The sequence below is a fragment of the Acanthochromis polyacanthus genome, chromosome 4 (genome assembly GCF_021347895.1).
Source record: "Acanthochromis polyacanthus isolate Apoly-LR-REF ecotype Palm Island chromosome 4, KAUST_Apoly_ChrSc, whole genome shotgun sequence".
NCBI lineage: Eukaryota > Metazoa > Chordata > Actinopteri > Pomacentridae > Acanthochromis > Acanthochromis polyacanthus.
In genome coordinates this window covers 32576682-32719784 of record NC_067116.1, presented here as the reverse complement: position 1 = coordinate 32719784, position 143103 = coordinate 32576682, and the positions used below count along the sequence as shown (strand labels likewise).

Here is a 143103-nt window from a genome sequence, read left to right as displayed (position 1 = left end):
TAATAATCTATTAAAACCAAAGGATAAATGTTTTAAAATATTTTCTCTTCACCAAACCTTTGTTAAACATAGATAAAACAAAGCATTTCAACAAGTTTTGTGTTGGCATTTGTGTTCTTTTAAATTTTGACACCAAAGTTTGCATTTTTACTACAAATTCATGCATACATATTGATGCCAAATATCGCTCTCTTGATCACTAATCTCTTTTTTTTGCTGTCAGTCAATTTTCATTCAGACTCTTTGACTTTTTGCACAGTTATCTGTGTTGTAGGTTTGTTAAATGGCTACGTTTGGCATTTTCCCATCAAATGTGACTCGGTGATCCATAATGACAACACATTTTAGAAGTCTCTGCAGATTTTTCAGACATCAAATACTAAAATATTTCTAAGTTTTCAGTCCCGCAAATTCGTATTTTGCCATCAGTTATGGCTCTTCTTTAAATTCTTGGCCATCATTTGTCGTTTATTCTGCTTTCTGTGTAGGTGCTTGACCATAAAGGCCTGAATAAAGTGTTTCTGCTGTTCGACAGATCATTGGGTTCTTGGTTACCTTCTAGACCACGAACCTTCTTGCTTTTTACTCTATTTGGAGAGGCAGTCAGCTCTGGAAAGTTTCCCCAAAGTTCCACTGTGCTCTGGAACACCCACACCTTTATAGATGTTTTATACGCATTGCCCCCATCGCTACCTCAGCACAGTTTTACTGCAGAGGTCTGCAGAGTCTCTTGTTTTTATGATTTGGGTTTTTGTCCTGACTTGCAGTGTGACTTGTGAGATCTTATATCTGCAGGCGTGAGTCCAGTTCAGCTTAGATTAGATGAACTCCAATTAATTCATAGTCACATTTTAAGGATAATTAAAGCAAACAGGATGACCATGAGTACAGTTTAGGCTGAGTCCACAAGAACACTGGGATTTTTAAAACAGATTTTCCTTCACTTGTAAATACAAAAACACTGAAGCAATGTAAAGAGTCATAACAACAAGCAACAATATAACTCTAAAGCCATGTTGGCCAATCAGAAGTCTGAAAAACACTAACACCTCTATTGCTCAGTATTGTGGTAGAATAACTACATTTATATGTGAACATGTAAAAGGTCACATCTGCCATTCCACACAATCACCTCATATAAACAGAGGCAGCACACACTGATATCACAAGCCAAAAATGTGCTGTTTACATGTCAGCACTGCAAATAGTTTCTGAATATTTTCAATGTGGAAGAATGTTTCCATAAACTCTGTTTTCAGGCGCCTAAAACTGTGGACGAAAGACCGGAATGCACAGAAAATTAGAAGTCTTCATTGACAGAGCCACGGAGGATTTCAGCAAAGAATCTGAATACTTTTGTCGAGAAGAACTTTTGATTTGAAAATACATTTTCATATTGTCCTTATGGATTTTCATTGTGAATCAATTAAGAAAAATAAATATACAACACAACAAAATGTGCAAAAAATGAAGAGATCTGTACTGTTATACATTTCTGATAAAAGCATCCATTGATCAAGACCTAGAGTTGGTTTGTTAATATTAATATTTCTACCTACTTCCTTAAAAGAACACCTGCTGGATGAACCATTAGAGTCATGTATCTTTATATTGTAATACAGAGGTTAATGTTCATAAAGGAATTTTATTAATTTGAGAGCTAAAGCACTGAAATGTTTCTGTAACTTCTTTTAGAATACAAAACTTCAGAAAGTGTCATTATACACCGTCAGTCAAAAGTTTAGACACACCTTCTCATTCAATGTTTGTCTTTATTATCAGTAAAACTTCTAATATTCTCTGAAGAACATTCACATAAAAATCAACCAATTGCGAACGTTCTTAAGAAACATTTTTACCATTTCTTTTTCTCCACCAAAAAATGCTCAAAGAGTTCCCAAAATGTTGGAAAAGTAAGCATCATAAGTTTCACTGTGAAAACATATTTTACTGTTGTAGTTTCAAACTGTAAATCAGGTCAATTTTGACACTCAAGATAACATGAAGGTAAGTAAATGATCTCAATAAGCCACTTTGGGTATAGAAATAATATGAAAATGTAAAAATAGGGTATCCGATGCTGAAATAATAAAATCTGAAAACTTAAATGGGTGTGAAGCAGTTGAGCACGTGTGTGTTTCTGTGGAGGAGGAGGGGGAATGAGGTTTGACAGCCGCGGTGCATGCCGGGATACATGGCGCTCTTGTTTACAAGATGACAGAGGAGGAAATTTCTCTCTGACTTAGCCAACAAAACGTGTCTCTGCATCCCTCTGTGGTCGCTCTCCGGCCTGGTTTAGTTGTGTTTAAATAAATTTGAAGTGTTTGTTTTCGGGCGGAGCGACGTAAAGCGGCGCAGGTCGGAGTGCCTACAGAGATTTTTTGCAGTGTCACTGACGGACAGAAAGACAGGACGATCCTTCAGCTCACAGGTCAGTAGAAGAAACTGACCCACAACACACAGACACACTGACCAACACTGCTGCACTAACTCTGTCCGCATGTTTAGTGGGTTTAAATGAAGCTAGCTTAGGCTGGCTAATTAAAAGTGTCTCTGTTTCTGCAGGATCATGTTGATGTTGTCATGTATTTATAATTAAAGCCGGTTGAATGCAGTGGTGCATGAAAAAATCCGAACGTTTCTTATCATAGTCTGCTTGTTTAATGTGTGTGAGAAGTTTTCCTGTATCATAATGATTGAAATCAAGTCAACTTTATTCATACAGCTTATTCAAAACAACAGCTATTGAGTCAAAGTACAGAAAAAAGACCACAAAGTCAAATTATTAACGATTAAGACCCTACAAAATGATATAAAAAAATTTACCCGATTAAATTGGATAAGATGGTAGTATAAACCTACATTGTTAGTCTCAACAATATTAATAACTATGCAAACATAGTTGAGTAATTCAAATCTTTCAGTTAAAATGCGAGAAAATCATACAGAGTGCCTATTAAAAGTTTGAACATCCCTTCCTTTGAATCAAGAAAATGATAGTGCTTTTGGAAAATATTCACACTCCTTAGAACATTTATTGCTTTTCAACCTTGGTTCATGGTCTTATTAGTTTGGCTTTTGTTTTTACAAGAATAAAAAAAAGGAAATACATTTTGTGAAATTAAAAACATCTGCAAAATCAGCCGATCTAATTGGAGCAAAGAAGTGTCTTCCAGTTGATTCTACAATTTTAAAACTTGTAATAATTTAAATATTAAAATTAAGACATAAGAAAGTAATATACAGTGCCTATGAAAAGTATTGGAACTTGGAATGTTTATTGATTTTTAACATTGAATCATTGTCAGTTTAATTTGGCTTAACAAAAGTTTACAACAAAAAGACTCTTTCATGTCAAACTGATATTGAATACAGATTTCTAGAGTCAAAAATCTCACATTTGGTCTCATCAGAACAAAGAATCTTGTTCCAGTTGACTCTACAATATTAATAAATAAGTGAATTTACCCCCCAAAAATGTAGATGTTAAAGATTAAAAAAACACGCAACACTAAATAAAATATTTACCCCCTTGGAACTTTAATTCCTCTTCAACACTGAGACATAGTGAGTTAAGTTTGTCTTTTTTGACTACAACTTACAAAACAAAATTCTTTCATGTCAAAGTGAAAACAGATTAATGCAAAGTCTGACAGCCAGAAAGATTTGGTCTTATTAGATCAAGGAAGTGTCTTCAACAGTATTAATACTTGTGCAGATTTGCCAGAGTAATTTAAATATTCAGGTTAATAACATGGAATTTGTGTGCATTGCCTATGAAAAGTACTCATTCACCTTGGAGCTTGTACAACTTTTCAATTTTGAATTGTGTTTAATTTAAACACAAGTATTATTATACAGGAATATCATGTACACTTCATATAAAAAGTACTCAACCTCTTTGGAACTTGTATTTTTCAGCATTCAATCAAGGTCAATTTAACTGAGCTTGAATTGAGTCTGTCATTACAAAATTGAAGGAATATGGTACAGAAATCTTTAACAAAATCCAGACTATAAGCCGCTTCACTGCCAAAATCTGCTGAGGTGGTCCTTGTGTCATTTTTGACCTTCCCTGAAAATTTCACCCAAATCCGTTATTCTGTTTTTGAGTAATGTTGCACACTGAAAGACAAACAGACGGGCAAACGTACGGCTATCGTCACATAACTCCGCCACATTCCTTGACAGAGTAAAAAAAAGCTTGTATTAAATCTTGACTAGAGTTCACCAGAAGTCACCTGGAAACCTCTAAAGGCAACTGGAAGAAGATCTTTTGGTCTGATGAGACCAAAATTGAGCTTTCGCGATGTCAGAGTTTGTGGACATCCGTTTTCACTTAAACATGAAATTTTTCTGTGGGGGTAAATTTCTGCACAAAAGCCAAATCAAAGTGACCAATGTTGAAACACAATAAAAGGGGAACATTTCCAAGCAAGTCCTTTTTTAGGTCCTGAATAATACAAGCTAACCCGACTGATTTAAACGTTAAGCTTAAGAGCCTCAATATTATATATCCTAACAAGTTTACTTGGCAAATTAAAAAATTAAGGTTAAGATCCTAAAGAATTACATGTGCATGGAAAACCAAACATATCCAATAACTTCCTTTGAGCAAACATATTGGTGACAGTTGAGAGACAAACCTCCAGTCCACCCAAAAATCATGATAGCCTGAGCTGTACACTTACAGCAAATAAGATGTCAAACTACTGTCCTTTCAGAGGACTGTCCACCGGCCTGCAGAACGGCATCTGAATCCAGCCGAATGTAAGTCACTTTATTTGCCCGTTTAGTAGCAAAACTAATACAGACGCAATTAGTTCAACTAATATTTTTATTCAGAGTTGCACCTCTTCATTTTTCATTCATTTCTTCTATGGTCCATGTCTCAGCCTTTTAGAACATTTGTAATAATTCTTGTTAAATATCCTGTTCTGTTCATTGTATATATCTTATTTGCCTTGCAAGTATGTGTCTATGCTTGTTTTCTAACTATGGACGATGTGAATCCATCAATCTGACTTCCTGTTTAAATGTCTTGCACAGGAACAGAGCGACCGCAAAGCATCTAATTGAGCGCTACTTTCGGCAGTTAACTGAAGGCTGTGGAAATGGCAACTGCACGAATGAGTTTTGCGCATCATGTCGCGATTTTCAACCTTTGGATAGCAATTCAGCAGCTGCCAAAGCGCTTGAGCTGTTTAAGATTAATGCCAAACTCTGTGATTATTACCCCTCCTTCAAGTCCAGCGCAGACGGAAGTTCTCTGCTGGATAGTACGATGAGCGATAAAGACACCAAGGACGACTTCTCAGGTGCAGTAACGATGACTCTTGACTCTTTTGGACGATGAGCCAGTTCTTATTCCAGTTTTTTTGTTTCATTGCAGACGTCCATTACCTCACTGAGAACAACATCTGTATGATCCTGAATTTCTGTGAGGAGGAAGGGGATTATTCTGCTCTCGTCCGTGTCATCGGCAGGGTTTTCTCCAACGCTGAAGCCCTGATGAAGAGTTTCAAGAAGGATGAACCAAACGCCACTGAAAACTCTTGCAAACCAAAAGATGGGGAGAAACAGAATGATCAAACCTTGGAGAAGACGGGCGCCGCCTCTGCAGCGACTTTGCCAGATGATGCGTTGAATGACGCGTTGAGCGCCTGTGAAGTTGCGGTGGACATCCCGGCTGTGAGGAGAGTCTACGACAGACTCCTGTCCATCGACCAGGTGGAGGCATCCCTCGTAAATGCGCTCATTTATCTCACTCCAAATGTGGAACTTGACCTGGAATATCTTGACGTGTATGAAGGAAACCCAGATTACCTGAATATCTTCATCATTGTCATGGAGAACAGTAACCTGCACAGCCCTGAGTACCTCGAAGTGGCGTTACCGCAGTTCTGCAAGGCAATGAGCAAACTGCCGGTAACTGCGCTCGCCAGGCTGTCGAAGCTCTGGTCAATGTACGGCCTCCCGCACATCCGCCGTATGATGGAAACCTTCCAGCAGCTCATCACATTCACAGTTGTTAGCAATGAATACGATGCTGAAAACCTGGTAAATGATGACGAGACGGTGGTGGCTGCAACCCAGTGTTTGAAGATCATCTTCTATGCAAGTATCCTGGCAGGTGATGTGGATGTAGAGCACAACGAGGAGGACGAGGAAGACTCGGATTCTGATGAGCTAACGCTGCATGAGTTGCTGGGTGAAGAGCGGCTCTATAAGAAGGGCCCTCGGGTCGACCCTCTAGAGAAGGAACTGGGCATCCGAACTGTAGATAGTATACGCCCCATCATCCCCTTTGAGGACTTTGTCAATGAGTCACTGAACGATGTAGTCGAGATGGACAAAGATTTCACCTTCTTCAAGGTCAACGCCGAAACTAAATTTTCTTTCCAGAGCTGCCCCTTCATCCTCAGTGTCATCACCAAGAACCAAGGGCTTTACTACGACAACAGGATCAGGATGTACAGCGAGCGGCGCCTCACAGCCCTTTACAGCATGGTGCAGGGGCAACAGCCAAACCCATATCTGAAGCTCAAAGTTCGCAGAGACCACATCATTGACGATGCCCTCGTCAGAGTGAGTCCTGTGTAGCTGTTTCATGTGTTGGGGATATCACATCAAGGCACCAATCCCAGGGTGTTTGTGAAATAATTGAGGTCCCATCTTGTGTTGCAGCTGGAGATGATTTCCATGGAGAACCCGTCAGACCTGAAGAAGCAGCTGTTTGTTGAGTTTGAAGGGGAGCAAGGTGTTGACGAAGGAGGAGTTTCAAAGGAGTTCTTTCAGTTGGTTTTGGAGGAAATTTTCAACCCTGACATAGGTTAGACACTTCCTCTTTACTTTCAGTGCTTACTACAGCGGTACTCTCATGGAGTATGCATACAATTGGCACATACCACTTTGTCACAATAATGCACCTTAAACTTTGAATGCCAGAGTCTGTGATGAAAATGCACAGAGGATTGTGGGTCAGAATGGACAGAAAAGAATGCTGGCCTGTGTACTATGAAATCCAGCTGCATGTAGTAGGACATCCTGCTTTTTAATACTATAGGAACACACAAAATCTTTTTCTCTTGTGTAATATGGTGTAGTAGTTTGCATACTGGATTGTGCTAAATGCATCAACATGTGGTTCCTGTGTAACCCTGAATATTCCAATATTTTGAAAATGGTGTTCAATTGCTTTCTTGAGTCTTAGATGAGAAGCCTGATACCACTTTTATGTCTGCTAGAACATGGTTAGCTTAGCTTAGCAAACAGTCATCATATCTTTAGTGAAAACTGAACTGTACAAACATCAAGCTGTGGTTTTCTGGGAGGTTTAGTGCTGAACTTGTTCCTGCTGGTCAAATGCAGAGACTTGCTGATTTCAGCTTGTTTTCTGACAACCTCCTCCAACCTAGAAGTGTTCATACTACTGGATTCCTTGTGGAAGCTAAACAAATAAGTCTTTAGTGAGTTTTAATGGGTCAGATTTTTTTTTTACTTTTCAACTGAGGCAAACTAGGTGTTTTCTCAGTATTCTAAGCTTTGTGTTGAGCTAAGCTAATGGCTGTAACTTCATTTACTGTACAGAGAATGGTATCCCCATTTATTTTGGCCACAATCCCCATTGCTGTAGTCTTCTTGTCCAGTGAACAACTCTCCCAGTGCTTCTGTTAGACACTGCCTAGAAGTCCCTTTATGTGAGCAAGTTAAGCAGATGTGCAGTGAGCGTGGAATCTCCAAAACTGTGTCCCAACAGAGATGCATCAGCTTGAATTTCACAATTTGAAGTCATATAGATGTAAATTTGGTGATTAGGGCAAGAGGAGAGCGATGGTTGTGTAGTTTTGGCTAAAAACTGTGTACAATCACTGTACTGTTACTGGTGCGCTGTTGTTTGCACGGTGTCACATGGTTCTTAACTCTGTTGCGCTCTGTACGTATGCAGCACAACTAGACCCAGAACTTTTCAATCACAACAGAAGTCATGTAAGTAATTCCTTTTCCTTATGTGTTCTCTCTCTATTTCTGACTTTCGAAACAGGAATGTTCACCTATGATGATGAAACCAAGCTTTTCTGGTTCAATTCGTCCTCGCTGGAAAATGAAGCACAGTACACTCTCATTGGAATTGTCCTGGGACTCGCTATTTACAACAACTGCATCCTTGACGTCCATTTCCCGATGGTTGTCTACAGGAAACTCATGGGAAAGAAAGGGACCTACTTGGACCTGTCAGACTCACATCCAGTATAGTAACTTTCTCCAAAGTTAATACACTGTGCAACACTATAGATCTGTTTTATTTCCAAAAATAACTTATGCAATTATGCAGCCTTTTTTAGTTAAATTTAAATTTCTTTAACTGTAGATTCACTGTAGATTTGACAGCAAATGTTTTACCTTTTGCAGTTTCTCTACCAAAGTCTGAAGGGACTGCTTGAATATACCGGCAATGTGAAGGAAGACATGATGCTTACCTTCCAGATATCACACACAGACCTTTTTGGAAACCCTGTATTGTATGACTTGAAGGATCAGGGAGACCAGATCCCTGTTACTATTGAGAACAGGCAGGTGAGTCTGGATAACCAGCTGACTGTGATTAATGTTGTGGAAAATGATGATGCTAAAAAAGTTGCACATAGCAGTAGAAGTTAGAAAAGCAGTAAGGGATTCAAAGTGGCTCAGTCATGTTAATTATAGGGCGAAGTCTTCATGAAGTGTTTCCCGCAAGTTTCTTGTCATAAAAACCATATAAGGCAGAAAAAATCCTTCCTATGAGGAAGTCCCATTGTCTTGCTTTATAAACTCCTGTAGCGTTTAAGTATGGCCACTTAAACAGGTCAGAAGCTACAGAAACTCTCAGTAAAAGAGGCCCTGAGGTTGGAAAATGCTGCACATGACCTAATATGTATATTTAATATATTATAGATTTTGTTCTTAACTCAATTTTAATCGAATGTGTAGTCACTGTGTTATGGCTTTGTCGTGCAGAAAATCAGTGCAGCATAGTCTGTAGAAGCTACGAACTTTGTCCTTGTTCCTCTTTTGACTGAAATGTACATTTCACAAGAACAACATCCGGAACGTGATCTATATAAAAATTATGCAACACAACTGCCATTTCCTCAACACTGCATTCTGTAGGTCTGCTTATCTAAAAACACAAATACACACTGTGAATATCAATAAAAAGTTAATGAGAAAATGCTTTCTGGCGCATTTAAAAGATCTTTTTGTTGCTTTTTACGTCTATAATTCACAGGAGTTTGTGGATCTGTATGTTGACTACATCCTGAACACCAGCGTGGAGAGACAATTCAGAGCCTTCAAAAAAGGTTTCCTAATGGTCACAAATGAGTCCCCGCTGAAATATTTATTCAGACCAGAGGAAGTAGAGCTGCTTATCTGTGGAAGCAGGGTGAGAAAACACATCGTAATTCAGATTTTTATTACTTAATTGTGACCAGAGTTTTATTAATGGCAGTACAATCTGTTGTCGTTCCACAGAAACTTGACTTTGAAGCACTTGAAAAGACAACAGAATACGATGGTGGTTATAGCAAAGACAGTCAAATTATCAAGTAAGTGATGATGTCTATAAATGTTTCAGGCTGGAGGAGGTTCAAACAGATTTTATGAGGGAGTTTCTTTTTTTTCTGCACACAGAGACTTCTGGGAAACTATTCACTCATTTGGAGAGGAGCAGAAGAGGTTTTTTCTTCAGTTTACCACCGGCACGGACAGAGCGCCGGTTGGAGGGCTTGGAAAATTAAAGATGATCATCGCCAAGAACGGCTCTGACACAGACAGGTATGGAGAAGTCATTTGACCCATTTGAATTTCACCACCCAGCATGCCTGAAGAAACAATTTCCTGCAATCTGGTAAATTTTATGTACCAACCTGTGCTTTTTCTGTATCTGTTTATGGTGGAAACTTCTTTATTTACAAAAGGGAAACACGGGGAAACACAAATGAAAATATAATTAAACATATATGGATTTAATTACATCGCCCACAATAGATTCAGTGGTTGTATAAGTTCATAATCTGTATTTGAGAGTAAAGAAAGACGCAGAGTGAAAAAGAAGGCACTTCCATGTCTGAGGTATTCTCAGCACATCTTCAGAATCTGTGCTTCTGTGAAAATATACCCACAACTGACGGTTTTGTGCTTTGTTCAGATCAGATCTAGACTCAGACTTCTCTGTTGATGCTCAAAAACACTGGTCTCACCTCCAGTTTGTCCACTTGTCTTACTTTTCCTGCAGACTACCAACCTCTCACACCTGCTTTAACGCACTGCTGCTCCCTGAATACTCCACCAAGGAGAAACTGAAGGAGAGACTCCTCAAGGCCATCACTTACGCCAAAGGCTTTGGGATGCTGTGACAGATCCAAAGGAAAATTTTTGGACTGCGTTTGAACAAAAAAAAAAAGGGAGTATCACAAAAACACATAGGGAAACGCCATGAACAAAGAAAATGCTGCAATAACTTTGTGCCTAACCAAACTCCTGCAGCCACCATTCATTGGCCTTTCACGCTGAGGCCTCACTTCCATTTAGAGCCACTTTCATTTACATTAGATTCTCCAAAGAATTTAAAACTTCACTTAAATTGTTGTTTTTTTCACATGTGTTTTGTTTTCTGAGCAGACATAAGTAATGTTTGGTTTGTGAAACTGTGAAAGTGCACTTATACACAGCACATACAGTATATTTATTTAGTTTTCTCATGTGTTTGCAGTCTTGAAAATGTAGCAGTATTCAGTCCTCAGGCTCTTTTCCCACTAGAGTGCTCTGCTCATAATGGTGCTCTTTGGCTACGGTTGTCATTGTAGTATGTTAAGGTGAAGCCTTTTATATTACTGCTAATACAAATACCCTAAAGCTTATATTTAAAGTATTTCGAGTGAGTGTGACAACAAACTGTCCGCTGACACTGAGTTGATTTTATGGTTGTATTCTAACAGTTTTAATTTTGTCGTGCCTCTTGTATTGCATATGAAATTAATAGTGTTTGTCGTGTGATTGCTGACAGGGTTTCAGAATGTAGTCACTGGCTGCTCGGTTCAGACTTTCACATCCTGAAAAAAGTATTTCTCTTCTCTTGGCTTATTTGCTAAGAGTTTTTGATCGCACACTTATAAGTGCAGTCGCCAAATGTGCAATGCCTATATGAAGAAAAAAGTCACATGAAATGTTTTATTTGGCCAAATATCTCAGGTACATAAAGAATGTGCAGATAATGTGAAACTCTTCTGTAAATCTACTATTATGCAAAATAAAAGAACAGTAATCTACAAACTTTGTCCTAAATGCTCATTAGAGGACTTGTGAAATATAGAAAACTTAAAGCTGCTACAATCAAATTTTTTTAGGATATTGATCAATCACATGGACAAACTCACAGATTTATCACATGATGACAGTTCCTCCTGTCAGCTTTGAATTGATTTTCAATGCATTGTTTTGATTTTGGGACTACAACTTCACCCTTTTTGACAATTTTACTGCTGCAATGGGCAACTTTTTTTCTGCAAAGCGTCCTGAAAACACACTGCATTGCTCAACAACAAAAAGTTTTCAGATCTTTTATGTAAGTGAAAGTGCCAATGCAGCAATGTAAAAGTACTCCATTATAAGTAAAAGCCTTGTGTCAAAAAAAAATCTCATTTAAGTAATAAAATTCAGAGCAAAATGTGAAGTATAAAAGCAAAGTCCTGGTTTGGTTCCTCTGATGGATATATTTTTATATACGACATCATTAGGTTATTAATAGTGAAACATCAGTGTGTCACATGCATATTATTGTTGTAGATATTGCAGGTGGAGTTATTTTTAACTACTTTATATGGAGTTTTATATACAGAGGCAGCAGATGAAGCAGATGATTAATGTGGGAGGAAAGAAAAAAACTAAGATTTGATCCAAAAATCTTTTTCCAGTTTTCCTGCTTTATTTCTAGTCTGTTTTTTCCTACAATGTAAGATCACTTGAAGTCACAACATCTGAAATGTGAGTCTGACAAGCACTTCATGATTTGGGGAAAATATCTAATGACAATTTTTCTGACACATATAGTGATGCAGTTTTCTAAAGTCATCAGCGTCAGCATCAGGTGTTCTCTGTGTAATGAAAGACTACCAGGTAAGGTACCATTAAGCGTGGAATAGTAGGCAGTTTTGTAGATAAATGTAAATCTGCAGCTGTTTACAAGAACATAATATGTCAAAATTGTGTTAAAAGTTTGTTTCTGCTGCCCTCAAGTGGCCAAAAAAATAGGTTACATCAGGTATAATAACCTGAAATTACTGCAATTCTCAGCTTATCTCAACGAACAGGATTCTTTGCATTCATCCACAGCATGACGGTTTAGACAACATTTTAATCTTTATTTTACATAGAAGATGTACAACTGATAATGTATGCTGACAGTAACTTAGAAACAGGACTGGCATTTTAGCTTATTATGTACAGTCTTATACGTTATCAGATGGGAAATGCAGTTGTATTTTTGTGTACGAATTGTACTCAGTACTTCACAGATAGTGTTGTATTTCTCTGTGAAAATGTCAATACCATAGACTGTATATATAGTGGACGTAGCATCTGGCTCCAGAATTGAAGCCAACCCGGAAGTGTCAAAAACTTGCAATATCACGCCGTCCGCTTGGGCTGGCTCCAAAAAGCTTTTGCTCCATAGACCCCAATTCATTTTTGGAAAAAATAAAATTTGATAGACTGATGTTCTACAGCTCAGGATTTTTTTCCCGTTAGTTTTCATGGTCAAAATGAGAGATCAGGTGGCCGATCTTAAAATAAATCAATACTGAATTTTAAATAAATCGTTAAAGTTGGCGGAGCCAGGGGGCGTGGCTATACTTGATAGACAGCAACAGAAGCCTCTGCGGTAAAATGTGGGCGGGATAAGAGAGTCCTCAGCCAATCCTGCCCCTAGTTGCTCTCCGGTCCAGTCTGTTTGATGACGCTTTTTACGTCACTGGCTCCAAAAAATCCAAAATGGCGACCAGGAAGTAGCAAAATACGGGCTTCATTTTCTCGTCGTTGAAACCAATGGGTGACGTCACGGTTAGTTTACGCTTGGTCAATACTGATCAGGAAAATAAACATTATTCTAAGGCTAGAAAAAGCCATTTTTTTTGCATACATACATAAGTAGTTTTATGACATGAAATTAGCTGTCAGTCAGAGCATACACACAAATAAACAAATTATTCATATACTGTACACAATTTGACACATTATGATGATAATAAACATGATGTATAAATAGATATAAACATGGGCCTTTAAAAAGTTTAATTCTTTTTTTTTTTTCCTGTAAAGTTCTCGGGTGTCCGTCGTATTACTGAACTTTTTTGTCCTTGTCGGCCATCACCTCAGTGAGGTCCTCTGGCTTAAGGGATTTCACTTTGGCCTCCATGCTGGTCACTCTCTGCTTCATCCTCGTCTGGTTGGAGGTGAACTCCACCATCAGCTGGGCAAATTTAACTTGCATGTTGTCCAGGTTGCTCTGCAGTTTGACAATCTTCTCCTCCATGTCTTTGGGGTCGGCGCCGGCATTTGCAATGGCCTCGTCGATAAGGTTGTCTTTCATCAGGATGGCTTTGCCCTTCTCCTCCAGCGCCTTCTTTGCCTCAGGATATTCAGTAAGAGCTTCCATCAAGTCGTCTTTGGACAGAGCAAAGAGATCGGAGTAACCAACGCTTCTGATGTTGGCCGTTCTTCTGTTACCTGCTTTACTGCCCTTGATACCTAAGATACTGATTTCCCCAAAGTATGCACCATCACTGAGCACCACAAATTGAGTGACACCATCATCGGCCACCACCGCTAACTTCCCCTCCTTGATGATGTACATCTCTCTGCCGATGTCCCCCTTCTTGCAGATGTAATCTCCAGGGCTGAACACTTGTGGCTGCAGCTTGAGCACCAATTCAATCAACAGACCGGCTTCACAATCCTGGAAAATTCGCACTTTCTTCAGCGTATCCAAGTGGACGTTGATGGCAATCTCTGCCTTGAGCTTGTCTGGGAGGTTTTTCAAAACTTCCTTCTCGTCGCAGGTCTTCTTCTCTGTCCACAGGTAATCAAACCACTTGATGACCCTGGCCTCAAGGTCTTTGGTGACCTTTCGGAACTGCATGTACTGCTTTATGGAATCAATCTTTGCCTGGAACTCAGCACGGGAGGCATTCATGTTGGAGATCATGGCACCAACGTTACCGACGATACTAGCAAAAATCAACACACCAGTAAGGAAGTCGGCAATGACAAAGAGGAATTCAATATCTCTGACTGGTGGAGGGGTCTCTCCGATGGTGGTGAGGGTCAGCGTAGACCAGTATAGGGAGTAGATGTACTTTCTCGACAAGCGTCCGTGCTCTGGATGGCTGATATTGGGGTATACCCAAGTGTCCGACCCAAAACCAATGGTTTTTGAAATGGCAAAGAACAGACAAGCATTCCAGTGGATAATGATAAGGATATAAAGTACGAGATTACTGATACGAAACATGTTTGGGAAGCTGGTTCTGGTTTCAGTCCGCTCAAAGAACTCAAAAAGCCTCGAAATCTTGCACAAACGGTTGAATCTGAACTCTGGGTTGTTGTATCCGTATTTCAGGAACAAAAGATCAGTGGGTATCATTGAAATCATATCATACTTGAACTGAGATGTTGTTTTGTATTTATCTCTCAGTTTTTTGGCTTCTTTTACCAGCAGACCTTGTTCCAGGTAACCTGAAGGACAAACATAAAATCAGCCAAATCTCAAAACTAAAATGGACACAAAATGATGTACAGACAAATTCTTTCACAAAACATTTTAAAGAATCCAACCTGTTCTTGACCTGACGAATGTGTCAGCATAGTAGATGACGTCTGAGGTGTAGTCCAGGACTAACCAGAGTTTTGTATACGAGTCCTGTAGTTCATTAAAGCAGGCCCTAGAAGATAGGAAGAAAAAATCTGTCAGCACCTTACTGAGTGATTATTAAAACGTAAGTTTGCCTCCATCTCTGAGCCCAATTTCATCCACCTATGGCAAGCCATTTAAATATTTTGTAGGTGTGCAGAATTCTGTTCAGAATGAACAATACAACATATCAGCAATGTCATTTTGACTAGTCATAAAAAAGCTGTGACTTGTCAGTAGTTCTACTCCAGATAACTATAATTTTATTCTGACTAGCCAAAGCAATAGTTAGAGATTATTTTAGAGATTATTATTTATTTAGTTATGACTCGGCAAAATAATAGTTGGAGATTTGTCGAATAGAATAGAATAGCTTTATTGTCATCACACATGGCATGACGAAAGTATAAATAGCTACCACTGGACGGTGCACGACAACAAGCAGTAAGTAATAAAATATCAGCATTAAATAATAAAACTGAATGTACATATATAACAAAATGTTATCATTATGACTAGTCTGAATTGTTGTTCATGATGTTGCTTATGTGTGGTTTCCCATTGGATATTGGTCCTGCAAAGCATTTGAACAGTGTTAACGGAGGCAATGGCAGCTGCTGTGGTATGGAAATGGAAAGAGATTAATAGCAAGGAATATGTGGAAAACAAGATCTTTGTACATTTAAGAATTGTAGTCCAAATTACCCAGAACTTCAGACTCAGACTGCTCTGACATGGTGGTAAAGCTGCTTGTCATGTGGTTACAGTGTCGTTGTAAACTTGAAAAGCAATCTTCCTCCTACTTGTTGTGGCTCCTGACATGACAACAGATATCTGCAGTGTGATTTTATCAATCGAACTTTAATTCAGGATATCTGTAATTGCATTTTGACTAGTCTGAATTCTAGTGATATCTTTAAGACTCTGACTGGTTCATACTTAATTTAGGATATTGAAAAAGGACAATGTAGATACCTTGAGATGAGGCGAGTTAAAGACTTCTTGGACTAGAATTATGACTAATCAGAGTTAAACTACAGATATATGAAAATGGAATTACAGCTAGTCCTATATCAGGTGCAGATATCTGCAATGTAAATTGCAGATATCTAAAATAAGAAGCCTCACACATGAGTGTGAAACGGATCTGTTCAAGGAAGAATGTCATTAAGGATCTAGTACGGTAAGTATAATCAGTGTAATACCAGCATTTTTGTGTTCATAGTTCAGCCGTATTGTTTAGTTTACGGCACAAAAACCAGTGTGCATTACAGCTTTAATAGGTGATCTGGTCATTACCTTGTTACAATCATCATCAGGTTATAAAACACTGGGCCGGCGATGACAGACAGCCATCTGTAGTACTGGTCTGTGGCTGGATCCATAATCCAGATTTCTTTCCTGGAAACAACTTACAGTTAATATTGCTGCAAGGTTTTTGTTAATTTTACACAAACAGAAAAGAGAGACACCCTTTCTGTAGCTGTAGTACACTTAGTGCACCTAATGGAATACTTACGGGGGTTCCTCTTTCTTTTTATCATCTTTCTTATCATCTTTCTTATCGTCTTTCTTCTCATCTTTCTTCTCATCTTTTTTCTCGTCCTTCTTCTCGTCCTTCTTTTCGTCTTCCTTATTGTCCCCATCCTTCTTCTCTTCCTCATTCTTCTTTTCGTCTTTTTTCTCCTCCTCCTTTTTGTCATCTTTTTTAATCTCCTCCTTTTTACTACGGATCACAAGTTTAGTTGTTTTTTAACATATAGTTGTGGATACAGGCCGGAGGTGGTCTATGAGGGACTGTCTGAGGGCTAACAGACTACCTGAAGGGCTTTGTTGGAAGATCTGGTGCAGGTCATACGCTTGTCCAGCAGATGGCATCATACTACAAGTAAGTTTACCTTTTAAGAATGCCAGTTAGTTAAACACCACAATATGTTTTTACAGTTTCCATCTGAAGATTTATTCAGTACAACCCACATCAGTACTTGCAACAAAAAACCTTCACGAGAAAAAAGGGACAGTTTTTTTCTATTACAGGAGGAAACGAGGATGAGGGAATTGGACAACATGGTTTCAAGGTTGTTTTAGTGCTACTAGCTATGCTATGCACAGCATTAGCTGCAAGAAAAGATGCTAGAATAGTGTCCACAATGATAGAAAACTGCTACTTCTAAAAAAAATGTTTTCTGGAAGATATGCTCACACTTACTCGTCTGTGTTGTTGCAGTTATTCATATTGTAAGTAGCTAGAGGCCACTTACTGGCAAGACTTTGGAAAGAAAAGGGAAACATTTTTTCATCGTGAACCCTCAGGGAATTCTCATCCATCTCTTCTAACATGTTAAATATCCAAAAATAGGTTAGTCCATTTTAAAAATTCAACTTTTTTTCTCTTCCTAAAAAATTATATTTTAGTGACGCATGTGAAACTTGCAGGTTTGCAAAAATTCTTACGACTGCTTTTGATTTGGGGGGGAAGGAAGCCCACATTTGGTTCTTAGTGGCTCAGCAGAGTGCTATTATTTGTTTTCAATATTTGACCTTTTTTTTTTTTTGTACATAATGAGGTATGAAGGCCTTAAATACTTTATAGCCAATAGAGAAAATTAGAAGTTGCAGGCACATAAATTAGGAAACTTTAATAAGAATGATAATGAAGACAAATAATTAGCGCAAATAATTGTAGTTCTGATCTAATTTATCTTTCCCGTGATCTAACAGTGCAGGTGTGTGGGAGCCAACAGGCGATATGTCACACTAGTGAATGTATAGAGGCTAACTTTCATTGTGTTGTGACTTGGATTTCTAGGTCTTTTGAGCCCTGTTTGATGCCTTAAAGATGACAGGATGTGGTTCATATTCTTGTAGTTCATGTTAATTGTCCAGTTTAGTGAGTTTGTTGGAATTTGTTCAAACAGAAGAAGCCACACAGTTGCTGTGACTCCAGAAACCTCAACATTAACACACTGGCAGCTGCTTACTTTCTCTTGCGGAGTGTGTCGTCATGGCCCACAGACTGGGCGTTACTCTCTCGACAGGGCATGTCTTTGAGCTCGGGGCCTCTGAAGCGCTCGAGGAAAGAGTCGTGCCGTTCTTCTTCGGGGTTCATTCTGTGAGACGCCCAGGTTCGCAGCATGAAGAAGAAGTAAGACAGCCTAGAGGGTCAGTGGAGGTAAAAACAGCACAAGTAATACCTGTCTAGGCTAGAAAGGGACTACTAGTCATGTCAACTGCACATATAAATACCAGCAGAGGAGTTCAGACTATACACTTAAGTACGCATAAAGAGGATTATCACCGAAATGTGCTTAAAGCATTAAAAGTGTACATTCTGCAGAAACAGATGTATAATCTTACTTTATTAGATACTGATGCTTCTAGCTAATTAAGAGTTTATCTATCTGTGATTCTCAACCTAGGGTTTGGGTCACCTCAAAGAGTCAAAACATGAACTAGAGGGTCATGGGAGAAGTTTTGTGAGAGGAAATAAACACATTTGTAATTGCATCTTTACAAAGGGGTTACCATAGACTGTATATAAAAGATGGATGTAGCCAAAATGACATCACTCGTTGGTTTGTGAATTGTTTTGATGCTTCAAGTTTGGAAACATGTCATCACCATCTTGGTCTTTTGGAATCAAACATAATGAGCGAGGGGTGGTTCTAACAGAGAATTTAATGCCACACATGCACCATTATGGCATTGATCTGTCATTCACAATGTCGCCCCACCCTAATGAAAACCTCTGTTTATTTTACTCTAAATGGGACCAAAATTTACAAAATGAACATCATGCTGTATTCAAAAAATCTTGAAACTAGCCATCAAGACTATAAGCTAATTCAGAAAATGTTTACTGAGTCAAGAAGTCAAGCGACAAATAGGTTCATTTTCTCTCGGACTTTTGTACAATCTGACTTCTTTTTTGGAACCAGAGGAGTCGCCTCCTGCTGGCTGTTAGAGAGGATGCATGTTTACGGCACTTCGAGGTAATGTCCATCTTTTAGATACAGCGTGTGATTAATGTACAAGCAAACACAGGCACTACTTGGCTTAGACAGTTTAACTATTAGTGGGTGTTGATTTAGGAACCAGACCAGCTCAGAGGGTCACAACATAAGTCTGAGGGCTCATGAGATGATTCGTATAAGAGGAAACGGGAGAAATTAAACCTGTATTTGCATTTCTGAAAAGGAGTAACAATGCAAAAAGGTTGACAACCACTGGTATATTTTTTAATAGTAACTAATGTAACTAGTTAAAGAGGATGCACTCAGAAAATGCATTCAAAGCTGTCCAGTTACTTTCTTACTGGTAAATCAGTGGTGGAGTCAGCCAGTTTCAGCAGGCTTGGCTTTGAAAACATTTTTTTTCCAGTAAGTTGCAAAAAGTGCAAGAGGTGTCCCGCTGATGCTGCCTTCAGAGCAAGCTGCCCTGCTAAACTAAATAGTGATTTTTTTTGGCCACTCTTATTACTTTTAGTTATTCAGAGCTTCTGCAACTAAGAATGCCATGCAGAAGTACATGGGAACTCATATACAGTATAATAAACTTTTTATTTAACCCTCAATTGAATAAAAAAACTGCAACAATTGCTAAAGTTTTTTTTAATTGATGCTTATAGGATGTAGAAGTATTTATGATGCTCCCATGTCTTCAAGAGTCAATAGAAGAGCTTCAATTTGACAGCTAAACCTGAATCAAGCACTCTTTAACTAATAAAAACTTGTGTAGATTATTTGTTTGCCTATAAAAATAGACACATTATAGACTGACTACACTTTCCAATGAATGTTAAATCTTTGGATTGCAACAAGATGAGTGCAAACATTGTCTGGTTGGTCAGGAGTACCTGGTTGCATGTAGAGTCGTAGAGCTGTTAAAATACATCTGTGTGGGAACAACAACTGTACAGATATGATTCTGCAAAAAGTTCTGCCAGAAAATTAGCAGATACTGGATTAACTTCAGTTCTATAAGTCCTTACAGGCTCTCCCTCTAACAAGCCTCACTATTGGTTGTGTGAAGGTTTTGGTCACCTCAGTACACCCTCAGCTCCACTCCTGGGGTAAACACCTACCAAGAACTTACTACTACTAAGAAAGTACAACTACTGAGGTTTACCTGGCCATTGCCCCAGCACCTGTTAATGAATCTCTGTGCGACCCTGAAGACAGAGCTCTCTCAGAGTTGCCTTCACAAATAGAGTGTGATCTGGAAGACAGCAGGTGAGGAATAACGTTATTGACAAGATCAAGCAATGAACTTCCACATGATTCATTTCAGTGTCAGTCGTACACAAAATATCAGCGACAAAAGACCCCCTCTGATGAAAATATTTTCTTTGTTTACCTTGTTAACATGTCCATACAAGGTTTTTCATATGGTAGAAGACATATCATGGGTGAAATAAGCGGTTATACGTAACAAGCCAAAGGAACTGTTTGTCAGCTTGCTGGATGTGGTTTTTCTGTATCATCATTCTTCTTTGGAATCTGTTTCCTTTCCCAACATCTATAGCTGAATCATTCCAATATCATGCCGTTGTGTAGCGTAGTGTAGTTTTAAGTGTTTGAGCAGAGTTGTAAGAGAGCTGGTGTACTTGAGCTGTAGTGAGCGAAGAGAAGTGGGTGTAGAGTTACATCTAAGCCGTTCTAAGACAGCAACAGATTATTTTCATGGAACACACTTCCAAATTCATAAGTTTGATTTACAGAGCTGATTTTTTAGGGGTTTACCCAACAACCAGAGAGGGACTTTGAAGGACGTAGTCAACAATGCAATGATGTGGGAGAAAAATCCCTCGACTAATGATGGAAATATCGAACCTGCTGTCCCCATTTTCAATGACAGCGAGCTCATCGTCTGACGTGTTGGTAGACAGTCGCTGTCTGGCCGAAAAGGACTTTTCACTGCCGACTTTCGCCATCTCGTCGTGTCTGGCTCTGCCGGCCTGCAGCACACAGGAACAAACATTATCGTATCAGCTTGAAATCAATACGACAAGTTGACTCATGAAAGTTGTTGATGTGTTTACTGAACGCCACTCTTCTCTGTCTGAGAGTGGCGCCTAAAAATATATCCTGATTACGTTCTTAAACACTAAACAGGATCAGTGGCCTTTCTCTGTGAAGCATCAGCTGGCTTTTAAAATAACTAAGCTATGGCTTACAGGTGGACTGTGGTTGTACATTCTGTGGTGGATGCAGCAAGTTAAGTCTATTAGGGCACCACTTAAAGAACGAGTACAAAGGTTTGTGGCTGAGAGCAGTGACAGCATGGACAAACAGCCTGGTCTGCTGCAGCAAGAGCATTTTTTAAAAAGTCTATTTTACATTTTGATATAAAGCATATGGAATTTAGGTTTTCAGAACATTTAAATCCAATGAAGATTATTTACTTGTGACATGGAAAGTGAGGTTGAATTAGTTTATTAATCTTCAAATTATATAGTATATAAACATATACATACACATATACATATATATATATATATATATATTGTGTAGTGGTAAATAATGACTCCCTGATCTCTGGGGAACACCGATGGTTGTAGCACGTGCACTCATGTAGATTAGTGCTAATACCAGGGAGTTAAGCAGCTACCCCCACTAAATTAACTCACACTGAGAGAATTGCCAAGAAGCTGAGTGCTCGAAGGATGACGACAGGTAAAGGCAGCAGAGAGTCTGTGCACTAAATGTGCAGTTACATCATCATCCAACAACCACGCAGCACTTTTTCTGATCTGGACAATGCATATTTCTGAGCAAAGGCTATTGACAATTATTATATCGGCCCAAGGTGAAGAACTCAGTTTTAATCTATGTGGTTTTCTTTTAAGCATAACAGTCACAACTGAAATCTTCACACCACACCTGCAGCTGTTCAAAAAAACACTCCTATTACTGCACTGTGTGGTTTAATTAGAGCAAAATGATTTAATAATATATTTAAGACTATGCTCAATTTAGAAAAAACATTTATGGCACATACCTCAATGCTGCTTCACACACACAAGTAACCATTAAAATAGTATAAATACTACATATTAAATAGAAAAACTGGAAATCTCTAAAATTAAGTATTGGTTTGAATTTACAAATGGTGGGCAATGTGGTTGCTTATGTAATGATGATAAAATACACACAAACAATACACGAATTCTCATATTACAAGTCCTAGCACTTGTCATGTAGTTGATATTTGTGTGGTTGTATAAGTAATCATAGATGTTGCTTTTTCATGACACTAAAGATAAATAACAGAACTAAACAGTAGCTAAAAAAAAAGTACAAGATGTATGCACATACTTACATGTGACATTTGAATATGCTGCTCATATTTCCTTAACAAATTACACAATCTCTCTTTAAAGTTTCAGTTTATTCTGTTCTGTTCCTGGATATGATGTGTTCTTCACTTTCAAGGCTGGTTCTCGGACGTGAGATTTGAGGTAAGGTTGTGTTTTCTTTACGATATCTCCAATATACACACACACATAGAAATCCAATGCAAACCTGTAAACTGATGATGATATTGAATGCTAGTTGTACACACAGGCCTCTTTGTTGGATCTTTATCAGACCAGTAATAATCATCCTTTAAGTATAGAAATTACATTGTCATGCATCTACATTATATTGATAAAACAAGGGTTGTTTTTGTGCATTATAGTTGCTGTAACTGTACATTTCTATTAATTTAAGTAGATACGTGAATCGAGGTCATTATAAACTGGATTTATTCTGTTTCTATTTCATCACAAACTGGATGTGAAATGTGTGGATATCTCCGGGCAGATTGTCAGTCTGTAACTCACCTGTTGGAAGCCTCTTCACGCTGAGCAGATCAGAGCAGGACTATTCCTTTGATTCCTTCGGTTTAATCCCATTTTCTGACACAGGAATGCAATGTGTTTTGATAGATTGTTCTTTCCTGTATTCCGGTGAAATATTGCCGGTCGTTTAGTCCCAGAACACAGTCACTAAAAATATCGATGCCGGCTGTCCATGATTGGCAGCAGAGACTCTGCAGCGTGAAGACGGAGAACAGAGGACAGATCAGAGGAGGAGGAGGAGTCCTGACCGCTGACCTGAGAACAGCTCACAGCCACTGATCATTAAAACCTGCTGCAACTTGAGCAGAAGGGTATGTCTGCAACCCGAGCCACACATGACCATACAAAATAACTGGAATGTATTAGTACACTGTAAAAAATGAAAAAAAAAATAGACTGAATTTACATGTTAAATAATGAAAACATGAGAACAGTTTTGCGAGGTTTTTTAAAAAAAAAATACAATTTGATAATATTACAATAAGACCTATAACATTATAGGCAGTTTCATAGTTATAACACATGTAAATATACATTATTTAACAATATATGTAAATTTGAAATTAGGGGAACAAACTGTGCTCTGGTTATGGGAAATTATCTTTTTTTTTTTTTTTTTTACATGAGATGACTAATTTGCATTATTTTACAGTAGTTTTTGGTGCACCAGTTGTTGGGATTATGCTGTTTTTTCTTGTTTTGTTTTGTTTTTTAGACAGTACAGCTACTTCTTCACTATATTTTAGAAGCATTGGTGGACAGAAAATGTTTAGATAAGGAACCTAAAATTAAAACAGTAGGAATTTATCTGCAGATTCCACTGATGACATCAATAGTTAAAGTAATGTCTACATTTTACTGAGGTACCTCCAAAGGGTCACAGGAGAAATCTGTTCTGATCGTCTTCAACTTGAAATTTTTTACTCATTTTTGCTTTTTTTTTTTTAAGGCTCTCTCTGGAAAACTCAAGTTTCTTTTCCATGAGAATAATTCCTTTCCGCCCTGAAATTGTTTAGATGTAGCTGCACACTCTTACTTCATCTAGAATGTGCAGATGAATGTTCTGCCGCTTTTTCTATCTGCCCCTTCCCACTCACTGCAGCTCAAGCACACCAGCTCACCTATGACTCTGCTCAAACACTGTAAGCTGAAAAGTTGCAATATTGGAGTAATTCCTTTGGACACGTATGAGCCAAAAACCAATGCTGAAGAAAAGAAGAATGATAAAGTCCCACTCTGTAAGCTAACAGGATTACTTCCTTAAGTTTGTTATCTATGAGACCAGATAATCAAAGTCGGTGTTTTTTAGTGCCATTATCATCAGTAGTTTCAAGGTGGAAAAGCTCAGCCATGGTGTTGTCTGCTTATGTCTCTTGTGATATGTCCAGTATATAAAAGCATCATATGAATGGGTTGAAAGGACAAAAGAAATGTAATTACACGAAACTGAACGAGCATCATGTTGATATATGAGATCATTTAGACTGCATTGTTATTATAGTTTGACTATATATTTGACTGTCCAGTGCTGGCTCATCACAAAAACAAAGTGTGGATATCTTCGCCTCTCTTTTGCTAATGCTTTCCCTTATCCCTTTTGTCCATCCATTTCAATTCCCACCCGATGTGTGACCCTGATTTCCACTGAGGTTGTTTGCTTCCCAAGTAGCCATACAGGCTTCAGTAGTTTAATTTTTATTCTGTGTTTATGCAGAGTTTGTGTTGAAGTCAGTGTTGTGCTGGAAGCTGTTTAAATGACAGTAGCAGGCTCCATTTCTAAGCTAACAGTAGAGTTTCACACTGCTGGTGCTGAGGATCAAACATCAACATTACATCTTCTGAATTTTCACAATAAACCCACACCAAGTCTTTTCCAAAGAAATCGGTCCACAAGGGAAAGTCCATCAACTAGCCCCATGGATCAAAGGTTATTGGATGGTCTTTGTTAAGAAAAATAGTGTTTAGAAATGTTGAAAACAGGAGACAAAACAGTGGTCCAGTGTTTTGTTGGCCTGTCCATCCACCCCAACCTCTTTCCCATGCAGACTTTGCATTTTGTTTGTCTCTTCGCTGCCTCCTCTGCTCCTGTTGTAATTAACATGAACAGGGACCACAATCTTCAAATGCATGAAAAGCTCCCATCTAGACACAAGTGTTTTTTTTGCATGGGAACAACTGATTTAAAAGCATTTTATTTTCTAAACTTTATGTTGTAAGCTATAAATATCATTTCTTGTATGTTGAACAGACTCCTGTATGTGAGTGGTCATATTTTCTGGACGTCAGTGACTTGATGACCAATACTTTGTGTGATTAGAGACAGAAGCAACATTAGGCTCATCGTCCCGCCTCTGCACGTCGTGTCGCCGCCCCACACATCACCCACAGGCATAAGGTTAAAAAAGAAATCCTTTGGCAATATGCAGAGCTGCACTGCTAATCCCAGCTTAGACTTGAGAACCTATTTCAGCCAGCTAATGCCCCCTCACTTAAAGCAGTAGAACATTTTTCCTTTTATATCAATATTAAACTGAATTTGTGCACCGGACACCTGCTGACTGATATTTTAAATGTGACTGATGTGTCCAGTGTGGACTGTTTTATCACATAATTTCTGACTGCCTGTATTTATAAACATATTTAAATAATTATCAAACTGAAAACTGTCTTCTGTAATTTATATGTGAATACTAGAGGTGAAGAAGCAGTAAGTGTTTGTTTTGTTGTGTGTGTATTGTCATCACAAAGTGAAAGGAATTAACTGTGACTTTAGGATTGTTCTCACTGAGAGGGGCTTTAGGGCAATCCAGATACAGGCAAGGGGCTTATAGTGTAAATAAAGAGCCTTTGGACTCTGAGATTATCACTCTAACACATGATACACGACATATGCAGTGAGTGTTTATTTACAGTTTAATATTACAATAAAATGCTGTTTTTGTGAAAGACTGATCAACAGCTCTCCCCTGCTACAAACCTCATTAGGTTTAGTATCCAGGTGCATAGGGATCTACTGAAAGCGTCTTTACATCTCTGCCAGAAGGCACATGGTAATTACTGCATCCTAAACCCTGCCTTTCCCAGAGTGCTGTCTCCTGCATGTCGGCCTGCCTGTGCATTTCCAAGTCAATCAGACCCCCCATTCATTTATAACCATCAGCCGTGCAACAATGAGCCGAATCCAAACTGATGTGACGAGTCTGTAATCAGGTCTGGTTAGCAGCTGGCAGCATCGTCGCTCTGAGCTGGAAAGAAGTAGAAAAAAAAAGTTAGAAAGATGATCACATGTCCAACATACAGGTATTTGGACAAAGCTCAACAAGTGCTGGAAATTAGACATGGATGAGGTTTGAACAGGGCTGTTAATCTGCAGAAGATGCAGAGCACCATGAGGCAACAAGCCAAAGCCGTCCTCCAGGCGTGAGGCCAAAACGTGGTGTTGATCAGAGCGCAGGTGAACAGAGTGAGTGGACAGCAGCAGAGGGTTTTTTGGATGGGATGAACTACTCAGCAACACTGCACAATTAGCCTAATAATCATGCTGAATTGCCATTTTGTATTCATATCGTTGGCATCAACATTCAGTCATTTGAAAATTGAACTCTGGAGAACGATTCAGAGGTTTAGAGCTGCTGCAGGATAACGAGATTGTGTTAATACAAAGAAACAAGAGTCTGTGCCCACGATAGCAGCAATGTGAGGCTCAACTTAAGCCCAGTGATGCTTACAGTTAAATACTAACATGCTCGCTGTGGCAGTGTTATACATGATGATATGTGGGTTTGTTGTCATGTCAGCGACGTGAAGAACGGTCTGGCCTTGTGAGACTATATTTCTGGTCACCTGGCATTTACAAGTATTTACTGTGCTTTGAGCTCTGCTTTGGTTTAAACATAAATATCTGGCTGTTCAGCTGCTGTGTTTCCCGTTTTCACCAGATGGTTTAAAGCAAAGCTGTCGGCAATTTGGTGCTTTTGGCTTTTAGAACAGCAGTTGGACACAGTGCTGATGAAAGGGAACCAAAACATGAAAGGCTGAACAACAGAAAACGATTAACAATTTATGCTTTCCAGGAAACCAGCCAGCTCGTGTATTATGTAAAAAGTTAAAAGTCACATCATTTAAGAATCATCCACCAGATCTATTCAGAAATATTTCCGGGTTCGGTGCAGTAGGTCTATGCGTATATAATAGTATGAATGGACCTGCATGTGCATCCTCTGTTCAAAGTTCATATTGGTCTTTGCAGTGCAATGGGGAAGTTGAAATAAAAATACGAATTGCAGATGTTTTAATAGATAAAACTGATGTCTGCGGTTGTGGCACTTGGTCCAAGATAAAAAGCATTACTAAAAATAATTTCCTAAAACACCCCGGTACCAAAGTATACAGCAAACTTTACTCAAACAGGAGTGAGTAGTGTATTGATGTCAGCTTGTGCTATGATGTGGCACAGTAGTTTCTGAATAACGTGAAACTCAATGGGGGCGCAGAGTGAGATATAACAGGCTGTGGGTACACATGCAATACTTGTTAGTGAGATAAACTATATAGATATATATAATGGTATCACCTGGTTTGATAGATAAGTCATCTTGTTCTTCTGTAGATGAGTCTGGTTGATGTGTGTAAAATCAAACACATCGCTGCATAATGTCGCTGTGCAGATGGTCACATTCTTTAAATGTCCCGAGAAATCCAGAGTGTTTGGATGTGCTTGTTTGTTAGAGCAGGCCTCTTGTCTTGGTGAAATCGCTGTACTTAAAGTCAGAGCATTAAAAAACAAGGGAAAGTGCCAGAAAAGACTTAGATGTGCAGTAGTGTATAGAAGACTTCATTCATCTTGTTTTTTTGCTGTTTAGCAAAAAAACAAGATGAAATCAGTTCATGGACATGCCGTACATGCCTGTGATGTAAATCAGAGCACAATCTACATAATAAGTGGGCCCTCAGATGTGTCTTGGCAGTTTAAGTGTCTGTGAGTCCTCTTGTGCTGATGAGTTGTTCCCTGCTCATCAGATGCTGCCGAATATTGCTTGAACGTGGTCATTGTTTTATTCCCAAAAGAGGACGTGATTTATCCTCCGCCAAACACTTACACAGGGTTGCTATAACAACCTCAAGGACAAATTTGTGGGCCGTTGCCAGACAAATCAAGAAAAAAAAAATTGTGAGTGTTTGGCTTTCCGTTGATTTGATTTCAGTTTCATAATCCTCTAATAATGCAGTCATTTAATGTGTGCTGTAATCAGCTGTTCTGTTCCCATTTGCAATCAGTCGACAGCACAAGTGCTTGCTTTGGTGCTTTTGTTTACGTACATGAATTACGTGATTTCAGTGGCATGTGACTGGACGCTGAGCTCCTCTGTTACACATCCATTCTTTAAAGTCAGTCAGGTGGATTCAAGGATTCAGAGTGAACAGAGGAGTGAGCCGTAATGTTAAGCCCAAAAAGCCTTGAAATATCAGCATGTTGTGTCACAGAGATAATGACAAAAGCGGTATCATCTAAAACAGTTAATCACCTGTATCAGTCAATCAATAAATCAATCAAACTTTATTCATACAGCTGTTTTTAACAAATCAAATGCAGTTTGATGGGTAGTTAGGAAGATGAAAGACATAGAAAGGCAGAACAATCAATACAAAACAAGGTCATGAAACATGACACAAAATAAATTGATTATTTTTACACGATAAAGTGTTCCTAAAATAAAATAGAATTAAATAACAAAGCTAATTTCCATAATACTGAAATCACACAATTATATAATGGTCTACAAAAGCCATTAGTCTCTGAGCTACTGGAGCAACATTATCGTTGAAGATGCCGGTGAAATGAAAAAATGTTTATCTTTATATTAAAATTGATAAATAGAAGTTGAAATAAAACTAAAGTCTAAGACCATATATTAAATTTATACAGTTGTAGGTATTGGTCTGTACATGTTTAGTACAAGTATAGATGTCAGAGAAGAGTAGAGGTTTCATTTTCACAGCTGAAAATCTACTCATTGTGCACTTTAAAAAGAACATCTATACACTTACTAACAGCCAATCAATCGTGCAGTAGCAGTTTAAAACATATCCCTCATACAGATACACATGAGAAGCTCCACTTAAAGTCCACATTTAACATCAGAAGCAACATTACACACTTTGGGCTCCTTAGTCCCAGTCAGCTCACAGTTTCCCATCTTCTAATGGATACTTTCAGCAGGATAATGCGCCATGTCAAAAGCAAAAACTGTATTCACCTGGTTTTACGAGCCTCACAGGGAGTTTCGTGAACTTAAATGGCCTCTTCTGATTTTTGGTATGTTGTAAAATGAGGGATTAGTAGACTTACAGTGGACAGCCCTGCAGAAATGATGCATTGCAGTCATGTGAATGTGAGCCTTAATAACAAAAAAATATCTCAGGAGTCTTGAGAACTCCTTCATACAAAGAACAAAAGGTGTTTTAGGGGCAAAGGGAGGTTCTACCCAGCATTAGTATGGTGTTCTTAGCTCCTAGAGCGCTTTGCCTTCAAATTCACACCCTTTCTTCTCAGTTGAATTGCTCTCAAAGTATTTATTGCTGTGACTTGGAGCTCAAATCAACCAGATTTTACAACTTAATCTTTTCAGTAATCGTAATTTCTTTTCTGTGTTACAAAGAGTTGACGAGAAGAACAATTTTAAAATTTACATCCAATTTAATCATAGTTGCAACCTGCATATATCACTGCATCCACCTCCAATACTCATTACTCCTGCTTAAGTTACTCATGAACTTGCCATTGAATTATTGAGATCATTTCTAAATATTAACATATCTATGTATGGAGAGACTTGTAATTATGCTTGTTATTGTCTTAATTATGCGATATAAAGCAATCAATTCTGAAGGCAGAGCATCAAGATTAAGTTTTGGACTTTAAACAGGAAAAGCTGGCAAAATTATCTTTACAAAAGGCGAACAGTGACCTTGTCTGCAGCTGAGCACTTTGGTTTTACTTCAGTTTTCCAGCTCTTGTGAAATCTTCATTATTTTCACCCAAAAGTTACAAATGGTGGTGGAATTATGTCTGTGTTGATCGAGCAGCTTACAGAGAAGGCAGCCTATTACATGTCTGCCCTCTGTTGGTGGATAATGAGATTACACTCAGCATCCAGCAGTAGTGTCAGATGGCACATTACACAACAGAAGTGAGTTCACCACTGTTCAATAGCTGTTAAATATGAAATGATTCTAAATTGTAGCACAGTAACTGCAGCACTTCTAAACTGAACATAAGGGTGTTTGTTATTATGTGGCATTAAAAGACATGGCCACATGAGGACGTCAATGCAACAAAAGTCAGTACATATTTCATTAATGGTATTCTATTCTTTTATTTTTTTTGTAAACTTCCAATGTCCATCTTTGTCTTAATGAAAGACTCGATCCTCCTCAGCATGGAGGTTACTAGTGTTGCATCGATCATTGGATAGCTGTTCTGCCCATTTTCCTCAGCTCGGTCCTCCCGATTAGCCACCTCGGGCCTGCTTTATAGCCATAGTTTTCTCTATTTTTCTTCTGTAGAAACTCGTCTGTAAATGTCATCTCCCCAGCAACGTTTGCACATATGCAACCCCATATCATCGTAGTCCCACTTCTGTGCTTCACTGTCAGGATTGTACATTCACTGGCTGTCTCAGTGAGGTTCACACCAAACATGTTGTGCATGTATTATCAACATTTATTGGGCTTTTTTAATGTCTCGTAGCAAAGTTGAATCTAGCAGTTTTGTACCAAACAGCAAGGAAGTACGTTTTTCTTGAAAGTCATCCATAAAGATTGATGCTTGGTGATTTTATGCAATATCTGTCACAGAAAGTCAGATTTCTATTGATAATTTTTGTTCCAAGTCTGAAGCACCACAGATTACTGTGGCTCGTTCTGTAACTCCTGATTACTGCTGCATCTCTGTTTCAGATCATATTTACCATTTCTTCCTCTTTGGGTCTCGGTGTGTTCATTGCTCATAAATAATCCCTGAGCTTCCTCTATTCTCACAGTCAAATTTTCTAGTTCCTCTAGTAAATCTTCCCACATGGAGCCATGAGGCAGACATGCAAATAGACACAACCCATAGGTCAAAAACCGAGAAAGTTCTTGTGTTTACAGGTCTTTTTAGTAGTACTCAACTTTGTTTCAGTGATTACAGTTTCTCTAAGTTTTGTGGTTGTATTTTATTTTGTTCCATTGAGTTTCTACTTTAGGGCCTGCATTTTTAGTTTAGTCTTTCTAAAGGTATTGTTTTTTTTGATAGTTCATAAGAGTAAATACTCTATATGTCAGCTTAGAGATACTGCAGTTATTAACAGGTGATAAAGTTTTAATCACTTGACTTTTAAGTGTTTTTTTCACAGGGGTGTCGTCACCTTTGCTGTGAGCTGTATAATCTTCACTGGAGAGACATTTTGACAGGTCATGGTCCTGTGCCATGTAGGTGTGCCCGTGAGTCACTATGCAAAGTAGCAGCAGCACATATGACATGGTGGAGTGTATGCAATGCTCTGGGTCATGCTGCATAAAACACCTGTGTTTTGTGCAGCATGATGTCAAAATGTCAGCAGCTTTAGAATATTTTATTAGTTTTACTTCAAAATATGTGCCGTCTGTAAGTATTTCAAATCCAGCTGTAATTTCCAGAAAGAATGTACTCACTGTGAATATATTTATTCATCCATTCATTCATCCACTTTCTTTAAACATTTTCTTGTTTATCCTGAGGGATCTTGATGCGTTCCTAGACTAGATGAGATATGTGATCCCGTCAAGGATTTCTGGTTCTACTTCCCTGGGACATGCCGAGAAAACCTCTGGGGAAGGTGCCCTGAAGCATCTTCAACCCTCGTGTTGTTCTGCAGGTCAAAACTGGCCTGTTTTAAAGTTTGAAATGTGGGGAAAAAAATATTTTCACAGTGAAACTTCTGATGTCCACATTTTCAGCATTTTTTGGGAATCTTTCAACATTTTTGGTGGAAAAAAAGAAATGATAAAAATGTTCTTAAAGAAAATATTAAAAGGTTTTTATTCGTTTTTTGAAAATACTTATAAGAATTTTCCTGACAAATTTGGGGATTTTTTAAAAATGAAACTTTTAAAGGAAACTTTAAGGAATTATTGGAATTTTCTTCCTGAATGTTTTGCAAATTTTAAGAAATTTGGAGATTTTTTGCTGAATTTTTGGATTTTTTTCAGACAAGGAAACAATATTTTTTGGTGCCTGTAAATGAGGACAACAGGAGGGTAATCAGATACCTCAAGCCACCTCAAGCAGGCTAATACTGTATTTATCATAATAAAAGTTTCACTTGTGAGGTCAAATAGTAAGCAATACTCTACAATCCCAGCCTCCTATGGACCTCTGCAGAATACAAGCAGGTACATAGCTGATAGACCCTGATTGGCATGGATGGATTACAGGTGTGAAAGTAGCAGTGAGGACACAGGAACAAAGGCTAGTTGATAACTTTGCTAAATTAATGGGCAGGACTGGCTGTGTTATGATTAATGTTTCTTAGACAGCTGGTGTTGTGACAAGTGACTGCTGGGCAGTCAAACATCAGACAGCAGCTCGCAAACAATACTTAGCCCAATGTTTGCTGAATAGCGCAAATGCTAAATACTTTCAAAGGCACTCCAACCGCCCACAAAGCGTTGTTCCTGAAGTGACAGTGATAAAGCAGCTCTGAAATGAGCTCACACTTGGCTGCAAAAAATACCTTCAGAAACATGAAAGTGAGGATTCCTGAAAGCTGTAAAACAATCTGTTCTGCCTCAGAGTTTATGTGAACGACGTCAGTAGAAGACAGCTTTGACCGTGTCTCAGAAGACGTCAGCCTCCGGCAAAAACTCCTGTTCTCCAGCTTTTCATCCATCAGTAAACCTGCCTAAAGCTCTCAGGAAATTTGTTGTTTGCTCTTATTACAATATGGCTCACTTTTATTAGTTCATCAGATGCCCAGAACTTGAACAGTGAGCTGGAGTGACTTGCTGAAAAACTTAAAGAAAATTACTAGCAGCAATTTGTGAGTAAACAAATCCCTCACAGTGCCAGCATCTCGAATGTTAATATTTTCAATGTTCCATTTGAATTTACTATTTTGTGCTTTTCCACTCATCAATCAATTTTCTGTATTAATTTCAGGGATTTATGATTACTAAATATTGAAAATAATATAGACCTTATGAGTTCTTTGTAAATCTGTTTGTTGTTTTACCTTGTTGTTAATCTAACTTTGCATACAACCAGAAAAGTAATGACAGCCAGAACAAAGATGTGACAAGTTAGAACTGTCATTAGTCTGAAACTTAATGAGCCAAGTCTCCTTTTTGCGCCAAACTTTAGCTGTAATAAAACTAAACCTGTCAGGGTTTTCGACAGCTTTTAGTCTCTCTTTAAGTCCTTGAAATGGATTTGAATTTTCATTCACAAAAATAGTGTTTTTACTTATGCGAGTTTCATTCAGTAAAAAAAACAAAACAAAAAAAACAATAATCTAAAACATATTTTTCTGTGTCATTATGGGCTTTTAAGTGTAATGAGTACAACTGTGTGCATGTGTCTGATTGTGATCCGGTGAATCCTGTTGCTTTATTTTATTATTAGAAATGCACACGCTGCATGACAAGGCAAAAACAAAGCTCTAAGTAGAGCTCCATAATAAATAGCTGTGAGTTGAAGATAAGGATAAAACATTTATACAACTAAGACAACTCTGTAGTGGGTTAGGACAAACCTGACTGTCCTTGAGTGACTCACCAAAAGGCCTGACTTAAATCCCATTTAACATGTGGAGAGACCTGAAGGTGGCAGTTCACAGACGCCTCCAATCAAACCTAATGAAGCTTGAGAGGATCTTCCAGGAGCAATGGGATAAACAGGCCGAATCCAGGTGTGACAAGCCTGCAGAGACTTACACAGCTGAGCTTCAACTGCTGCCAAACGAGCTTCTGTAATATGTTTAGTTATGAATTTGAATGAGTAATTTTAGTTTTGATATTGAATTTTCCCCCAAAAAATCTAAAAACACATTTCCACTTTATTATTATGGGTTATTGAGTCTAGACTGATGGAGAAAACACCAGTTGCATGATACAGGGGGAAAACATCCTTTAAAAAAAACTTGCATTTTAAAGTGCAAGTGATACTTTGACCTGCCTTGTCCCTGGAAAACACAGACATGTAAGCACAGCAGGCGATTGCATCATTTTGTTTCCTCAAACACACTTCAGATTGTACTATGCAAACAATTAGAGGTCGGTGACTCATAGTTATCAGCTACTGTGTGTTTCAATGACTAATAGCAACCTGATCTTATTAGGTGATGCACATTTCTTTTAGAGACATTACAGTAACTTGATTGAGACAAAACAAGAATATCCTTTATTTCTATTTGCTGAAACAAATTGTGTTGATAGTTGCATGTGTCTGTCTAATATCACTTAATCCCCTTATGCAGAATAAGCAAACACCATTCAAATCTGGGACCATGTCATGGTGCAGTTACAGCAGAAAGGCTTTCACTTTTGATCATCTGTAAAAATGTATTGACAGTGTTGTACTGATAAGAAAGAGATGTTAGAGCCTGCAGAAAATAGCCAACCTTTGCACCGTTATCAAACAAGCATTTATTAATATTATCTCTTTATGGCTGCTAGCGATATGGTCGTTTTGCCCCCAAAAAGCAGCCAAATGTTGGTTTTGCAGTCCAAAATAGGTCTCTCATTGTGAGTACAGCATCAGAACTGAAACTCACACCTCGCAACAGAGTGCAACTTGTTTTTAGATGCAAGGGCAAGCAGTAGATTTGACAGCCAAACGGTGTAAGGCAACAAGTTTAAGTCGCCTGAAGCAGCAGATCTTATCTTCTGTAGGCTCCTTATCGCTTCTTATCTTAGTTTATCCTCAGTGTTGTCCATTAACATTGTCAGCAATCATCATCTTTATCTCAGTAAACCATTAACCATTACTCTAGTTTTTTTTTTCCAGCAGTACCCACATGCTGGACTCTTTATTGGGTCTCTTTTCTATCTGAATAAATTCCTTGATTCTGTATCTGGGACTACATAATGTGGGTGTTTATTGTTTTTGTGATCGTATCGTATTGTTTGGACCAAATGAAGATTAGTAATGGGAAACCAATGAAATCAACAAGAATGGGAAATAGTAATAGTGGCATATTACCAACCCTGTATCATCAGTTACATAAAGGTTTTGTCTGGAAAGTGGATTTGTGTGGCAAAGTGGTAACTTTCACTATCTTGTGTTACTTCTTACAGGTTATACAAAAGAAGTAAAGGGGTTGTGTTGGTCTACCTCTGTTCTTCACCATCAGGAAAATGCAATCACTGTGGTATATGTGGTCATGTTCTTGATGAACATGCTTGACCTCATCTGAGCTGACAAACTTATCTTGTTTTTATCTGACCAAACAATGTGCTCCCACCCATCTTATCTGAGGGATGAATAAGCACATCCCATTCTGGAAGATTCATACAAATAAAGCCTGAATGAATGATTGATCATCTAACATCTAATATTACACTATATGTCATCTTTCTAGTCAACATGTAAATTAAATATTTTTCTGTGATTTGGTTGTTGTTGTTGTTGTTGTTTTTACACTTTTCAGTTCTTAATATACAGAATGTTTCTGTCAAATAATGACAAACATTACAAAAATAATGAGATTTTATGCTAATTTAGTTTTAGTAATTTTATGGTCAAATGTTGGAAAGAAAGAAAGTAGCATTTGTAAAAATACAGATTTTTGATTTGGACATTATTTACAACTTTTGGCTCCCTTTTTAAAAATACACTACACTAGAAAAGTTAACTTATTTGCTGTGATTTGCTGTTTATTCTCTGTAATTTAACAAAACAAAGTAAATCAGTAAAATACACAGTCAAACATTTTATTTTTTTTTGCACTATAACAAGGGAAAATATATTTATTAATTTATATTTTACTGTTTACTTTATTGCTTTTATGTTACTGCTTCAAGTTTACTGTCCACTGAACCCTTAGAGAACGTCCATGGAACGTTCTGTGAACCGACAACCAAAAAAAGCCCAGTTTCTTTACACTAAATTCTTATAATTATCACGACCTGGATGACTGAGAATCCACGCAGACAAATGGCAGATTGTTTCTTCTTGTCGCCCTACTAAAGTTCCCACAATATTTGAATGATAAGTTAATAATTGTGAGAGATATGGGCAGTGAACACCTGAGAGCGTGTTCAGCCGTTGACGCGTCACGTAGCGTACGAGGAAGAAGAGCAGAAGAAGAAGACGAGCAGCAGAAGAAGAAGAACGTCCTGTTGGGTGGTTAGCCTCCGCTGGTGCTGCTGCTCTCAGTTCAGCTGAGTTTCTCTTCACGGCTATGATTGACAGAGTCAGCAGAGGTTTACACGGACATGTCCGCACACTCGCTTGGTTGTTATCGTAACAGAAAGATCTGCAGCATGGCGAGTCCAGAGAGAGCCCATTCCCGCACCAGAACCAGAACACCGTGTGTCGGATTATTGAGGATGTTATTTATTGCTTTTATCCACGCGGCACGGGCGAATAAACAAGGTTTGTAACTTAGCTCTGCTAAGTTAGCTAGCGCTAACTTCCGTAGACATTTCTGTGAAGTGTGGGTTGAGGTTAGCGTTACCTCTGCGGGCCAACTTTATCACAGCTAGCCCGCTAACGCCAACACCAGCACCTCCACAACACTGCTAAATTATAGCCGGTTCTGTTTGCTGCTAACGAAGTTTCATTGTGGAGTGAGGTGTGTTGACGTTTTGAATGGTGAGCTCAGTTCAGAATGAGACAGCCTCCGTCAGTTAGCTAACTAACGTATATGTGGCCTTACTGTAAACGTTAGCTCCGTTTGTAGCTTGTTGTCATGTTGTCATCCCTTCCATATATGGGTAAGTTAAGCTAACAGTTAACCCAGCAAACATACCAGATAGTACACGGCAGAGACGGACAGAGCGGCTTGTTAGCACCGAGGCTAGTACTCATGTTAGCTCACTGTATGATCTTAAAGCACAGGAATGATGAGATGTCAGATTGACTGTATTAATGGCAGTCAGGCTATCCGACATTACTTCCTCATACCGGGCTCAGTGAAGGAAATCGGACAGATGGGTGATTCTTGCAAACGTGGCTTTGATTTTGACCCTTGGTTGTGTTTAGCCCAGGCCAAATGACAGCCGCTGGATATTTATCCTCAAGTCAGACATGCTGATCATGTCGGGTCACAGTGACAAGTGGACAGCTGTCATCCACTTTCAAGATAACCTATGCCGGCTTTGAAACGTGTCTGTAAATTGTTTACATTGGTTCCAGACACTTGCAAACAAAGCTGCACGACATTGGAATAAAATTGACATTGTCATATGTAGATTTCTGAGGTTTAGATATAAACTGAAATATGAAAAAATATGGTAATTGGTGTCAGAGGACTTGAATAACTCTTTAGTTGGGGTGTTTTTGTACACAAGTGCATCTGCATAGAGACAAAATATTTCTAAAAGCTGATAAAAGCCATTTGGAGCATTTCTCATATGGTATAATTTAATAGTTTTTTGCTTTGGATGGCATTCCGATCAGGATTTGCACTCATGCAGAACTTGTGCAGATTTAAATCAAACAAATTAGTTGTGTTGCTTCCTGTGGTGGCAGCAATTCCAAGACACAGCTGCCGGTGTACCTATTTTTGATCAACATCGTCTTTTCTGCTGTTGAAATATTCCTGTACCACTGACATGTTTGCTTTTGGAGACAAATCTTCCTTTTCAGTGTTTCTCTCCTGTACATGTGCAGCCTGCATGTCAACAAACCCAATGTCTTCTGAGTGAAGTTGACAAAATATGTCCAAGAACCCTTAATTCGGAGTAAATTATGTTCTATCAAACAGACGTTTCTCCTAGTTTAGTCATGGATTAGTCAGTAAAAGCCCTGTGACTTCTCATTTTGTGACAAACCGCAAAAAAAGTTGTAGCGCGATGTGTTTGAGTCAATTTGCCTTACTAGATGTTGCACTTCCTCCAGTGTGACTCTTACACATCCACACATCACAATGGTGTTGCTAAAACAGTATATTATGTAGCCCTACTTGCAACACACTCGAAGCCAGGATCGCGCTAGAACTACATGCTTGTGATAAAGCCGCGTTGCATGGGGTTGTTTGACAAACAGAGTGTAAATTCACTTTGTCATGCCTTCTACAAATGTCAACACTACTGGCTAAGCAAACTGAGTCAGTATTAACTAGAGCGCTGCAGGTATGCTTCAATGTTTAACCTATCTGGACAGATTCACACCGGCCTCTGCCAGGGGAAGTGACATGTGATTTAAAGACGAGAAATGATCAAACTTCCTGCTTTCTTTCAGTTGGGCAATCGCAGAGTAACTCACAGTTGTACTTTGCCAGTCATTGTGACCGAAAGACCGTCTGTTAATGCATGTTTAAAAACTGATTGCAATTGGGAATGTTGAATTTTGTAATGTTTGGTTCACATTTCTTAGTAAATTGTAATATTTTGTTTAGTTTTTCATCCACACAACTGTCCAGATTTTTAAAAATATCTACCAACAGCTGCTAAATCTTGCAAACTAGTCATTTAAAGTGTTGGAAAACATTCAGTTTCATTTTGAATGGATTTGAATCCAGTGCTCAAGTTCACTATTTCTAGCCCTGTTCAGTCTTCACTATTATACAGTAGTAAACCTTACTTCTTCTACTGCTACTAATGATTATTTTCATTGTCGTTATTTTTTTATTAAGATGGTATCCTCCATCATCTTCAGTAGTCCACAGCACAAAGCTAGTTCATTTATTGTCGCAGAGGAGCAAAAAACAAAGTATTCACACTTAAGAAGAAAGAATCAGTGAATGTAGACTTTATTTAACCTTAAAATAATACTGACACCGATTATCAAAATAGTTTGTGATCAATTTAACGGTTGACAACTAATTGATTAATTGTTGCAGCTTAAACTAAGTATTGATGTGAGTTGTGCGTCATTAATGTTAGGAAATGCCAGGAAAATAAAAAATTAGAAATTGAAATACTGCTGCAGCTGCTTAGATCACCTGAAACTGCTGAAGCATTCTAATCTAAAACATGCTTTATCGCTGGCAAGACTTAATTAAATGCTACAGTTTAGTTTATCATAACAATAAACCGGTATCCCAGCTGCAGATGTGCTTTGAGTATGATCGGCAGAAGGTGGATCTTGCAGCACAAGCTGTGGGATTTCTATGGTGTCGAATTCTCAGCACAGTTGAAGCGTCAGAAGCGCAGAGATGAATTTGAGGCTCTCTAAGCTTTCAGGTTCAAACTGTGAGTAAGTCACATAGCAACCGATGCAAAGGACATCCAGCCCTCAAAATCCTGTTGATAATGGTGTCGTTATTTAGGATTTACTACCCTTTTCACACCCTTAAACCTTATGATATCCTGTAGCAGACGTAGTGCTTCATTCACAGTGGCAGATGAATTGGCTCTTCCCAGTACAACCTGGGTGTGACCCCAACTTCTATGTGGAGTAGGGAGTGAACTCAGATCTCGAGACAGACCTTTCTATTGTCTGCATTTCGAGCACAAGAGATTAAAGTTCAAGCGGGGAGTAATCTTTGCTTGTAGTATTACTTTGTGGTTTTGACAGATACGCTGACTGCTGACAGATGACTTTTGCTTTTGGAGACGCGGGTAGAGGAGTTACTCCCAGAAGGTTTTATTTGATTATTTCTGATTTTGCAGGGGTTTGTCTTTTGTTAAATTACAGCACTTCTGCTGCCCAACGTGAATCAAAATGATGAATCATTTTAAATCAGTGTTGGGGTTTCCAAAGGCGCTTTGCCGTGCAAACCAAGTTAAATGTCTCAGTGGCATGTGAAAGTAATTTACTTAGCTATTTTTTTCATTTGTACCATTTCACCTTTAATCAGTCATTTGAAACTGTGCTGAAATGTGCAGCAGATGATTTAAATGATGTTGATAATACTTAAGTTTTCTTGTTGTTTCTTTTACAGCATTCATTCAGTCAGACACAATTCTAGAGGTTCTACATTTTGGTGAGGGAGGCCTTTTACAGGTAAGGGCTTGTGGTTTATTTTTTTTCTTGTGGTTTTACAATGAAAAGTCGGTTTTAACACTCTATAATTGATTGTAACTTTGTATGATATATCTCAGTAGGTGCCTCTTTGAAAACTACAATGTTTTATATCTTTTCTAATGCTTTCTTTTCTTTAATGTTTTGTTTTTGCTCCTTTTTTGTAAAGCACTTTGTAACTCTGGTGTTAAAAGGTGCTATAGAAATAAATTTTCTCATTGTGATGATTAAATTCTAACATTTACTCCGTTACAGAGCAAGAAAAGGATGAAATAAACCCATTTACTATACTTGCAAATTCTCCTGCTGAATGTAATTTTCAAATAATTCATGTTGCAATGAATATTTACTTTATGTTTCTGTTCTCTCTGCAGGCAGAGTCTGACATCGATTTTAGTTTATATCATCAACAAAGGTAAGAACTATCCTCCTTTCTTTGGCAGTAAGAACTTGAATGGACTAGATGTTAATGTATGTAAATGCTACTATGTTAGTGTCAGTGTAGATAGGTGCTGTTGTTGTACATCTACACCATTAAGCACACACGATTTATCTGGATCACATACTATTGTAAACGGTTGCTTTAAGGTCGCCGTAGAAGTGGAAAGTGCAGCCTGAGGAGTTCTTGACACCCAAAACAACAGCAGTCTTATGCAGCACACGTCACAGTTCTCCAGGCTTTAACACGACCAGCATTCCTGAGCAGAGCAGAAAGCAACAAAGATGCTACTGAAACTAGACGGTAACAAACACCAACAAGCAATCAGAAAAAGTTTGTCTTGTCAAGGTTGACCACAGCGGGCAAGAATTTTATTTATCTATCCGGCTATAAAGTATAACCGAACAACCAAGAAGCAAAAAAAAAAGCTTGACGATGTTAATAACAACCTGCTGTAGGCTACAAAGCAAGACAACCACAACTTTAAGTTGCGCTTAGTGACAGGTTTGCTTTATAGCATTCAGGTCACACCCATCTCATCTCCTGGCCGTGTCAAACACATGCTATTAACAACATCAGTTGTCAGGGAAACCTCTCAGTCTGTGTCACCTGTTGTTCGACCGGACCACAGCCCAAACCCTCCATTCCACCACAGCTCTGCAAAAGAGTCGCATCCAGCAGGGCAGACCTTGGAGACGTCTGTCTGACAGCGTGTTCCTATGAGCAGACAGGATTGCTTAAATGCCTTGAGGGTGGACACAAACCTGGCTGACCAGAGAGCTGTTTGGGGAAGTTGTAGTTTGCTTTCTAGTATCAGTCAGAGGCAGACGTCAGAGTCTTGTATCGAAGTGCTGTTGGAGCTACAGGGACAGGGAATGTTTGAACACTGGTAATGCTTTTTGCAGAGTGTGTCTTGACTGAAGGGAGTGGGCTCTGTTACAGAAGTGGTGAAACAAGTAAACAATGTTTCCATGACACGAAGCAAGTAAACATCAGTCAGTCAACTTTTTAGCACCATGTTTCTGTATACACATCACAGCTAACCCTGTCTGTACCTTTTATGTGTGTTTCGTCTGTGTGCAGCATTCAGCCAGACTTTACTATTTGTACAGTATGTTCTAATCCATAAAGAGGTTATCTGTTGTGACATGATTACTCCCTCAACAGAGCTTGGTGACGGGGGCATTTTGGCCTTTGGCTGTGTTGTTTGAGACTTTCTGTAACCCTCTGAACCCCATGCTGTTTCTTGGCATTTGTTTTGCTTTTTTTGATGCAAAATAAAGTCCTGTACCTTTTATGGAAATGGCACAACCACAGCTACAAGCAGAGTCAACTCAAGATGTGTTCTGTGCAGTATGACGTACAAATAGTGCTATAAATCGTTCAAGAAGTCAAATGAAATTTGAAATTCTATGACTATTTATTGTATGAGAATTGAAAAAAAGCATGTACAAAGTTTTTCAAGTGCAAATTAGGGCTGGCCCGAATAGTGGTTTCTGGCCTCCGGATATTCGGGCCCTATTAAATATATCCGAATATCCGAATATTCATTCCGCCCCGTAACGTCCGGAGATGGCTTGTGGATCCGTTCGTCTGGTCTCCCGGGTACCGGATACCAAAATTAATATCCAGATAGTGCTGTAGTGAACAAATATTCGGATATTCGGGATATTCGGGTCCAGCCCTAGTGCAAATACATGTTATCAGTACTGGAAAATGGGGGCAGCGCATGCTATACAGACCTAATTATTTATATTTGTACAGTTTCTGCAAACTAGGTGTTTTCCGCACTACTCTGCACATCAACTTTAGAAAGATGTTTCACCATGCTGAATGCATCTTCCAGCAATTTACGGACAACTTGTTACTCTGTCGACTGTTTCTGACCCATGCTGTGTTTATTTCATAGATGAAGTGCGTTTCATTTTGCACTCAGTCTCTCTTGTTGTCTTATTCCTGCTCTTTGTAAACATTTCCTGCAATTCATCTAGAAGGCCTCAGAATTTTTGTCACATGACTTCGTTGCAGCGGAGTTATTCATGGTTTTTCAGTGCAACCAAGACGCACAGAATTTTTATTTTTCTTAATACAATCTAGTGCAAAGTATTTTACTTTCTGAGACACGAGAAATGAAACCTGTAGATTAAGATTAAAAATGGGATTCAGAGGGTTAAATGTCTAACTTCCCCTTTTTTCATCTTGGTGTGTGTGTGTGTTCAAGGTTTGCAGATACTTTCATTGTGGAAAAAGGTTGTGGATTCCACTGGAATTAAAATGCTTTTCACAGCCACTTTATATGTTCTTATAATGCACTTGTGATCTTAAGGTTAGCTTGCCACTGGACATGAGCAGGTCTGAGGCCAAGAGGCACAGCCCTCCTCATGATCTGCCCGAGCTACTCCAATTACACACTGACATTCAACACATTAGCTCTGAAGCGCCGAGTGAAAGGCGGTGCAGAATTCACAGCCAGGATCCATGTGGATCCATAATCCCACAAGAATTTTGTCAGTAGTTGTTATATTAATGGGAGAAGCGAGGGCAGGCTGTAGATGACTGATTATCCCGAAGGAAGACTGCATGGTGGATCATTGTGAGCCTCAGGGGATGGAAATCCATCTCGTCTATAGCTCAGCTATTGGAGTGCACAGCTCGGGCTATTGTCTGCTTCTGTACATGTAGGCTTTGTATTAAATAGGTGAAATTGATCTCCTGCTAATTGTCTGAATCTAGGGTGGTGTTAGAGTAATTACATGTGAGTGATATAGCAAAGGATGGCGTTGGTGCAAAAGATAATAGAATACTACTTCATCATTGACTTTTTTCTTGCATGTATGATGTTTCCCACAAGTGGTTCTCTTTGTAGTGAAATGGTCACGTCGCATCCGAGTGCCACGTCTGCATTCATGATGAACTTCTCTTTCCATGAGATTTACATGACGGCTCTCATTACACTGTTCTGTTGTGTATTTCCTCTGCCAAAGAAGAGTTGCTGCTGTTTGGGGACACGCTGTCTATTGTTAAGATACACCTGTTGTTAAACAGGTTTTGCGAGTCATACAACTGGGTGGGTTGTGCCCGATGCTCAAAAGTTGCTGCCGGTGTGAGAGAAGCACCACACTGTGAGAGTTTCACCAGGGATCAGTCTTTAGTGTCCTTTCTTGTCTATTTTCTTTAGCTTATGGATTTTCATGGAAGTTTTACATATGGAAATAGTGCGCTGCAGATGGGAGTGGTCCCATTGCCGGCTTAACGCATTGATTAAAAAAAACATAGACGCAGACTGTGGTTTCTGTGCTTACGCATTTAGCCTCTAAGGTGTTTGAAATACACAAACATGGATGCTATTTTTCCTAGCCTGCTTTTGCTGCTGACACAGCTTCCTGTCTTTCACAGCACGTCCCCGCATCGTGGGAACTGCCGACCTATACGATTTGAACCTCCAATGTTGGACTTTCATGAGCAGTGAGTGTTTTTCTTTCATAAAATTGCTTTTTTTGTGTGTCTTGTGCGATCTTATACTTTGACATTGAGACATCTAATGTTTGTCATTTTAAGTTGTTTCTTTTTTTCAGTCTGAGTTGTCCTAAGAACTCATTTACACCATAGAGAGTTTAGACGGGTTCAGTCAGTTGTAGTAATGTAGCTTTCTAGAACATGTCGACTGAAAACTGACCTTAGCATGTCAACAATAAATGGATTGCCGAAGAAGCATTTTAACAATCTATGGAATGCACTTTACAAAACCACATATTCTTGAACTCCAGTGCCAGAACCTGACTTTACCTTTGCTATTCTTATTAGATTACATTCCATGCTAAAAGCAAGGACACACCCATGTAGTGTGACCTAGCTTTACAGCACACAACCAGGGTGCAGATTCAGGAGCTCTCAGAGCAGTGGGGTCACGGTAAAAGAGCCAGCTGTCTCGGCCCGTCCTCCCCTGTCCTCGATTAAAAAATCCACTTATCAGACGTGAATGTTTTCAAAGCATGAAAATGAAACCTTGAGAAAGTCTCACCCGGCCTCTAATGTGCCAGAGATGATGACAGCATTTGAATTAGCAGTCTCATTATAAAAGCCTGTATATGGAAGCTCAATTTGCATTGTGCATGGTGTTAAAATGATCTTTAAAGGAGGAGATTTTTTGTGGTTTCATCAATTCACTGAGATACAATACATCAAAGATAACATTCAGCTGCATTTCTTCTTTAGCTGAAGTAACTTCCGTCCTGACATTGCATGATAATGCAGCAGTGAGAATTATAAGAAAACTCCCTAAGTTTCAAGTTTCTACAGCTTTTTTAAAATCATATTGAAGTAAAAGAAACCCCAGACAGCCTCAGAGGTATAAAATCAAAGAGTTTATGGTGTGCTTTGAATGTTGGATTAGCAATGTGGAGATGGTAGCTCATGAATGTCAAGTCTCCACATTAGGTTGTGCCATTTTACTTTTTAAAGTTAAGTTCTTCGCCACATTTGTTCTCCCTTCTTTCAATTTTCGTGTCATTCATCCTGTTTAATTTTAATCTAAATCATTTTACAACATTATGTCCCTTCCAAGTAACTGTGACCACTTTTATGAGAGGTTTTGTTCTGTTTCTTCAACAGTTAGTTTGAACTTCTTCAATTGCAGTGTCCTTTTCTTACAAAGCCTTCTCTTCCTCTCTTACAGGCCCGTTGGAATGCCAAAAATGGAGAAAGTTTATTTACATAATCCTAGTGCAGAAGAAATTAGTTTGATATCAATATCAGCAACAACAGCACATTTTCACGCGTCCTTTTTCCAGAATAGGGTAAGTAATTATCGCTTTAAGTTTGTTGTTTGTCTTGACTACTTGTCTAATAGGATTTTTGGAAATTCAATCATCCTGTTATTGAAGAAAAGGTGGAATTATTACCTTGCAGTTGTATGCATCTGCCAAATATCCATCTAACTCTATGCATGTTCTTAAGTTATGGTGTTTAAAAAATAGCCAGAAAAGAGTTTTTGCAGAATATTATAAGCAATTTTCTACTCCAGGAACTTGCGGGCCATTTTGGAGCAGTCTTTGTGCATGTTCTGAGAGCAGGAATCGGAAAAGTGTGCAAGGGCTGTTTTCAGGTTTAAAAAAAAACAAAAACAAGAAATACCTACTCCAGGCAGATACTTCTGTATGACCCTGAAAAAACTGCTGGGCAGGGCTTGATGCTGATTGGTTAAACTCAGAGGACAACACCGTTTGCTTATAGGAGCACCATTTTATTCAGCCTCTCTTGATGTCCTCATACAGTCAACATCCTCTCACTGCAAAATCAGCCTCTGTAGCATAAAATTCAGCATATAGGCTAACATAATAACAAACCATCGATTTGCATAAAACTGCAGATCTGTCCAGTACCTGTTGTTCACCGTTGGTTTGGCACACTTGGAGTTGCCACCGTGGTTGAAGCTGCTGGTTCCTACACCGCAGTGAAAACGGAAAGTCTGAAACACCGATTACAGGGCTGACTGTAAACATTCGCGTGACCTTGTGCCTGCCCTAAGTTCCTGCGCTGGAATGACTACTTGAGCTCTGGCCAAAAACATGTTTTGTGACCTTTTACCACCAAAATCTGATCAGTTCACCCTTAAGCCCGAGTGGAAATTTGTGCTAAATTTAAGAAGTTCCCTCGAGAAAAGGTATTATTTTCATGAGAATGGGAAGACGACCCTAAAACGTAATGCCTCGCAGGGGTGGAAGCATACAAGTATTTCTCTTGATCTCCAGTCATGTGGTTGCGTCCTGATCTCAGCATGTTGTTTGATCTTCCTCAGGAATCATCGTTAACATTTTTTGATCCGTGTTGTAACCTCTGTAATTATTATAAACAAGAGATGCTAATCCAAAAATAAAATGGATCCCTCTTGTGTCTCTCAGATGCAATTTTCGATAGTTTTGTTTTTGTCTAGTATCAATAGTGAACAAATAATCAGCAGCCTGTAGATGCTGATGACAACAGCGTGAGAAATTCAGACAGATACCACATGTGCTACGGTGACGTGACTACACAGAAGATCTCTGGGGTCTGTCGTCATTGGCACTGCACACATGAATGACATTTTGTGAAGGGACAGTCCAAAGTACACAAACAGTTAACCACAGTAGAGATGTAGACCAGATGGCATACACGAAAGAATGTTAGAAATGCTAAAATTGACTCTTGACACACAGGATGCAGTGTCCCAAGAGGGTGGGTCCTATATAGCTCCTCCACTGTAGGAGGATGAACCCCTGACTCTCTTTCTTTTTTTTTCCTTTTTAAAGTGTGTTCACAGATTTGTTGTTCATGGCAATGTGACACTAACATTTGGAAGCATCTGCTCATTCAAAAGTTTATTTGTACTGTTTTCTACTTTGTACAACAATACTGAAGGCATCAACAGTATTAACCCTCGTGTTGTCCTACAGGTCAAAATTGACCCGTTTTAAAGATTGAAAATGTGGGGGAAAAAAATAAAAAATTCACAGTGAAACTTCTGATGTCCACATTTTCAACTTTTTTGGGAAATCTTTGAACATTTTTTGGTGGGGGAAAAAAGAAATGTTAAAATGTTTCTTAAGAACGTTCACAAAAAAATCAACCAAAATCCAGTGAATTTTGTTGGATTTTGGTTGATTTTTTTTTTTTTTTGTGAATGTTCTTTAAGAAAATATTAGAAATTTGACTGATATATACACACGTGGACAAAATTGTTGGTACCCCTCAGTTAAAGAAGGAAAAACCCACAATTCTCACTGAAATCACTTGAAACTCACAAAAGTAACAATAAATAAAAATTTATTGAAAATTAAATAATCAAAATCAGCCATCACTTTTGAATTGTTGATTAACATAATTATTTAAAAAAACAAACTAATGAAATAGGGCTGGACAAAAATGATGGTACCCATAACTTAATATTTTGTTGCACAACCTTTTGAGGCAATCACTGCAATTAAACGATTTCTGTATTTGTCAATGAGCGTTCTGCAGCTGTCAACAGGTATTTTGGCCCACTCCTCATGAGCAAACAGCTCCAGTTGTCTCAGGTTTGATGGGTGTCTTCTCCAAATGGCATGTTTCAGCTCCTTCCACATATGTTCAATGGGATTCAGATCTGGGCTCATAGAAGGCCACTTTAGAATAGTCCAACGCTTGTCTCTCAGCCATTCTTGGGTGTTTTTGGCTGTGTGTGTTTTGGATCGTTGTCCTGTTGGAAGACCCATGACCTGCGACTGAGACCAAGCTTTCTGACACTAGGCAGCACATTTCTCTCCAGAATGCCTTGATAGTCTTCAGATTTCATCGTACCTTGCACACTTTCAAGACACCCTGTGCCAGATGCAGCAAAGCAGCCCCAAAACATTACTGAGCCTCCTCCATGTTTCACCGTAGAGACAGTGTTCTTTTCTTCGTATGCTTGGTTTTTGAGTCTGTGAACATAGAGTTGATGTGCCTTACCAAAAAGCTCCAGTTTGGTCTCATCTGTCCAAAGGACATTCTCCCAGAAGCTTTGTGGCTTGTCAACATGCATTTTTGCAAATTCCAGTCTCGCTTTTTTATGAGTTTTTTTCAGCAGTGGTGTCCTCCTTGGTCGTCTCCCATGAAGTCCACTTTGGCTCAAACAACGACGAATGGTGCGATCTGACACTGATGTACCTTGGCCTTAGAGTTCACCTTTAATTTCTTTGGAGGTTGCTCTGGGCTCTTTGGATACAATTCGAACGATCCGTCTCTTCAATTTGTCATCAATTTTCCTCTTGCGGCCACGTCCAGGGAGGTTGGCTACTGTCCCGTGGGTCTTGAACTTCTGAATAATATGAGCCACTGTTGTCACAGGAACTTCAAGCTGTTTAGAGATGGTCTTATAGCCTTTACCTTTAAGATGTTTGTCTATAATTTTTTTTCGGATGTCCTGGGACAATTCTCTCCTTCGCTTTCTGTTGTCCATGTTCAGTGTGGTACACACCTTTTCACCAAACAGCAGGGTGACTACTTGTCTCCCTTTAAATAGGCAGACTGACTGATTATGAGTTTGGAAACACCTGTGATGTCAATTAAATGACACACCTGAGTTAATCATGTCACTCTGGTCAAATAGTTTTCAATCTTTTATAGAGGTACCATCATTTTTGTCCAGGCCTGTTTCATTAGTTTGTTTTTTAAATAATTATGTTAATCAACAATTCAAAAGTAATGGCTGTTTTTGATTATTTAATTTTCAATAAATTTTTATTTATTGTTACTTTTGTGAGTTTCAAGTGATTTCAGTGAGAATTGTGGGTTTTTCCTTCTTTAACTGAGGGGTACCAACAATTTTGTCCACGTGTGTATGTAATCACTTTAGGTATTTTTTGAAAGATTTTACTCATTTTTTGAGAATATTTACTAGAATTTTCTTGCCAAATTTGGAATTTTTTCCAATAATAATTTTTTTCCTTTTTGCAAATTTTCAGAAATTGGGTAAATTTTTTGCTGAATTTTTGATTTTTTTTTTTAACAAGGAAACCATATTTTGTGGTGCCTGTAAATGAGGACAGCAGGAGGGTTAAATACCACATATGGAATTCGGCAGTGTGCAAAAAAAAATGTATAAACCACGCAAAATATGTTCTAGATGTTATAGTTGTCAAAGTAGCTTTTCCTTCAATCAGTTGGGTTCAGTTGGCTGATTGTGGAGGTCAGGTCTTCTGATGCAGCGTCTTGGTCAAACGGCCTTTACAGAGCCTTCAGGTGTGCTTTGACTCACTGTCCTGCTGAAAAACCTCTGCGACTCGATCCACAGTCTCCTCCCAACAGATGTGTCTGCTGTTTGAACTTGAGCAAGTAGTGTTGTCGACTCTACTCTAAGAAGCTGTTAATTATTGATTTCTTAAGCTGGTGTCTCTAGTGGACTTCGCCCTTGCATCAGAAGGAACTCTTGGTCTTCCTTTCCTGGTGCAGTCTTTCTCCAAACCAGTTTCATCACAGCGTTTGAACTTAAAAAAACTTTTCTTGATTGACTGACGTCCAAGTCACAATGGATTTTTGTTTCTTTTCACATAGCTGAGCAGTTTGTAATACTATGGATCATGACAGTAGGTGAGCTGGACTATTTGCTGTGTAGCAATGTGACTGTTAGTCTCAAGCATTAAAAAAAGGCAAGAACTTCCATCAGTCAACTTTTGACAAGACACACCTGGTAACTGGAAACCATTCCAGGCAATGACTTCATGAAGCAGATGGGTTCATGTCATTAATGTGCAAAGCTACACTGAGTAATCTAAAATATGTTCATAGTTTTTAGATGTTCTACGTGTTATGAGATGCTAAAAAATATGGAAAAAGTGTTGAATGAGTGGATTTTTCCAAAGTTTTGACTGGTCCTCATGTTGGCGACCACCCTCTGCATCGCATACGAAGAGTTCGTTTGAAAGAAAAAAAACCTGTTTTGCGGCCTCACAGTAGAAATAATTTTCTTAGACAGCGCATTTGGCCTTCAGGTCATCTGCAGAACCATTTTTGTGGCTGGAACTGTGTGTGCCACAGGGTCCAGTTGGCTCTTTTGTTCAAATTGTAGCAGAAGAATGTCCATTTTTTTCTTGGTGTGGTTTTCCTCAGAATAATAGAAATATGCTTGTCCGTTAAAGTCCAAAGAGAAATATGTTGCAGACTAATCTGTACATCAGGATGTGACTCTCATATACTCAGTCATGCACTAAGGAATATTTTTTTCTTTTTGTTTTTTACTTTTTTTCTTGAAACAGACAAAAGTGTCTGTGTCTGTAAATAGTTAAATAAATCCAACTTCAGGACAGGAGTGGAGTTCAAAAAGTTGTTCAGTGGGAGTGAACTCAGTGCAGTTTTTAAAATTAAATCAAGGCCTCTCTGTCACGGGTTGTGTTTGAAATAGAGGCTTTTATCTCTGGTAGACAAATTCATGTCTCCAGGAGGTTTTTTGTTGTTTTTGATGCCACCATTGGGGAGCATTAGTTGAGGTAGAATTCAACATTTGAGATGTCACGTTACAACTTTATTTTTTAAATATAACTTTACAAACTTTTCTTCTAAGATTTTGAACAATTTTTTTTTTTTCACAGATAAGAAGCTGCTATGATAATATCACATGGTGTTACAGTCGAGGTCAAAAGTTTACATACACTTGTAAAGAACATAATGTCATGGCTCTCTTGAGTTTCCAGTTATTTCTACAACTCAGATTTTTCTCTGATGGAATGATTGGAACAGATACTTCTTTGTCACAAAAAACATTCATGAAGTTTGGTTCTTTTATGATTTTGTTATGGGTTAACAGAAAAAGTGACCAAATCTGCTGGGTCAAAGATATACATACAGCAGCAACATGAATTAGCAATTTTGGTGACTTAGAAAGTTGTGTCAATGAAATGAGCTTCATAGCATTGCCTCTTAACTTATTGTGAGTGATTATGAGTGACTACAGCTGGTTGCTTCTCTGAGGCCATTTAAATAGGGCTCAGTGGATACAAATGCCCACAAACGCTACAAGGGGAAAGTCAAAGGAGCTCAGCATGGATCTGAAAAAGCAAATCATTGACTTGAACAAGTCAGGAAAGTCACTTGGAGCCATTTCAAAGCAGTTGCAGGTCCCAAGAGCAACAGTGCAAACAATTGTTTGTAAGTATAAAGTGCATGGCACTGTTTTGTCACTGCCACGATCAGGAAGAAAATGCAAGCTATCACCTGCTGCTGAGAGAAAATTGGTCAGAAGGGTTAAGAGTCAACCGAGAACCACCAAAAAGCAGATCTGCCAAGAATTAGAAGCTGCTGGAACACCGGTGTCGGTGTTCATGGGTCAAGCGTGTTTTGCATTGCCATGGACTGAGAGGCTGCTGTGCAAGAAGGAAGTCCTTGCTCCAAAAGCGACACCTTAAGGTTCAACTGAAGTTTGTTGCTGATCACATGGACAAAGATAAGACCTTCTGGAGGAAGGTTCTGTGGTCAGACGAAACAAAAATCGAGCTGTTTGGCAACAATGCCGAGCAATATGTTTGGAGGAGAAAAGGTGAGGCCACCATGCCTACCATCAAGCACAATGGTGGTAGTATGCTGTGAAGTTTTGCTGCCCATGGAACTGGTGCTTTACAGAGAGTAAATGGGATAATGAAGGAGGAGGATTACCTTCAAATTCTTCAAGATAACCTAAAACAGGGGTCGACAAGTAGATGTGGCTTCGGGCCAAAATGTATGTAAACAATCGAACAGCGGGCCAACCTGCGGGGGGGGGCGATGCCGCTAGCAGCGGAGCTTCTACAGCTGATCGCTGCTGCTTGGGACAGAGCCACGTCTCAATTCTGATCACAGATGTATTAAAAATGACTCCCGAGACACACGTTTTGCACACACTGTTGCTCAGTGAAATCTGGCTGGTACAACCGTGTCCGACCAGTAGCGCGAACGCGGAAATGCCTGGCAGTAGCCGACTACGAGAGTTTTGTGTTGCGGTGACGGACTGGCTTGGCTCCGTGCCAAATCAAATTTTCAAAATCATCTGGCAGGCCAGATATTATTCCTGACGGGCCAGTTTTGGCCCGCGGGCCGCCAGTTGCCAACCACTGACCTAAAATGATCAGCCTGAAGGTTGGGTCTTGGCCACAGTTGGGTGTTCCAACAGGACAATGACCCCAAACACACATCAAAAATGGTAATGGAATGGCTAAATCAGGCTAGAATTAAGGTTTTAGAATGGCCTTACCAAAGTCCTGACTTAAACCCCATTGAAAACATGTGGACAATGCTGAAGAAACGAGTCCATGTCAGAAAGCCAACAAATTTAACTGAACTGCACCGATTCTGTCAAGAGGAGCGGTCAAAGATTCAACCAGAAGCTTGTGGATGGCTATCAAAAGCGTCTAATTAAAGTGAAAATGGCCAAGGGACATGTAACCAAATATTAGCATCGTTGTATGTATATCTTTGACCCAGCAGATTTGGTCACTTTTTCTGTTAACCCATAATAAAGTCATAAAAGAACCAAACTTCATGAATGTTTTTTGTGACAAAGAAGTATCTGTTCCAATCACTCTATCAGAGAAAAATCAGAGTTGTAGGAATAACTGGAAACTCAAGAGAGCCATGACATTATGTTCTTTACAAGTGTATGTAAACTTTTGACCTCGACTGTATTTTGGACCCTTTTTATGTCCCGTGTTTAATGAGTGCATGTACCCAATGTGTACCTGCAGCAAAGAAATGCAAACACCACACTGTAAAATCTACAAACAGGTATAAAGTGAACATATAAGAACAATTAAATCACTGGTTTCTGTCATTTGTATGACCATTAATCCCCAACTAAAATGTTCTTACTGTGAAAGTCAGTTTGTATGCAGCAAGAGAGTAATTTCCACTTTGCATTAGAATAACCTGCCCCCTCACTTTTAGTTCTCCTCACTTGGTTTCAGATTGACTTTGTACTAAAATCTCTTTGGACACTGTCCTCTTACTGTCCAGCCCCCATAGTCGAAATAGCAGAAGAGATGATGAAAATGGTGGTACACTCATTTAGGTTGTTGTCAGTTTGAGCCTGAAATAAATTCCTGCAATACCTGTCGATTATTAGTTTTTACTATTCTCAACAGCTTCAATCACTGTTCATTTTTTTTTAATTATTTGTGTGGAAATTTCAATTATTAGTCAAGTGATGCCAATCTATGAGGATTTGATTCTTTGTAACACATGGTAGTAAACTACATATTTTTGATTTTGGACAAACAAATCAAGGTCGTTAAAGAAATTATGGCAATTATGTGCTATTTCATAGACAAAGTGATCGCTGAATAAATCTGAAATTTGGCACAGCTTCTACATTGTTTACTTCACCTTCTACCTCTTTGAAGATTAATACACACGTCAGAGTGTGTGTTTATTATTACACCTCATCTTCTTTTTGCTTCAGCGTTTCCACCAAGCCTGTATTTGTCAAGCAGTAAGTTTCTCACTCTGAAGTGGATGTTAAAAGGGTTTCTAAATTCCTCAGCCGTTTCACTATCTCCACTATCTGTGCTCTGAAGACTCTGTGAAGTTTTGCAGCAGCAGATGTACCGCTAGAAGATCTGTTCTGTTCTGTGTTTTACTTTTAGTGTACAGTATCAGACTGCAGGACATCTTCGTCTATAAGCACAAACTCTCTATTTCTGTGGTTGAAGCTGCTTCTGCTGTTTGCTCATGCTGGTTGAAATGCAACAGGAAACATTTCAGGGGAATCTGCAGCAAAACAACCAACATCATCAACAACTGAAACCATAGTCACCACCAAAATGCTAAAGTTAGCGTGTAGCTGTAAGGTTTTCATACCAACAGACCTTTAAGGTCAGGTGTTGTGGAAATGTGTGTTGAGATCTTTGAAGTTTTTGGGTCAGTACATGTGAATAGCCTAAATCATCTGCTCTGTTTGTTGTACTGCTTATCATGTGTATTCTAACGCCTTTTTATCTTTTAACAGATAATTCCACCAGGAGGGAACACATCGTTTGATGTGGTGTTTCTGGCTCGAGTAGTTGGGAATGTAGAAAACACTTTATTTATTAATACGTCACATCATGGAGTGTTTACATACCAGGTACAGACCAAAGAAACAGCAACACTTTTTTGTTTGTTTTTAAGAAGCTGGATTCTTACTGCCCTAAAAGTGTGACTGATGTTGCTTTTCCACCTGTCCCCTGAAGGTTTTCGGGGTCGGCATCCCAAACCCCTACAGACTGCGGCCCTTTATCGGGGCTCGAGTTCCAGTAAACAGCAGCTTCTCACCTCTAATACACATCCACAACCCCTACAGTGAACCGCTGCAGGTACCTTAGAGAAACTCGACCCTGTCACAGTCGTGTTTGCACACATTTGCTGTTGCACTCATTGATTTGTGTCGTTTTTCCTTGTTTCTCTCCAGGTTGTAGAGATGTACTCCAGTGGTGGAGATCTACATCTAGAGCTTCCCACAGGCCAACAAGGAGGCACTGGAAAATTATGGGTGAGTTCCTCTTTTGTTCCTGCAGCAGTTTGGTATCCGCATCATTGATTGTGCTTACATGCACATCAGGCTCATCCGGTTTTGAACATATTTAGCATTTGGTGTTTACTAGAGCATAGAGAAGTGTGGTTGTTCATTTTCAGGTGAACATTCTTGTCATGTTTGCAACACAAACTGTCAGTGTTGTTATTTATGTAACCGTTAACCTAAATTAATTAGACAATGGCTGTTTCAAGCAGACTTGGCACTATTAAACTGCCTGCGTTATGTTTTGGTTTTGGCCTTTTCACCTTTTTGAAGGCGCTTGGAGACAACATCTGAACCTATGAGAATGGCTGGAGTGAGCGGTTGTGGGGAAAAATCACTTGGTTTGTGTTTCTGTTACGACACTTTGTAGCTGTGCAGGTAGTCAGCATCAGTGAGAAACCAGGATAAGATGTACACATGCTACAGTATCCTGGTTTCTTTAGGTTCCAACGTGCAGAATCAGTTTTCTCAAAACCAAGATAAAGACTTATCTAGGTTTCTCAAATTAGGATGTCAAGTCAAATCACAGTTTTTACTCCACCAAGAAATGCAGTGGAGTTATGTGACGACCGGCGTACGTTTGTCCTTCCATCTGTTTGTCTGTCTGTGCTCTCTCTGGGTGATTTTCTTGTTTTTTATGCAGCACTTTTGGCACAGCTGTTGCTCCAAAGTACTTTTAAATATAAATGATTATGATTGGCATTGCAAATTTACCTAACAAGTTTAGACCTTAAGAGGAATTATACCATAGTGTTACAGATATGATGTTCGCATCCACAAATACAAAAAATGGATGCTTAAAAACCTGATTATAACTGGGATATTCAAGTCCATGTGAATTTAATCATTTTGAGTTGAGGATAAACTCCTAATGCTGCCCCACTCACCCACTGTGATCCTCCCCCTTCAGGAGATTCCTCCGTTCGAGACAAAGGGGGTGATGAGAGCCAGCTTCTCGTCCAGAGATGTCGACAACCACACGGCTTTCATCAGAATCAAAACCAACGCTCCCAATGAAGACCAGTTCATCATCCTCCCTGTAGAGGTGGAGGTCACATCAGGTGTGATGCCAAATCGCTGTCATCTATCTTTATAATTTATCACCTGTAGTACATTTATCGTAACACCTGCATCGTTGTTTGCAGCCCCTGGTATATACTCCTCCACAGAGATGCTAGACTTTGGTACGCTTCGATCACAAGGTATGCAGTCTTAAACAAATACTAAATCTTGCTATCTTTGAAAAGTATTATAAGTATTCCCTCTGACTACTACCATCCCGTGTCCAACTGTTTTACATTACAGATCGGCCAAAACTGCTGAATCTACACCTTTTAAATTCAGGAGCAAAAGATGTTCCGATTACAGTAAGTGTCTTCTGCTGGTTCTTAAAATCCAAATTCTTACTTACAAGGTTATCTTAACCTTTTCGTAATCCGTTATTTTATTTGTGCCTTTCAGAGTGTACGTACAACACCATCAAACGAAGCAGTCACAGTAGACTTCAAAGCGGTCACACTGAAAGCAGGAGAGAGCAGATATACCAAAGTTGCAAGTATTAGTTTTGATGGTGAGTTGTCTTGTTTTGTTTAAATACACATTTTGCACTAAATTTCAAGAGAAAAAGGGAAATACGGTTGGGTGTTATGGGTTCTAATAATGAGATAGAATTCTAAGAGAAGCTGCATTTCCACCGAAGACGGGCTCTTAAAAAAGCAACATGATGTCAAGTTCCTCCTTCAAGCCTTCACTAGAAGACAAAACATGGTCTTAACAAGAAGTATAAATGCAGTCCTGTGTATTTACACCTTTTATGCCATCTTCCTTTTTTAAATGTTTGGTTTTATGTTTTTTCATACACCCTGGTGAAAATTCATATAAATGATTAGACGCTTTAATGATCCTCCTTTGATCATGTCCTGACTAAAGCAGTTTCTTACTTTTCTGCTTCACCGTTGCACAACTTCCTCTTGCGGGGAATTTTATCTTTCTTCAGTGCGCTTATCTTCTCTGTCAATCTGTTCTTTTTTTTGCAGCCTCAAAAGCAAGAAGACCATATCAGTTTTCTGGTAAAATAACTGTTAAAGCAAAAGAGAAGAGTTATTCCAAGCTTGAAATCCCGTACCAGGCGGAGGTTTTAGAAGGGTGAGTTATTTTGTGGATAATGCACTGAGTTTAAAAAAATGCTCTGGAAGAGATTATTTTAAGTTTTAAAGGTGTGTCTTCTTTTCTGGCAGCTACCTGGGCTTTGACCACACAGCTACGTTGTTCCACATCAGGGACAGCCCTGTGGACCCAGTGGACAGACCCATCTTCCTCACAAATGCCTTCAGCTTCGCAGTCCAGATACACAACGTGTCGCTTCCTGAAGAGGCCAAAACTATGTTTAATGTGAGCTTTAGCAGAACTGGGATTAGCAGAGGTCGTTTTAAATGTGATCTGTGCAGAGAACAAGATGACATCACTTTTTCTTTTCCTGTTTCAGGTGCAGAACTTCAGCACGCCCATCATCATCCCTCCACATGAGTCACGCTACATGTTCTCCCTCCTCTTCCGGCCAGTTCGACCATCCATTCACATAGACAGCAACATCCTGCTCATCACAAATGCGTCAAAGTTTCACCTGCCTGTCCGGGCATACACAGGCTTCTTGGAGGTATGTAACGGATGTAGCATTGGTTTAGAACTGCTCATTATTGTAGCTTGATTTTCAGATTCAGTCACCAGCAGTTGAAATTTTGAGCAAGAGCCCTGTCCGTCATATAAAACACGTCAAAACCTTCAGTTCGCAATTTGATTCTGGTGGTTATAAACATTCTTAATCCTCGTGAGTCAGAATTCAGTTAAGTCAAAGCACGTACACTTACTGAGGATGTCACAGTTTCCATATTTGCAGTGAATAAACATCTGTAAATCTACATAGAAACCACAGAAATAAGACGCTTCCTGTAACTTCAGAACTTGCCTGAAAATCCTCTGGTTTTTACGTTCTTTTTTTCAGTAACGGAGTACGCAAGGGATAGTTGTTTCCAGACAGGATCTGCTAACATCTAATTCAGCTTATTTTAATGGTGCCAATTAATGGAGTCTCATTTTTCTCAATAAAAAAGAAAACTACTCTAGAGTTTTTGTGTGTAATGTGTCATTTTTTTGTTGTGTAAACAGCCTCTGGTCCTGCCTCCCAGTCTGAAGGAAAACCTCCTGGACTTTGGTGTCCGCAGTGCAACAGACACCAGCAGCATCATATTTGTGGTGGTCAACAGTAACCCTATAGAGGTGAGAGGCTACCTGAGCTGACGGTGTCATGTTTGAAACAATTTGTGAATATCTGGTTCAGGAATAGAGCAGAATTATAAAGTTCCCTCAGCAGGGTGTTTTTTGACCAATGCACTCCTCAGTCTGTTGTTTGTTGTAAGGAATATTTACTTAAGTTTTTGAACATGCAGACTTGTGCTTTTGAATGCTTTGGGTGCAGTTTAATCATGTTACACCATATGCCTTGATGCTAATGTATTCATTTCCACAGAGGTAGCTGATAAAGTTTGAGTACAGTCACACGCTGTTCAGCAGAAGGACGAAGAGCGTCTGCGTCCAAAGAGAATGAGAACACTTTTGTCCTTTCTGTCCTCCAGCTGGAGATTAAGTCCTGGCTGGTCACTGGGGACAGTCTGTCCATGGAGCTGCTGAAGACAGAGAAAGGAAACACAACAGTGGCCCTGAGTCGCCTCCGAGACCTGCAGAACACTTCAGCCTCCCATCACAAAACGGTAAGATTTTCACAGCAGAACAGATTTCCGCTTGCAGAACTGCATTAGATATTGTTGCTCCTGTGAAACTCAGGCTGTCTAAACCAAAGCCTGATCCCTGGTTGAATGACATTACGCATGCTGCCAGACGTGAATGCAGAAAGGCAGAAAGAAAAGGGATAAGCTACATGTGTCTTTTCAGAATCTGAGAGATAGTTGGCATTCCTATCAAAAAACCGTCAAAGATGCAAAAATTAGTCACTTTTCTGACATTGTTTCCAACGGTAACAACCCACGTGTACTGTTTGATACTATTAAAACCGTTCTCAGTGCTCCAGAACCTCACTGCCCTGAGGACCCATCTAAAATGTGTGAGGACTTTTTGCAGTTTTTCATTAGCAAAGTGGAGAGCGCTAGAGCCCTTATCAGTCGTCCTGCGTATGACCCAGGCACTTCACTAACTTATTCTGCTACTTTTAATCAATTTGAGCCTGTCAGCCTGCATCTTTTGGAGCAAGTTTTTGGTCACATAAGAATTACAGGCTCCCCCACTGATGTGATCCCTCCTCGTCTTTTTAAAGAGGTCTGTCCGACATTGGCACCTTATGTCCTAGATATTGTTAATGGCAGCTTGGCCAGTGGTGTTGTCCCTTCATGTTTTAAATATGCAGTGGTACAGCCTCTGTTAAAAAAACCAAACCTTGCTCGACAGGAACTCTCTAATTATCAGCCAATTTCCAAACTTCCTCTGCTGTCCAAAATACTGGAAAAAAATTGTGTATATTCAGCTGAGCTCATTCTTAGATGAATATGGAATTTCTGAGGTCTTCCAATCAGGATTTAAAACTGGCCACAGCACTGAGATGGCTTTGTTGAGGGTTTTTAATGATGTTCTTCGGGCTTCCAATTCTGGTCATACTGTTGTTCTTCTCCTGTTGGACTTAACAGCAGCTTTTGACATGGTGGATCATCAGATTGTATTGTCACGGTTGGAGAACTGGGTGGGAATCAAAGGTTTAGCTTTAGCTTGGTTTAAATCTTACTTGTCCAACAGAAGCTTTTCTGTCCGGGTTGGGGATGCTATTTCTACTGCGGCCTCTCTGATGTGTGGCGTACCGCAAGGGTCAGTGCTTGGACCCCTGCTGTTTTCATTGTACTTGTTGCCCCTTGGGTCAGTTCTGCGTAGACATGATGTGTCATTTCATTTTTATGCAGATGACTGCCAAATTTATCTGCCATTGCATCAGTCCAAGTCCCTTTTCAAATGTCTTAAAGATGTAAAATTGTGGATGGCGTACAATTTTTTTTGCACTTCAATGAGCAAAAAACTGAGGTTTTGCTGTTTGCTCCCAGTGACTCTACTCGTGTGGTCAAAGCTAAGCTCGGCCCTTTAAACCAGGCCGTAAGCTCTGTTGTGACAAATCTGGGTGTAAAGATGGACTCTGTTTTTAAATTAGACGCCCAGATTAGTGCTGTTGTGAGGTCAAGTTTTTATCATTTGAGCAAACTTGCCAAAGTAAAGCCTTTTTTATCACCTCACAACTTTGAAATTTTGATTCATGCTTTTATCTCCACTCATTTAGATTATTGCAACGCACTTTACTCAGGACTCAGCAAAACCTCACTGTCGAGATTACAGTTGGTTCAAAATGCTGCCGCTCGACTCTCAACAGGATCACGAAAATTTGTCCGCATAACTCCCATCCTCCAATCCCTCCACTGGCTCCCCCGTGCACCTCCGTATCGATTTTAAACTTCTTTTATTTGTTTTTAAATGTCTTCATGGTCTGGCACCCCTGTACTTGTGTGATCTGCTGGCTCTCCACATCCCATCCCGGTCACTGAGGTCAGCAGATCAGGCTTTACTTGGGGTGCCAAAGACTAAAAAGAAGTCAAGAGGAGATTGTGCTTTTGCTGTGGCTGCTCCTAGATTGTGGAATGAGCTCCCACTACATATTTGATTGGCAGACTCTCTCTCTACTTTTAAATCTCTTTTAAAAACACATTTTTTAACTTGGCGTATGGCTCAGCTTAGAGCTGGCTTTTATTGTACAACCTGTGTTTTGTGTCGTATTTTTATGCTCACACTATTTTATTTATATTTTATTTTGTTTTAACATGTACAGCACTTTGGTTGACAGTGTCATTTTTAAAGTGCTTTAGAAATAAAGTTGATTGATTGATTAACAGACATTACAATTTACCCGTGTTCTCTAAATGCCACACATGCAGGCTACAGAAGCTAGCTACACTACTGTGCATTCAGAGCCCTTCCAGTCTCCGTTCAGCAGCTCAAACAGGCTTGTGACCAAAAATTAGTTTGAAAAGAGTGAAATAAGGTGTTTGAGTGTGACCCATATTACTCAGGTTAAAGCCACTTTTTGAAATATGAAGATTTCTTTGAGTGAAACCTTTTAATTGTCATTACAGTTGATCTTGCTTATGTAGTTACTGGAAGCAAAAATGTGATTGTGGTGACTATTCACTTAATTGTGTAGCTCTACTGCAGCTCCAAATTTAATAAATACACATTGTTTTCTCACTGGAGCAAGCAGATGACAAAGGTCCAGTGTGGAGTCATATATACAACTTTTCATATTCGACGTGGATTGTTTGTCTGTATATGTAGCCCTGTGACAGACTGGCGACCTGTCCAGGGTGTCCCCTGCCTTCGCCCGAGTTAGCTGGGATAGGCTCCAGCCCCCACGTGACCCTAGTGAGGATAAAGCGGTGTATAGAGGATGGATGGATGGATATTTGACATGAAGACTGAGGCACTTAGGTTTCACTTTAACTTATCGGTCATGTTGGAGATTGTAGTTTCTCATGTTTTTGTTTTTCCATATGGGGTTGCCACTTCTGTAAACTGAACATACACTTTGTGATGCCAAATTATGACCTTTATCATGTTCCGTCTTGCCAGAAATACGTTTTCTCATGAAATAACATTCTTCATAATGTAGGCAAATCAATGGCCCTGTTCTCCTGTATCAATTCCACATTCTACTTCTTTGCCAGGTTTTTACACGGTCCTGTTACTGAGGATGAAACACTGAATGTACTAATGGAGGCTTCAATAAGCTGAAAAGATGATGGAATGTTGTGCAAGCAGATGTTGTGATGCCTCAAACAGATGATGTTATCAGACAGTGTGACACTGATTCAATGCCAGATTGAGTCATTTTATAAAATATTTACCATTAGCTTGAGAGCTGCTTTGCTGGTAACAGAGCTTATGCTGATGTTGTTTGCAGGAAATGATGTTTTTATTAGTAGCTAGCTCACAGTTACTGTTACTTCTTTAGAGGAAGTAGTTTTTAAATAGTAATCTAACATCCGGTACTGTAGCAGACACACAGTGATGAGGAGGGTCCTCATAAAGACAGGAATAAAATATTACCTCTAATTACTCTGCCAAGGAATGATGAAGTTATGTGACGATCAGCGTAGGTTTGTCCGTCTGTTTGTCTATCTATTACCAACAGTACTCAAAAACGGAATAACGGATTTGGATGAAATTTTCAGGAAAGGTCAGCAATGACACAAGGACCACTTGATTAGATTTTGGCAGTGATGCGACTTACAGTCTGGATAAACTGATACGTTAAAGATTTCTGTATCATTGCGAGGTAGCGGCACAGTGCCATTGTCACTATGACAACAAGTGAACACTACTTCAGCTGAGTGCTGACAATCACATGATTTTGATCCTACTACAAATCCACCGCTGTGGACTTGTCTGGACTTACCAGTCAAAAATGAAACAAGGAACAACTGATTAAATTGTGGAGGTGTCTCCGAGTCCTATGAGTCCCTGCCGCCTGCTACGTATTTAGGTCACGCGATTTGGTATCCGTACATACGTACACATGCATAACACATGCCTGCGCTCAGCGCAAGGTCATTTTGTTTGCGGGTACATCAGTATTCAATTGACACATTCTATAGTTCTGTGATTTCTGCCACAAATCTTTTTTCAGGATTTCACCCATTGAAAATGATACAACACCTGAGCAGCCTTGGAGGAGTACTGGCACTCTCTGAGTGCTTTTCTTGTAAAATGTTGCATTAGTCACTCAGTAGATAAATTATTACTGATGGAAGAATGAAGAGTTTAATAGATTGTTTCTTGTTTCTAAAGCGGTGTCAGAGCTTCTAATGCACTGCTCCTACAAAGATTTAAATAGCTTAGTCCACTCCTGTGGGAGGATTGATGAAATAATCTTACGTAATCAAAAGAGAAAAGAAAGAATGAAAGGTGTAACAGTGAAAACTCACTGAGAATGTTTTGATATTGGTGTGTAGCAGTGTGAGATAGTTGATATCATGGTTGCTTAATATCAAAACTGCATCTTCTCATATTACAGACCTTGTAAACTGGATACTGAAAGCCGGAGCTTGCAACAGTAACATCAAGTAATCTGCTGACAATAGATTCATTTCAGAAGAACTTGTAATACACAACTTTTCAGCTACTTTTGAAACATGAATAGTTTACTGTGCTGTTTTAATTAGTTTTACTAATGGAAGAAAACCTGTTGTCTATCTAAAGTAAACTAAAATATAATTTTTTTTTAGTTTTAGTCCTTGTGCTGTGTGTCTGTGGCTTTTACCTTTAGGTTTCTGAAGTTTTATTACCCATTTTCCGATTACCAGTATTGTTATTTTTGTTGACTGATTATTGAAAAATTAAATGCTCTACTTCAGGTCTGATGCAGCCTCCTCTCTGTCGTCTGTTGCCACTCTGCGGTCTCAGAAATGTCTCTCAAGCAGAGAATGAACAAGAAACGCAAGCCGTTACCACAAACCAGGAAATTAGCTTCTCACATTGGCTAAGACTATGCTAACGACTAGCGGCTAAGTTAGAAGGCAGCTACATTACCCTGAAACAGAGTCTGGAAAGGTATAATTAATAAAGCTTTACAATCTGGACCTTGGTGGGCAATTAAAGTGATCACATAGTGGAAGATAAATAAAATAGAGAAGAACAGCAGATGCAACTGCAGGAGACAAACTGATCAATCTCAGTTGATAACACATAATCAGAAGAGAATCTGTATTTATTAACTCCTATTTCTATTTTACATATTCATACATAGTTACCCTTATCCCTAGTTCAAATCTGACCTCTAAATTTAACATATGCTGCTGAATTGTTGCTTTCCAGCCACCTGTCTTATATCATAACTCACCTCAGAGATTAACACAAGCATTTTTTTGTATTAAAAGAAAAGAAGACCAAACTGTCATTTTCTAAAATGGGGAAATTCTTGCTTTTATTACTTTCCTGAATGTAAAAACGTTATACCACAATATCACAGATCAAACCTTGTACGGTCACAATTTTGAGGTTGAATGCAAAACAAGGGACTTTCCAGCTTTTCTTTACGGAACCTGCAGCCTGCTTTTTTTTTAGCATTGGCAAAGCCATATCCATGCGCTGCTTTGCATAAAATCAGTCAAATTTATGTTCCTATTTTTTGCCTCTGCAGGTGATATTAGCATCTGGCTATTATGCAGCATTCAGAGTGACACTAGTGGCCAAAGCACTGGAGGGCACATATGATGGAGCCATACACATTACCACAGATTATGAGGTAGGTTGATTGTCCTGTTGTTTTTGTGCAGGTTTTTCAAAGGAAATCGCAGCCTTCATTAAATCTAATGTTTACTCAATGTATTACTTTTTTTACCCCCAGATATTAACCATCCCAGTGAAAGCTCTCATCGCTGTGGGCACATTAAACAGCTCTCCCAAACACATCGTTTTGCCATCTTCATTTCCAGTAAGTCATTTTAGATCACGAGTATGGTTTCACCCCAGTCCTGCACAAGATCAGATAACGTGTGGGTAAAAACCCACCTTCCTGTTTAATGCCTGAGGTGTTATATCTCGTGACATGTCTGTATATGTCTTCCTTTCTTTAGGGGAAGGTTGTTCACCAAAGCTTCAGCATACAGAGCTCGTTTACACAGAAAGTGAGACTACAGCAGATCCGCTCCCTGACAGAAGATATACGATTTTATTACAAACGGCTCCGCAACAACAAAGATGAGCTGGAGCCCAGACGTAAATCAAAGGTAGGAAATCCTCCCCATGGGTTTAAAAAGAACAAAACATGAGTCACATTTGTCTTTATGAACATAAACTTAATTTCATTTCTCCATGTTTTTCAGGTGGCAAATATTTATTTTGACGCTGGCTTGCAGTGTGGTGATCACTGTTATGTGGGCCTCCCATTTGTGCTTAAATGTAAGTTGTTGTTTTCGAGTGCGTGTGGAGCATTCAAATCTCACAAATGAAATCCCATTCGGGCTGGATTTATCTCTCTGTAGGGAGGTGGGATCATTTTAGCATCACCTGTGCTGCTCAGTGATTTTAATACTGGCCATTGTTCATCTGCCTCCCATTCATGAATAAAGGTGATTCTGTTTTTGGACAAACTCAAAGCTGTTTTTGTCTTTTAAATCCCATCCGGAGCAACATCTCTGTATTGTGAAGTATGTTGTTCTTGCTTTATTTTATCATCTCTGTGTGAAACTAGAAGAATGTGTTTTGGGATAAAAATAAATGAAGCCATCAGAGAGCACAACCAATCAGATTGCCAAATGTTCTGTTATAGTGTCAGCTGCAGGTATTCTGTTTTGAATCCCTTTTTAAGCATCCCAATTTAGCTTTTAGCAGATTGTGTTTGCAGTGTACACATGAGTATACAGACAGCTGTCACTGTAAAAGAAGAAAACTGTAAGTCCCTCTGCAGTCAGAGGGCTGTTTTTAGGCCTGAACCTCTGGACGGGTTCTGACCACAAGAACCGTTTCTGTAGAGAACCTCTTTTAGGGCATTTTTTGGGGGAAAGTATCTACTTCAGCAAAGGTACTTCTGAGCAGCCCTGAATGTTAAATTGTCAAACTCGGACAAGGAATCAGGCGCTAAAATTCTACCCCGCTACTTGTCCACCTCTTTAACATCGCTATCAACTGTATAAAAGTTACCATATAGTGTAACAGAACAAACCGTCCATTATTCTGTTACCTACCTGCACACACAACTGGAGTTTGGTTGGTTTGAATTATGTTGGATACCACAATGGAAGCAGAAAAGCTGAAAACATATTACAAGACTTTCCTGTCCTCTTGATTAAACCCTTAAAAACTCATCTTTGTGTATCAGAGTTGCGTATTTTGAAATTATCCCATGAAAATCATCCTTTCCTGCCTTCCAGATTATAAAACAACACCATATGAATATGTTATCTAACAAAAAAAACCTTGATTTTCACCAGAGGGGTCTTTAGAAATGGGATTCCAAGACAAGTTGTGCAGTGACAGAGAAACAAAGAGTGTCTTTCTTCTATGATTTCTGTGTAGATTTCTGAACATGTATTTGCAGTGGAGTTAGTGATATCATCAGGAAGTGTAGCTCACAGTGAATGGTATCAGATAGTGTTTCATGTTTGTGTTTACATCTGACAGAGTCATGACTCCAAGAAAAAGTGCAGCTGTGACATGTTGCGTCTCTCCCACCAGACCTCTCCTTGACCTCTTTGTAACTTGCCTATTGCAGGCAGTATCCTGTAATTTCCCATTGATTTTTATATATATATATATGTCTACCAGGACGATGAGTTCAGTTACTGAGGAGCACAGTGAATATTTATTTCCCACCTCCCTCTGTAATGTTAATTCCATCCAAATGGGGCTCAGGAGTCTCAGCCAAATTACTAAAATGTTTTCTCTTCCACAGCTGAGTCCAAACCTCATGGGCTGGCATTGCAGGAGGATATCTGGGACGCTGATGTAGATCTTCACCAGAAACTCCTCAGACGATGGCAAGAACTCAAAGAGCGTGCAGGACACAAGTAAGCACATTAGGGATTCAGTGATCCCTGATAAACGGTTTTAGTTGTTCCTTTGCGATGGGCTATTTACAGAACCTAACAAGGTTTTCTTTCTTTTCATACCAAAGGATTGAAACTGTCTTTGAAGTCAACACAGACCTTCAGAAAAATGTTCAAGCTAAAATAACAGCACATTTGACCTGGCCTTCACTGGTCAACTCTTCACAACGAATCATGTTCCCGCTAACCAACACAAACAGCTCCTCTGTGAGTGGAAGCCACCCGTCTCTTGTTAGCACATTCACATCAGCGCATGCATCAATGTTTAAAGGTGTTTTATGAAGTTCTATGTTTGAAATCAACAACTTTCTGTTTATCCTGCAGGATGAGGAGGTGATTCTGCAGAACCCTGCCGATGTTCCGGTCTACGTCCAAGTTCTCCCCTTGGCGCTGTTACCCAACCCCTCCGTGTTTTCTGGAAAACTGGCTGACAGGTGAGAAACCTCCACAAACACCTACATGTTCTGGTTTCCTCTCGTCTTACTCTGACACTCATCTCCTCTGCGTTTATTTTCCAGATTGCCTTTGGGAAATTTGTCCAACATCAACATTGACACAAACACCTTTGAGTTCCAGGTTCACAGAAATCAAGTGAGTCCTGCACCATCATAAATTCAGTGAATTGAAATTATTGCACTGTTAATCACAGTGCTCTTGTCTGTGGTTGAGGCAGCATGTGGAAGCTGTTTGTCTCTGACAGATGCTCTGTTTGTTTGGCAGACATCCCTAGTAAAGAGTGGTACAGGGTTTGTAGAGGGTTCAACCAGACCGTTTGTGTACAACCTCCTCCTGCTGCCCGGAGAAGTCAAGTCCTTCAGTGTGAGGTTCACTCCCATCAGCAACCACAGCGTCTCCTCCCTCCTCATTGTCAGGTAGCTGCAGATTTTAATGCTAGCGACAAAACAGTCTCTTCAGTAAGTGTGTGTTCCTTTTCTGAAATTGTACACTTTGTTGTTCAGGAATAACCTTACTGTGATCGACACAATCGTGCTTCACGGACGAGGTACGACGGAGAGCCTGAAGGTTGCGGGGAAGCCTCCAGGACAAGGCAGCTCACTGAGGTTTAAGATGACTGAGGCCCTGCTGAAAGACTGCACAGAGAGTGAGTTTGTTTTACTGAGTGTGAACATGAACCACATTTTAAACTCCACTCACCTTCACAATATCTGCATAATATTCACATGTGATTTAAAAGAATCTGACACTCTCTAAATGCACCTCCAGTGAGCTACATGCTGATCATCAGGCTTGTAGACAATGCAATACAGCCAAAAGAAGATATTTCTGTACTTGAACTGTTCAGTCACGACATTTAAGAGTTAGCATAAACAGCTAACAGCCATCTATAATCTAACACAGATACATGCTACAACTAATACTTCTGTATGATTGAAGTTACTCCATGTGGACTGGTTGATTGTTTGGTCAGTGTGCGTTCATCTGACCAAATTCTCGTTGGTTGGACAAGTACTAGTGTTTCTTTCGTGAGGAGAAAATCACTGCATCAGTAACCTTCCAGGACTAGTCTATTATGTGTAACTGCATGAGGAACAGACTCCTCTGTGTTTTCACAACTATGACATTACCAAACCTAATGGAGACTCGAACAAACTGACACCATGTCAAATACGTTTTCAGTGTGGCTGCATTTTGTTAAAATAAATGGCCAAAAAGACAAATGTAAACTTACAAACAGCAGTTTGACTGTCACAACAACCACCATGGAAGTTCAACTATAAACAGCAGCTAACTGGGTCTGTGCTAAATTCCTCAATTGTTCTTGTTTTGAGATTATTATTTTATATAGCATTGTATCAGAAGTTATGAACACTATCTGCTCTGAATCTGTTTTTAACATTTCAGTATAAATTAACCAGGTTCAAATGATTTAATATTCTGAAAACACCACCTTTTGTAAATTTAGAATTTATTCAGGCCAATAAGGTGAGCAGTTCGAGTGCACTCAATGCAGTGTGGCCAATTTAGTGCATATATTTGTATAAATTCTGCACTTGAGTATACTTACTTAGATACCTCAAGTGTAACTTTTAACCTTCAAAATAAAAGTCTGCCAGAGCCACATAGGGAATGCAGAAATTTACATGAGTACATATTCACATAGTGACCAAATAAAAACAGCCAGTTACTGCTGGACTCTCTGTGATGCTAAATTTAAAGACTTATTACTACAAACCTAAAAAGAAATCAAACACTTGCATTGTTATAACTGTGGTGCTACAGATCCATTGATTTTCTTGTTCAATATGATTTCTTTGACCATGTGTCTTTGTATCTCTTTACATTTTGCATCAGCTCTTTCTTTCTGTTTAAAAAACTGACATGTCTCATTTTTATTCACTTCCATTCCCCATGTTTTTTTTCTGTTGCAGAAACAAGAGTCAAAGAGCCAAACTTCACTCTCAAAAGAACCTTCAGAGTGGAGAACACAGGTTTGCTCCCGATCACCATCAGATCAGCAGAAATCAACGGACAAGCCTGTGAAGGATACGGATTCAAAGTTCTCAACTGTCAAGAATTTGCACTCAAGCCAAATGCTTCTAAAGACCTCATCATACTGTAAGTGAGCAAACTGTGTGTGTCTGTGTGTGTTTTCGCCCCTTCCCACAAGCTCTATTAATACTCCTCCTGAGTAAGCCTCTGGTAAAAGCATGAATTGGTTCTCTGTTACTCTGCAGCTTCTGACCCCCTGGACTGATTCTTTTCATCACGATTTAAAGTTTGAGCCCCAGTTTGACACGGAGACACACACTTGTTGTGCACTTGTTGTCCATTTACAAATTTAAAAACAAACAAAAAAACTTGAGGTCATTTTGAGGTTGTGAAACATTTTTCTTTGAGTCAAGGTTTAACCAGAAGTCACAGGATGTTGGTTCAGGCGGTATAAATATGCGTCCTTTCTGCTGTATTCTGATGTAATCACCAGACTCTTCCCCTTTTTATCAAAAGTAGCACAGTGAGGCTGAAGGTGACTGTAGTTTAATCTCCACCTATTCAGGGTTATGACACATTTAATCGGCAACAATTTTAGTCATAACCCCCACACCCCACACCCCCACCCCCGTCGGACGTTAGGGGGCAGAGCGAATATTCGGATATCCGTATTAGGGCCCGAATATTCGGAGGCCAGAAACCACTTTTCGGGCCAGCCCTACTGCAGTGTGCCTGTTCTGCTTTGCATCGACCCTACTTTCAAGCTGTTGAACTTCTGTAAACTTCCAACAATTAAATTACCTGATCTGTGATACACTGATGAATATAATCTAAAAGTTAACTATGTAGTGTAATGTTTTAAGAGCCTTACATGCCCTACAGGCGGTTCCTCTTCTTTTGCCTTGAAACTCTTCTCAGACCTGCATATGTGTGAAGGAATGGATCGTCACTGTGCAAAGTACAGCAGGTTTAGATAGAACCCTTTTATCAATCTTTTTGGCTGCCTTCCATTGTAAAAGCTGACAGGTCACAGTAGGAAAAACACAAATTTAAATAGTATAATTAATGGTGGAATTCTATTTAACTGCTTGAGTTTCAGGGTTGTCGAGTTTTACATCTGCATTTTACAGCTGCATTCAAGCAATGTTAGCACAAGAATAAGTAAGGACAGTTTATTTTGTAGATTTAGCTAAATTGATTGTTTTAGTGACCATAATGTGTTTTATTTTGATGTAACCGAGGCTTAGTGCACTTGCAGCCCTCATGCAAATATACTGTTGAAATGTTTAGGATCTTTTCAACAGTTTTTTTTCCCACTCCTGATGACAGTTTTACCAACATGGCATAAACTCAGGATCACTGTCGCACTTACTGAGGCTCTTGAGTAGAACGGAGTTATTGCTGATGTTATCTTTAACACCTGCACAGCAAGTCAAAATGTCTGATGGGAAAAAAAGCTCCATTTTGACTTATAACAGCAGATATACCACAGTTAAAAATTATAACGTCAGCACTGGCTTTTTTTGCGCTTCATTGTGTCAGTGAACAGCATGCACAACACCATGGGCTGCAATTAAAGATAATATTTGATTAAATGTCAGAAAACGGTGAAACATGTCAACGTGTATGTTTTCTAAAGCCCAAGATAATGCTCTTAAATGTTTAGTTTTTTTCCCCACAACTCAAAGATAATTAGTTAGAAACCAGAAAATATTCAAATGTGATCCGATTAACCAATTATCAAAATAATTATTTAATAGTTGGCAACTAAGCAGATAATTGGCTACCATAACTAGAGAGTGTAGCCTCAGTCTCAGCAGATAATAATGAAAAGCAAGTGAAGTGTGATTCTTTTAGTCTTGGAGGTGATCCTGGTGTCTATCTAAGAACTTGGAGGTGTGGCTTCTAATTTATGGTGCGGTCAGACCACATTTCACTTCCAGTCCACGCAGAAAGTGACACATCACCTAAAGTCTTATTGATGAAGCTCGAGCAGATGGACACGCAGCCTTGTTTCCAACATAGGAAATAGGGTTTGTTTATACTCCTGTTGTGTAACCGCGCAGCAAGCAGTGACAGAGGTTAACGGCAATAAAATGCCATATATAAAATGCCATATAATTTATAAAGTTGTTGGCTGCCAACATTCCCAGGCTGTTTACTGCTTGTTACCTGCCCGCTACCCTTTGGTCTGACTGCGCCTCAGCACAGGATGTAAATGTTCAGTCCACATGCAAATTAGCAAACAGAGTCCAACGATCAGGAGACATGTCGACTTGTCATGGTAGGAAAAGAGCAGGTAAAGTTTCTTAAATGGCTTTTGATGGCTTTATTTTATTTATATTTCCCATTAAATCATACCTGTTAGCCTCTGTGTTCAGTAGCAACGCCCAAAGACTGACACATCTGGATGGAATGCCATGCTGTCTGTAGTATTTGCTGTTTCCTGCTTTCGCGTGTTAAGATCTCTGTCTTAGAAAATCAACAGCCCTATTTAGGACAACTTCTAACCAAACACGTGTGTTTTGAAAAAGGCCATGTGCATGCATGCCTCATTTTATCAGCTGTTTGTCAGGCAGTTATTGTTTCTGTCAAAGAAAGACCTTTAAACCAACCACGCCCGGTTATTTTTTAAGTGAATATATCGTGATGCATATAAATAGTTAATAGACTTATGAATCACTCGGACATCTTCCAGCTCTTTCTGTCCATCCCTGCTTGCTGTATGTCCTCTGACCCCACATTCAGGAGTCACAGGTTGATCACATGGTCAGATTGTTGAGTTTTAAGCCACTGAAAATTATTTTCCTTTCAGGTTTACGCCCGACTTCACCTCGTCTCGAGTGATCCGGGAGCTGAAACTGGTGACATGCGGGGGCTCCGAGTTCGTGTTTGTCCTGAACGCCTCTTTGCCGTACCACATGTTAGCTGCATGTGCAGAGACTCTGCCCAGACCAGGCTGGGAGCTGGAGTTCTACATCATAGTGTCTGTGGTCATGAGGTGAGCACTTAAAACAGCCGCCATAAAGTGTAAGCAAACCTTCCTTCAACCTGTCCGGCAGTTAACATTTGTCTGTGTTGTTTGTGTTTGCAGTGGCATGTTTCTGGTGGTGATCGTCATAGCTTATCTGGAGGCTCAGAGCATATGGGAGCCTTTCAAGAGACGAATGTCTGTGGAATCCAACTCCACCTTGGAGACTGGGAGACCCTTTAATCTCAGGGACATCGTGCAGATTCACAGTGATTCAAAGTGAGTGCAGCATGGAAAAGTCCAAGTTATAAAACGTCTTTGGCAAAGGCTAATCAAGTCACATGGTTATCAGGCCATATACATTTTGTATGGACCGATAAGGGACCACAGGGCAAATTATACACTCTGATGATTGAGTTTTGAGGTGAAGAAGTAGATAAGACTCCTGGAGGAAACGCAGGCAAAACATTTCCTTTATTCACAGAACTTGAACATGTTTCAAAATTAAACAGTTTTTGTGGCATGTGCAAAAGTTTGGATATCACAGCAGGAAAAGAGTATTTGGAATTTTTAGTCACTCTTCCTTGCAAATCACAAGTAAAATGCAAAATTCTCCATAGATTTTAATCAGTTAAACCAGAGGAGCTTGTGTTTGTTGAAGCTGATTTGTAGCGGTTTTGCTTTGGATCAGTTGTAGAAGATAAAGTCTTTAGTGTAAACTGGTTGACATTTGCAGCTTGAGGTTTTTTTTTTTAAACATTTCTGTGTGACACAAAGCAGAATAACTTCATGCTTAATAGTCTGCAGTCCTCAGATGCTGCTGCATTCTGAATTTAAACATTCAAACCTCTTTAGAGTCATGATGACAGTAGAGTGAAACAGATGTTTTTGCTACTTCAAGCTACATCCACACTGGTATGTTTCCATGTTTTAATTGCATAATTTCAACTATGTTTACTCCAACTGTCCACACTACTCTGGAGTTTTATATCCCGTTAAAAGGAGATCTCTTGCAAATGGTACTGATCCTGTTTTACTTTCAAAACTCCTGAGTTGCATTTCAGAGCAGAAACTGAACCTTTTTTGGAACAATGACGTTTTGTCACTTTCTGATTGAGTCTTTACAATCATTCTTTCCTGGAACCGTCATGCTCCTATCATGTAACTGCTTTGTTGAAGACAACAAAAACGTATACCTCGGCTGTCAGTGGTTCATTAAGCTTTTCTAACAGTAATTAGACTACAGATGTTGTTTAGTTTGTTGTTTATGGCAGCAGCTGTTGTGCAGCTACTTCGTCATTTCTGTTCTTCCTCTGTAGTATTTTCTACAAACAACCCCCTGCTCTCTGGTTAACACCAGCGACTGTATGCCCAGCCTACATGAATGGTCATGTGATTTGTCTTTCAGGTGTGTTAGTGTGTATAAATGTTCTTTATGAAACAGTCTTTGGCATTTGAGCTGAAGAGCAAAACAAGACAAGCAAAGACAGAGACTGTATTTCTACTTATATACTCATATATACACCCATACACGAATGTCAACAGTGCAGTAAAATTTCAGTCTTCTTTGGTTTCATTGCTGTGTTGATCTAAAATTCAAATATTCAGCGCTTGTTCCCAAAGTTTCTATCCAGATGTTGCTTTGCACACCTCAAATATTTACTTTGTTGAGGTTGTAGGTGAAGTTACCTTTTTCTGCCTCTTTAATATATATTATGGTTGTTCATCAGTGCTGCACAGTAATGGTGATCCGTCAGTCCTCTGTCAGATGAAGCTTCCTACACGACGTTTCAGTCAGTGAAGTTTTCACTTCTCTAAGCTCAGCGACTTGCTTCGACTTGAACAGTTTCCTTTAACTGACATTTTTGGAAGACGTTTTGGGCAGTCGAAACTTCAAACAGGAAGTACTGTGCTGTCTTTTTTTTTAAATCCTTCCTCTCTCTGCCACGTTAGCTTAAAGCAGCCAATAGTTGTGTAGAGTCACCACAAGGTTTGAACAGAATTTCACAGCTCTGAAAGTGTCATCAGTTGACAGTTTGTATCGACCTGCCTCAGGTCCAAATGAGTCTATTAAGGTCTGGCAAGTTAATGAAGTTGTGAGATTTGACACATGCATGATTCCCAAACCTTCACACATGCTGCAGTTACTGTTTTATTTTCTCTATGCAGAAGTTAATAGAATTCGGTGTATTAGTGTTGCAGAATGGCTACTTTGTTGAACTCTGTTTGCTTCAGGATTTTATATTTAACAAAACATGTAGTTTTAGCCCGGGTTCCTGCAGTGTGTGTGTTGACTCACTACAGAGAATAATAAAAACGACATATTCTGGATTCCCAACGGCTCTTGGTTTGTGGCTAACCGCAATTTTGAGCATGCCAGGTGCTGTAGCCACTCATTAGCACTTATCACTGACCATTTCCATAATTTAATCTGGAACAGATATAAACCACAGCTTAACAGTGGGAAACTCTTTATTGCATATTTTTAATTTGCATTCTAATCCACATTGAGAATAATTTCACAGTGGTATGGAAATCTTGATTCTCTTCATTGTCCTCAAGTCTGCTTAGAACCTTTTAACAATGACAATTTGTGCATCATTTGGTGTAAAAAATAGAAAACTACAAAAATGATTTATTAGAAGAGCCCAAAGTGAGATCTTCTGTCTGACCAACTGTTGAGATGTCTACTGCAGTGGAAGTATATCTTGTTATGCTTGCTCTGATTGGGATGACCCTCTGGCAGATGCAGACATAGAACAAGGTGCATTTCAAATATACACATTCACTGGGCAAAATAAAAAACTATATCAGTTTACATGTAAAACGTTTGTTTTAAACTGAATATATGGCCTGACAGGACCCACATGCCAGTTACTTTTGTGAATCACTAATGTCAGTAGTTGGTACAGTAGTCTAATTTTTAATAATGTGACAGTAAACTTTTATCTAGATTAAAGATGAAGAGACTGTCACCTCCCAGAGCTTCACAGCTTTCTAAATGTGTTATGAAATTGTTCACAAATCAACTAGCATTAATCTTCACAGCTATCCGACATAGTATTGAACATAAGAAATCTAAAGAAAAATGGTTTAAGTAGCAGAAAATGTAACCTCAGAGGGCAGATGCAGAATGACTGACTTGACTTCTCTGTCATCACTCAGGCTCAATGACTACAGCGACTCGGCCCAGAGCTCCAGAGGATTTTACACATCCAGCAACGGAACAGCGCGAGTCGGAGGCAGACAGAGCAACAGCCGAACCTTATCAGACTCAGACAGCCAAGATAAGAGATCCAGGCTCGGCTTCAGCCGCCCATCTATGCAAGCTACTTCCTCCCAGCTGACCAAAGGAAGTTCAACCTCAGGCCAGGAAGGCCCTCCAGCTGTCAGTCAGCTAACCCACCGGAAAGCTCGGAGCACCAAACAGCTTGACCTCCAGAGTCAAAGTTTAACCGGTCCGTCGCTGCCTTCCAGAGCCCTCTGCCCTGAGGAGGCGGCAGAATATGCCGACCTGATAGGAGCCATGGACAATGACCTCGACCGTCCAGAATCACTTGGTGCTGAAACGCTGCAGGAGCAGAGCTCTCAGTCCATACAAAACAAAGGTACCACATCTGTCTATCAGGGGAGAGTCAAGGGCTCAGTGATCATTTGCAGCTTTGACAGTGTGTGTTGTTGTTGTTATTGTTTGCAGTGTTGGAATCCAAAGGGAAGCTGAGGGGTAAAACAAAAGCTCAGAGGAAGAAGGAAGAAAAAGAGAAAAAATCAACAGTAAAGACTCAGGGAGATGAGCTCAAGGATAACCTGGCCGACAACGATGACAGCTCCTCCACCACCACAGAGACCTCCAACCCAGATGTGGAGACAAACATCAAAGAGGTACACAGAAATCACAATGCTGCAGTCCAGCTCACATCCTTTGCTGTGTGTCAACTCTCTGTATCTAATAATGTGCATCACACCTTTCAGGAGCCAGTGAAAAAGAAAGGAAGGACAGTAGTTCCTGGAAAAGTTAAAGAAGAATCTTCAAATTCGCTTCTCAAACCCAAAACCAAGAAACAAGCAACAATAAAGAAAGAGAACCCAACAGAAAAGTCCAGGTTTGCTTTTGAAACTAAAAGCGACAGTTTTATTTTACCTGTTGCTCTGTTCACTTTCTGATGAATCTTTTTTGTTCTCAGTTCTCTGGAGCTGCCATATGTAACACCACTGGAGAACAAACAGCGCAAGACGTTCACACCAAAAGCTCTGCTCCCTCTCACCAACATCCCAAAGAACAGACCCCTCCAGAAACAGAGATGTGAGTTTGCTCACTTGAATGCTGCCGTGTTCTCGCTCATTTCAGCACTAGATGTGTTAGTAACGTGTTTGTTTTGGCAGTTGACACGAAGCTGGAGGACGGTCGACCCGCTCTTTTAGCCAAACTGCTGTCTAGCGGTTCGGTGCCAGAACTGGGTCACAGCAGCAGCTCTGAAGGCGAGAAGGAGTTTGCTTCTCCAGAGTGGGACGTCCCCCTTTCCAAAAACAGCATCCGTAAGTCAAGACCCCAATCTGTCATTCCAAAAGAGTCGACTCTTAAATCACTGACTGACCAGAGATGGTTTTCTCCTGTTTCTTATACAGAAGCAGATAGTCTTCAGCAGATTTCCCTCCAGACAATAAACGCAGATCCCTTCCTGAAGAGATCTGTCACAGCCGGGACCTGCTCCCCTCCACCCACCTCCCCCAGTTTACTGTCCAGAGGCTCCTACAGCAGTGTGCTCAACAGTAATAGGTATCCATGTGTTTCAATGAATAAACAGCTCAGTTTAAAACATTTTGGACCTCCTTCTCTAATTTGAGGCAACTGGCAGGCATGAGATGAATAACTGATCTCTTGTACAAACTAAAAATATCAGTGAAGTTTCTGATCACTTAACGGCAGCGGATGATTGTTTTTTGTTGGTAGTAACTGAGGTTTTTAATTGTGTGTTGTCCATTTTTTGTTCTCTGCATTTGATATCGTCATTCAGCCAAATTAGTTGGATTACTTTGAGAGATGTCTGGCATCAAGAATACTTTAAGCTGTTCAACCAAACCCAAACATTTCATAGTAATCGTCAGTCTGGTAACTTGGTGTTCCTCAAGGCTCTGTCCTGGGCCTCATTTTGTTTTCTGCGAACATTTCCACTGGGTCACATTGTCTGCATTCCAACTTGAAATGCATACTCTGGCCATCCTTACAAAATATCTACTGCAGCATGAAACAGTTGTGACATACTAATCCATCGTATTATTTCACCTAAGGCTGTTTTCACACTATATGACAAAGTTAACAAACAGTCAGCAGCTGCATTGTCGTCTTTTGAAGTGCTTGTTGAGAAAAGAATTTAATAGTTATAATAGCTAGCTAACGATGGGGAAATGTTTTTCACATAAACAGAATAGGACAGGAGATTACATAGAGAGAGAAATGAAGTGGAAATAGTGAAAGAAAAACATGAATATTTGACATTTTGCTGTCATTGCATCACTAAAAGAAGTTAGGAACAGTTCAGCTTTGATTTTCATGCAGTGGTAAGTGTTGGCCTTCAGGTTCTAGCTTCATATCTCTGTGCTCTCAGCAGCTCAAACTTGTTTATACTCTCATGAGACACTGTGACAAATGTGATGTACCGTCCAGTGTGCAGAGGATTATGGGTCAAAATAGCCAGAAAAACATGCAGGAAGACATATGTGTATTTTTTGTCAAACTGCATTTGACATATGATATATTGGAACATATGAAGTCTTTCTAGATGCTCGTATGGGTATGTATGGTAGTAGACACACATGATCTTCAAACACAATCATTACTATGGGGATGATACTCTTTCTATGCCAGATTAAAAACCACTAAAGACACAACACGTCATTTGTTGCCCAGTCATGCTTCAACTTACTGAGAAGTATCTTAGAAATCATATCTTCCCTTTTTGCATTTTATTGACTTGTTTTATCTTGATCAACCAACTTAAAACACACTATCACTGCTGTTCAAATAAAATTACTTATATTCTACATTCTGTATTTTTACAGTGAGGGAAACCAGAAGAAGGCCCCTGGTAATAAACTGTCAACATCCACTCCACTCCCGGGCAAAAATGGGAACCCCACCTTCGCCGCTGTAGCTGCTGGTTACGACAAAAGTCCAGGTAAATGTGTAGCAATGAATTAGCACTTCATCTCAGTGTGAACATTGTTCTCTACAAGGAGACACTGATGTTCTGATTTGTCGTCAGGCGGCTCCGGTCCAGGTAAAACCGACAGCCAAGGCAAGAGTCTGGCACACATGCCATCAGTGGAAAGTGACAGCTCTGACAGGTACTGAGAGAAAAGGAGCACATTTACAAGCAGACACGTCAAGGCACAGATTCTGACTGAATATTGGTGTCGTTTCCTTTACAGCTCTGGTTTATGGAGTCCGATTGACACAGCCAGCAGTCCAAACTACCCTTCTGCCAACTCATTCTCCGCTTTTGGGCCCAACAATTCCTTTAACCTGACTGGAGGTAACTCAGTCTTGCATCTTGCGAGCAAACATAAGAATGCAGAGTGACCGGTTCGACAGATTATCGGGCACTGCCTTCAAACTGAAGTATGTGTGTTGCTTTTAGTTTTCAGCGGAATGAACCTCCCAAAGTCTGAGCCACAGCAGAGCTGGCCGGAGTTCACCCCCGTTCCCTCGTCCATCTGGGACATCCCGAGCAGTGACTCCCTGCACTCCTGGCCCAGCAGCTCCAGCTCTCCGACCGCCCCGACTGCAGTAAGATGATCCACGGTTTGGTGTTGATGTAGCTCACAGGTACTGTTGCTCTTCATCACACCCTGCTTTATTCTTGTTCTTTTTGCTTTAGTCACTCCTGGGAAACACCCGCAATCCATGGTCTACCACCACACCCTTCGGCAGCTCCATTTGGTCAACAGACACGGCTTTACCTTTTGCTCCAACAACCAATTCGACAACTCTGACGGATCTGGTCAGCAGTCCCGCCCCGTCTCCGCCGGCAACCACCGAGATGAGTCGGACCTACAACCACTGGAGCATGTGGCGCCCCACCCTGAGCCGGCGCAGCTCCGAGCCGTGGCCCAGCTCCTCTGACAACGCAAATTAAAAAGCACCCAACAGAAGTGCTCTGTTCGCTAAATTCAAAGTCTTTTACAATCAGAGAATCCCGACAGAACGCATCGGAACCCTGCATTTAGTTCTCTGCAGCTTTTTATCCACGGGGGCAGAAATGCTAACTTTTATTTGGATTTGTTTTAACAGGTGCCCCTGAATTACAAACGTTGACAGCATGTTGTATGCTAATGCCAGTGCAGACAGTTTGCTGCTGTAGAAAGGCTGGTAATGCTGCATTCCTTCTCCAAGTTTGGCGCAGAACCTCTAAAGTTCAGTATTATTGTTGGAACAGATGTCTCATTTTAAGCCACGTGTCTCATTTTCACAATCATTTTGGTTCCCATTGGTTTTATTAAAAGTCAAATTTGCATCTGTTCACGTTGGAGTCAATGCACTCGACTTTTATTTGGCAGCAGGGAAATTTCGCAATCTGATGGGAGAATTGTTTTCTTTTTTTACAACACAAACGGCCCTAAAAGCTTCAAGAACGATAACGTTCCCCATTTTTACAGAGGGCTCCGCCTCCAGATATCAAAGCCTTCTGTGAGAGTAAATTGGTTATGTGATCAAAGATTATTTAAGTTTGAGGTTTGTATTGTACATCGCCTCTATTTGTCAGCAAATTTAAATAAAGGATTTCAGCAGAATGTCAGTACTTTGGGTCTTTATTCTGTTTACGGAAAAAAAATACACAATCAACATTTTGTCTGAGCCGCACAAAGAGCTGTGACCCAGTGGGATGTGAATGCAGAACCTCTGGAGGAGTTCTGTGTCTGATACTGAGACATTAGTGGATCCTTTGGGTTCTGTGGGTCTCATGGTGGGACATCTGTGGGTCTGACCTGTTTCGCTCCTGAGAAGTGGTTTAGAGAAACTCTTTGTTTTCTGAGACATGCCCAGATGGTTTGCTTGTGACAGAACGTTCACTGATTGAAGTCTTGTGTTCTTGATTTAGTAAATTGTGTATCTGTGATGAAGCTGCTTTTCTATCTGTCAGTGAATGAAGCTTGATGTGTTGACCTTTCTTTTGTGTGATCAAGTTGTGCTTTAGACACAACTGGTCCAGTTTCCTCAGTGTGTTTGAGACCTGAAAACCTTCTTCCAGCTGTGATAGGAGACAGACAACGTGACATGTTTGCTTAAATTCGATTGCTGTCCTAGAACCAGAATCAAAAATGATAGAAAATGACTCAAACTTTGTGCAAAATATAGACAATGATCCAAAATTACGGGAAATTTGTTAAAAAATGAAATTGCTTAAAAATATCCAGTTTCCTAGTCAACAATTTTCTAAAATTATAGGAGGAAAAAATGGTTCTGAACAGAAACCAGAGTTAATGTTTAGACTGTGACACCTGGATGGATGTAAAACTGATCTGGTGTCAGTTTTCACCAGAACTCAATCAGGAATTAGTCAAAATGACAAAAGTTGTCCTCAATGCCTCAAAATGTGTCCAAAATAACAAAAAAAATAGTTGAAAATGACATTAAGTTGTCAAACAGTATTGGAAAAAGTATTGAAAATGACTCTCAAAACCTTCATCCAGCTGTGATTGGAGACAGACAAAGCAACACATTTGCTTAAATTTGATTGCTGACCTAGAAACTGCTCATCATTTGCCATGATGGATCCACTTCCTGTTGACCCCCTTTCATTTCTTTCGCTTTGTTTAGTATGAATTTAAGACGGAAACATCCACCAAACTACAGATTTTAGTGCAGTTTGTGATTAATGGGGTCTGACTAATGCACTTTCCCTCTGCATAGACACAGCGGTGTTACACACAGATCCTTTCACCAGTAGCTTCATAAATTATTTGAGTTCTCTGAGGTGCCACCAGCTCTTAGCAGACATTTAACCTCAGTGGTCAGATTCTCACTAATTCAGAGTTTCTAGTTTCTCAGTGCTGAGTGGTCCCGCCCTCTGGATGTTTGATCGTGTTTCTTTCAAAAATAAATGACGTGTTCCTGTTTCTGAATTTAAAAAAAAAAAAAAAAAAAACTTCCTGCACTTCTTCATGTCAACTAATGACATACTTAATCTGAGTATTAGCAGGTCTATGCTGCTCTCTGCTGGACTAAGTTGAAACAACTCATCTTTGTGTCTTCACCAGTTTTCTGTTGGGATTTGACTCTAATGTGCTACAAAACCCTTCACGTCTCAAAGAACATCGATTTATTCAGTTAGAAAAGATAAAAGAAACAACTGCCATTTTAATTTGTTTCTTTCCAGTTAACACATTATAAATGTATATAAATACGCATAATTAATGGTGTTCTTTTATTTTAGCCATTTGAATCCTTAATTTACTATCCCAAAACGTGTGAAATTTGGCATGCACATCAGGACTGGCGAAAACTTTATTTTATGGGAGTTGCGCATGCGCGTGGCAAAATGGCTCTATAGCGCCACCTCCAAACTTGAAAAAGTGGTCATTAGGCTAACTGCCACAATGTTTCATTTACAACTACAATATTTGGTGGGCATATGCACCACATCAGGACACACCAAAAAGTCAATCACAGCCACGCCCTAAACCCAACAGGAAGTCGGCCATCTTGAATTTGCTGTAAATTTCTGAAAATTAATAGCTCCTAGGGGGTACGTCTGAGAGACCTGAAATTTGGCCAGTACATGCACCAGACCTTCCTGATGAAAAGTTTTCAAAATGTTGGCCAGAAGCCAAAAGGTGTGGCCATGGTGGCCCCTCAAAATATTGCTCCTTCGCCATGAAACAGGAAGTGGTGTCTAATTCTTCTCAACATGCTCCAATCTGCCTAAAACTTTACATGTATGATGACAGTCCTGTCCTGATGTTATCCCCATGGTGATATTCATTCACAGTCATAGCGTCACCTTGTGGTTTCAGGAAATAGACATCATTTACACTTTCATGCCCTATTCTTACCCAGTTGATCATTTTCACCTCAAATGTGGTGACAACAGGCTGAACACATTGATGATGCATCCCAGTGAAAATGGTGACTTGTCATCAAAGGGCGTGTCTGTGGCGGCCAAACGAATTTCGATGTTTCAGCATGAAAATGTAACGATTCATATCTCAGCTGAACAAGATCCTATCTGGCCCAAACTTCACATGATGGACACCAGATCCAGCATATGCACCACATCAGGACACACCAAAAAGTCAATTACAGCCACACCCTAAACCCAACAGGAAGTCGGCCATCTTGAATTTGCTGTAAATTTTTCAAAATTAATAGCTCCTAGGGGAACGAATTGGCTTTTTGGCGGCCTTATCACACCCCAAAACGCATGAAAGTTGGCATGCACATCAGGACTGGCGAAAACTTTGATATTTTATGGGAGTTGCACATGCGCATGGCAAAATGGCTCTATAGCGCCACCTCCAAACTTGAAAAAGTGGTCATTAGGTCAACTGCCACAATGTTTCATTTACAGCTACAATATTTGGTGGGCATATGCACCACATCAGGACACACCAAAAAGTCGATCACAGCCACGCCCTAAACCCAACAGAAAGTCGGCCATCTTGAATTTGCTGTAAATTTTTTTTAAATTAATAGCTCCTAGGGGGTACGTCTGAGAGAACTGAATTTTGGCCAGGACATGCACCAGACCTTCCTGATGAAAAGTTATCAAAAACTTGGTCAGAAGCCAAAAGGTGTGGCCATGGCAGCCCCTCAAAATACTGATCCTTTGCCATGAAACAGGAAGTGGTGTCTAATTCTTCTCAACATGCTCCAATCTGCTTGAAACTTTACATGTGTGATCATAGTCCAGGATTAAATATGTTGTTGTAGCGGAAATGTATTGATCACTGCAGTAATTATCCAATGGAAGGTTCTTACCTGTTTTCTGAGTTAAATCCAGGTGACAACTTTTTTTTGGCCAAGCAGTGTATATTCTACGCTGCAGCTGTTGCAGTTCGCTAACCGTTTTGTTTACATTTGGAACTTTGATTTGAAAATTAATTAATCATTCAACTCTAATGCAAGTGTGGATACTGGAAAAGATGTGATGAGTCCAAATTGTGTTTTCACTTGTTTCTACAGCCCAATAATGGCCAAAGCAACCAGTAATTTGTGATTTCTGTAAAAGACTTCAGCAAAACATCATGCAGCATTCAGTAATTTTAATGGATACATTTAATAAACACACAAGTCAGTGTTTTGCTCCTCATCAGGATGCACATAAGTCAAGTCCCTCTTCAGTCACTGATTAAACTCCTTCAGACTCTCCGTGTTTCAAAACTGTAAAAAAATTTTCCACAAAAATGCTGCCTTCATACTTTAAAATGTTTTTTAAAATGTCAGTTGCTTCAATTAGTTGGTGCAGCTCGAGCACACCAGCTCACCTATAATTGTGCTTAATACTGTACTTTACTAATACTGTAAAAGAAAAACTACTGTAAGCAACATGTTGGTACACTGCAGGTTGATGGTAGAAATGTTTAACTTTAGCGTTGACTGCATATTTTGCTTATGATGTGTTTCAACGTTTTAAAACCTTCATTTCTTACAGGGTTGTCTGAGGGACTTCAACAGCAGCTGACTTAATTTGGCACAGTCACATTTGGTCATGACAAACACGCTGTGCTTCTTCTTCAGCTGATTTGTTCGATCCACCGCCATCATACCGCGAGCGATGGAGCCCTGGAGCTCCACTCGGACCGGACACTCGATGCTCTCCGTCACCACGCTGCTGTCGATGCAGGCAGCCATCGCATAGGCATCATAGGAGACAAAACCAGGCCCAAAGTAAACGTCTCTCCTGGTCACCATCGCCTCCTTTGAGTAGGCCCGGCACTTAGCAGTGATCGTCTTCATGAAGCGAGCAGCTGGAGCATCCTGGTTGACCAGCTGTTCAAAGAACTCCTGCAGGAGGTAAGTCGGTGATAATCAGTTTGAAGTGTGACACTCAGCCTGCAGGGTTGTGTAGCTGTTTGCAGATCTTACCCACGGCAGTGAATTCCTGCAGGCGTATTCCCACGATGCGATGTACGTGGTGCAGAGGAACTCTTCGAGAACAATGTAGGCAGATTCTGGATCCATTGCAAAGTTAAACTCTGCACATAGTGTCAGATTCCCTTTCCCTGCAAACACAAAAAAAGTCATTGAAGCCCAAACATCTCAAATACAAACAGCTGTCGTAATGGTGGCGCTGATGAAGTGTAAACCAAGTTACAAATCAAGGCCAGAGTCTATGATTTGACCGTGTTCAGATCTTCAAAAAATCTCCGCATTCGGAGAGCAGCAGGATTTATGTGTCGACAAAAAATCCAGGAGTAATTCTTAGCAGTGATAACACCCCAAGAAGAACTAAAGAAACTGAGCTGTGCACCGTCTTTTATGCTTTGAACGTTGGTCATTTTTCCACACCTATAAGGGTATATGATAGGAGTGACAGTTTTAACAACATTATACTTTTCTCAATCTGTTGGTCAGATCATGACGTCAGGTTATCATATTTCACCCCTACATCTCACTATACAGAAGATCATTTCACTATACAGAAGATCATTAGGTCATCTTTTACAGAGAACATGCCCAGACATGTTCAGACTTTTTGCTCCACATCTTACCCTTATTATTTTATGATAGATTTCATGCATATTATTCCAATATATGTCAAAAGCTATAATACCTTAAGTTTACGCTATTATGTTTTGACTACATATGTTTTACTCCTGGTCTTCAGTCTAATAGAATTTGCCATAATTATATCATCTCTTATTTTTAGCACATCGTATCCAAAAAAATATCACACTGCAGCGTTACCTTCCATGTTTCCTCCCATTATGTACAAATCTTTGAGCTTCTGGGGAAAACCAGGATCCAGTCTGACAGCCAGGGCCAGATTAGTGAGCGGCCCGATGGCCATCAGAGACACCTGAGCAGAGGATGTTTTAGCGGTTTTTAGAAGCACAACGCCAGCTGCACATCACAGACAGACCACTGGGAGGCGTCTCACCTGGTTCTGGTTTTCAGACACCAGTCGGATCATTGCACTGACTGCATGCTCCCTCTGGATCTTCTCCTCCCACCGTGGATCTTTGTCCTTCAGAACATCCCCGAGTCCATCAGTCCCAAAGTGCTCCCTGTCTGCGTCAGCGGCTCCGACTAAAGGACCAGCAGAACCTCGAAACACCGGAATCTGCAGGAAAAAGCTCTGGTTAGGGCAGTTCTGTTGTAGAATACCAAAGCAGTAGAGTTAAATGTAAGACCTTCTGCAGTGAAATTCAGTCTTTTTTAATCTTGTTAACATCTCTGTAAAGTGTTATTTTTTATAGACTAGAAAGACTTGACAGTGAAACTTCCCACATTTTCAACATTTCTGGGGAAATCATTGAACATTTTTTTTTGGGAAAAAAAGAAATGTTAAAAAAATGTTTCTTTAAGAACATCCACATAAAAATCAACCAAAATCCAGCGAAATTTGCTGGATTTTGGTTGATTTTTATGTGGATGTTCTTAAAGAAAATGATGGAAGTTGTACTAATTTTTTAATATATATATATATATATATATATATATATATATATATATATATATATATATAATTTTTAAAAAATAAAACTTGTAAGGAATTACTGGAATTTCCTTCCGAAGGTTTCGCAAATTTTCAGAAATTTAGGGATTTATTTTTGCAGAATTTTTGGATTTTTTTCAGATAAGGAAACAGTATTTTTTGGTGCCTGTAAATGAGGACAACAGGAGGGTTAAAGATAATGCTAGGCCACTATAGCAGAAAAGGATAGTTATGTACAGCATTTATGGTTTTTGATTTTAGCGGTTTCTTTTACAGACCTTAATTTATAGAAGATTTAGCTTTCTTTTTTTTCTTTTTTTGAACTGAAGAACATGGAGGCGTTGATCACCAGAACAGATTAAAGCATAGTGCCACAGCGTTTTACTAAAGAAGAGCTAACATCATAGGACACCACTGGTGAGGGGCAGGATGGTGAATTTCCTGTTTTGCTTAACACGAAATATCTTAAATCCCAAAAGACATCCGTTTTACCAGTAACATCCATGACTTCACAATAGATGCATCCGGGGGCTGATTTTTACGTCTCATTAAACAATGCAAAGCAGAAGTAGTTTAAAGGAAAAACACAGAACACAACATCCTGCTAATTCATGTGCTTTTGTCTAATTAACACTTTGTTTAATATTAGTTTCATTGTTGTTTTTTCTTCTCTTTTCTTCTGTGTGTGCAGAAGTAAATCTTCAAAATCCCCCTTGACAATATTTTCAGGTATATAACTGCGTATCTGCTTCAGAAACTCACCCGCTGACGCTCACAGACAGAGAGAACCTTCAAAACGTTCTGGCAAACGTTCTCCACGGCTGCGTTCCCAAACACACAGGTGATGCCCAGAACCTCCACGTCGGGCGCTGCCAACGCCATCATGATGGCCTGAGCGTCATCGATGCCGCAGTCTGTGTCGATGATCAGCAGCTTCTTTGCCATTTCTTTAAAAAAAAAATCTAATTTACTATAAAGGTCAGAGTAACAGCAATCAGCAGCTTTATTTAGAATAATAAGGATGCAGTTATTTCCAGCAGGAGTCGGTTCGTTCCACCTAAAGGATTCAGTGAAGATGAACCAGCTTGCAGTATTTCTCTTGTAAGTTCAGGGTTTTCTGTCTTTTGTATTCATGTCCGCTGGCAGAACCTCCTCTAGCGCATCACTGCTCTCAGCATTTCAGTCAAAAATTAAACAGCAGTTTAACAATCGTCACTCTGACCTGTGCGGCCTGGAATGCTCTTTGACATGGGGTAAGGTTTTGTTTAGGGGGGACACATCTCAAGCTGAGCTCCTTTTGCTGCTTTTCCTTGTTTGTTAAAATGCATTCATACATGCATTACAGATGAACTTCTTCAGGTGCATTCCAGCATACAACAGAGGTGAGGAAACCCCTGGGCAATATCACCTAAATATTGTCAAATTATTTCAAAAATACATCGCCTTACAGTGATTCCACAGTTTAAAAATGGAAATACAATTTTACAATCAAACAATCAAATACTGTAGGCAGACTATATTTAAAATATGGGCTCTAAAGTAGAAAGTTAATGCAAAAAGTGAATAAACCTGTGATCACTGGCATGCACGAGAAAACTGTAAAACAAAGTAGAGAACATTGGCGATTTCCAATCAGTCTAATTGCATCAACATAATTAGAAAGCATCTTGTCAACACCAGAACTCTCTCATTTTTGGACCTATGAGTTGTGTCTGTCTGCATGTCAGCATCATGGCTCCATAATAAAAAGAATAGCCAGTAGAATTTAACAATGATGCTTTACAGTGATGGATAAAGATCTTGGTGAGCAACTAAAATCAGCTGAAGCACAGTTGCAGCAGTAATCAGGAGGTACAGACTGAGCTCTAGTATCACTGATCAGACATACATTGGCCATCTTCCTAAAATGATGCCTCTGACACAAAAACAGATGGGCAAGTGGTTCCGACTTGACACAGAGATTATCAATGGAGATCTGAGGTTTTCTGACAGTTCAGACTGTGACGGATGATGCATAACGTCTATGGACAGTTTCCAAGAAAAGCACTGTTGCTGTTAAGTACAAAACAAACAAAAACAAGATTAAACTGTGCTGAAGAACACAAAAACAATAAATGTTGGGATCCGTTGGGATTATTTCTAATGGATGCATCCATGTTATGTATGTAGTTTTTTTTTTACGTGTATTTTTTAAATATACATTTTCTACATAAACAAGGCAGGTGACAACTTTACTTTCTTAACTGTCTGTATAAAATAGCTGCTACTTAAGATTTAAAGGTGTGCAGAGTTAATTTAGGTGTTCACAATTACTTTCCAGATGTGGAAGACGGACTTCAAAAAATTTCTATATCTTGATAAGTTTGTTGTTTTTTTTTAATTCCATGACTATGTTTTTAAGTTACACATACCTTTGACTAAATATGTTGTGCCATTGTGCAATCACTGTGATCAGTTGTAATGCACAAGGCACACAAATAAATGAGTCATAGTGTTGTTGAAATTGCACTTACTTTAATCTCTGGTTGTTTCTAATATAATTTTTAAAAGGACAGTTCATTACATAATGATTTTTCTAATATACTTGTTCTCCTTTGCACTAAAACGTCGGAAAAACTTAGACTTATTGTTACTTCTCGGTAATTATGCTATAAGTTTACTGGTCCAGCCCCTTTGAGATCAAATTAGGTCGTATGGGTCCCCTGGACCAAAATGAGTTTGACACCCCTGCCTTAGGGGTACTTTAAAGAGAAATGGTAGAGCAACAAAACACCACCAGCGGGGGACAGCTGAATAAAAACAGTCTGTGAAGAATGATAGAACATCTGTGGAGAAATCTGTGCGACACTGCTGTCCTACAAGAATCAAAACTAAACGTGGACATATGAAAAATTGAAAAAATAATAATAACAAACGATTTAAGTAATACGTCCAAAGTCGGAACAATTGATATGAGCTAACAACTAACAAATTACACTTTTAGATCAAATGTGACTGGTAATAGTTTTTACTGATATTTTCTATTCATTTAAAAGTTGTTAAAAGCTGAAATGTTTAGCCTTTAAAAAGATAAACTTAAGATCACCAGTGAACAGACTCACCTTCCGTGTGTCAAGAAAACTTTAAAGAGCCTCCGCAGGCGCTGCTGTGATTGGTCTGAACTGTTGGATCGTCTCAAGGTTTACCGACATGGGTGGGAAACACGGAACAAACTATATGTAGGTGTATTGTAATTTTCACATAGTGCAATAAGATACCTATTTTTAATAAGGAAATTGACGGGTTTGTTGGATCCAGTGGTCTATTTGAGCGTTTTATGTTTTATTTTACTTTAATTACTTTTGTGTTTATGCTTAAACACCCCCTCTTTACTCAGAGTAGTACTGTCCGGCAGCGCTGCACAGGAAGAGGACGCTTCTGGATTATTAACGTTCATTTTTAATATGTCTGAAGCTGATGTGCGTTCAGTTTCAGTTATGTGCGATTAGTTGGACGTTTTACCGGTTTCCAGGCCGGTGAGTTGCTGAGACTCCGCTGAAGCTATGATGAGAAAAACAGCGGCTGGGCGTGTTTACACCTGCTAACAACACACGGCTCGGATGTAGCGGGTTCACCTCGACTGCAGCTTCTCCTCAGGTGAAATGTTCCGTTAATGTTCAATGTCCGCTCAGATAACCGCGGCCAGGCTGTTTGTGTAATAGGTGACTTATTGTGGGTTAAAGGTAATGTTGAGTTCTGCTGTTTATTGTCGCTGGAAGTTAAAACAATGACACTCAGGGTCATGGGCGTAGATGTATTTTGAATATCGGGGGGACACATTGAGCAAGTGTGGGCGTCCTACAGGATATTTTAGGGTCAGTCTCCTAATATTCTGAAATTTTCAAATTTTTGTGCACCAATTTGTTAATTTTTCTTTATCGATTTGTGGTGGGAATGTCTCTGTGTGAAGAAGGCAAAATGCGAGCATCACTGAGTAGGAATCTAATTGCAGCATGCAGGTCCTCTTAGTCTGACTTAGAATAAAAGTTAAAGATCTTATTTTTCTGACAAATCGTTGACTGCTGAGTTAATACACACCTTAGTCAGGTTTGGTTTTAAAGGACAATGATCATAACACAGACACTCCTCTAACCAGTATAAATAAAGGCTGGAGATGAATGATTTTTTGGGAAACTGTTTGTTTGATTGGGATTTTTTTGACAAATACTGCAAATTGCTTTGCGATATAATATTTTAAAGTGCAGCTTCAGTTTTAGTAGTCACTGATTAGTAGATTTGAAACATGTGATGGAGCATTACCTCATGAGATGCTATGAAAAGCATCTAACAAACATAACAGCATGAATTTGTAAAACCACTGAAACACACAGATTAAACCCGGGCCAGAGGTGCTGCAAAATGTTCCAGGAGTGGCAATTAACTAATAAGATATCAGTTAAACTACTGCAATCATGTCTAAATCTCATTGTATACATCCAATAATAAGCATTAAAAAACCCCTGAAAGTTTCAGTGACACAGAATGACGCAGAATTCTTTAACAGCCACAACTCGCATTCTCTAAAATGTAGCCTTTGAATTGCTTAAGATATACTGACGTGAAATCAATTAACTGTTCACCCCCAATTATAGATGACCGAAAAATGCAGCTTTATGACACATTTGAAGAGAGAATGATGGAAACGGTGCTGGTATGTCAACTGGAGCTGCAACCAATCACTTGAATGTCCACAGCTCCACCATTTGGCACCTAAGAAATCACACAGAAGAAGAAAGAGAGGGTTAAGCCTTGCTCAACAGTGGCCACATCAAGGTTTAAACCTGTGACCTTCAGATCAGTAGTCCAGAACTTAACCGTTGCGCCATCACTGCCCATATGACAGACAATCTGACACATGATGCTCTGGATTGTCTGACAAAGTGATCCTGTCCCCTAAAATGTCCACCACATTCATCAAGTTTAGGAAAAGTGGGACAACTTTCCACAAGAATCATCAACAGCCTCACTAATTTTGTGTCGCAATTGTGTGACTTGTTACTGACTTGTGATTTCTAGTCATTCTTAGAAAGAATGGATACAATTGAATATAGTGTTTTAGGCTGTTTTATATTCTTGTTGGATACATAATGGAGTAAAATGCAATAAAATATGACTTTTAAACATATATTCTATTGATCAGCATTTCTCACTCAGTATTATCCTTGCACATGTGTTGGCATGATTTACTCTTTAGTCCTCTTGCCTGACCTCTCTTTTTGGAATTTGTGGTGCGTTTGTGGTGCTGATTTAAAACAAATAGGTTATGCTGCATCCTGTAGAGGCAACAATTGCAAGACTGTCAACTGAGTTTTTGGTCAACATCATCCTTTCGGCAGCTGAAATATTACTGTACAACTGGTGCCTTTCCTTTTTTATTATCCCCTGCCTCCACGAAGTGGAAAAGGGGGATATAGGTTTGGCCTCCGTCTGTCCGTCCGTCCATGCTTCTGTGCGTCCGTCCGTCCGTCCGACATGAAGGGGACAGCTTTTCTCGGAAACTATTACAGCTAGGATTACGAAATTTACTGTGTAGCTTCACACCATGGACACCTTGATCAAGTTCGAAAATGAGACCTGTGCGATAATATTTAACAGAGTTATGGCCCTTGATCACTATTTTGGATGTAGACTCATAGACATCACATGTGGCGGGGGATATTGATGACCATGTCGTCTTGTTTTACAATCAAGTCTTTCTTTTTTTAAACTACAGTAAATGTCAGTAGAGTTCCCTTATAATTTAGTCATTTTGTTTTAGGTAGTTTCCCTTACTTCACATTGCACTTATTGTGATGTGATTGTTTTGCATGCACACATCACAATGTTGATGCCAAAACGATATATTCTGCAGTCCTACAGAGGTATTTCAGCCTGTTTTCAGAGTAAAAATCCTTTGCTTCTTCTGTGTGTTTATTGGAGGAGGTAAATGTTTGTATCTGCCCCCCCCCCCCCCCCCAAAAAAAAAAAAAAAAAAAAGATCTACTCCTCTGCTCAAAATTCTGACTTTGCAAACGGTCGCCTAAAGATAGTTCCAGCTGTTCCCAGTTCACAGTGTGAGGTCTGTATTACTGCACCTCCATCTTCCCTTCACATCTCTGCAGAGATTCTAAAAATGTCTGTCCTTTCATCCCCAGAAGAGACAGCCACCTCTTCATCATCACACTCGGCCTCAGCCTGTTCTGTCGTCCATCATATTAGTGGCTGCCCGATGCCGAACACATCAGAAAGTCAAGGAGCAAACCTGCCAGGGCCAGCGGAGCCGTCGGGGCTGCAGAGGGCTACAGACGGGGAGGAGGAGCACAGTCTGATCAGCTCTCTGGCCCGGGACGCCGTCAGAGTGAGACGGGCTTCGAGCGCTGAGCTGCACCTGCCGTGGACCTGCCCCGTCACTCACTCCAGAGAGAAGTTCTACACCGTCTGCTCCGATTATGCCCTCCTCAACCAGGCTGCCTCTGTGTACCATCCACCATCCAGAGACGTGGTCCAACGCAAACAGGACGACGGGCCGCCGCTGGTGAAGTCCAAACCTTCAGTGGACTTCAGCACCGGCCAGACTGGGGGAGCTCATGTGGGGTCAGACGGAGACTGCGACATGGAGGAAGTTTCTTCTGGGAACACCAAGCCTATTTTAGCCTGGGAGATCGATACAACAGACTTTAATGCCGTGTTTACCAGAAAAATAAGAACAAGTGAGAATAATATTCCTCTTGACATCCATCATAATCCTTCATACACTTGTCAGAAGTTAATTGACTGTTTGGTTGTCCGTATAATTAACTTTGATCCTGAGCAGGTTAAATCTTTAAACTGATGACGGTGTATTTCAGGCAACGGGAAGAAATGCAGCAGCAAGAAGATGAAGTCGTCAGAGAGACCCAGCAGGAATCTGCAAGACGTCCCTCCTCATGCCTCACTGGAAGAGATCAAACAGAGAAAAGTGCTGGACCTCAGAAGATGGTAAAGTTATATTTAGCACCTCAGTCATTATAAAGAGAAACACAGTGAAGTGAGCGTCACATCAAACTGTCATCAGCAGGCCTTCATCAGAGCAGAAATAGTACGAACAGATATAATAAGATGTTAAAAATCCAACTGATCGCCTCTGAAGCTGGTTTTTAGATGTTCACTCCTTCTAGTGGACGGTCAAACTCGTTCTAAGAGACCGCAAATGCACTCAAGATAAATGTGAGGTAAACATACAGATTTGAGTCTTTAAAAACATTTTCAAAGATAAATTATGTTGACATTATCTTATCATTTTCCCCATTTGTGTTGTTACTAGCTCTGTAGGTCCTGCTACCATCCTCTGGGGTCGAGATTTAGAGAAATGAGGAGTCATCCAAACATTATCTTTTGTGATAAAAAGCATGAGTTCCCTGCAGCTTTCCAAAGAAAAATATTATTGGATGAATCATCTCAAATCTTTGTTTTTAGTGTGACTAAAAGTAAACAGAAATTAGCCACATCCAGCAGCTTATTTTGACTGCAGAATACAGCGATTAGTTTTTAACCCTCGTGTTGTCCTGCAGGTCAAAAATGCCCCGTTTTAAAGTTTGAAAGTGTGGAAAAAATATATATTTCCACAGTTTATATATGTCCACAGTTTTAACATTTTTGGTAGAAAAAAGAAATGTTAAAAATGTTTAAGAACATTCACAAAAAAATCAACCAAAATCCAGCAAATTTCGCTGGATTTTGGTTGATTTTTATGTGAATGTTCTTAAAGAAAATATTAGAAGTTTTACTGATACATGGAATAACTAGATATTTTTAGGATTTTTTTGGAAGGTTTTTACTCATTTTTTGAAAATATTTACAGGAATTTTCTTGCCTAATTTAGGGGATATTTAAAAATAAAACTTTTAAGGGAAACTTATAAGGAATTATTGAAATTTTTTCCTGAAGGTTTTGCAAATTTTCAGAAATTTGGGGATTTTTTTGCTGAATTTTTGGATTTTTTTCAGACAAGGAAACAATGTTTTTTGGTGCCTGTAAATAAGGGCAACAGGAGGGTTAATTATATGTAGTAAATGAAACGACTACTTAGTGAAATCGGAGTCTTATGTTTCAAACAGAATGGGAATGTTTTTATCTTGTGACCAACAGTTTGATATGAATCTATTAAAATAAGTTTACGTAATGGCTGACTCAGAGCTGTCAATCACAGAGCTGACTTTTGTTCTTGAATAATAACAGGCAACTTCCTGTAGTCGAAATCTGTTGCCTCCATCCTCCAAGTCTCAAAATGAAGCATAATAAATCTACAAATGTAATGCATGGACTTTCAGAGAGCCAGGTGTAACACATGTAGACAAACTGTGTGCACGGAGACTATGCAGTGTGGTTAATCAAACATTAAGTATACGGATGTTGGGAGATCCCTATTGCAGTTTGCAAAATGTCTGTTCTGGTTGACAATTTCTGTTTCCCCCTTCAGTCAGACTGAAAACAAATGTTTCACTTGACTCATGTCATGCACTACTTTTGCAAAGCTGCAGTGAGCTGAATCCAGTGAAATTCGCTGGATTTTGGTTGATTTTTATGTGTATGTTCTTAAGAAACACTTAAAATGTCTTTTTTTCTGCCAAAAAATGTTTAAAAAATTCCCGAAAATGTGGACATCAGAAGTTTCACGGTGAAAATATATATATATTTTCCCCACATTTTCAAACTTTTAAACGCGTCAATTTTGACCCGCAGGACGACACGAGGGTTAAACAGTATCCCTCTCTTGTCTGATATAATAGTAATTCTGTGGATCTGTGTGCGGTCATTGTTTCCTCAGGTACTGCATCAGTCGACCGCAGTACAAGACTTCATGTGGAATCTCCTCCTTAGTGTCCTGCTGGAACTTCTTATACAGCACTCTGGGAGCAGGGAGGTGAGCAGCATGTTGTCCTCAGTCAGATTTCATGTAAAAAAAAAACTGCTCCAGGTGATCACTAAAAGTTAGTTGAGGCTAGTTTCTTACTGAGTGTTTCTGTGTATTCGCGTTGCCAGTCTTCCGCCCATCTCTCAGGAGGAGGCTCTGCACATTCTGGGGTTTCAGCCGCCTTTTGAAGAAATCAAGTTTGGTCCCTTCACAGGCAACGCTACACTGATGCGGTACACAAAATGGACTTTAGGCTCTTTAAAATATCAGAAAGGGATTTTTGCACAGCTCTGAAATGGGTGCGTTTTTCCTGCAGGTGGTTCAGACAAATCAACGACAATTTCCGAGTGCGAGGCTGCTCCTATATTCTGTACAAACCTCACGGGAAACACAAAACGGCAGGAGAGACAGGTGAGTGGCTCAGCTGTCACCATCAACCCCGTGTCTGCTCATGAGCAGACTCAGCAGAAGAAATAACCTCCTCGTTGTTCTCAGCTGAAGGAGCGCTGATGAAACTGACACAAGGGCTGAAGGATGAGACGATGGCCTACATTTATCACTGTCAGAACCACTACTTCTGCCCAGTCGGCTTCGAAGCTACGCCGCTCAAAGCAGCAAAGGCTTACAGGTAGATCACAGCAATGCAGTTAGAACTGATCGTTATATTTTCTGGATTGTCTTCTTAGAATATTGTTTAGTCAACAAAATGTCTGATACAGCCAACAAAATGTTTCCAGTTTTTACAAGATTTTGTCCATCTAACTGTAAAGAAACCAAAACCTTTCAGTTGACAATGATCTAAAACTGAGAAGAGCAAAAAACCATCTCATATGAGAAGCTGGGATGAGATATTTCTTTTAAAGGAACAGTACAGGTGAAACTGGTGAGAAGTTTAACTAGTAGATATCACCATGAAACTTACCAAGTTCATTACTTACAATCAGGCAATTATTCTTTTTTTCTTAAGTGTGCGTTTAAAAATGGAAATATTATATATCTAAGAAGGCTTAATTTCCACTTGTAGAACAGTAATTCTGAATACTTGATGAAGCAGGAAGCAAAATTCTTGTCTTGTTGGCGACATATTAGAGTCAAAGGCTTTTACAGAGGGCATTTTATCTCTTTTATCACTCCATGAATTATAAATGCCTTTGAAGATTACAAAAATAAACTTTCACCATGTTTTTAAGTCAATAAAATGATCTTTAAACCAGGCTATGAATGATGTATGAACAAAGCCTTCTGTACACTGAGAATAAAACTGGAAAGTTTGGTGCAACTGAAGTTTAGATTTAGAGTATGAGGGGGAGAAAGGAATTTTGAGGAAGAAACCTTTAAAGATGTGTATTATAATTTATATCTACAGACACGAATAGAGACATTATAGTAAAATATGCACCTAAATGTGTACTTTAAATGCTTTCTTTCCACTTCTCTGAAAGAAGATGTGTTCTGGAGGTAAAATATTTTAAAATATCAAACTACATTAAAAAGACATGTACTTGAATGTCTCTCCTGAAAAGACGATCAAATTAGTCGATTTGTCTGTTTACTGATGATTCAATCAATCGACTGCTTGTTTTTATGATGAGTATTGTTGTATTTTTGTGTGAAGAGGCCCTCTACCCACTAATGAAATGGAGTACTGGATCTTAATTGGTGAACCCAGCAGAAAACATCCGGCTATTCACTGTAAGAAGTAAGTCTGTGTCCAGGTTTTACTACATTCTTCTGTTGTTGAGCTGCTGATAGTAGCTGTCTAGTAGCACCTTTTCCTGAGTGAATGTAGACAAACCTGACATTTATCAACCCCTCAGAGGACAAATATGAACTAAGTGAGACTACCGCTGGCCTCCTGAATCTCATTATTGGACTAATTTCAACAAAACTTCAACAATGAAAATCCGATATTACACACGATTTGGAGGATTTTTTTTCAGTGCTGCAAAAACGCAGCAGTGGGCTTCAGTAAGTGTCACTTTTTCCCACACAAAATGCTGCATCATAAGTAACTTAATCAGTTGTGCCACCTATGTTACCTTGCATTCATGCAGTTAAGGTTAAAGATTAACCCAGTTTAAAATGAACACCTGCAAAATCTAATGCAAACCAATACAGCAACTCTGCAATAAGCTGTAGTTTTACGAATCTTCTACGTTTTCGTTTTTTGTTTATGTTGCTAAAAAGGTGATAGTTCTCCTTTATGTTCATTCTTGAGGTCATAGTAGTGAAACTCAATTGCTTCTTGTTGTGATTTACCTGTTCATGTCAATCAAATTCATGTTTGTTGAAGAATGCCTAATTTAGTAACGTTCTTAAAATACAGTGGTGATGTTTGTAAGTGCTTGGAGAAGTAATGAAAACCCTTATTCGTTTTTTGATCATCTGACAGTTGCTATAAATAGTTTAAAAAGAAGAATGAAAAACTCTGCCTCAATTCACTCCATGTTTGGGTATCAGAGGATTAACAGGAGCTTCCTTCTGCAGATGGCTGGACATAGTGACCGACCTCAACACACAGAATCCAGAGTATCTGGACATTCGCCACACAGAGAGGGGCATCCAGCGCCGCAAAACCAAAAAGGTTCCCATTCTCATTCCTGTTTATTTGAATTAGTTTTGTCCATGTAAATATATCTGGGACTGTGCATTGCTAAAAGTCTCTCTCTGGCTCCCAGGTGGGCGGTAACCTCCACTGCATCATGGCCTTCCAGAGGGTGAACTGGCAGAAACTCGGGCCCTGGGCGTTAAATCTGGAGAACCTGCGGCACGACTTCCACCACTCCAGCGCCGAGCGAGCTCACGGCAGCGTCGCCGAGGACTCCGAGGAGAGAACGTCGTCCAAGCGGCTGGCCCACCTGGGACGATCGCACAGTATGGGGAGTCAGAAAGACAGCAGCTGGAAACGCACGTCCAACACTACAGAGTACAGACAGAGGAGCTCACCTGACAGCGACCTGGAAGAAGACAACACAGACTGAAAGGTTCACGGGACACAAAGGGGAGGAGGAACAGAAACGTTTTAGAGGATAAGTCTGGTGTTCTTCTGTCACCATAAACAACAGTCTGTTAGAGAAGAGGTTATTTAACTGATTTCATTTGGTAAAAGGCTAAATCGATTCCTAAATCAGTTGGACTCTGTAGTGTTTAGCAAAGGTTATTCTGACAGGAGCATTTGTTTGGACTGTTTTCAGCTGCAGATTTAACAGCAGTGCTTTTGTTCATTCTAATGAATGAACTGCCAGTGTGGTTCACTGATGTGTTGCAGTTTTTGGGTGACAGTGCAGCCCTGTGGCACACGGGGATTAAAAATATCAAGCTTTGGATTATCGTATTCAACTTGTTATTCTGACTAGTTCATTGTTGTTTTGGTTGTTTCATAAATTTGTTGAGAGTGTAAAAATGATAGAACATCACCAGACTTCTCCTTGAATTTTTTTAGGACTGTCACAGGTTGATTTAAATCATGTTTGAGGTCATTTTAGTTTTGCTGCTATAAAGAAAATATTATATTAAGTGTTTGTCAGTCAGTGTTGCTGAGCGTCTGTCTGAAGCGATTTCTTTTACCACTTTCCTGCCTTGTAGCAGCAAACGATGCACCAAAAACTGCTTTAAATCATCACCAAGGCAGCTACACCAGTGAGCCACATTCAGTTACTAAACCATGCAGCGGTGTGTGCAGCTTTAAAGCAGATTTTCACCGTTTTCCAAGTCAACATAGTAACAGGTTTAGCAACGTTCCGCCAGAAGTCGTCCAAATAGTTTGGAGGAGCTAAACGGTTTATTCAGCCCTTTGCTGTCTGTGTTTCCACCACAGTCTGAAGTGCTGAATCAGGCACTTGACATGACAATAGAAAATTGTGACAGCCATAACTAAACTTTAAGGTAGACCTTCTCATTGCAGCTCAAAAATTCAGATTCCTTCTTCTGCAGCTCTGTTGTGTCAGTAGACACACACACACACACACACACACACACACACACACACACACACACACACACACACACACACACACACACACACACACACACACACGAAACCTCATTTGAAGCTGCAGGTTTTTACAGAAAATGCTGTTTGTATTTGACCAATCAAAAACATTTGAGCTCACAAGTCCTAGAAGGAAGTGAAAGTTGCTGCATATTTGGAAAATGCCACTACATATGACCAGAGAACAATCTCTCTATAACATTTAGACTCGGGCTGATCAAAATGCATTTTGAAATGATGCAACAGGGAAATCACAAAGACTGCAGTGTTCTGTAGTGAGTCTCACCCTCAGTTTAAACTGTCATTTTAATGATTAGTGCTGTACTTTTGTGCGAGTCACACTTTTAATGATGTCTTAAGTAATAATGCTCTGTCACGTTTTAATTCTATTACAGAGTGAATATTGAACTGAAATGTGACTTGAAAAAAATTATATTTCAGATCAGATCACAGTATTTGTCAGGAAAATTGCAAATACATGTTTTTCAAGTCGTTCAGCCCTGGTCCTTCTGGTGGAAACACTAGTAGAGAAGCTGAGTTCCCCTTTAGGTTCGTTTGTTTGCTGTAATCGTTCCTTCCAGCAGAGAGACCTGTTCAAAAATCTGTTTCAGTGTAAACGATTGGAGACAGAATCCACAGATCTGATAGTGTGGGGGAAAATATACAAAGTTTATCTGAAGAAAATGTGAAGTTTGAGCAGCAGACTCGGTTAAATCAAAAGAATATCTCCCAAAGTTAAACCTTTTTTTAGGGATGCAATAAAAAAATATTTCAGTGTTAACTGAATACTTGTTTGGTCTATAAAATGTCAGAAAATGGTAAAAAAAAAAATGTAGATCAGTGTTCCCCAAAGCCAAAGATGATGTCCTGAAATGTCCCCAAAGATATTTAATTTACCATCGTAGAGGAAAGACAAAAGAAAAAATTCTCACTGAACAAGCTGGAATTACAGCATTTTGACTTTATTTCTATTAATAAAATTTCCAAACTGATATTTCAAAAATAGTTGGTAGTTCATTTAATAGTTGACTTTTTTTTTTTAGCACAAAACTACTTATTTTTGTTCATATCTCCACTTAGTAAGGACAGACTGTCAGTGGATCACACCAGCAGATAATCCTTCTAAAACCACTGCAGTCTCCTGTTAGCTTTAGTTAAATGGTGGGATGTATCTTTGCATGGGAGGACTGTTGGCTTGGTTCCACATCACTTACACTTGACGTGCATTTAAGACCTGTTAATGGCCGATATGAACAAGAGAAATGATTTGTTGTGAGCCTTTCTCTTAAATGGAGGTCTTTAGTCGGCTAATGGATCAGTTGCAGTAAATAATGGTATGTGGCTTGGAAAAAAAAATCTCCTGATAACATGTAGCAAGCACAAGAATTCAGACAAAGCTGCTATTTTATAGGGCATTTTGTTAACAGGGCATCAAACTGTGGCCTCAAACACTGAGTTGGATCAGCGCTGTTACAGTTTTAAAGAATGAAGTAAAGCATTTCTATTATTTTGTCCACCCCGTATGTGAACCTAAAGAGGGAGATTAGATGTTCGTACATTTTCATTCCCTTCCACCACTGATCACACACCTCTGACTTTTGTTACGGTTCTGTCACATCATCCTACAGTCCCTGCAGAGATTCTGTAGAGTCCCATAATATTCAGGTAGAGCTGCGTAGAAAACACACAACACACACTGTAAATTCAGTTCAGACACACACGCTTCATTGTACAGGTACAGTCGGTGGGCGTACTGTGGTTAGTTCAGTGGAAATGCCGTCCAGTCAAAGTGTCGTGAAAGCAGCTGATGTTTTGTTGTGCTTTGTGAAACCTCCAGTAGGACAGTAGATGATCCTGTTTTTAAGAAAGATGAGAGCTGTACAGAAGTTGAAATAATCCAAAATGTGAACCACAGAAAGTGAAGACTGCATGGTTTATTTTCATGTTTATGTATAGACATACGTTGTTCTTTTGTTCGCCCCTTTGTGGTGCCATTTGTCTTTGACCAGCGCAGACGTGGTTGTGTACTCAAGTGGGTTTGATGTAGTGGTTTATTTATTTATTCCTTTTACAATAAAATACAATTTTTATAAACTTATGGAACATATATATTTATTTATAACAATCATTCTTGGGTCATTAAACTTCAGATCGTCAGAGGCCTTCTGGTAGACCATCTCTAATTTGCTTTTTCATCATAAACTATAGATATTTCAAATGGAATCTGTGAAATTTCAGCCTAATACATCAAATACTTTCCGAGATTTTTTTTTTTTTTTAGTTTTTTACAAATTGCCTGTCGACCTTCATTCAGCGTGTTTTTTTTGCACATTGGAATTTGAGCTTATGATTAAAGATAAAAGCTTAAGGTTTTTACTGTTATTTCTTCATATGTCATTAGTCCAGAATCTGCAATATTGTAGATAGTGTAGAAACAAGTACATCCAATGGTATCTAATTCTGAGTGAGTGTTTCACATTTATGACCAAATATGTGGAAAAAAAGAAAAAAAACTGAGGCCATCTTGAAAAGTTCAATCTTTGAGCTCATATTAATAAAATAGTTAATAATGCAGAAGTAAATCTGAATTTTCTGCAGTCTGTAGGTGCATGACACAATAATACAAAATAAACCTAGAAAATACCTAAAACTATGAATACTTGGTCACAAAAATGGGGGGAAATAAACAGTTTTGTTAAACTTGTATATATTTTTCATTTTCTAACCCCATTTTGACATGTACTTTTTTCCCATATTTTAACTCACCCACAGACAGACCATTAGATCTATTTGTCCAGTGTTGCAGATTCTGGAGATCAATGGCATAATGAGAAATACGATCAGTTTCAGGCATTTATCTTAAGTAATTCCTAAAATAGTGGTTGTTCAAACACAACATTCAAATTTCAGTGTGCGAAATAATGTCCTGAAAGTGTATCGACTGGCAATTCCTGATTAACTTTTTAATCTTATAAAGAATCTGATGTATTAACTAAATTTCAGATGCAAATTTAAATATCTGTAGTTTGATTTTAAATAAAGTTTCAAGCAAAATGCAAATGGTCAAGCAGAAGGCCCCTGGTGATTGTAGATGGAATACCCTTGTTATTATTTATAATTAATAAAAAATAAATAGGTTTGGTTTAGTCGCAAAAATAATGTGCAGTAAGAAAGCTGATTTATTTGATCTCCTGCCATCTTCATTGATTCACCTTATAGCACTTCTTCATACACTGTGAAAAACTAAATCACTAACAAACAAAGCATCCATCCATCTTATGATATTTGTTTGCAGCACTGAAATTTAAAGTCAGCAGTAAGTGGTCATCTTCATCCTGGCCTTATAGAAAACTGAGCCAAAGATTTCTGACTGGTGGAGGTTGGTTGCTGGAGCTGCTCAGCTTCCTTTTAACTCACGCCTCAGCTCTGCTGTTTGAGCAGGACCAATACGGCAGCATCCTCCTAGCGGACAAAGAAACACTCATCAGAGAAAATACTGTACAACAGGAGAGAAATGCCTGGGAGAAAAATCAGCTGAACTCACCAATCAGAGCAGCTCCCTGCTTCACCCAGGTGTGACTGAGGTCAGGTGTCCACGCTGATTTTGCTACTGATGTCAGCCACCTTAGTAGGAAAAAGAAAACAGTTAGCTGTAGCAACACAGCACTGTAAAAACGCTCTACTCAAAGGAAAGTACAAAAGAATCTACTAGCAAAATACACTTACAGGCGTTTTAAAGCACTATTAGGGTGTTATATTGTTGTATATGTTGTACTGTTGTGTCATAATTACTGCTGAATGAACTTTTGCAGCTGTTAAATGTTATTCGGCACAGTAACTTGTAACTTATGTATGTCAAAGAACTGTTGCGAGAAAAAGTAGAGGTCAAAGGATATGGTTTATTCATACATTGATATTTGATTTAGGCACAGAACCACACCAAGTCTCAGAAAGTTCACTCAGAATGGCAGTTATTGTTACACTGCTAAGCTAGCTAGCATTAGCAGGGTTTTAGCTAGTTTTTTTTCTCCGTCATAATTAAATTTCCCTTCTTCCTCAAATATTTATTTTTTGGATAATAATTTACTATTTTTACAAGATGTTGATGTCTGAAAACAGAAACACCTCAGGTAACATCAGTATGCAAACGTAGCTTTGGCTATTGCTAGCTGTGGCTACATCCGGTGGGATTAGATATTTAGCCTTCAAGTTTATTTTGTATTTACTTTCTGTAGCCCCTTAACAGCTTCGTTCTGTATAGTCATCTGTCCAAAGAAAAGCTGACATTCTGTTGTCTAAATTTGTGTTATATAATACTGTACGGTCATAACCCTAACTAAATTAGTCAGGGGAATTTGTGTAGTACATAATACTGTGTTGTTGAGACCCTAAAATTTAAAATTGTTAGGTACATTTGTAGCATCTTTCTCTTTTGGAAAGCACTTTGGCTCAGTGTCTGTTGTCTTTAATGTGCTGTATAAATAATGATGTCTGGACTTTACAGTGTCTCCTGATACAACCACAGATTGTTGCCGTGACTACAGACTCACCCCCGCTTAGTGTCCCACTCCTCTCCACTGTTGGGATAAACCACCCAGCTCATGTTGGCCTCAGCAGCGTCCTGGCAGAGTCCAGCAGCGGCTCCACCACAGCTGGATTACAGCAGTTCACTCCCACAGCCAGCAGCTGTGTGGATCTGCTGCTGACCTGCACAGCGTCGGTGAACAGGCTGCCGTCTGATATACACTTCCCATCCCTGAAGTGAAGGGAGACATTAAGTGACTGCAGAATAATTAACAACACACTGACTCTGGTTCTACTGTTTATCAGCAGTGGTTACCTTACAGGAGAAGGACAGCCAGGCTTTGCAGTCTGGGAACTCTCTCAGCAGCTCCACCAACGCCTCTGCCTCTTTGATGCTTGGGATTGTCTCAAAAGCTATGACATCAGCTCCTGCTGCTGCTAAGCAATCGACCTGCGGTTGGTGCCAAAGTTTCAGCTCCTTGGAACAATATAACACACCAGAGACCGCTTGTTATCGCTGAGATCTACAGTGAATTAATTCTCTGCAGACACCACAACCGTCATTAGAAGCATTAAGTCAAAACAAAAGTCAGCAGCCACAATTTCATTCTGTGTAACCTTCTCATTGGGTTGGGAGACAATGGCTAAAGATGGATGCAAAATGGTTATAAAGAGACAGTATGGGACACAAAATGACTACACAGAAACCACAAAGCAAAACCAAGAGATAAAGGTGAAAGAGAGAGACATAGCGTGCCTACAAAGACACCCAAATGGCCAAAAGTGACACAAATGGCTACACAGAGATAAAGAGTAGCCACAAAGAGACGAAGAAGAACCACAGAGGGAACAAAATTGCCACAAATAGACCCAAATGGCTACAAAGGGCAAAGAAGACTACAGAGGGAAACAAAATTACCACCGTCATGTACCCATATGGCACAAAATAGCTTCAAAGGAATACAAAGGAGTACAGACACAAAATAGCTACAAGAGGAAACAAGATGTCTACCCAGAACACAAAGCAGCTAAAAAGAGGACACAAAATGGTCACCAGGTTGATGCAAAATACTACAATAGAAACAAAGAAGACTACAAATAGTAGCCAAATGGCTACAAAGGGACACAAAATGGTCAGAATGTGTACACAACGTAACTATTAAGACATAAAGAATGACCACAAAAAGACAGAAACGACAACATCGGGCAACAACATAGCCACACATGGACACAAAATGACTACAAAGTGACACAAAGACTCTATAGCATTAATACTGTTTAACCACAATGCAGCTGAGAGTCACTCACTTCAACACTCATCTCCTCAGCATAAGCGCCAGTGTACTCTGAGCCGTCGTGCAGAAAGCTCCGTATGGTCCAAACAGAACCAGCCACCAAGAGACGTCTCTGCCTTGAGAGGAAAATAAACGCAAGCACAGTGACATCAGAGTTCACAGTGACACGTGTCGCCTGAGTGTGTAGTGCCATACCAGAGTCAAATCTGTTCACTGTCTCTTTGGCCAGATGAACTCCAGACATCATCAGCTCTCGGGCGTCTTCAGAGCTGACGTCCAAATACTTGATGAATCCAGAGATACTCGCCTGGTATGTAGCCGTTGTTTGATGACATCAGCACCGCTGAGGGAGGAATCTGTTGATATACAGTCACAGTGAGGTGTGATCACACTAATGCTGTCAATCAGCTATTAATTAATCTAATTTTCATATTCCAGAGCACAAGGTGACACTATTAATGTCTTGTTTTTTCTGGCCAACAGTCCAAAGCCCCAAATAGTCACTTTAGTGTAATGTAAGATCATTTTGGAACCAGAAATTGCTTGGAAAAAAAAATCAACAAATGTACTGAATTTATCACCTGCTGCCTTTTTGGCTCAATAATATTTGCACGTGTGACATTTGCATGGACCTACCTGTTGTGAGCATCTTTAATGGCCTGAGGATCAGTCTGCAACAGCCTGGCACTTCCACAGAGGATCTCCCTGTGACACACATGCTGACATTTAAGTCTGACTTTTAAAACTACATGCATTTGACTGACAGAGCAACACTGACTTCAAGTTTTCAGCTGATACTTGTCATCATATAGTGTTGCATACATCATGTATAGTTAAATTTTTAGACCAAATATATTTGAGAAATGCAACAATCACAGGATCTTTATTATATGCAAACACCTCTGACTTTAGTAAAAAACCTACAGGTTTATACTAGTGGTGGTCAGAGTCACGATGAGGCTGAATCTTAACCCTAGATGGAGGAAAAGACGCGTACACAGTCTGCAGACAGAATAGTGTCCTCCCATCTAGTGGATTATTAAAGTATTCAACTACTTTCCCTCAATCATACGCAACATCATCAGCTGCAAAACAAGCGCTTGAACCAGAGTCCTGTTCAAATAACTGTTAAAAATCAATTGTCTATCTACAAAATGACACAAAACACCTACAAAAGACATAGTGCAACCACAGAGGCCTAAATATAAGTGCAAAGAGACACAGAATTACTACACAAAGCAACCAAGTGACCACAAACTGACACCTTTGCACTTGACAGACTGCAAAAGCAAAATAAAAATAAGAATTCCTGTCACTATCCCACACATACCTGTAGGCACCAAAGTCTTATCACACCTGAGCTTGTTTTGCCGGCATTTATCCAGGTTGTTTTCTCCTTCCTTGTGTTGTAAACTGCTCTCATATGTACATCGCTTTCGATAAAAGCATTTGCTAAATTAAACTGTAGAACTGTAATTGTACAAAAAGAAGTCACCCAAAAGCTCCCAAAAAGACACACAATGGTATGTAAAATTGCTATAGAGACATAAATTGACCACACAAAGCACAAAACGAGTACAAAGAGACTCAGATAGCCAAAAGGATGCTAAATTACACAAAATGAGTACACATCAGCCCTAAGTGACTACAAACAAACACAAACTGGCCCCAAAAACAGTATTAATAAACATAAATTGGACACAGAGTTAACACAAACCGACAAAATAGCCACAAGGGGATACAAAATGCCTGCAAAGAACAAAATAAGCAAAGATATGCTAAACACAAAAGCGCTACAGAGGGATGCAAGTTACCCTGAGACACACAAGTCAAATATCATTAGTCTCTTATAATGTGGGAATCAGGGAAGTACATTCTTTAAAGTGCTGCACGTAATTACAGTTCTGAGCTGGTTGTACCTGACTTAATTAGCTCACTTCATGGAATTTAATACTTTCATTCCACTACACATATTTGGCAGCCGTTGCTATTTTCTACATGAAGATTAAAATAATTCTGAAAAATAAAAAATAAATAAATACTAGTAGTAAACACGTAGCTCTGCAGTGCAGCCTCGGAACTATAAAATTTGAATTCAAACTGTGAAACCAGTGCTGACTAGTAGAAAAAAGACCCAAGATGAAGTATGCGGTTATATTTTTGATATTTTTTCACCTGCAGTTTGGCTCCGTGTGCTTCCAGTTCAGTTGCTAGTCCACCCATCCAAGATCAGAGGTCCATTATCATTTATGAAGTGTGTTAGAGAAGCAGTGGAACTCATGAAGAATCCGTTTATTTAAGAAGCACCGAGGTTATATTTGAAACGGTAGTTCAGACTAACACATGCGGTCGAGCAGATAATGCTAAAACAAAACTAACAGTAATGATCCTGAAATACTTCTGTTCGTTGTTGTTGTTCCGGGTAACAAAAGAGGTCGAAGGTTGCGTTTAGAGCTACTCAGAATTTTAATCATTCGGCTGATTCCGACCTTCACTGCACCGCCACTAGATGACGTTTTACGTTTCTAGACGACCGTCTGAGCCTGGTGTCTACAATTGGACCGCAGCATAACTTACTTAACGTACACAACTCCCGAATGAGACTTATATAGTGATTTATCTAGTTTATGCATATAAACACCACTTGAAAAATGCAACAGCGTAACCACGTTAAGGGCTCTTCGGAATATATAACTATTTCTGTGCCCGTTTTCTAGTATTCATACATATAATTTAACTAACGTGGTGCAGCTATCCTGTATTATTTGAATATTTTGTGTTAAGTTTAGGCTTCTTATAGCAACAACAAACTTTAGTTAACAACTGGCGCATAGTATTGGTTGAGCACCACATACTATATTGTTGAAATAATTACAAACTACCCTGAACTCACACGTCATGTCACTATTGTTACTATAGAGACGTAGTATACCCGGGACAGCTAACGTTTGCTAGCTGATCGCAGTATTGGGTCATGTAAAAAAAAATCACAAATTTTATTACAAAATGGTAAGTTGAAATTAAATTCTTTCATAATATTGGTGTGAAGACGCTGTGTGGTTAAAGTTAGAACTCCGGTTATAGCTGAACTCCAATTACCAATTGTTTCGTAACGTTAGCATAGCATGATAGCAAAATAGCTAACGACACGCCACCTCAAACTAGTTAGTTTTGATCTGTAAGGTTGTATTTTTTAAGCACTTGCACTTTTGGAGAAGCCACGTCAAGTCCTATACTTTTTAAGACACGGCTTTTACATTGCATCTGAGGCTAAATAAGTTACTTAACTAGCTAATATATATATATGGGTGACCATTGAAGCTAGGTAACTGTCAGCTAAAACTGTAAGTTCTACGTACTTGTACTGCACATTCAAACAGGAGCCCGTCGAGCCAAATGATTTCCAACAGAGAAATAAGACTGGGGTTAGAATTTAAAAACATGTTCGAATGACTGGCAATGTAACAGAAAACGCCAACAAAGAGTGCAACGATACACAAGTGGCCACAAGAGACACAAGGAGTCACCCGAGGGATGCAAGTGACCTCAAAGATACCAGAGATATAATAGAACACATTTCAAGGTCTAAAGAGATACAAATGTCACAAAGATACACAAATTAAGTGACTATAAACAATGTTTGTGTCCTCTGTCAGCCACTGGTGTCTTGACTACATTTGCTGAAGTCCTGTGTTTAAATACAGGTCAGAGCTGCTTGTACTTGACTTGAATATTAAATTTATGGAACTTTTGCTTTTACTCCACTACATGTATTTGACTACTGTGGTCACTAATTTCTTTCTAGGTAAAGATTTTAAAAGCTTTATCGAGATAAATATGGAAAACTACTATAAATTCAACAAAATACAATAAAGTAGAACATTCCCATATAAATAGAAAACAGACTTTGTACAGATTATACATGGCCCATATACTAACCTGTAATGGAGGTGACATTTAGTGTAAATGCCATGGAAATGAGTACACCTCTGCTGCAATATCGCTTAAATGTCAAGCGTTTTAAACTGTGTCACCTTATAGTAATTGCTTGCAAAGTGTTGTCCAGTCGAGAAATACGATTAACATTCTGAATTTACCTAACAAGTTAGAATTTTCTAGGAATTCCCTGCAGTATTATTTAATATCTGAATTACTGAGTGATTTGAATTTTACGTTTGGATACTAAAATCATATATAGGACACAGATTTAACTGACTACTTTTAAATATTAAGGTTAGGACACCACACTATTATGTTTAATGCAAATTAACCTGACTAACTTAAATGTTCCGTTAGAGCATACACTATTCTTTACTATGAAACATGTGAGTAGTTTAGAGATTAAGATTCCTATGAGTAAGCACATTATCGTTAAACAGAATTATCTTGTGTTTTTCATTCATTCTTCGTATCATTGTGTCCATGAATTTACACAGTATATTTGGTGAAGCATGTTGGCTGGTCAATAGATTTTGTGTTGTTTTCAAAGAAAACTCAGCTGTCTCAGACTAAATGCTAACTTACTGATTAATATTGCAAGTTAACTAATTTAAATGCATTACTCATATCTGTATCAGCAGTAGGTTTACAAGTGACAGTATGCAGCTGTTCTGCTCAATGCCCTCAAACAGAGAATAAAATTACCTGTGTTAATAGGTAGCTAAGCACATTAAGAAAATCATAAAATGTCCCAGTTGTTGTGAATCTGCAATCCTTGGCAAATAATACAAGTTTGACTTTACACTTCAGCTACACTTTCCCCTACACACCTTCCGCTCCTGTAGGAGAAGAGAAAGGTTACGTATTTTCTTTGCCTAACCAGCCATGGTAAAGGAGCTGGGACATCTTGGACTCACTGTCCTTCATGACATGCTCACACCAGTGGTTAGGACAAGTCTTTCCATTCACCTGACTTGCATGACTTTGCGGCTGTGAGAAAAAAAAACCTGAAGCTCCTACAGTGACCATCTGCATAGAAAGTGCTGGAAGCCAAACAGGCTCTTGTTCCTGTGAGGCACCAGTGCAAACAGATGATTACTAGTGTGCACTGCACTTCATTGTTTTTTGTTGACAAGATGAATAAAATCAGGTTACGTGCTGATGCTGGATCAGTCCTAGCTGCTATTTCAGTCACATTTTGTATTTGCAACACAATTACTGCTGTTAAGTAAGCTGCTATACAAGGAATTCCAAAAACCTTTCAAATTCATTAAGAGCAAATTACTTGCAAAATGTATCAACCCTACTTACCACAGTCTGCTATTGCAACTCTTGCAAGGAACATTAAGCAACTTAAACTTATTGGATTATGTCACCCAACTTTGTAAATAACAGGTTTACAGATATTTTTGTCAAAATTACATTATTGCTGGGTAGTTCTGTAGTTGAAAGGTACATTTGAAAAGTCTGCCTCTGCTTGCTTTGCCACAGTTGCATAACGTGACAAAGATAAATGCAGACCTGATGTTACTTTATTGTATGGCTTAGCTCAAGCATGTTTCATGTCTCTGCAAGTTGATTTCACAATCAAAACACTTTCTGACAAGAAGGGAGGAAGGCACATTTAACGACATGGAAGAACAAAGCATGCATTGACAAGGATTAGTAGCAGTGTGTGTGTAGTGCGATTTAAAGTAAGTAAGTAAATATATGTGATTTTAGAAATGGAGTAAAACATGCAAGTGAAACGTAATTATTTGGCCTCATAGCAATCCCGCGTTTCCTTGATCTCAGTGAGTGTGATTGTGAAGCCATTCTGAATCTGTGAACAAGGGTTGTGTACATGTATTTCATTTAAATATCTTAATTTTGATTAATACCTCACAGTTTTAGGCAAAATCATGATGCCTTAATGAGCTTATTAAAGTTCCATATGGGTTTTCTCTGGTTTATATCTGAGTTGGTCTGTGTCTCGACTCTTTCAGGAGGATCGCTTCGCCTTTCTTGCTGAGTGGTATGACCCCACTGCAGCTCTCCTGCGGCGCTACCAACTGTTCTACTACCCTAAAGATGGCTCAGTGGAAATGGTACACAGATATTTCTGCACCTACTGACTGCTTCTGCTTTTTTAGCCATTATGTGAAGGCAAGGCTGATGAAAAATAATTATCAAGCTTTTCTGACCTACAATTAGAATATTTAAGTAGATTTGTCAAGCAAAGTATTGGCATTTTCCCTGCATAGAGGAATTTTTGGAGCCCCCACAGAGAGGTTTTCATCATTTCCAAAGGAAATCACCAGCACTGTAATGATAGGAATAGAGAACAGAAATAGCTGTTAATTTTTTTAATCAGTTTTGTTAATTAGGGTTTCATTTGCTCAAGCATAATACTCTTTTTTTTTTTTGAAAGGGTCAGAAAATGCCATGCTTATTGCTAGTACTGTACATGAACTGATCACACTCCTGATGTGCATAGTTACATTTTTGCTCTCTGAAGCACCTAATATTTGCAGCTGTACCTTTTTGTAAATTGCCTTTTTAAGAAATATATCGGATTTGCTTTAGTAAACTATTATATTGTTTTGGATTTCAGTTTGATGTAAAGAACCAGCGAATATTTTTGAGAAGGACTAAATATGACAAAATCCATCAGGAGGGACTTATTGTTGGGAATCGAGTGAATGTGTTCTCTCGGCAGCTAAATCGATTGAGTATGGGGATCAGTTCACAGCAAACAAACTGGCAGCAAAAAGAAAGGTAATTTTCTGGTTCAGACACTTTTGCACACCTCACAGTATCGTTGATTTACTTTTTGGTGAATAAAATGGACATTTTACTCATCAATTTACACTCGATTACCCATAATGACGAAGTGAAAAACATGTTTTTGAATTTTCTTTCAGTTTAGTGAGAACTGTAAAAGTTAAATCTCACATTTACAAAAGTTAATCAGTTACTTTACTGTGGAGCTCTAGTTGTTGTCGGATTCATTTTGTTTGCATTAGTAACCTTTGAGATGTGTGTAGAACTTGATTGGAGTCCACCAGTGGCCAAGCTGAATTGCTCTGACAGAATTTAGAAAGGTTGACACCTGAATATATGAGATCCCACAACACACACTGCATGTCAGGACAAAGCCAAACCGTGAAGTCCAGAAACTCTCTGCAGACCTTTGTAATAAAAACTGTGAAGAGGTGGAGATCAGGGCAAGGATATAAAAACATTTATAAAGCTGTGAGCATTACCAGGGGCATATTGACCTCAATACCTGAGAAATGGAAGAAGTTGAAAACCACCAGGATTTGTGTTAGAGTCGGTTGTCTGGCCAAATCACTACCAGAGCAAAGAAGGGCCCCTGCAGTGAACTGTGGTGGTGCAGCGTCGTACTATGGTGATGCTTCTCAGCAGCAGGAACAGGGAGACTGGCTCAGAACTGAGGGAAGCATGAATGAACCAAATACACAGATGTCCTCGAAGAAAACCTGCTCCAGAGGCAGCAGACTGAGACTGGGGCAACAGTTCACCTTTCATCACCACAGAAAACCAAAACATAGAGACCAGACAAAGCTGGAGTGTCTTCTGGGCCAGTGTTTGATTGTACTTGAGTGGCCCAGCCAAAGGTCAGACTTAAACCCCACAGAAAACCTGAAGATGACAATTCAGAGACGCGTTGCAGCCAATCTGATGTAGCTGGAGAGGAAGAATCCAAGTGTGCAAAGCCTTAGAGACTCAAAGCTGTAAACTGCTGCCTGAAGGGCCTCTACAAGCTGCTGAATTAAGGGTCTGAATATTATTTTTTTCATGTTTTCTTTGTAACTGTGGTAAACTAAGTGCAGCTTCATGGAGGAAAATTGTTTTCTTGGCAAACCATTTCCAATTTAATCTGCAACACAATCCATTGTCATAGTGCAGTGAATAGTTTCAGAAGCAACCTTAAATTTAACATTGTCATATAAATGCACAAGACTATCCAGGCTCTTGGTAGACGTGTAGTTTTTTTCTCTGCTATGGACACAAGTTTTCTTTTTTACATATTACCCAGCCCTATACAATAGAATCACCCATAAACACACACGGCTGTTGTTGTTTGCGTCGTATGTCTGACCTGATGAGTGCTTTCTGCTGGCTGTGATTTCTAATGCTGCTGAATCACACCTTTTCCCTCTCACTGTTTTTCCAGAACTTCTCGCCTTGATAAAGCCAGATGTAGTGACGAAGATCGGTGACATCCTAGAATTGATCTACTCCTCCAACCTGATTGTGACCAAAGCCCAAAATGACAAATCTTACCAGGTAGATCAAAGCCTCTCTGCACAGCATCAAGTAATAATACTACAACCATCCTGTGGTAATGTATCAGACAAACTCTTGTCAAACAGGGAGACACTGGCGGGTTGGTGCCAGTATCCTCATATAAACAGATGGATGACTCTTGCTTCCTCACACACATTGGGACATATGGCATGCCAAGGGGCAGACAGGGTCAGATTTAATAACACTAACTGTTTATCAGGTGGGCATTCATGGTGTAATCATATTATCAAACCAACTTCAGCCTCAGATAGAACTGAGTGTTTAAGGATGACAGCTGCAGATACTAAGCTGAGGAAACATTGAATTCAGGACTCCATCCATCCATTTTCTGCCACTTATATGTGTTTAGGCCAATGTGGCACCAGGCTAAGCAGGTAATTCCAGACATTCCTCTCCTAGGCAGCACTTTTAGCTCCTCTTGTGGGATTACCAGGTGTTTCCAGGTCAGATGAGATATGTAACCCTTCACTGAGGTCTGGGTCTACAACTTGGTCTCTTCGTAGTGGATGTACCCAGGAAACCTCAAAAGAAAGACACCAAGGAGGAATCTAATGTGATGCCCAGACCACTTCCTCCACGAAGGAGCAGCAGGCTCGACTCCTTTCTTCCTCTAAATGTCCGAGCTCCTCACTGTATCACGAAGGCTGATCCAGCCTAGCCTATCTACAGAGCAGGCTCGCTTGTGGACTGTTTTATCCACAAACTCATTCTTTCAGTTACTATCAGAGCTTCATGACAACAGGTAAGAGTTGAATTGAAGACATTCAAACTCCCTCTTTACCGCAACAGTCTAGTACAATTCCCACATTACTTTTGATGCTGCACGCATCTGTTTGTCCATCTCATGCTACATTTATCTGTCAGGTCCTGAACAAGATCCTGAGATACTTTAACACCTTGAGCAGCAACCCCCTCAGCGGCTCCAAAACAATGAAGAGCTGTTCCACTGTTCCACAACCAGGAAATAATCCACATCTCCTCCTGGATCTGAAGAATCATCAGCTGATCTCAGTGGAGGGCTTGTGTGTCCCTGTTTTCCAAGCAGTTATGCTGTCGGCAGCAGGGTCTAGATTCACAGATCCCCTATGAATTGGCAAAAATGGATCCCAGGAGGGCGCAAAGTTGCATAGCAAGCCAGGGAGCAGGCAGAGGAAAACAACATGTTAACCTCTGGCATCATAGACTGACTTTCATTGTGCGTGTATTCAGAGCCATACATATGTGAGTGTGTGTAGATTTAGACACATTAATCACTCATCTTAATGTTTTTAGCTGCTTGGATTTTTCAGATTTCATTTATTTATTGACATATAAACATTTCTTCACATTGCATACGACACGTTTCTGATAATAATGCTGAACTAATATAGTAGAATTAAACAGTGCCTTCTCAATCATACATACTTACACATTAGAGAGACAACATTGTCTTCAAATTAATTTCCTGCAAATTCATTTAAATTGACCAGTTCCTTGCTGGACATTCTGCTAACTGTCTACTAAATTCCAAGTAGAATAGCTGTAGAACATTCTACTATAATAGTACCAGTTTACCAATATTGCCTCTTTTCCTTCATATACATAATTTATTAGGGTTTCCATATTTATTTCTTATTATCAAGGGTCTAATTTCTATTGGATGTCTTCTCTGACATGCCAGGAGTAAAATTCTGTCAGAAAATTATCTCATCATGATGAAAAACCCACTAGCCACAAGCACATGATATCAGAGTAAAGTGCAATTTTATGTAATATTGTGACCTTGGAAATATTATCACCAATAGGTAAGAAGCTGAAGCACACGGAAATATCATTGACCTCTGTCTTTGCCAGTGGCTTAGTACTTTAGTGTTCAAGTGCAAGATCTTGTGGCCACTAATTAACTCTTTGGTTTATGATTTTCTTACATTACAGCAGCCAAGCGGGAGACCTCTATATGGAACATCAGACGAAGCCTTCTTCACGTGAGTGCCAGTGTAAATGATTTGTCAGCTTTGAGCCAATACGTTTTCTGACATCATCATTAACAGAAGCTGTGACAGTAATCCTCATGACACCGTAGTGACTTTGAGCACGTTTCGTGCAGCTTTTCCATTTTGAAACGAGTGCGTCATTCCAGTGTTGCTCCATTTTGCAGTAACCTGGTACAGTTTGTGTCCTCGGGCCCTGTGGTTGCCATGGAGCTGATGGGTGATGAGGCCATGTCTATCTGGAGGAGGCTCCTGGGACCTGCAGACCCTGCTGTGGCGCGGAGGGAAGCACCGCAGAGTGTTCGTGCCCAGTTTGGAACAGATGGCATCAAAAAATGTTGGGCATGGCTCTGACTCACTTGCTGCAGCAGCAAGAGTGAGAATGTTAATCTCCTGACTTGTTTTATATTCATGTATGCTCCTTGTAGTCCATGGTTCACATTTCCAGGAACAATTCAGCCCACTAAACCATTGTATTTCTGTTTGTTTTATTAGGAGCTTGAATTTTCTTTCCTTCCACAATTGGCTACGGTCCCTCCAACACAGCCATCTATACAGACTGTACATGTTGCATCATTAAACCTCATGCCATATCAGAAGGTAAGCAGCACAGATGTACGTATTATATTGTGCTCCCTAAGCTTGTTGTCAGTAATACTACAGTTAAGCTTAAAGGTATCCATTCTCCTACTAAATCTTGATTTATAGTACAATTTTTAGTTAACCAACAAGCCTCTAAAAATATGCAAAATACTGACGAAAGAGAGAAAGACATTGTGTTGGAGATGTTCATGATAAATATTCAGTTTTTCACTAAAATGCCATGTCCAAAATTATTCCTACCGCACACTAAAAGCACGATAAATTGGGTGATATAATAGTGGTCTAGCCAGTTACTAGTCAATTGTAAGTAATGGCCAGAACCAAGGAACATAGTGGAATATCAGGTTCCATCAGTGAGGAGGAGTTGTACATTGTGGCTGCTCACAAGATAAGGAAAGGCTATGAAGTTATATCCAAGTGTTTTCAAGTGTCAGTGGCCAGAGTACAACGCATTCCCAAAAAGTACAGGGAGTTTCACACTGTAAAAAAAAATCTCAAAGGGCTTGTAAGACATGAGATGTGATCCTTGTGCTGACAAGAGATGTAGAGGCCAGGAAGAAACTAAGGATCAGCACCAAGACCAACCTGATGAATCTGAGCAGCAGACATTCCAGCAGACAGTGAACAAGATGGAGTTACCTGAAGCTGGGGGTGTGATTTTGATTAGATCAAACAGAGAATAAGCATTAAACCCCAAGAATATATATCCATCCCAACTGTAAACGCTTTGAGGGTAACTTAGTCAAAGTAAACACCATTAAGGTTTCTAGAGGAAAACATCGGCAGGCTGCATAAATCAATCTGAAATATATAGCCAAAGCGGTTGAGAAATGGTTAACAGAAACCAATATAAATTTGGGAGCAGCCCTACCAGTCCAGACCTGAATCCTACCAAGAATCTGTGGTGGGAACTTGAACACCCAGAGTGATGGGAGTGAAGCCTTCTAAACTCAAAGACCTGTAGATCATCATGAAAGAGGAGTGGAACAAAATCCGTGTGGAGACATGCAAGAAGGTTGGTAGTGGCTCTAACAAGTGTTTGGTTGCTGTGGTGGGAAATAAAGGCTTTGGTACCAATTACTAAGAAAAGGTGTCAATTATTTTGGAGATAGAATTAAATTAGAAGTAAAACCAAAGATAAAAAAGAAACTGAAGTGGCTAAAATTCAGTATTAACATCTGTCACACAATGTCTTACTGTGTTTTGATTTAGAGCGTGTTTCTACTGTCTGTTGTTCATGCAGCCGTAATCAATGCAGTTGTTCTGACTTTTAATGTCATGTTGTCATATCTTGTTCTACCTATGACAGTCCTTGTGTCACACAGAAGCACGACATGGTTACCAAATTTGACTTTGGATTTTTCCAAATCCCTGCCCTGATCCCTGTTCAGGGAGCATGCACTAAAGCTCTGACCTGTGAAATGTGAAATTCTCTGGACAGAGCTGAAGTATGCACACACAAAGTTGTTGACTGAGGAGAGACCCGCTCTGAGCATGTAAGGCCAAGTGTTAGAATAAGCAAGCTCACCAAAGTACCACAAAAATGAGTTTAATTCCTATTCTTGGTTTTATAGCGACTGCTTTCCCTCAGCGGTCATTTGTTTGGTGTCTGATTTGGACAGGCTCTCTTTCCTTACTTTTTATATTGATGATAACTTTTGTCTAGCATCGCCATCTGATCAACATTGCCGTTTGCACTTTCATTGATGATCAAATACCCGCAAAACTAATGACAATCCATCAACCTCAGTTGTGCTTTGTATTTATTGCTAGGAAACGTTAGCATGCTGCTAAGCTAAACTAAAGTGGTAAACAGCCATTGTAAGCTTGCTGACTTTAGTATTTAATTCAAAGCGCTGCCTCACAGTGCCTGAAACATAACTCTAAACTCTTATTCTTGTTCCAAAACACTTATCCACATCCCATCATGGAGCCTGCTCTTTTTTATCAGATGTAAAAGTCAAACGGGAACATTGTGAGCCCAGATGACATTTTGATTGGAAGATCCGCATCATCGCTCACAATATTTATTCAGCAGTAGCAGGAGCAGGAGAAATGATACCATTAATCACCTTCATCTGCTTACGGTCCTTTTAGTCCTGGTGTACAGATCGTTCTCCCGGAGGGACATTTCGAACTTTGACAATAACTTAATGATAATGGCTGAATGATGTGTCTGTGGAGTCTGGTGCTGTACATTCTGCTCACTGACACGACTTCCTGCCACACCTACATGGAGTGGAGCCATTATAAATATTATTTCTGTCGTTATTACAGCCTTCCTTCCTGTTGTGACGTGTTAAAATGTTTGCTGTGAGAAAAACTCAATGAAAGAGAACATGTTTTAAAGAACACCACGCACAAGCACGGACATGTTTTGTTTGCCTCTGGGCATCATTGAGCAGCTGTTAAACTCGCAATCATCTGCAGCAATAAATGACCTCAAACATAAAGTATGCAACTGCATGCCTGTTTTAATTAATACTAGTTGTTGTTGACTGTGCTAATTTATCACACACACAGTGATGGTGTTGTAATTAAACACTCTCTCTTGTGTTGTCTTTTGCCTGTGTATCTTGCTGTAAAAAATAACAAACTAGAAAGCGATTGGCAGACCACTATTCTTTTAAAACACAACATAGAATTTGTCTTTAGTGTTTTTTACTCATCAGATAGTCAAAGATATATGTGTTGGCCTGGTTGTTAGTTCAGTTTACTTTTGCATGGTCCTAATTATTTTATGTTGCTAAAGTTCATTTATTCAAATATTTGTGCTGCAAGTTTTTGTCTGAAGAGGAGTTTATACAACCTTACAAAGTCCACCCGCAAATTTCTCTGTGCTCATTGTGCTTTGACAGCTTAGTAAGTATTATCTAATAGCATAAACAATAGTTGTTTTGCTCACTAAGACAAGCTGTTTGTTGTAGAGAGGTAGTGTCTGATCTGAAAATGTTTTCAAAGTTATAATAACCCTGCTTGATAAAAACAATTCAAGTGCATTTTAACTTATTGTGCTATTTTATGTCATTAGTACCCTGGTTTGAATGTTTTGCAGTAATTTTCAGAGAATGAAAGTTTTGTCTGCATTATTTACTAAATGGCCTGACTCAAGTCTGCTCAACTATTTTTCAGCCAGTTTAATGAGCTGTTCTGTACAAACTGTGCAGGTGGAGTAGTTAAAAACATACCATATTGCGCAAAACATAGTATTAGCACAGTTTTAATGTGAGCACACAATGTTTACTGTCAGACGAGACGTGACATATTTGATCTGAGCCAAAAATAGTAACCCAGTGTGAGTGCTTTCTCCAGCTAAGCCCAAACTGGGATCATCAGCGAGTTCAAAGACAAATAGTGTCAAAAGCCTCTCTCTGATTTCCCTTGAGAATCACTTAGGAGGCTCATTTACGTGGCGGCTACATGTACAGGACACAGCCAGTCACGGCGGCGATAAAGGAAGTTGTGACTGAAAATGCATTCAGACATGACTGGAATAGAGAAGCTACTGTTGCCAGGCACCCAGAATAGGATCTCCTAGCAACAGCACCAGCTGCTTTTGGGAGCTGCGTTGAGCGTGTGCCTATCCGAGGCAGGCTGCTGGCTGTTGCCTGGGGAGGGCGCAGAGGACTCAGGAGGTGGTTTCTCACCTTGTACACATGACAGGACTGTGTCTGAACCAGACAGACATTCATCGACACTCACTGTGACACCTGGTTCAAAATGAAAGTCATGACTAAGCGCTGCTGTGTTCAGAATTAATGGAAAATGTCCTGTCTGCTGAGTACACAGGCTACTTTTTATCAGGATGTCAGACTGAGATTATGAGACTGGCTCCTTCATTCAATTATGTGTCTGCGTCAGTCTGACCTTCACTGTCACTGCTGCACCTTTGTCACTGCAGCTGTACCGACTCTACAGTAATGTATGGCCACATTGACGAGAACTGCAGCTCTGTATGTTGCTTTCTAAAAGGCTGACTGTCTGGACAAAAATAATGTTCCCTGTAATAGACAGGACATCTGTAAGACAATCCCACTGTACTTTGTCCACAGGAAACACTGAGGTCATTGCAACCTAAGATAATATTGATGTCTAAATAGGTGCATTATGGTGGCTTCATAGCATGTTCGATAATATCTCCAACCATTTTAAAAAGAATGTTTTTATCTGTCTGTTTTCCTCAGTTAACTGTGACTGCTACTTCAGAAGTCACTTGATGAGGATCACACCCATGAGTTTACTGTGGCAGTAAATAGTTTATATGTCAATCTGTGTATACCCATATAAGTTCACAGATAGGAAGAGCTTTGATGTGTCTACAGGTCTGACTGGGAAGATCCTGAACTCCATATCTGCAGCTGGATTTGAAATCTCTGCTCTTCAGATGGTAAAAATCTGACCAGTAATTCTGTCCTTGTAATCTTTGTTGTAAAGTCTGTCATACATTTGTGCACACATCTCTTATATTCCCATATACCGCAGCTTTACCAGTGTACTGATGTACAGTAATACATGCACAGTATCAGCTTCCTGTGATCTACAGCGACCACATAATTGAATTTGGCGTCAGTGATGTAAGCAGTGACCCCTCACAGTCCATTCATTTTGCCCCATCAGATGTGATGTAGGAGGACAAAATAAATCAATCAGTTTTATCTCTGCGGCCACATGCTGGGATGTTGTGCACAAATGGGAGTAAAAGAAAAGTGGATATTAGCAATTCATGCAGGAGTCTTGTTCCAAGGAAATGTTTCATATCTCTAATGTTTGTGAAGTTGCATTTGTCTTTGTGTGTGGAAAATACAGAAAGTTTTTGTGATAGTGGAGCTGTTGTCACAATTCAAAGCACAGACACTGAGTAAAGTATTTCTGTTTGATGAAGGGAAATTCCTTTATTGTGTGTGTTACTTTTTTCTTCATGTTTAATCTCATGAAGTGCAGTCGCCTTAATCCATTTTGCATTTTCATGAATGTTTTTCAAGAGTATTATTTTCCTGTCACAGTTCAATGTGGATCGGGCGAATGCAGAAGAATTCTATGAAGTTTATAAAGGCGTTGTTACAGAGTATCCTGTGAGTATGAGCATTGTTGTACCATCACAGCAAGTCTCTGCAATATTGCTCTGTGTAATTACTGCTTTTCAAAATGAAAAATCTAATGTTGCACAATAAATTAAACTAATTTGAAATCATCTAGAAGAGTGGCAAAAGATGTCAGTCTCAGTACCTAAATTTGCAGTTGTTCAGTTCATGATTTTTGTCATTATCATAGTTTTTCATCTAAATACAAGTCTAGATTTGACTGTATTTCCACATACTGCCTACAGAGTATGGTGACTGAGCTGTGTTCTGGTCCCTGCATGGTCCTGGAGATCCATGGCACCGACACACCAAAGACCTTCAGGGAATTCTGTGGACCCGCTGATCCAGTGAGTATTGTTTTTCCCTCATTATATTCTATCGCAGTTGTTTACACTAGTAAAATGTCAAGAGTCAGTTTAGAAGCTGTGAAAATCAATGTATCCTCTGCAAATGATTATCCATCCATCAGCCTCTTTGTGAATAGAGTTGTCCAAACGTCCTATGTACTGAAAATGCCTGTGTCACATGTAATATACATACCAAGCTTAACCCTGTGAACTCCAAGCTGTTTCTAGGCTTTTTTTTTTTTTTTTTTTTTTGCTTCTGTCACTTTTCGGGTCACTGAAAAGTAACAGACAGCAGTATTAAGTCCTGTACCTCTATGGAAACAAAAATGTGCATTTGTATGATTTTTTTTTTAATAAGAATTGAAAAAAAAATGGTATCAACATGTACAACATTTTTGTGCCCCATGCGTTACCAGCACTGAAAAAGATGTCTCTGCATAACTTAAATCTTTCACTATGTACGTTTTTTTTTATTTGTTTCGATACTTGTCTCCTCTCCGCTTTGTGTAAAAGCTGCCTGTAGTTCACTGAAAAGACTTTTTGTTACATGACTGTCAGTCACATCTGAGTCACTAATGGCCTCAAGGTTGTGTGGAGGAACACAGAATTTTTTGTTCTTTACAGAATCTGGTTTGTAAAAATGATTTATTTATAGCAATTTTTAGATGAGGCATGTAAAACATGATAATTTTGACCAAACATCATGATTTGGTTAAACTGGTGATTAGTTTAACGACTTTCAGACATGTGAAAATCTCTCTGTTTTTACCATTTCTGACTCTGAGTAATGGCGTAATATTAGTGATTTTATAATTCTTTCTTTATCCGTTTTAAAATGGCATGCATTTAAAACCCTCCAGCAATTTTGTGATTCAGAGAGTTAAAATAATAATTGAACAGTTTTGCTTTAAATCCTGCCGTTATGAAATGTTTTTGAGCATTACACGGTCAGATGTTTCTAATATTTCGTCTTTAGAGGTCATATTTTTTTTATACTTCAAAAATTAAGCTCTTTCTTAACTTTGGGTGTTTAGCTTGTGTAACATAAGTTTTTTTTATTGAGTGGAGGCAGTTCACCAATTACACGGCACTCCTTTTGTCTTGTGTCCTTGCATACCTGTAAGCCAGGCTAAATCTGTTGAGCCGAGTTTTTATTATGAGGCCTGCGAAACATCTGCTGAAGTAATTAAAGCTGGCAGCTGGAATCCAGACCAAAAGTTGAAGGAGAAGCCTCGTGTTTTTCATCTTAACTGAGTTAAATATTTGAGTTTCAACCTTCAACTGGTTCAAAGTTGATTCCATGAAAAACAATACACAGATGAATCCTGAATCGGACCATGTAAACGTACGAGAAACTTTTTAGCCCCTGCTTAGTTTTTGTAGATTTTGTGACTGAGGCGATAAGATAAACGACTTGGCCCATGCAGGGAACTTGTGTGTGTTTGTGTGAACACATGTGTGCATGTGTATGTTCTAGGTGCTGTGGAGACAGAGCTGTAGGGCTGTGCCAGTGCGTGATGTGAAATCTAATAAGACGCTCTGCTTGGTTACCATAAGAATGAGAGACTACACACCTGCACAGTTTTCTCTACTAGTGCAGCGGCTGCCTGTGACTCAGCGAGGAATCTTGTTCAAATTATCAAAGCTTCAGGTGTCCTGTGATTTCCTCTGGTGCACATTTAGGTGTTTTTTTTTTAAATTCAGATGTATTTACATACTGTGCTTAATCATTAGTCCTCCAGACCACAGTCAACATATGACTGACACTACAGCAGGAAAAGCGTTAATTAGCAATTGATTTCTGGGTCACATGATCCTACACCACTGCTCATTGATGCCAAAATAATTTAGTCTTGACAAGCGCCCTCTGTTCTTTCATTAGTTACCATCTCAACATCTGCCTCCGGTTTGGTTTCTTTCTGGTTCCACTTAAAGAGGCTGTGAATGTTTGAGTTTGCATCATCATTCAAAGTATCTCAGGCGCATACTGCTAAAACTAGGGTCTATGTTTTGTTTTTAACCAAGTGATTTCACTGCTCCCAAAAAAGATTCTTCATATCCAAAGTTTGAAATGTTCACTATTTTTTACCAGCAATTTTTACATCTTGTCATTCAATAGCAAGGTTCATTTCATTTGAGTGTTCATGAAATACATCCAAAGAAAGTACAGGAACATGAAGAGAATAAAAAGTTGAGCCCTATAAGTAGGGTATTTAAAAATATAGTAAGTTGTATCTGGTCCAGCTGTAATATGAGGAATAAAATGACTTGGAATCGTATCTAAGTATTTCTCAGGGATTTTTGGGCATACACACGTGGACAAAATTGTTGGTACCCCTCAGTTAAAGAAGGAAAAACCCACAATTCTCACTGAAATCACTTGAAACTCACAAAAGTAACAATAAATAAAAATTTATTGAAAATTAAATAATCAAAATCAGCCATCACTTTTGAATTGTTGATTAACATAATTATTTAAAAAAACAAACTAATGAAATAGGGCTGGACAAAAATGATGGTACCCATAACTTAATATTTTGTTGCACAACCTTTTGAGGCAATCACTGCAATTAAACGATTTCTGTATTTGTCAATGAGCGTTCTGCAGCTGTCAACAGGTATTTTGGCCCACTCCTCATGAGCAAACAGCTCCAGTTGTCTCAGGTTTGATGGGTGTCTTCTCCAAATGGCATGTTTCAGCTCCTTCCACATATGTTCAATGGGATTCAGATCTGGGCTCATAGAAGGCCACTTTAGAATAGTCCAACGCTTTTCTCTCAGCCATTCTTGGGTGTTTTTGGCTGTGTGTTTTGGATCGTTGTCCTGTTGGAAGACCCATGACCTGCGACTGAGACCAAGCTTTCTGACACTAGGCAGCACATTTCTCTCCAGAATGCCTTGATAGTCTTCAGATTTCATCGTACCTTGCACACTTTCAAGACACCCTGTGCCAGATGCAGCAAAGCAGCCCCAAAACATTACTGAGCCTCCTCCATGTTTCACCGTAGGGACAGTGTTCTTTTCTTCGTATGCTTGGTTTTTGAGTCTATGAACATAGAGTTGATGTGCCTTACCAAAAAGCTCCAGTTTGGTCTCATCTGTCCAAAGGACATTCTCCCAGAAGCTTTGTGGCTTGTCAACATGCATTTTTGCAAATTCCAGTCTGGCTTTTTTATGAGTTTTTTTCAGCAGTGGTGTCCTCCTTGGTCGTCTCCCATGAAGTCCACTTTGGCTCAAACAACGACGAATGGTGCGATCTGACACTGATGTACCTTGGCCTTGGAGTTCACCTTTAATTTCTTTGGAGGTTGCTCTGGGCTCTTTGGATACAATTCCAACGATCCGTCTCTTCAATTTGTCATCAATTTTCCTCTTGCGGCCACGTCCAGGGAGGTTGGCTACTGTCCCGTGGGTCTTGAACTTCTGAATAATATGAGCCACTGTTGTCACAGGAACTTCAAGCTGTTTAGAGATGGTCTTATAGCCTTTACCTTTAAGATGTTTGTCTATCATTTTTTTTCGGATGTCCTGGGACAATTCTCTCCTTGGCTTTCTGTTGTCCACGTTCAGTGTGGTACACACCTTTTCACCAAACAGCAGGGTGACTACTTGTCTCCCTTTAAATAGGCAGACTGAGTGATTATGAGTTTGGAAACACTTGTGATGTCAATTAAATGACACACCTGAGTTAATCATGTCACTCTGGTTAAATAGTTTTCAATCTTTTATAGAGGTACCATCATTTTTGTCCAGGCCTGTTTCATTAGTTTGTTTTATTAAATAATTATGTTAATCAACAATTCAAAAGTGATGGCTGTTTTTGATGATTTAATTTTCAATAAATTTTTATTTATTGTTACTTTTGTGAGTTTCAAGTGATTTCAGTGAGAATTGTGGGTTTTTCCTTCTTTAACTGAGGGGTACCAACAATTTTGTCCACGTGTGTAAAGGAATTTAGAGCTGCTAGTCGGTGCCAGAGGAAAATTGCCAGCGCCAAAATGGTAAGAACTGAGATTTGTAGATAAAGCAGTTTTGTTTTTAAGCAGTTTTGTTACTTGAGGTTTGGTTTACCCAAAGATAATAGACATTTTTGTTCATCAGATGGTTAGGGATAACAGGAAAATGCAAAGATCTGTCAAATCCTACTAACACAGTCTCATTGCTTTTCTGTACTTATCATGCTTACTGCCATGGTTCATCATCTCTCAAAGGTCTGTTCTCAGTCAAGAAAAACACTGGTCCTGATTATTTGGTATATTTGATATATTCACACTGTTCTAACTAGACCATTCTGATATCAGCTGCTATCAGTTCATTATAGACTTCTTCAGAACTCTGTAACTTCTCTGATTGCTTCAGACTTTACTGACTAACTGGGAGGTCAAGCAGTTTCATCACTCTGTGACCTCAGACTCACCTCAGCGTTATCCGACCAGTCACCTAAACATTAGCACTCCTACTCTTCAGTGGAGGTCAGCTATTTGATACACAAGATAAGCTGAAAGTCACAGCAGCACTGACATCTCAGGAAAGCAAATGTTGTAAACTAGAAAAAGGCTTTAGGCTGGGTTTGTTTGGCTACACGTTCTATTGTTTGTACGTTTTCGGGTTTGTTTGGTGATTCCAATACGTGTGTTAAGACCTCATTATCAAGTTGACTGATTGGAGTAAACAAATACTCTGACCTTAGACAGTAGAGGTCAGAGTGTTGACTAATAGTTAAGGGTCAGTTGTTTGTAGTAAGAGGAGGCTATTGATTAATTCCAGTTGGCTAATCTATAAGCAGTACAGGTCTAGTGTGAATAAGCAGATGTACGTTTGAGTAGCTGGACTCACTGACCTCAAACATACTTCATCAAGGTAGATTTGATGGTAGATCAATTTAACTCGGGGGTGTCTTTACGGGAGAGAGCAGAAACATCAAAACACAAGTCGCAGGACATGTAACGGCTTTAACTAGGCTTCACATATCTTGGATTAAAGGGCTCCACGTCTTCACACTTCCACACTCCTAGCTGCCGTGCACCACACTTATTCAGTCATGAGATTGTGCTCTGTCTTGTGATGTGTCCTGATATCAGAGTGGACAGCGAATCCCTGTCAGCCAGTCCTGACCCGCTCCCCCACACAGCTTTATTCTCTGAGAGTTCACGCTCCCCATTTGAATCAGCAACTTAATAAAGCATCACTGCCCTCTGCCACACATCTGCAGCACCCCGTGGTCACACACGTGTATTTACAGTAGATAGTAAACGTTAGAGGCAGTGAAATGGGCCCAAACTTCCTGTTACAAGTCCTGCATGTGGTAGTGAAAAATATGTGTATCCTATTGATTTCTAACCCGTAATGGTTTTGTGGAACAAGATATCAGCTTTCCCTGGTGGCGACTGAACTAAATTTAGTGCACTATAGTACCCTAGAAAAGCATCCTAATAGAGGTAATTGCAACTAGATATTGACGCCGCTTCTTTTAAACTTCTGTTTTCCTCTGTATTAACATTTTATGTACTTACAACATTTTGGAAACAGGTTTAGATTATGTTTATCTATCTGAGCAGTTACATGGAATGAAAATAAAAGCGGCACAATGCTAACAGACAGTAGTAGTTATAGTAGTGGCAATAAAAGCGGAATAAATGGCATTATAAAGTAATAAAAAAGAAGATACAGGAGTAACAAACCTCCAAGTCTAAGATGTTACGTGTTATCTGTAATGATGCTTTCTGAAGTATTTATACAACTTTTGTAAAGGTTGTATTGTCCAAATTGAGATGTCTGTTCTGTGTATTTTATTCTGAAACTTTAAAAGTTCTGAGCAGTGTTTAAAGACAGTAAATTTTTTACAGCATGAGTAAAAAATGAACTGCGTTAGCAGCATCTACCTAATCTTTAACACAAGAAGAAAAGGCAGCAGTAATACTTGCATCAGTTCAGTGTGTCCGTCACCTCGGTAGGGTGGGACAGTATAGACGGCCATGTGACCACCGTGTCACTGTGGTCCAACCGCTACTGTCCTCAGAAGTCAGCAGTCCTTCCATGAACATCGGTCTCGTACACTATGGGACTCATTAAAATCAAATTAAACGCTTACAGCAGGTCACTCATGGGTAGCTAATGCAATTACAGAGAGCAGTACTTTGCAAAGATTCTTTTACGCTAAGTAAATCTCCCCCTAATTTCCCTTTTGCCATCGCTGGCTTTTGTCTCATGTGGCACAGGGCACATAAACAGGCTTCTGCCCGGTCACAGCAACCACGCCGACTGTTTGTTTTCTACCCAGAACATGCAGACACGTGCCATTAGACACCAATGACCAGCAATAGTAGGACTCCTGCATGGTTTCTTCTTGTTCACCCCCTTCTTAATGAAAAAAATGTGACTGATCCTTCTCGTTATACTGACCAGAAGGCAGAAGTGCATGCATGCACTGTGCACACAATATGTCTACTATGATCACTAGCTTGTGAGCACGATGAATTTTGTTAATTGTAGGCATAACAGGATTCACAGGTTAGGTTGGTAGGAACTTATCTGGAAGTTTACTATTCTAACCTGATAATGGCACTAGAGGAAAAGTCAGTGATTCCCTAGCCTAGCCGCGCTAGACAAGCCACGGCAACGAATTTAATTCTCTGCCAGGGTGGGTCTAGTTACCCTCCATAAGGCTCGAGGTTGGATGCTCCTAAAACTGGCCGGACCAATCACCATGAAGTGTAGAGTCAGAAGGCGGGCGTAACTAAGTGACGACAGAGGCGCGACGATTCTGACAGAAACAACTAGCCTAGACAACCCACGGCAACGAATTTAATTCTCTGCCAGGATCAACAACAAAAACGACAACAGTCGTTGAGCTCCATTAGCACCGACTCTGAATAATCTTTCTGTTAACATGTCTGTAATATACTTGAGCTTCACCCATTGACTGTACAAATAAGGCTTCACCGAACTACCGCATCCTCTGATTTCCGGCGCTCTCGGAGCCTATTCGTTGCGCTGATTGGTTGTATACCTACCCAATTGCTGCAGAGTGATTTGATAGTTTTAGCCCGCCTCCCTCCCTGTCGAGCGTGCCTAGACCCTTGTGTCTTCAGAGCATGGGTATAGCGCGGCTAGGCTAGTGATTCCCTCAATTAAACAGGATTCAGCCTCTGAAGGCCATGAATGTCTGCACTAAAGTTCACAGTGATCCAACCTTTATTCGCAGAGATTTTTCAGTCTTGAATGAAGTAGTGGACTGACCAATCCTGCCATCCACAAAGCCAAATGAATTAGTTACTCTGACTTAATGAGGTCAAATTGATTGACTGAAAGACACAGTCACCGTAGAGAGCCTTCCCATTTTAGTACCTAAACTGTGCTAGAACTCTCCACAGATCAGCAGTTTTTGGTTCTGCCAAAAAAATAAATACAAGTTTAAAAAACAGTATTAATGTTTTAAATGTAAGCTTACTAATTTTGCAATCCTGTACAAATTTCAGTTTCCATAATTTCCCCTTTGAAATAGCTTTTTGGTTTTCTCTGCCTAAATTTAAAAAAAAGTTAATAAATATATGCGTAAATCAAATCATTTAATGCAGGAACAATTACTTAAAGTTATCAGTGGACTTTTGTCTTTCTTAGGCAATGAGGCATTTTCAAAGTGGTACATTTAACAAAAATAAATGGGTTGAAGGCACCAACACCACTTGCTTGATCTCCTTTGTGGTGCCAAAAATTAAATCCAACCGAATCTGGAATTATTGGAAAAAATCCTGTGTGAGCTGTGTGGTTGATAAGTACTTTATAAACGTCCTTGTGAACAAAACATCGACTTTTTGATAAATCAGTGCTAAGGGGATACATGTGAGCATAATTTGCCTTTTTGTCACTGCATTTACCAAAAATATCTACCAACTTGAGAAAGTCCACAAACCTGAGATTTCAGGTGTTTGTGAAGACAACATCAGAAAGGAGCTGATATACCACCCAATATACCTCTTTAACCCCTGTAGTCCTTGAACCTTCAACCTTTCATTGTCTTTCATAGTCAAGTCAGTGTCTTTTAGCACAATTGTTTGGACTGGGAGACTTGTTTTCGACACACTTTTTGTTTTTGAACACAATGACTGTCTTTGAGGCGAGGGCTGGGTTGATTTATGACCTTGACACTTGTTCCTGTCTTTTGTCGCTCTTAAACCACTGGAGGGCAAAGAAGGCGTCATAGGAAATGTTTCTCTGCCTCAAGAAACAGTGAGATTCTTCACCTGACAAGATCTGTGTTTCTACCAAACCAACATCACATGGTATCTACTATATGTTGCATAACAGTTGCACTACATTGGGGTTACTGGTCATGTTGAGGAATTAATTATTCACATGGCCCCTCCGTTAACGGCAGGCCTTGTGGGAAGGTAGCATTTCCTGGAGGCACCGAGGGCAACGGAGCCCAGCTTTGACCTTGGGAGCGTCTGATGTTGAAAGGAAAGAGACAGACACTCAAGATAAGTGTGCTGCCTGGACTTAAGAGCCGCTTTAAATAAACTTCTCCAATAAAATGGGCCCGTACTTTATTTATAGTCAGTATGGATGACAACATATTAAAAAACTTATGGGAATGGTTTGATTTGTTCTAAAACAGAGTGAAGTAGTGCTGACTGCGTTGTATGTAGTGAAACACTATCAAGAAAATGTAGAAGGAAATCTGAATTTGGTCTGCCTCTGCAAGTACTGCTTGTGAAAGGTTTGCTGAGTGTCAGTGTTTTGTCACTTCCTCTGCTGGATCACATGCTCTGCTGCTGAATAATCACTCTGCTGGAGGCACAAAACAGTACAGGATGTTCACTTTTAAAACTCAGCTCTTTCATCCACACGAAACTTTAACATTTGGACGGACAGAGTGTTACATCATTGCCTTTTGTTTCATGTTGTTTCATGCTGAGGTGGGAGCTAATGGGAGGATGTCTGATCAGTGACCGCATCACAATCGATATGTTTTCATTTGACAGGAAATCGCACGGCACCTTCGTCCCACCACGCTGCGCGCCCTTTACAGCAAAGATAAAGTGAAAAACGCCGTCCACTGCACAGACCTCCCAGAAGACGGTGTTCTGGAGGTGGGTGACACGTGCACGTTGTACTCTCCATGTACTGCAGCCGACACCCACATTGTTTCATGTGTGTAGCTCCTCTCATCCTGCAAATAGGTTTCCTCATTGTCTCTCGCTCCATGCATAAATAAGTACCTTAGCCAAGAACAAAGCCCCTTCGAGTCCGTGAAGCCACATCCTTAGACCAGTCTCATGACTCCGCTCTGTGGGCCGGGGCAACCTTAGATCACACTGGTTTTGAGGAGAACAAGAATGGCAGAGGAATTTGAAACAAAGCCATTGTTTTGCCGGGAGTGGGTCTGACCCATCGAGCGTCATTGTTCAGGAAAACTCCTGATCTGTAGCCTGGACAAATGCCTCCTTGTTAAACATTAGCCTGTGACTGACTGAGCTGCCATTTTCCCAAGACAGGAACATAGTGGTCAAGAAAAGGCTTGTGCAGAGAATTTACTCTGTGAACTTTTACAGTGTCACTATTCTGGTAGCAGACAGTAAGGCCTGGCTAACACTTGACATTAAGCATTAATTCAATAGACAGTCTTAAATTTTCTTTAACTTTCTTTTCCAGGTGCAGTATTTCTTCAAGATTTTGGATGGATGAAAGCAAACAAGAAAATGTGTTAAACTATGTATTCAAAAACTTCACAGTCATCTCAGTTTTCTGTTTATTGTTTCAGCCTTATGCAGATTAAATAAAGTGACAAGAGCAGACTCCTGACAAGTGTTTGATCTTCAACATTGAATTAAGTATTTTCACACCAACTAAACATCTTATTACACGGGATACTGCATTGCCTCTGATATTCTGTAACTTTTTGACCAGCGACTTTGGTATTGGATTCATACATTACACTTTGAAAAAAAAATGTACAACTGCATAAATATAAAATTCTTCCACCATGAAAATGGCTAAAACATTCAATAGTAAGTTGCATCACGTCATGTGATGTCTCCAGCAAAACAGATTTCAAAGCACTGAGTTGCCACTGTTTCCATGGAGGTGACAGTCATCTAGGCTGGACCCACAAAGCTCTACACTATGAATTAAGAATGAACAGATGTAAGAGTATCAAACAGAAATGTCATCAAACCATATCTAACAGCTAAGGTGAACAAAATGTGTACAAATGTATCCTTCCACTGCCAACTTGGATAAAGAAACACACAAAAAAAAGGTTCTATGGAGCGCAGTCATTTACTCATACATGGGCCTTAAAGGTTCAGAGTACCATGCTAGTGTTTCAGTTAGTCAGAGCACATTGACACACACACTCCACACACTCACATAAACTAACACGCCTGCACAGAGACACGAGCGCGCACACACACCTTGGACCACTAAAGCTGACATAAGACAAAAGAGATTACAACAGGACTGGACTACAGCACTGGACACTCCAAAAATATATAGAAACCGCGTGAGGATGAAATACCTTGGGGACAGAAACACAACCAGCTACACGTCAGTAGTGGAATTGCAGTTTTACAGTAATAGATGAACACATCCCATGGCTCAAGGAATATTTTCATTTACAGTAGAATAAATATTTGCTATTGCTACTCTTGTATTTTACATTCTAACCCTCGACAAACACACAGAAAAGCTAGTGTAAAGCACACGGATTAAGTGTAGGTCCTGTATATTATGAATGTTCAAAGACTAGTGGTGTTTATCTGAACTCTTGTATTCTCTCTACATTTTGTTTGTTTGCAAAATGAGAGTGCTCATCGTGGCTGAGGTCACGAGTTCACCGTGATCTTAACGTCAAAGCGTCCCTGATAGCGGTCTTTCTCACTGTAGTCGATGTTTGCTCCATATGCTTTGCACTCGATGCGGATCTCCTCGCCTATGGTGAGGTTGGTGAACTGAATGGCCACCAGAGGCTGCAGGTACTGGGGGTGCAGCAGTTTGCCGTAGTACGGGTAGTACTGAAGAGGGAAGCCCTCACCGATGCCAAAGTACTTGATCTCTCCGACCTTGTCCTCATCTTCCTCTCTCTGCAAACGTAACGGCTGAATCAAACCTTTTGCAACATTTAACCTTAAGACAGATATTGATTCTTCTAATAGGCAGGTACTAAAACATCGTTTCAAACATACCTTATTTTTGCAGTAAATGGGGATCAGGTTGGTGAGTGCTTTTCCCTGCAGAGCCTCTGGGAGGGACTGATTGTTAGCGGGACCCTAACAAAAGAGAGACGGGTTGATTAACAAGATCCTGTTGTGGTGGTTGTGTTAAGTTTGATTCTGGCTGGCAGGTTTTACATGGTGCAACCTGCAAGCGATGTAGTGTGGAGATGTTGACCGATGAGCGAATCAAAGTTAATCTGATTTGAAATACTGCACATGCATGTCTGTCTTAAATATCTTAAATATCAGTTATAACACTCTTTGATTACTAATCATCCGTATTGATATAATATGTAAAACTAAAAAAATCAACGACTACTCGGGTGATTTCACTTCATTTGGAGCAATTAATTTTTAGTTATCAATTATGTTTCCACGTTAAATACAGCAAGTTTCCAAATTATTTAAACGGCGGTTACTTTTTTCGCTGTGACAAAATGCGTAGACAATATGGGTGATTAATAACTATAAAAAAAGTCACATATTGAGGGGTACTCCAGATGTATCACTGCTGTCTTACAACAATGCAGCACTACCATTAAAAAGAATACAAATGAATGCAACACAAGTAAACATTATCTTTTTACTCCACATATACTTCAATCTAGCAAAATCTGGCGTATACATTACCCATAATGCAATGTTAACAGGTGGCAGCTTGGTGTGCTATGCTAGTAGTGGCTAATACAGTCTCCAGCCTGAAGCAGAGATGAATGCTGGTCTACTGAGGTCTGAAAAGTGAACTTAATTTTCAGCTCCACACCCCCAGATTATTTGAATTTTCACGCTGGCAGTCTTCAGGCACTGCTTTGGACATGGTGTGTGTAACCTTGGGAATCCCCCTTTATGAAAGTGAGCATGTTTCGGGGGGAATTTCCGAACGATACCCAGAAATGATGCAGTTTAAAAATGACACTAAACTTCCTACATACATGTGGCTGAAACAATAACCCATGTTGCTCTTTCATACTGAGTCTTTGCTGCAGTCAGCCCACACTGACACTGATTAATGCATTAATGTTCTGAGTAAAGTTTTGTGCTGCTTCTTTCCACTTTTTGGGAACAGTGACAGACGATGATGACAGGTGAGTTACATTAACTGATTGTCACATGGGTGGCCAGGTATTAAGGTCTCGATGGGTGGCATGTCATGCTAATTCACATTTTTCACAATTAAACTTGACAGTTTTTTGTCCATTTAAAACATTTCCCACCGTTTAATCCCTCTACACATTCTATGACGCAGTTGTAAGTGTGCAGTGAACCTACTCTTGGTCTGAAGTTGACGATCCTGTTGAGCTTGACAATCATGCATGGTTTTCCGTCCTTGAAGCCAAAAGTTGAGTCGGGCTCCCCTGAACAGCTGCCAAGCCAAGATCTAAGGAAACGGCAAGCTTTCCTCTGCCCTTCGCCACTTTCCAGAGAGCCGCGGTCCATGTAGCCCCGAGGAGTGGCTGCAAAAGGTGCATCAAAAAACACGTTAGACCTGGAGATGTAAGTGAATACTGTACACACAAAGCAACACTCTTAGAAGAATATTACATTTTTAAGAAATTATACCACTTTGTTTAAATATCTAATTATGAGAGACAAATCTTAACTGACAATTGTGACATACACATCAGGGATCAGCCAGACTCTGACAATCCCTGTATGATTGACGTATACTTGCCTCCACAATCCTCAAACTTCATCATATCATCCTGAGCATCTTTTTTATAGATCTCAAGGAATGTCTCCATGCTCTTAATGTACTTTGCATATGTAGTCGCATCAGACATGCGGAAAGAAATTTCAGATTTGTCTGAGCGCGGGGTGTGTGATAGACCTGAAAAACACAAGATAGTTCTGGTAAGGAAATACATTTGGGAAATAAATGCAGCAACCTAAGTAAAATACATTGTAGAACAGTTTATTTAATTTGTGAAAAAGAGTGAAATTCCTGATAGAAGCAACACTGCATGCTGTGTGAGTTATTGTACGAATGCTCTATTATCTTAGGACAATGTGGGGTCTTGGGGATTTCCTCAGATGGTCTCTGTCAGCTTTTTACAGCAGTAATTTTCCACAGACGTTGTGCATAAGGCCTCGGTGAGGCGTGGCATGAGGAGAGTAAGATGGGTAAGAGGGCTGAGCAGAAACAAGACATTCATGATCCTTTCCCAGCCTCACTGCTGGGTCTGTTTATTTGATGCTATAGATGTGAGCGAGATTCAAGTTGGCGCAACAGAGATGGAGACGTAACATTTGAATTTCAGTGGAGGCTTGTGAAAGTTCACCAATCCCCTGCCCCCACCCATCCACGCTCACGTGTGTCTCTCTCACAATGGAAACTTTTAGCCCCAGAGTGGGAGGCGGGCTCGAGCTCTGAAAAAAAAAAGTTCTCTCTGCTTCCTTGATCGTGCCACTACTGGAAACTCGCTTCAGTTCAAAGCTCACCACGCTTACTTTTTTGCTTTCCGCTAATCTTTGATTGTCAACAGTCGTGGACAGAACTGCAGGCAAACTAACCCGAGCGCATGAAGTCAGTCATCTACAATGACTGCTAAAAATACCGCCAAGGCTGGAGCATGTGCTGTGCAAACAAGTACTGGCACAAAAAACGAGGCAGGGCACTTAAAAATCTGTCTGCGAGCTTAGAGGAAATTTCGAAACACTCGTGTGAGTGCAGCAGGGTTTCATGACGCTGAGTTCTCACAAGATTACAGATTAGAAAAAACAAGCTTAGAGACGTCTTAACTCTGAAAAAAACGTTCCTTTTTTCCCTCCAAACAATAAACTACAAACTGGACACGCATGCACATGTAAACATGTCAACTGTGACGCATGATCATAGCACACATGAATCGTTTTAGTTCCCCTGTAGCCTGAGGGGGAAACATTGACTGGCTGAGAGGAGTGAAGGACAAAATGGCTGAACCTATTTAAGGTCAGACAGACTCCTGATAGAGTAGCTGCTTAAAGGCACACCCCAACAGTCGTTTTTAACTACATGATCACAGACACTTCTGATCACTGTGATAACCACTAAGTCTTGAGCTGAAGAGGCATCCGTTGTCCCAGAAGATCACTCATACAGCCAGAGTAGAAAGGTGAGGAAGACATATTTACCTGGGGGAGCGACTCTGTCCTGATAGGTGGGTTTGTAGTTACTTAGTGTAAGCAGCAAAGCCTGAATGGTCCCGATGAAAATTCCAGCCAAGCATCCATAGAAAATCACGTAGAACAAGAAGATTTTAACTGTAGGAGGAAAAAGTCAATTCCATTAATGATGTAAAATAACAGAACTGCAACAATAACCAGACAAACTGATTAGCATGCATCTGCTTTAATTATAAAAAGGTCACACAATGTCTGAATTTAGAATCTGAATTGTTTTTTCTATTAATTTAAAGTAATTTTTTAAAGTTTTTAAGGCGTTGTTTTGACCAAATGAAGCATTTAAAGATGTCCGTTAGCATGTTTTCACATTTCATACACCACATGCCTGACTGCAGCAGATGTAAAAATGCCCGTCAATTAATTTCTTAAAATGCAGTGAATAAGTAAAGAACTTCCACTTAATTTGTTCTATCAGCTTTAAAAACAGCTGCTGGCCAAAACCTGCAGGAGACACTAAGAACCTCGAGAATAGCATTTCTTTCACAGACTGCTGCTACTCAGTGTGACTCCCTTATTTTCTCATCATGGACGCTGTTATAGAACAATGATTGCTTTCCACCCCACCACCTCATTTAAAATTTATCTCAATTATGCAACGGCAGGAGGGCTGTGGTTCCAGTGCAACAGGGTGAGTCACTGGTTGTTCCTGTCAGCGCCACAGCCACCTCACACAGACCCTCCTCCCACCGTGTCACTTACAACAGGTTTGGCATTAAAACGCTGTCCTCACTTAAGTGAACACAAAGGCTCTTATTCATGTTGTTGTGGCAGACAGCGGCTATTTTTTTATTACCATTTCTTGTTTGTCCACGTTCAGTTGAGTTCACTGGGGAAGATATGCATCAGAACTTGAACTGTACCGTCAGTTGGCTGATTGTTTAATGTCAGAATCACCTAACACACTGCGAACCAAAGACATAGCTCTGACACATGGCTTAAAAGTGGAAGCAGATCTCCACTGGAATCTTTATACATAACATTTCTAACCACTTTTAGATTAGTCTAGTTGTTTGTGTCCGGATGTACAATAATACTTTCTCTAGACTACAACCCTTGAGATCTACTGGTATCTCCAGCTCAGGTTAAAAAAAACCAAAACACATGGAGCTTCTGTATTAACTGTTTTAAAAGTCTATTCCTACGCCATCCCTTTAAAATGGCACTAAAAACCTGACTTTCTTCTTTTTGTACAAACAGGGTCATCTGATACGCCTCTTAGACTAATAGGAATACTCACTGTATTTACATATATTTTGAATTTTTTGTTCGAACCAAGAGCACAGGGCTTTGAAATCTAAGAAAATGTCCCAATATAAAACTTTGGCTTACAAATCTTTCAGATCTCATTCAACAGTTTATTCATTCTCTTTACTATTTTTCAATCCCTAACACAAAGTCGGAGCTACGGTATCACCTGGTCTTGATGTTGTTGTGGACTGAGGCTTAAGACAGCCGGATCATTGTTCCTATTCATGATGGGTTTGTTGTTGTGGCACCTTCCTAAAATGTCTTCTCGCTGCCAAGATCATGTCCAAATCATCCACTGCAAAACCAGTTTGCTGGGTTGATTCCATGTTCAACCCCACAACCTTATCTCCTGCCAGCAGAATGTAGCCTGAGAGGTCTGCAGGAGATACAGTGGCGCTCACCGTGCCGGCCCAAGTGTGACTCTAATATTGTTTAAATACACTAAAAGCATGTACACAGTGTTTCCAACACACGGGCAGATAATATAACCATGTCATTGTCAGTGGCAGCGTGCATGTGAGGACGACATACCGCAGTGACAACACGCAGCAGGAGTGAGGAAAGGTGACAAACTTTCTGAATATAAATTTGACACACGAGTAAAAGCGGCACACAGCCTGGATTATGGGCTTCCATATGTTCCAACGTGGCTACAAGTTGCCACAGCACCTGCTCTCGATGTAAATGCATGAAGAGCTATGATCGTGTCGTCAGCCGAGGCAGGATTGCTCCATGATGCACCTGTTTCAGAGGGAAACTATAGAAGGATTGCCGTCTCAGGCGCTGACACCCGTGTTGGATTACAATTATGTGCTGTGATTCCTCTGGAGCCTAGGAAATAAATGTTTTGCAATCTGCACAGCCGTCTGAATGAGAAATAGACAAATGAATAGACAGATCAGCTGATATGTTTTTGTTCTTCACAGCAGAGATAATATTTAGAAGTAACTGAGGAAAGTGATATTTTCAGTAAAGATGAAACTCTTGGTGTCATAATTTATCCTAATACAAACTCCAATACAACTATTAGATAAAATGCCTTGATTATGTTTGATTTTCGTACACTAAATTAAAAGAAACGTTAATTAACCTTTAGTGTTGATAGGCTGTTACTCATGACTTACAACCAGTCAGATAGAGCTGTGGGCAGAACTACAGAGACCTCAGAGTGGTGACTATACATTCAGAGAGGCTGCATCAGTGCCAAAGAGCATTTTTCAATCAGTTTATCACGTTATGAATATGTTCTGAAAATAAAAATACTAAAAATTGGAAAAAATATGTAATATCAGAGGCAATCAGGGCTGCGATAATGGTTATTTTCATTATCAGCTAACCTGTTGATTATATTTTCGATTAATGTAATAGTTGTTTGAGCTTAGAATGTCAGGAAATGGTGAAACAGTGGTTTTGAAAGCCCGAGATGACATCTTTAAATGCCGTGTTTTGTCCCAAATCCAAAGACATGTCTTTGAGACGTAAAGAAACCAGAAAACATTTATATTTAACCCTCCTGTTGTCCTCCGGGTCAAATTTACCCATTTTAAAGTTTGAAAATGTGTGAAAATTAAAATATATTTTCACAGTGAAACTTCTGATGTCCACATTTTCAACATTTTTTTGGATTTTTTTGAACATTTTTGGGTGTAAAATAAAGAATGTTAAAGAAAAAGTTTCTTAAGAACATTCTCAAAAAAAGCAACTAAAATCCAGCGAATTTCACTGGATTTTGGTTGATTTTTGTGAATGTTCTTAAAGAAAATATAAGTTTTACTGATATATATGGAATCACTAGATATTTTTAAGATTTTTTTTGAAGATTTTTAGTCATTTTTTGAAAATATTTACAAGACTTTTCTTGCCACATTTGGTAGATTTTTTTAAATAAAACTTTCATGGGAAACTTTTAAGGAATTATTGGAATTTTCTTCCTGAAGGTTTTGCAAATTATTATTTGTGGGGAGTTTTTTTGCTGAATTTTTGGATTTTTTTTCAACGAAACACTATTTTTTGGGGCCGGTAAAAGAAGACAACAGGAGGGTTAAGTAGCTGTAATCGGAGAATTTGGGCTCCTGCATTTCCTAAAAACATACTTAAACCAACTAATTGAAAATATTTGGCGCTTATAACAGTTGACGACTAAGCTATTAATCTTTGAGGCTCTCGATCTGATAATCAGTTGGTCTTAAAACATTTTTTTTCCCTTGCCATGCATTCATAATTCAGGCAAACAGGCGTGTCGAACTATGTGAAGTTTTATCCAGCGCTTCCATTTATCATACCTTGGGTTTTTCATTGTGTTTAAGTTGCTTTTAAAGGAGAGCATGTCCTTTGCGGGCATCGGTGTTGTGTGACGTCAGAGACATGAACTCAAAAGCGTCAATAACAGGCCGAAATTGAAGTCTGAATGGCAGAAATGTAAATAGCACGCAAAGTGTCCTAGTGGTGGTGAAAGGCAGAATTTGAATGGAGAGCACCTCCCCCACCAGACTGCTGCAGCGTGTTGTGAAGGGACCGAGCCCACATTCACACCACTCTCATGTCTCCACACTTCCACCGACGGGTTTCAGTTCAAGCTGCTTTGAAGGTTTCTTCTACAAGCTGCTCGGGTCGAAAATGTCGACACGAAAACGCCGCGGAGACAAAATGAGCGCCCAGTTTCACACCGTCACTCCCCATTTCCTGTCACTCACATGCTGAAAACTACAGAAAATGAACCACAGTCGAGCTTCGTGTGTATATATACACGCTAATGAGTAGTTTTCCGACGTGCTGCGTTGTTTTCAGCCACTCAAGGGCACAGAGCAGACAGACAAACCTGTTGCTGTTGGAGCTCTCACTTTTTACTTAGTGCGACATCACTCCCCCTCACAACAAAGGCCTGTAATAGATGCTCACTAAGTTTAACTACGAGCCTGGCAACAGTGAGGCGACACTGACGTGGTGATTTTCTGGTGAATTTCCACAGCTAAATCTGACATTTTAGCACCAAAACCAGCAGCTATAACAGCGATACGACCGCTCCATTACTGTGATCTTTATCATCACAATCCGCCTTTTTCCGGACAGTGTTCATTCTCGCCAAGTCTAATTTCTTCCTCGCTTTCTTTCTTTCTTTCTTTCGGGGGTAAAAATAAATAAATAACCGGGAGATGGAGGGGAGAGAGAGAGAGGGGGGAAAAAGAGGGGCGGCCCTTGAGACATGTGAGTCGTGATCTGCTCCACCGTGTTACCAAGCGGTGTCTGGCCGAGCCCGGCTGTGGTTCACACCGGAGGAAGGGGGGAAAAACACCATTTTCTAATTTCTTAAAACGCTTTAACGAGCTTAATAGGCAGTATATAATGGAAGGTAGTTATCCTATCAAATCAACAACCACTGCTGACCGAATTAGGCGAGCATTGCCCCGACTTAAAGTATTGAAAACAGTGGTTAAAACGATTAGATCCAATAATCTTTTTTTGCTTTGAGTGAAAGGAGGAGGGGGAAAAGCATAACTGGGCCTGTATACAGGAGGAACAGATTAGCTGCTCAGCTTATTAATGGCATGAATAAAATGTCCTCTTCTACTCCTTGGTGGGCTAAAATTTAAATAAAGAGAATAAAAAGGCTGGAGAAAAGAGGTACACAACAACCAAAGTCCAACTTTATTTCACCTTCTGGTTCAGTAAAAAGTCCTGGCCCGATACAGTCTGTCCTTCAAGATGACCTTTTCATAAAGGACAATTATTAATGAATGGCCCAATATGGGCTACGCCTTGGCAATCATTACCTAATACAAAGCATGAACCACAATACCCGTTTTTAATCTTGTCGAAATCATATGCGCTAACAAACAGTGAAAGCGAGCATGCAAAAAAGGGGAACAAATCATCTAACTATAAATGCGAGTTAATTGGTTTAGTAGCTTTTTAATTAGCCTCATTTTTGACTACATTCGACCTGTAGCACGTCCAGCAGGCTGACTCCGCCAGAGGAGCCCGTCTGGAGCTGCACAAGTGAGTTTTATTCGGATTTAGCAGAGCAACTTCGGGCACACAGCCTCCATTGAAAAGCAAAGTCACGACGCAGCATGTCAAAGGCACTGGGCTCTAACAGGTGCTGTCTGTCTGTCTGTCTTTACACTCAGGAAACCGAGGGGAAAACAGTGTAAAAAAAATCCCCTTTTCGAGGACAGTTTCCACTCTGCGACGGCCAAACATCACCGGCGCCGTCGTCTACCAACGGTCGCTAGCTTGTTAGTTCGCTGAAATAAAGGAAAAAGAGTACTTACACCAACTGCCCCCTGTTCGTCCTAGAAACTCCCTCTTCTCGGAATTCCACACAAAATTCCTCCATCCGCCGTCACTGTCTTTATTTCCAGACATATTAACTCCCCGGTAATGTCCCCCCTTTGTTTTTTTTCGGTTTACCTAATTTTCTTAACGGTTCTGCTGGGGCAGTTTGTAGCTCACACTGTTAACTGTCCCTCACAGGAAACGCGAAAGGACAGTTTCGTACCCGACTCCGCCAATTGTAGCACACACAATTTATCTCTCGGGGAGACCGGCTCCGCCCGTCAACTCCCGTAATAAGTTACCCGCGAAGAGGGAGGGCTCAGGCCAGCAAATCACAACCTTCCCCTGCTTTTTGCGTAAGAGCCGAGCAGAGGGGGGCTTGTTCCAGGCAGGTAACCGGCGCACAGAGCAGCCACACAGGAAAAAAAAAAAGCCCCAACAGTTGCCGCAAACTGTTTAAATGATGCCGCTGTCATGGCAACCGCTGCAGTCTCCAAACTCCGACATGGTCATAAAATAAAGGTTAAAAATGTAGTCTCAATAATAAATGTAGGGCAACAGTTGACAAAAATCAGCTGTAGTTTGTGCTTGAGTTGATAAAATAGCTGGATCAACTGTTTTCTACTAAAAGGCATATATATAGCTATGATAAGCCTGTACTAGCAGTGTGCTAGTGATTAGCCTTATTCATGGCACATAAAAGTTAATGTTCTGTAATATAGAAGACATTGGTTTAATGTCTAAAGCTTTAAATGAGCAAAGAAATAGGATTAACTGGCAATAAATGTGCAGTGGTGACTAATGTCTCTATCTTTAAATGTGCTAAATAAATGAAGGTGACTTGACTATACTGATTATCATTATTAACTAGCAGTAACTATGTAGTAGAACATTGCTATATTAACTTGGCTAAGCATATATGTCATTAGCACTTTGGCAAGTTTTCATGGTACAACTGTGGCTAATGTAGATGTGCTAATAAGTAGCATAATCCAACAGTTGATCATTGTTTATGGCTATGCTACATTGAAGATTCCAATATTATATATTTATATTTTTATATTAATATTACTATATGCTTTAAGGTCTTAGCCCTAATCTTTAACATTGTTCGATAAAGCTGTAATTTTCATATCAGCATAGAGAAATGTTTTGGCTCAACATTTGTTATTTTTAATGTGCTATCAAAAAAGTGACGTCACTTTACATGTGGTCTGCTGATAATCAGTATTAACCAGCAATAAAAATAAATAATAAATGTATATTAATTCAGCTGAAGTTAGCACATATGTCGTTAGCACTTTGGGAAGTTTGGATGGTACAACTGTGGCTAGTGTTGGTGTGCTAATAATTAGCATAATTCAACAGTTGATTGCTGTCTACTGTACATGAATAGCATAAAAGTTCTCGTACTCAAATTCTTGAAAACTATACAACAGATCTCTCTTTTCAGCTAGCTTCTGTTGCACACAAATTTTGCAGTTTCAACTTGGCCTCCATCTTCTATAAAACTTTAACAAATTTTCTGTTACTTGCCCATACTACACTAGACAGATAGTATAACCTTGATATTTTAGCTAAGATACAGTAAAATTAAATTACTAGCATTTAGCACATTTAGAAAATTTTGATGTTGCCCCTGTGGCTAATATAGGTATCCTAATAAGTTGCTTAATTAACTTGTACTGTACATTCAGACCCACCTTTGTGATACATACAACTACTTTATCACTAAAACAATTAATTTTAAACACTGCTCCAAACAATTAACCTTGCCAGCAAGTTGATTTCTCGTGATATTTGTGAGTTCACAAATCTCTCAAGAAACCATCTTGCTCCGCTCCCGCCTTCACTTTTTGTACAGCACCAAGTTGGTTCGGGCCAATCACGCAGCAGTATTCGTGTGTGGGGCAGGATATCCAGGTGTGACGACAACACCAAGCGCCAGTAGATCAAAACAAACATGGCAAAGGAGGACAACAATCGTGTAGATGCTGCTATTAAGTCAGTTTTAGCTGAATCTCCTATTGCTTCTTTGAAGGAAGAACAACGAGAGGCGCTTTGCGCATTTCTGGATGGTAAAGATGTTTCTGCTTTTTTACCTACGGGTTTTGGTATGAGTTTAATCTACCAATTGGCTCCGCTCGTTGTGAAGATCCCACGATTGGCTAAAAACAAACCTGTCAAAGGCGGGACATATTGTTGCATTGTCCAATCTGTGCCTCTTTCCTCCGAACGGATTTACATAGAGCGGTCCCAGATTGATATTGTGGAGTACTATCAAGTACTACACAATTATTAATGTGGCTATTGCCAGGTTACCAAACAATATACATACTGTTAGGTTGAATGTCAATTTGTGCTATCTTTCTGCTATGAAAGTGGTCCGTTTGGCAGTTTAACCATTAATAGATCGCAGTCTTGTTACTCTAACAATGATAAAGTAACCATCAATCCTTTAGCACTTAGCGTCCAGTCTGGTAATTATCTGGTAATTTAATCCAACAGTTGTTTACTGAGGACTGTTCATTCAGATCTCGAAAAAGAAGAAGCGATTAAATTCTAAATACTGCTACAAGCATGCTATTAGGTTGTTATTTGGATATGAAAGTGCTCTACCAACTAGTATTTTTGTTTTTAAAACACATAAAAATGGCCTCTAGTCTGCTATTTTTCTACTTTGAGAATGGTTTCATAATTGTGTGTGTTTAAAAAAAAAAAAACTGGTAATAGATAGCAAAACTTTGTTGTTCCAACTAGGATGAAGTTCCCCCTATTTTGTTAGCCAGGAGCATATCTTGCAAGTTTTTAATGCTGTACCTGTGACTAAAGTAGGCATGCTGAGTAACTTTATCCAACAGCTGATTATTGTCTACTGTACCATCAGATCTCTCAGATGACACATAGTCAAAAGGAACATATTTTAAACACTATTACAAACATGTTAGGGTGACTCAGCCTCATTTTTCAGAGCTATAAAGGTAATCTGCTAGTTAACACTTTTGTTTTGAAAACAGACCAAGAATGCACTTATTCTAAATTATAGTAAAAAAAAAACAAAGAACTGAAAGTAAATTTAACAGGCTGTAAAAGAAACAGAATATAATACA

General features: G+C 39.6%; 8 protein-coding genes across 15 annotated transcripts; 4 read left to right on the top strand and 4 right to left on the bottom strand.

Moving 5' to 3' along the window:
* Positions 1 to 2160: 2160 nt before the first annotated feature.
* Positions 2161 to 11313, top strand: ube3a (ubiquitin protein ligase E3A). Of its 6 annotated transcripts, XM_022201962.2 has the most exons (11): positions 2163 to 2431; positions 4725 to 4770; positions 5050 to 5318; positions 5393 to 6588; positions 6688 to 6832; positions 8045 to 8250; positions 8413 to 8577; positions 9269 to 9424; positions 9514 to 9587; positions 9673 to 9816; positions 10277 to 11313. In XM_022201962.2, coding segments are annotated over exons 2-11 (2478 nt in total). In that variant the 5' UTR covers positions 2163 to 2431; positions 4725 to 4768; the 3' UTR covers positions 10398 to 11313. The 6 variants fall into 6 exon arrangements, with proteins under 6 accessions (XP_051803344.1, XP_051803345.1, XP_022057654.1 ...); XM_051947382.1 differs by lacking the exon at positions 4725 to 4770; XM_051947381.1 differs by having other exon boundaries at positions 4725 to 5318.
* Positions 11314 to 12374: 1061 nt separating this feature from the next.
* cnga3a (cyclic nucleotide gated channel subunit alpha 3a) lies at positions 12375 to 23126 on the bottom strand. Of its 3 annotated transcripts, XM_022222566.2 has the most exons (8): positions 20779 to 20900; positions 20075 to 20164; positions 17929 to 18102; positions 17157 to 17216; positions 16467 to 16673; positions 16247 to 16348; positions 14872 to 14978; positions 12375 to 14772 (listed from the first exon to the last, which is right to left on the bottom strand). In XM_022222566.2, the coding sequence occupies exons 1-8, from the start codon at positions 20877 to 20879 to the stop codon at positions 13376 to 13378; spliced, it is 2238 nt and encodes a 745-aa protein (XP_022078258.1). In that variant the 5' UTR covers positions 20880 to 20900; the 3' UTR covers positions 12375 to 13375. The 3 variants fall into 3 exon arrangements, with proteins under 3 accessions (XP_022078258.1, XP_051803346.1, XP_022078257.1); XM_051947386.1 differs by lacking the exons at positions 16467 to 16673; positions 17157 to 17216 and adding an exon at positions 22773 to 23126 and having other exon boundaries at positions 17929 to 18057; positions 20779 to 20903; XM_022222565.2 differs by lacking the exons at positions 16467 to 16673; positions 17157 to 17216 and adding an exon at positions 22773 to 23125 and having other exon boundaries at positions 20779 to 20903.
* Positions 23127 to 36097: 12971 nt separating this feature from the next.
* Positions 36098 to 79250, top strand: tmem131 (transmembrane protein 131). The gene is made up of 41 exons (XM_051947380.1): positions 36098 to 36405; positions 39860 to 39921; positions 40314 to 40354; positions 43775 to 43843; positions 45054 to 45174; positions 53844 to 53960; positions 54067 to 54189; positions 54285 to 54365; positions 55303 to 55453; positions 55538 to 55594; positions 55698 to 55759; positions 55854 to 55962; positions 56429 to 56537; positions 56630 to 56783; positions 56878 to 57048; positions 57558 to 57668; positions 58025 to 58159; positions 63631 to 63735; positions 63838 to 63924; positions 64067 to 64219; positions 64316 to 64391; positions 65884 to 65998; positions 66106 to 66244; positions 66362 to 66471; positions 66556 to 66628; positions 66758 to 66909; positions 66997 to 67139; positions 68428 to 68614; positions 71304 to 71489; positions 71583 to 71738; positions 74625 to 75067; positions 75157 to 75341; positions 75432 to 75562; positions 75644 to 75762; positions 75843 to 75995; positions 76086 to 76236; positions 77520 to 77635; positions 77723 to 77804; positions 77889 to 77992; positions 78098 to 78246; positions 78338 to 79250. Exons 1-41 carry the CDS (start codon positions 36246 to 36248, stop codon positions 78593 to 78595), a joined length of 5406 nt encoding a protein of 1801 aa, XP_051803340.1. The 5' UTR covers positions 36098 to 36245; the 3' UTR covers positions 78596 to 79250.
* A 3456-nt stretch (positions 79251 to 82706) lies between these two features.
* si:ch211-201h21.5 (uncharacterized protein LOC555526 homolog) lies at positions 82707 to 88301 on the bottom strand. The gene is made up of 6 exons (XM_022213556.2): positions 88219 to 88301; positions 85880 to 86064; positions 84560 to 84742; positions 84367 to 84478; positions 83545 to 83681; positions 82707 to 83463 (listed from the first exon to the last, which is right to left on the bottom strand). The coding sequence occupies exons 2-6, from the start codon at positions 86060 to 86062 to the stop codon at positions 83098 to 83100; spliced, it is 981 nt and encodes a 326-aa protein (XP_022069248.2). The 5' UTR covers positions 86063 to 86064; positions 88219 to 88301; the 3' UTR covers positions 82707 to 83097.
* Positions 88302 to 88503: 202 nt separating this feature from the next.
* LOC110964748 (basic immunoglobulin-like variable motif-containing protein) lies at positions 88504 to 100117 on the top strand. Its single transcript, XM_022213554.2, has 10 exons — positions 88504 to 88753; positions 91291 to 91845; positions 91984 to 92113; positions 93942 to 94037; positions 94157 to 94261; positions 94345 to 94439; positions 94524 to 94656; positions 95644 to 95727; positions 96516 to 96612; positions 96707 to 100117. The coding sequence occupies exons 2-10, from the start codon at positions 91365 to 91367 to the stop codon at positions 97007 to 97009; spliced, it is 1524 nt and encodes a 507-aa protein (XP_022069246.1). The 5' UTR covers positions 88504 to 88753; positions 91291 to 91364; the 3' UTR covers positions 97010 to 100117.
* On the bottom strand, positions 99934 to 106262 carry zgc:172121 (uncharacterized protein LOC337599 homolog). The gene is given in 13 exon segments (XM_051947169.1): positions 99934 to 101481; positions 101564 to 101643; positions 102570 to 102624; positions 102627 to 102775; positions 102861 to 103021; positions 103852 to 103910; positions 103913 to 103948; positions 104007 to 104163; positions 104166 to 104190; positions 104472 to 104527; positions 104529 to 104543; positions 106014 to 106058; positions 106060 to 106262. Coding segments are annotated over 13 exon segments (963 nt in total). The 5' UTR covers positions 106120 to 106262; the 3' UTR covers positions 99934 to 101416.
* Positions 106263 to 106768: 506 nt separating this feature from the next.
* On the top strand, positions 106769 to 129889 carry nme7 (NME/NM23 family member 7). Its single transcript, XM_051947264.1, is given in 17 exon segments — positions 106769 to 106847; positions 109763 to 109864; positions 110371 to 110479; positions 110482 to 110534; position 111089; positions 111958 to 112049; positions 112051 to 112070; positions 114006 to 114059; positions 114211 to 114391; positions 114393 to 114437; positions 114557 to 114563; positions 114566 to 114661; positions 118987 to 119051; positions 119668 to 119736; positions 119991 to 120092; positions 129077 to 129184; positions 129747 to 129889. Coding segments are annotated over 17 exon segments (1140 nt in total). The 5' UTR covers positions 106769 to 106844; the 3' UTR covers positions 129780 to 129889.
* On the bottom strand, positions 129830 to 140287 carry atp1b1a (ATPase Na+/K+ transporting subunit beta 1a). Its single transcript, XM_022213560.2, has 6 exons — positions 139990 to 140287; positions 134420 to 134548; positions 132981 to 133136; positions 132578 to 132762; positions 131279 to 131362; positions 129830 to 131176 (listed from the first exon to the last, which is right to left on the bottom strand). Exons 1-6 carry the CDS (start codon positions 140081 to 140083, stop codon positions 130919 to 130921), a joined length of 906 nt encoding a protein of 301 aa, XP_022069252.1. The 5' UTR covers positions 140084 to 140287; the 3' UTR covers positions 129830 to 130918.
* Between the last annotated feature and the right edge of the window lie 2816 nt (positions 140288 to 143103).

Excerpts from the sequence above, each read along its gene's own strand:
- ube3a (XM_051947381.1), top strand. The coding sequence starts at position 4,973 with ATGTGTCTATGCTTGTTTTCTAACTATGGACGATGTGAATCCATCAAT. Across the intron at positions 5,319-5,392 it reads CACCAAGGACGACTTCTCAG|ACGTCCATTACCTCACTGAG; the intron begins GTGCAGTAACGA and ends GTTTCATTGCAG. Across the intron at positions 8,251-8,412 it reads ACCTGTCAGACTCACATCCA|TTTCTCTACCAAAGTCTGAA; the intron begins GTATAGTAACTT and ends TACCTTTTGCAG.
- si:ch211-201h21.5 (XM_022213556.2), bottom strand. The coding sequence starts at position 86,062 with ATGGCAAAGAAGCTGCTGATCATCGACACAGACTGCGGCATCGATGAC. Across the intron at positions 84,479-84,559 it reads TGTCTGAAAACCAGAACCAG|GTGTCTCTGATGGCCATCGG; the intron begins GTGAGACGCCTC and ends TCCTCTGCTCAG. Across the intron at positions 83,464-83,544 it reads GCAGGAATTCACTGCCGTGG|GAGTTCTTTGAACAGCTGGT; the intron begins GTAAGATCTGCA and ends TACCTCCTGCAG.
- cnga3a (XM_022222566.2), bottom strand. The coding sequence starts at position 20,879 with ATGGCGAAAGTCGGCAGTGAAAAGTCCTTTTCGGCCAGACAGCGACTG. Across the intron at positions 20,165-20,778 it reads ATTGAAAATGGGGACAGCAG|ATCACACTCTATTTGTGAAG; the intron begins GTTCGATATTTC and ends GCTGTCTTCCAG. Across the intron at positions 16,349-16,466 it reads AAAAAGAAAGAGGAACCCCC|GAAAGAAATCTGGATTATGG; the intron begins GTAAGTATTCCA and ends AGTTGTTTCCAG.
- LOC110964748 (XM_022213554.2), top strand. The coding sequence starts at position 91,365 with ATGCCGAACACATCAGAAAGTCAAGGAGCAAACCTGCCAGGGCCAGCG. Across the intron at positions 94,440-94,523 it reads CAAAACGGCAGGAGAGACAG|CTGAAGGAGCGCTGATGAAA; the intron begins GTGAGTGGCTCA and ends CGTTGTTCTCAG. Across the intron at positions 94,657-95,643 it reads AAAGCAGCAAAGGCTTACAG|AGGCCCTCTACCCACTAATG; the intron begins GTAGATCACAGC and ends TTTTGTGTGAAG.
- atp1b1a (XM_022213560.2), bottom strand. The coding sequence starts at position 140,083 with ATGTCTGGAAATAAAGACAGTGACGGCGGATGGAGGAATTTTGTGTGG. Across the intron at positions 131,363-132,577 it reads TCGTCAACTTCAGACCAAGA|GGTCCCGCTAACAATCAGTC; the intron begins GTAGGTTCACTG and ends CTCTTTTGTTAG. Across the intron at positions 131,177-131,278 it reads CCATTTACTGCAAAAATAAG|AGAGAGGAAGATGAGGACAA; the intron begins GTATGTTTGAAA and ends TTACGTTTGCAG.
- tmem131 (XM_051947380.1), top strand. The coding sequence starts at position 36,246 with ATGTCCGCACACTCGCTTGGTTGTTATCGTAACAGAAAGATCTGCAGC. Across the intron at positions 57,049-57,557 it reads CATACACAGGCTTCTTGGAG|CCTCTGGTCCTGCCTCCCAG; the intron begins GTATGTAACGGA and ends TTGTGTAAACAG. Across the intron at positions 66,472-66,555 it reads TCTGGAAAACTGGCTGACAG|ATTGCCTTTGGGAAATTTGT; the intron begins GTGAGAAACCTC and ends TTTATTTTCCAG.